The sequence below is a fragment of the Tamandua tetradactyla genome, chromosome 15 (assembly GCF_023851605.1).
Source record: "Tamandua tetradactyla isolate mTamTet1 chromosome 15, mTamTet1.pri, whole genome shotgun sequence".
Lineage (NCBI taxonomy): Eukaryota > Metazoa > Chordata > Mammalia > Pilosa > Myrmecophagidae > Tamandua > Tamandua tetradactyla.
Genome location: NC_135341.1, coordinates 48,799,199 through 48,943,377, shown reverse-complemented (window position 1 = coordinate 48,943,377; position 144,179 = coordinate 48,799,199). Strand labels below are relative to the sequence as shown.

The 144,179-nt window shown below is 40.1% G+C and overlaps 2 protein-coding genes and 1 pseudogene across 3 annotated transcripts; all 3 read left to right on the top strand.

Annotated features, from left to right (window-relative positions):
• Nucleotides 1–21,458: 21,458 nt before the first annotated feature.
• Nucleotides 21,459–22,910, top strand: LOC143657973 (keratin, type II cytoskeletal 8-like; annotated as a pseudogene).
• A 32,790-nt stretch (nt 22,911–55,700) lies between these two features.
• ACVR2B (activin A receptor type 2B) lies at nt 55,701–98,967 on the top strand. 2 transcript variants are annotated; one of them, XM_077129776.1, is made up of 11 exons: nt 55,701–55,765; nt 85,170–85,377; nt 85,745–85,854; nt 86,055–86,182; nt 86,268–86,411; nt 86,995–87,138; nt 87,549–87,697; nt 90,255–90,369; nt 91,121–91,259; nt 91,354–91,484; nt 92,942–98,967. In XM_077129776.1, exons 1-11 carry the CDS (start codon nt 55,714–55,716, stop codon nt 93,134–93,136), a joined length of 1,515 nt encoding a protein of 504 aa, XP_076985891.1. In that variant the 5' UTR covers nt 55,701–55,713; the 3' UTR covers nt 93,137–98,967. The 2 variants fall into 2 exon arrangements, with proteins under 2 accessions (XP_076985891.1, XP_076985890.1); XM_077129775.1 differs by having other exon boundaries at nt 86,031–86,182.
• Nucleotides 98,968–106,358: 7,391 nt separating this feature from the next.
• On the top strand, nt 106,359–141,238 carry EXOG (exo/endonuclease G). The gene is made up of 6 exons (XM_077129774.1): nt 106,359–106,654; nt 108,723–108,872; nt 111,928–112,067; nt 114,634–114,710; nt 115,895–116,009; nt 140,552–141,238. The coding sequence occupies exons 1-6, from the start codon at nt 106,492–106,494 to the stop codon at nt 141,011–141,013; spliced, it is 1,107 nt and encodes a 368-aa protein (XP_076985889.1). The 5' UTR covers nt 106,359–106,491; the 3' UTR covers nt 141,014–141,238.
• The last annotated feature ends 2,941 nt before the right edge of the window (nt 141,239–144,179 follow it).

Sequence of the window (144,179 nt, the reverse complement as noted above, 5' to 3'; positions counted from 1 at the left end):
GTTGAAATGACTCCATGATTCATGGACTGCAGAATGGGTCTTGTGTTAGCAGACATGAAGGCAACATTCATCTCATTTATCTCTCCATCCCCCAGAGCTCTTGGGTGAGGAGGTGCATTGTCAACAAGCAGTTGTATTTTGAAAGGAATCTTTTTTTTTCTCTAAGCAGATCTCAACTTAAAATAATCAGTGAACCCTGTTGTAAACATGTTCTGTCATCCAGGCTTTGTTGTTCCACTTATAGAGCACAGGCAGAGTCTATTTAGCTTCATCCTTTTTTTTCCAACTAGATATTATTACACTGTCAACATTATTATATTACAGAATCCTGAAAGATACCATTTCAATTGCAATTATCAGTAAATCAAAAACAATTTTAATTCTTAGTTTTCTTTCAGTCAGCCATCTGTTGCCGTAATTTTACATGTTTTTTCTCTTTAATTTTTTTATCATCACAATCAGCTTTTTATTTTTGTGAAAAATAACATACAAAAACAATAAATTTCAAAGCACATCACAGCAGTTAATTGTAGAACAGATTTCAGAGTTTGGTACAGGTTACAGTTCCATGATTTTGGGTTTTTCTAGTTGCTTGAAGATACTGGAGACTAAAAGAAGTATTTATAGTGATTCAGCACACGTGCCTTTGTTAAACCTGACTTACTCTGTCTAACTCCACCCTCACCTTTGATCTTTCTCTCACTCTTTAGGGGTATTTGGCTGTGTCCATTCTAACTTTTTCATGTTGAAAGAGGCTGTTGATAATATGGGATAGGGGAGCGAGGTGATGTTCTGGAGAGGCTGGCCCCTCTGCATTTCAGGACTTATGTGGTCCATGGACCTGTCTGGTAGGTTTCGGGAATGGCCAGTTGGGTTTTGACAAGGCTGCCATTTGACTCCATTGGGACAGAATAGTCTCTTTAATGTGCTGAGAGAACTGGATATCCATCTGTAAAAGAATGAGGGGGGCCCCTATTTCACACCATATACAAAAACTAGCTCAAAAATGAATCAAAAGTGCCCCCCAATAAATCCCAGAGTGATTTGAACAGTGAATAAAAAAGTGTTTGCAAAGTCCCCTTGGGGGAATGGCAAGAAGGGGAAAATTCAACTTCTCCACTTGGAGAATTCCTGATATTCTCGCAAACAGTGTTGACAACAAAATCAATAGGCTGAGCCTTCAATCTTGGAGTTTGCTCATATGAAACTTATACCCATAGAGGAGAGGCTAAGCCTACTTAAAATTAGGCCTAAGAGTCACCCCCAGAGAACCTCTTTTGTTGCTCAGATATGGCCTATCTCCGCCAACACTGCAAGCAAACTCACTGCCCTCCCCCCCTCTACGTGGCACATGACTCCCAGGGATGTAAACCTTCCAGGCAAGTGTCCATTAACTGATGGGTAGATATATAAAATGTGATATGTACATACAGTGAAATATTATTCAACTTTTGAAAAATAATTAAGTTCTGGTACATGTAGCAACATGAATGAAACTTGAAGACATCATGTTGAGTGAAATAAGCCACAAAAGGACAAATAATGTGTGATCTCTATGATATGAAGTAATTAGAATAAATTCATATCATCAGAATCTGGAGTATTGGTCAGTTGGGGGTAGGGAATGGGGAGTTAATACCATTGGTGTACAGAGTTTCTATTTGCGTTGATTGTAAAATTTTGGTAATTGTGTTGTAACACAAATTGTGCATGTAATTAACTGCATTGAATTATATAGATGAATGTGGTTACAAAGAAAAATTTTATGTTGTGTATTTATGTGCCAGTTTGAATCTGTTGTGTACCAAGAAAGGATGTGTCATTTAATCCTCATTCAGTATTGTGGGTGGGATGTTTTTCATTGTTTCCATGGAAATGTGACCCACCTGATTGTGGGTGGTAACTCTTTTTTTCTGTTTTCTGTTTCTTTTTTGGGGGGGGGGAGTAACTTTTTTTATTTTGACATGAATGGACACCGGGAATCGAGCTGAGTGGTAACTTTTGATTAGATGGTTTCCATGGAGATGTGTTTCCACCCATTCAAGATGGGGTTCCTTACTGGAGCCCTTTAAGAGGGAACCATTTTAGAAAAAGCCTACGGAGTCCACCCAGCCAGAGACCTTTGCAGATGAATAAAGGAAATGCCTCCAGGGAAGCCTTTGAAGAAGCCTGAAGAGAAAGTTAGCAGACATCACCATGTGCCTTTCCAGCTGAGAGAGAAATTCAAAATACCATAGGCCTTCTTGAACCAAGGTATCTTTTCCTGGATGCCTTGATTTGGGTATTTTATAGCCTTGCCTTAATTTGGACATTTTCACTGCCTTAGAACTGTAAACTTGCAGATTGATAAATTCCCTTTTTAAAAACCATTCCATTTCTGGTATATCGCATTCCAGCACCTTTTACAAAATAGAACAATATATTTCTAGAATAAAAATTATTTAAAAAATACATAAGACTATAACAAAAACATTGAACTCTATTGTAAATGATGGGTTATAGTAAATAGTACAATTATAAAAATGTTCTTTTGTGAATTGTCACAAATATACTATGCTAAAGCAAGGTGGTAATAATAGGGTGGTATGTGGGAACTCTGCATTTTATGCATTAATTTTCTATAAATTATAATAAAAAGATATAATTGGGGGAGGGACAAGAGCTAAAGGGGAGTTTTGGTTTGATATTTGGTGAGGCTGTGTTTATTTTATAAGGAGAAGCCCAGGACCAGATGGCTTCACGGGAGTTTTGTCAAACATTGCAAAAAAACTAACACCAATCCTGCTCAAGCTTTTCAAAAAAATTGAGTAAGAAGTAACTCTACCTAACTCATTTTATGAAGCTAACATCATGCTATTGCCAAAGCTGGATAAAGGCTCTATAAGAAACGAAAACTACGAACCAATCTCCTTAACGAACCTAGGTGCAAATGTTCTCAGCAGAATACTGGCAAATCGAATCCAATTGCACATTAAAAGAATTATACTTCATGACTAAATAGGGTTTATACCAGGAATGCAAGGGTGATTCAGCACAAGAAAATCAACCAACATAATGCAGCACATTAACAAATTGAAAGGGAAAACTTACATGATCATATCGATTGATGCTGAAAAAACATTTGACAAAATTCAGCTCTTTTTCTGATAAAACAGGGAAGTAGGAATCGAAGGAAATTTCCCCCATATTACAAAGGGTATATATGAAAAACCCAAAGCCAGTATCATAATTGATGGTGAGAGATTGAAAGCATTCCCCCTATTACCTGGAATGAGACAAAATACCCATTTGCGATACTATTATTTAATGCTGTGCTAGAGGTCTAGCTAGAGTGATTGGGTGAGAAAAAGAAAGGGCATCCAAATAGGAGGAGAGGAAGTAAAACTCATTATTTGCAGATGACATGATACTAGGAAAATCCTGAGAAGTCTATGACAAAGCTACTTGAACTGATAGACAAATTCAGTAAGGTGGCAGGCTACAAGATTAATGTCCAAAAATCAGTAATATTTTATTCACAGGTAATAACCTAACAGGAGACAATGATAAGATTCCATTCAAAATAGCAACCAAAAGAATAGATGTCTAGGAATAAGTTTAAACAGGAATGTCAAGGGTCTGTACATTGAAAGCTACAAAACATTACTAAGAACAACAAGAACAAACAAACAAACAAAAGACCTAAATAGGTGAACAGACATTCTGTACTCATGGACAGGAAAGCTGAATGTCATTAAGATGTCAGTTCTACCCATACTGATCTACAGATTCAACGCAGTACCGATCAAAATTCCAACAACTTATATTGAAGACTTGGAAAAGCTAGTTATCAGATTTATTTGGAGGGGAAAGAGACCTCGAATAGCTAAAGATGTCCTGAAAAAGAAGAGCAAAGGAGGAGGACTAACACTTCTTGACTTTAAAGTTTACTATAAAGCCATAGTGGTCAAAACAACATGGTACTGGCACAAAGATAGGAAGGATTGACCAATGGGAATCTACAAGAGTACAGAGATAGGCCACCAAATCTATGGTGATCCCTGATAAAGCCTCCAAATCCAGGGTCTATTGAAGACTATTTAGAAGAATAGTATTTTCAATAAATGGGAATGGGAGAACTGGATGTCAATAGCCAAAAGAATGAAAGAGGATCCCTACCTTACACCTCATACAAAAATTAATAGAAAATAGATTAAAGTTAACTGATGAAAAAATAAAGGATTAAAGACCTAAATGTAAGAACCAGTGCCATAAAAATCCTCAAAGAAAATATAGGGAATAATTTTTAAGACCTAGTAATGTGAAGTAGCTTCTTAAACTTTATACCTAAAGCCCAGGTAATGAAAGAAAGAAATGATAAACGGGAAACCCTCAAGATTGAACATTTCTGTGCTTTAAAGTATTTTCTCAAAAAAAAAAAAAAAGGTGAAGAGGCAGCCAACTCAATGGGAGAAAATATTTGGAAACCATATGTCAAAGATTTGAAATCCTCTGTACATAAAGAAAATATACAACTCAACAACGAACAACCCAGTTATAAAATGAGCAAAGTATATGAATAAACATATTTCCAAAGAACAAATACAAATGGCTAAAAAGCATATGAAGAAATCGTCATCTTCATTAGCTATAAAGGAAATGCAAATCAAGATGACAATAGCATATCACCTCACACATATATGAATGGCTGCTATTGAGTCCCCTTCGGGGAATGGTGAGAACAGGGAGAAGTTCAACTTCCCCAAGTTGAATTCTTGATATTCTCACAAGCGGTGTGGACAACCAAAGCTATAGGCTGAGTCCCCAATCTTGGGGTTTGTTCATATGAATCTTAACCCCACAAAGTATAGGTCAAGTCTACTTAAAATTTAGGCCTAAGAGTCACCCCCAAGACAGCCTCTTTTGTTGCTCAGATGTGGCCTCTCTCTCCAGCCAACACAAGCAAACTCACCACCACCACCCCTGTCTATGTGGGACATAACTTCCAGGGGTGTGGACCTTCCTGGCAACGTGGGACAGAAATCCTAGAATGAGCTGAGACTCAGCATCAAAGGATTGAGAAAACCTTCTCGATCAAAAAGGGAGAAGAGTGAAATGAGACAAAATAAAGTGTCAGTGGCTGAGAGATTCCAAACAGATTCGAGAGGTTATCCTGGAAATTATTCTTAGGCATTAAGTAGATATCACCTTGTCATTCAAGATGTAATGGAGAGGCTGGAGGGAACTGCCTGAAAATGTAGAGCTGTGTTCCAGTAGCCATGTTTCTTGAAGATGATTGTATAATGATAAAGCTTTCACAGTGTGACTGTGTGATTGTGAAAACCTTGTGTCTGATGCTTCTTTTATCTACCTTGTCAACAGACGAGTACAACATATGGAATAAAAGTAAATAATAGGGGGAACAAATGTTGAAATAAATTTAGTTTGAAATGCTAGTGATCAATGAAAGGGAGGGGTAAGGGGTATGGTATGTATAATCTTTTTTTCCTGTGTTCGTTTTATTTCTTTTTCTGCTGTCTTTTTATTTCTTTTTCTGAACTGATGCAAATGTTCTAAGAAATGATGAATATTGCAACTAAGTGATGATATTGTGAATTGCTGATTATATATGTAGAACAAAATGATCACGTTAATGTTTTAGTTCATTTGTTGTTAAATTCTTTTTAATTAATAAATAATTTTTTTAAAAATTTTAAAAATGGCTGCTATTAAACAAACAGAAAACTACAAATATTAGGATGTGGAGAAATAAGCATACTTATTTACTGCTGGTTGGAGTGTAAAAATGATACAGCTCCTGTAGAACACTGTTTGGTGGTTCCTCAGAGAACTAAATATTGATCTGGCCTACCAAATGTTATTCATGATGCTCAGTGGACGGAGGGGGCCGAAGGGTACAATGACCAAGAAGTTGAAACGATGGAATATTGTGCAGCTACAAAAATGAATGATGTTGTGAGGCACATAATGAACTGAATGAACTTTGGGGACAATGAGTTGCGCAAAGTGTCAGAAGCAAAAGAACAAATATGTGATGGTTTCTTTTAGCAAATATTTATAAGAAAATTGGAGCCTAGATTGTAAGACTTATAGTGGCTTCATTTAGTCTGAAATTGTAAGTGTATTTCTAGATTCTGAGACTGAGCTATATATGTGTAAGCTGGTATTTCCCTGGTACTTTGAATACCTCTGTGACAGCTAGGATTCAGAGGTGGAGCTCTGCAGCTCTGAAGGTTGGCATTGCTGCATACAATAATGGTTAAAATAACCAAAGTAGAGATCAGGCCTCATTTAGAAATAAAAATGAAGCCAATCTGGTTGGGACTAAGGTAAATCAGAATACAGGCAAAAATGATAGTGTGTATACTCTAGAGCTTCACCTACTATATAAGGCCAAAGGCAGAGAGGATTATTGCATCTAGAACCTAAATTTTCTGCAACAATCAACCTGTCCGGGTAGCTCATTTAAACAACCCAAACACATGGAACCCAGAACAGGAATGAGGTCTTGTAATTCTGTGTAGCTTAATGTAATGCCCAGAGACATCTCAGACTATGGTGGGCTGATAATGTAAAAAAGTATTGGTAAAGTTCTTTGAGGGATTGGAGAGAAAATGGGAATATTAAAATTTCCCATCTGGAAACCTCTGGTACTCTCTCAAATGTTAAGGACTGCAAAAAAAAAAAGAAAGAAAGAAAAGAAATAATAGGCCACGCCCTTGATTTTGAGGCTTGCTCTGACAAAACTTATTTCTGTAGTAGAGAAGCTAAGACTACCTATAATTATGCCTAACAGTTGCTTACAGGAAGCCTCTTTGGATGCTCAGATGTAACTTCATTCTGTCTAAGCTCAACTCTGCAAGGAAAATTATTATCTTCTCCCTTATGTGGAACATGACATTCAGGGGTGAATGTCTCCCTGACAACAGGGGACGTGACTCTAGGGTTGAGCCTGTCCCTGGCACTGAGGGGTCGACAATGCCTTCTGGACTGAAAGGAGAAAAATAAATATAGCAAAATAAGGCATTGGTGGTTAAGAGGGTTCCAATGGAGTCAAGAGGCTACTCCTCTGCAAGCTTCAGCTAGATATTGCTAATTGCCATGGTTTGCCAACCCCCAACGAGACCATTCCCGTTAACCCTAAAGAATACCTATGGCTCTAACTGAGACTCTACAAAGGTTCGTGTACTAAGTTTACTTCCCTAAAACCTATAACCTCCAGAGAGTTCCTAGCCCAGGTCAGTCCTGAAAACCAGAAGGACCAGCCTCTCTAGAACATCAACTAATTCCATCCCCCATCCTATATTGTTGACACCCCTTTTCAACATAAAAACATTAGAATGGGCATAGCCCAAAGACCCCTATAGACTGGAAGTAGGATCAAAGGAGAAGGAGTCATAGCAGAGAAGACAGAATTTAACCAACATATGGCTGCTGAATCACTATAATATTTCTTTAAGCTTCCAGATTTTGGAGAAGCTAGAACAAAAAACTTGAAAATGTGGAATGGTAATCCATACCAAACTTTGAAATCTGTTCTGTAATTACTTGTTAGAATGTACTTTGAAAATTATTACTTTTCTTGTAATTAAAACCATTTTAAAGAAAACATAAATAGCAAACCTTGAAGATTTAAGATTTCATGGTTTGAGGTATAGAATTTTCTTTTGACTTATCGTGAATTCTTGTCTTCCAAAGCACTCAAATATTTGTTATCTATTTTTATCCTAGGTCAGCCTTTGGAAATACACTAGGAGGACATTTTCATTCTGATTTGAGAAATAAACTAAAAAATAATTTGAAAATGTAATCACTAGAATAAAAACACAAATCTTCCTCAATACTTGATTGCACAATAAAAGCAACAGTGAAAAGCAGTAAATGCAACATAATCAGAAAATATAAGGCCAAATGCATCAGTTAAATCAATAAATGGGATAAGATACAATCTATTCAGAGAAAAAGATGTTCAGATTGACTTGCAAACCAACATTTTGTTATTTACAATAGACACACTTTAAATGAACTTTGCACCCTGGTAATAGAGAATATATTATCCTTACTCACAAGAATGGACAATTAAAACAAAAAGAAAACCTCAGAAATTTCCACAAAGTAGAGATAATACAATCTTCTTTAATTATAATTCAATATAATGGGAAATGAATAAAACATGTTTAAATGTTTTATTGTTAAATGTAACATATATACAAAGAAAAAAACAATGATTTTCAAAGTACACTTCAATAAATAGATACAGAACAGATTAATAAACATTTTTTACAAGTCCCTATGATCTCGAAATAAATTTTATTTCAAACTACTCTTATAGCAAAGGAGAAATATAAACCAAAATCTCAGAATTTCCAAAAAGTAATTGAAATCGAAATTATGGGATATAATTAAAACTGATAACTGAAATACACCTTAGAATATTGTAGCATCAATAAAAAAGAATGAAAGTAAAATGAATTTAAATATATAACTCAGAAAGTTGAAAAAGATAATGAAGTAAACAATAAAAGGAGAAGGGGAAATAATAAGTATGATATCATATTAATAAATTAGAAAAAGAAAAAATTAGAACTGCACTTATTTTGATTATTTGAAACCTCGATGAAGTAGACAAACCTCTATCTAATATAATCAAGTAAGAAAGGGAGAGAGCAGATGTGCATAAAATAAAAATCATGAAAAATTAACATTGAACCAAAAAGTAGTCTTAGACTATTTTGCACAAGTCTATGCAAATAAATTTGAAAATTTAGATGAAATAGAAAATGACCCAGGAAAATTCAACTTATTAATGATTTCAATAGAGATAGAAAGTTTGAACATATTAATGTTTGTCATAGAAATCAAAGAATTCCCCTACAAAAAAAGACATTAAGTTAGATAGTTTCATGAGGGAATTCTATTAAACCTTCACAGTCCAGTTAATCCTAATGATACATCATCTTTTCCAGAACACTTAAAAAGAAGAAACACTTCCAAATTATTTTTATGAGTCAAATATTACATTAACCCCTACACTACATTGCAAAAAGTGGTCCCAATTATTTGCTTGTTCCTATACCCACATACTTTGCCATGGAAGTTTTTGGTGCTGTCCCACTCTAACTCTGTGCTCAGCCATGTGACTTGCTTTGGCTAGTGGAATTTTCAAAAACTGATGCAAGCATGGGCTTGAAAAGCACATGTTCTATTGGGCTTGCTCTCACTCTGCTCTCTGCCTTTACCGTGGAAATTTGGGCCTAAGAGAGCATAGCCAAGGCCGTCCTGGATCAACCATGGCTGACCCCATCCCCACTCATGTGTAAGTTCAGCTGAAACCAGAAGAACTTCCCTGCTAAGCCCAACCTAAATCATTAACCTACAGATTCATGAGCTGAATGAATTTTGTTTTATGGCACTAAGATTTAAAATGTTTTATTAGACAGTATTGCAAAACAGATGAAGGTATTGGTGCCAAAATAAAAATCTATATAACATTGGAACTGGGCTTCAGTTGGAGACTGGAAAATTTGTGAGAAAACATACAGGGAGGGAAATGGTTTCCAGGAATCATAAGATTGTTGGCCCACAGCAGCCTGACACACAGCTAGACGTATCAGTGATTAAGCCTAGAGAGAGATCTCTATATACAAAAAAAGCTATAAATTTCCAAGCACAGCACCACAATTAGTTGCAGAACATATTTCAGACTTTGATATGGGTTACAATGTCAGAATTTTACGTTTTTACTTCTAGCTGCTCTAAAATATTGGAGACTAAAAGAGATATCAATTTAATGATTCAGCATTCATATTCACTTGTTAAGTCCTATCTTCTATGTATAATTTCACCATCACCTTTGCTCTTTCTATACCTCTCATTGAGGTTGTTTGGCTATGGCAATCCTAAATTTTTGATATTGGAAGTGGATCTGTCATGCATATGGGTTAGGGAAATGGAATTATCTGATGTTCTGGAGAGGCTGGGCTAGGTTTCAGGTCTTATCTGGACCAGGGACCATTCTGGAGGTTGTAGGTTTATGGCAAATTACTCTAGTGCCTGGAACCCTTGTGGAATCTTATAAATTGCCCCAGATGTTCTTTAGGATTGCCTGGAATGGTCCTGATTGGGGGTTGGCAGGTTATGATAAGTAGCAAGGTCTACCTGAAGCTTACATAAGAGCAACCTCCAGAGTAGCCTCGACTCTATTTGAACTCTCTCTGCCACTGATGCTTTATTATTATTATTTATTATTTATTACACTTCTTTTCCCCCATTTGGTCAGGATATCATAGTTAATCCCGTGGTACCAGGTCTGGATTCATCCCTAGGGCTCTTCTCCCATGTTGTCAGGGAGACTTTTACCCCTGGATGTTATGTCCCACATAGGGGGGAGGGCAATGATTTCACTTGCAGAGTTGGGTTTAGAGAGACTGAGGCCACATCTGAGCAACCACAGAGGTCCTCCAGAAGTAACTCTTAGGCATGCCTATAGGTAGTCTAAGCTTCTATGCTACCTACATAAGCTTCACAATAGTAAGCCTCATGATTAAGGGCATGGCCTATTGATTTGGGTGTACCTAAAATTTGACATAGTATCAGGGGATTCCCTGATGGTAAGGTTTAATAGTTCCATGGTCTTTCTCCCCTCCCTCAGGGGACTTTGCCAATGCTTTTTTTAAAAAAATTATTATTTTTTATTTATGATACATAACCACATACAAACACAAACATTCTTATATGATCATTCCATTCTTGTTATATAATCAAAAACTCACACTATCATCACATAGTTGTATATTTATCATGATCATTTCTTAGAACATCTGCATCAATTCAGAAAAAGCAATAAAAGAAAACAGAAAAAAATTCATACATACCACACTTCTTACCCCTCCCCTTCACCTATCACCAACATTTCAATCTACTAAATTTATTTTAATATTTGTTCCCCCATTATTTATTTATTTTTTATTTTATTTATTAATTTAAAAAATTAACAACAAACAAAAACATTAACGTATCATTCCATTCTACATATATAATCAGTAATTCTTAATATCATCACATAGTTGCATATTCATCATTTCTTAGAATATTTGCATCGATTTAGAAAAAGAAATAAAAGGACAACAGAAAAAGAAATAAAACTATAACAGAAAACAAAGACTATACATACCATACCCCTTAACCCTCGCTTTCATTTATCACTGGCATTTCAAACTAAATTTATTTTAACATTTGTTCCCCCTATTATTTATTTTTATTCCATATGTTCTACTCTTCTGTTGATACAGTAGCTAAAAGGAGCATCAGACATAAGGTTTTCACATTCACAGAGTCTCATTGTGAAAGCTATATCATTGTTCAATCATCATCAAGAAACATGGCTACTGGAACACAGCTCTACATTTTCAGGCAGTTCCCTCCAGACTCTCCACTACATCTTGAATAACAAGGTGATATCTACTTAATGCCTAAGAATAACCTCCAGGATAACCTCTCGACTCTGTTTGGAATCTCTCAGCCATTGGCACTTAGTCTCATTTCACTCTTCCCCCTTTGGTAGAGAAGGTTCTCTCAATCCCTTGATGTTAAGTCTCAGCTCATTCTAGGGTTTTTCTCAATCCCTTGATGCTTGAGTCTCAGCTCATTCCAGGATCTCTGTCCCACGTTGCCAGGAAGATCCACACCCCTGGGAGTCACGTCCCACGCAGAGAGAGGGAGGGTGGTGAGACTGCTCATCGTGTTGGCTGGAGAGAGAGGCCACATCTGAGCAACAAAAGAGGTTTTCTTGGGGGTGACTCTTAGGCCTAAATTTTAAGTAGACTTGACCTATCCTTTGTGGGGTTAAGTTTCATATGAACAAACCCCAAGATTGGGGGCTCAGCCTATTACTTTGGCCGTCCCCACTGCCTGTGAGAATATCAAGAATTCTCCACTTGCGGAAGTTGAATATTCCCCCTTTCTCACCATTCCCCCTAGGGGACTCTACAAATACTTCCCTATTCACTGTTCAAATTGCTCTGGAATTTATCTGGGCATTACTCTGAACAAACCTACAAAATCTCATGCCCTACTCAAGGTTCCAAGTACAATGGTGGTCGATTAAGCTGTCCACATATTGCCAATGCTTTTTCGTTGTCTGATTAATATAGTCTAGAATGGTTCCAGGCATTACAATAATCTATACAAGATTAAAGGACCTCTTTCTCATTCTGTGCTTTCTGTCTTTCAATTGTTCAAATGAACTACACAGATAGATTGAATTAGATAATGCACTGCAACAAATTTCAGTTCCAGATTAAATAAATCTTTCTTCTATTGGTCTCAAAGAGTATGTGTGGTTCTAAAATATAGACACTGTCCTCCTTACCGCTATATTCTGAATTACTTTAACCCCAACCTGTTCAGCTTTGTTCTTATCTCTAAATATCAGGTTATATATATAAAACAGCCTCTCAAAATCCAGAAATGATAACCACCATCCAGACTTAATGTGTCTGCTTGAAAAGCTTACAATCTTGGCCCTGTTTTCTTATAAGCATTTTCTAAAGGTGACCATATCATTGTTGATTTTTAGTTTTTGGCTTAATTTGTCTCACCAAATGTCCAACATGTTCATTCACATCATTGCATGCCTCACGACTTTGTTCCTTTTTGTAGCAGCACAGCCTTTGTTCATAAGTATACACCAATCTACTTCTCTGTCACTGCATCCTTCAGTCACCTACATTCATCAGGCATCGTGTAGAGGGCCCAAAATCCACGGTCCATCAACATTCTCAATTTTAGATAATTTCATTGTTCCCAGGAGACTGAAAACCAATAAACACACCCTCACCATTTAGAAGATCTAAACTTTCTCTTAACTTTTCTCCCTCACCCCATTATTTACCTCTACTGTTGTGGTGGTAGTGCTGGTGGTTTCCTTTTTTTTTTTTTTTTACTGTGAATTATGCATGTTTTTAATTCTACATATTGAAACAGATCCATGGGTTATCCAGCTGAGAGATCTTGTTCACATGCTGTGCTGGTTTGAAAGGAAGTATGCCACTAAGAAAAGCCATGTTTTAATATAAATCTCATTTCTTAAAGGTAGAATAATCCCTATTCAATACTGTATATTTGAAACTGTAATGAGATCATCTCCCTGGTTGATGTGATTTAGTTAAGAATGGTTGTTAAACTGGATTAGGGGATGACATGTCTCCACCCATTTGAGTGGGTCTTGATTAGTTTCTGAAGTCCTATAAAAGTGGAAACATTTTAGAGAATGAGAGATTCAGAGAGAGCAACACTACAAAGCAGAGAGTCCACCAGCCAGCGACCTTTGGAGATGAAGAAGGAAGACACCTCCCGGGGAGCTTCATGAGATAGGAAGCCAGGAGAGAAAGCTAGCAGATGACGCCGTGTTCGCCATGTGCCCTTCCAGCTGAGAGAGAAGCCCTGACTGTGTTCGCCATGTGCCTTCTCACTTGAGAGAGAAACCCTGAACTTCATCAGCCTTCTTGAACCAAGGTATCTTTCCCTAGATGCCTTTGATTGGACATTTCTTTAGACTTGTTTTAATTGGAACATTTTCTCAGCCTTAGAACTGTAAACTAGCAACTCATTAAATTCCCCTTTTTAAAAGCCATTCTGTTTCTGGTATATTGCATTCCGACAGCTAGCAAACTAGAACACATGCAGAAAAAAAAGTGATTTCAGATCCTATGCAAAAAGAGATGTTTACTTCTAGGTTCATTTTTAAACACTAAAATACCAATTTAATCAAGTGAAAGAAAATCTAATTTTGATATGTATCTCATTTTATTTCTAAGTTCATATTTTATTATTTATATTGCTTTTTCAGGGTTTGTCTATTTTATTTTTTAAATCGACTTTATGAAAGTATGACATAGAAGCAGTGTGGAATTTACCAGTACAGCTTTATGAGATCTGACAGATGTCTACATCTATATAAACACCATAGTCCAAATAGGATATAGAGCATTTCCATCACCCCAGAGACAATGACTATTTTGATTCCATCAACATGGCTTAGCTTTTGCTTTGTACAGAACATTCATAGGAGTGGATTCATTCAGCATATACTCTTTTGAGTCTAACTTCTTTCATTTAGCATATTTATGAGATCTGTCCACTTGTGTGTGTGTGTGCATTTCATTAGGTCATCGTTTGAATTACTGATCAGTATACCATTTGGTGGTTTCCTTTTGAACATAACTCATAACATGCAATAGCAGTTTTCCCCCTGTACCCTGAACTTAAACACCCTTTATACTAGAATCATATCTTTGAAGTAATTCTTACAAGAACTCATTCATATTTCTAGTGTGAGTCAGTGGGACATGCAGGTCTATACAACCCCTTTCAATCTTGTTCATCTTCAGTATGGTAATGTACTTCTAGATCCACTAGAGAATCACCTTCACTCCTATTTAAATATTCCCTTGCATTGGTGTTCAACCTCATTAGCTAATGATTCACCCATCTCTAGCTTCTATGTATCTCTAAGTCCCCTGTATTATATATTATAAGGCCCTGATTATATCTTTATGCTGGTCATAACAGTGGAGTCATACAGTATTGTCCTTTTGTGTCTGGCTAATTTTGCTCAGCATTACGTCCTCAAGGCTCATCCATTTTGTCATGTGCTTCAGGACATGATTTCATCTTACTGCTGCATAATATTCCATTATATGTATATACCACATTTTGTTGATCCACTCATCTGTTGTTGGGCATTTGGTTTGTTTCCATCTTTTGGTGATTGTGAATAATGCTGCTATGAACATCAGTGTGCAAATGTCTGTTTGTGTCATTGCTTTCAGCTCCTCTGGTTATATACCAAGTAGTGCTATTGCTAGGTCATAGAGCAACTCAATATTTAGTTTCCTAAGGAACCACCAAACAGTCTTCCATAGTGGCTGCACCACTGTACATTCCCACCAGCAGTGCATAAGTGTCCCAGTTTCTCCACATCCTCCCCAACATTTGTAGTCTCCTGATTGTTTAATAGCAGCCACTCTTATAGGTGTGAGGTGGTATCTCATTGTAGTGCTGATCTGCATTTCCCTCATAGCCAGTGAAAATGAGCATCTCTTCATGTGCTTTTGAGCCATCTGTATTTGCTCTTCAGAAAAATACCTATTCATATCTTTAGCCCATTTTATAATTGGATTGTTTGTTCTTTTGTTGTTGAGTTGTATGATTTCTTTGTATATACAGGAAATCAAATCTTTGTCTGATATGTGATTTCCAAATATTTTCTCCCATTGAGTTGGCTGCCTCTCCACATATTGACAAAGTCTCTTGATGTGCAGAAGCATTTGATTTTGAGGAGTTTCCATTTATCTATTTTTTCTTTTGTTGCTTGTGCTTTGGGTGTAAAGTTTAGGAAGGTACCGCCTATTACTAGGTGTTGAAGATGTTTCCCTACATTTTCTTCTAGAAGCTTTATGCTGCTAGTTCTTATATTTAGGTGTTTGGTCCACTTTGAGTTAACTTTTTTGTAGGGTGTAAGATAGGGGTCCTCATTCATTCTTTTGGCTATTGATACCCAGTTCTTCCATGCCCAATTATTGAAAAGACTATTTTGTCCCCGTTCAGAGGATTTGGGAGCCTTGTTAAAATCAGTTGACCATAGATTTAGTGCTCTATTTCAGCACTCTCTATTTGATTTCATTGGTCAATGCTTCTATCTTTGTGCCAATACCATGATGTTTTGACCACTGTGGCTTTATAATAGATTTTAAAGTCAGGGAGTGTTAATTCTCCCACTTTGTTCTTCTTTTTTAAGATGCTTTTAGCTATTCGGGGTCTCTTTCCCTTCCAGATGAATTTGGTAATTAGATTTTCCAAATCTTCAAAGTATGTTGTTGGAATTTTCATTGTTACTGTGTTGAATCTGTAGATCAATTTGGGAAGGATTGACATCTTAACTCTATTTAGCCTTCCTATCCATGAGCAGGAAATGTCTTTCAACCTATTTAGATCTCCTTTGATTTCTTTTAGCAATGTTATGTAGTTTTCTGTGTACAAGTCCTTTACATCCCTAGTTAAATTCATTCCTAAATATTTGATTCTTTTAGTTGCTACTTTGAATGGAATTTTTTCCTTAACTGACTCCTCTAGCTCATTGTTTGTGTATACAAATGTTACTGATTTTTGCACATTAATTTTATATCCTGCCACCTTGCTGAATTTGTTTATTAGCTCAGGTAACTTTGCTATGGATTTCTCAGGATCTTCCAAGTATAGTATCATATTATCTGCAAATAATGAGAGTTTTACTTCTTCCTTTACAATTTGGATGCCTTTTATTTCTTTGTCCTGCCTAATTGCTCTAGCTAAAACTTCTAGCACAATGTTGAATAATAGTGGTAACAGGGGGTATCCTTATTTTATACCTGGTCTTAGGGGGAAGGTTTTCAGTTTCTCTCCATTGAGTATGATGCTGACTATCAGTTTTCATATATTCCCTTTATCATATTGAGGTAGTTACCTTTGATTCCTGTCTTCTGGAGTGTTTTATCAGAAAAGGATGCTGAATTTTGTTGAATGTGTTTTCAGCATCAATCGAGATGATCATGTGATTTTCCCCTTTTGATTTGTTAATGTGCTGTATTACATTAATTGATTTTCTTTTATTGACCCATCCTTGCATTCCTGGTATAATCCCCACTTGGTCATGGTGTATAATTCTTTTAATGTGTTGTTGGATTCAATTTGCTAATATTTTATTGAGAATTTTTGCATCTGTGTTCATTAGGGAGATTGGCCTGTAGTTTTCCTTTCTCCTGGCATCTTTATTCAGTTTTGGTATTAAAATGATATTAGCTTCATAAAATGAGTTAGGTAGAGTTCCTTTTTTACTCAATTTTTTGGAAAAGTTTGAGCAAGATTGATGCTTGTTCTCTTTGGAATAAAATTCCCCTGTGAAGCCATCTGGCAGTGGGCTTTTCTTTGTTAGAAGATTGTTGATATCTGATTGAATCTCTTTACTTGTGATTGGTTTGTTGAGATCTTCTATTTCTTCCTGAATCAGTGTAGCTTCTTTGTGTGTCTCTAGGAATTTGTCCATTTCACCTAAGTTGTCTAGTTTGTTGGCGTATAGTTGTTCATAGTATCCTCTTGTTCTGGTTTACTAGCTGCAATATACCGAAACAGAATGGCTTTTAAAAGGGGGAATTTAGTAAGTTGCTAGTTTACAGTTCTAAGGGCAAGAAAATGTCCCAATTAAAGCAAGTCTATAGAAATGTCCAATCTAAGGCATCCAGGGAAAGATACCTTGTTCAAGAAGGCTGATGAAGTTCAGGGTTTCTCTCACAAGTGGAAGGGAACATGGCAAACACAGAGTTTCTCTCTCATCTGGAAAGGCACATGGTGAGCATAGTCAGGGTTCCTCTCTTATCTGGAAGGGCCCATGGCGAACACGACATCATCTGCTAGCTTCTTCTCCTGACTTCCTGTTTCATGATGCTTTCTGGGAGGCATTTTCCTTCTTCATCTCCAAGGGTCGCTGGCTGGTGGACTCTGCTTCTCGTGGCTGTGTCTTTGTGCTCTGCTCTCTCTGAATCTCTTTCAGTCTCCAAAATGTTTCCTCTTTTACAGGACTCCAGAAATTTATGAAGACCCACCCAAATGGGTGGAGACATGTTGTCACCTAATCCAGTTTAACAACCACTCTTGATTAAATCACATCTCCAGGGAGATGATCTAATTACAGTTTCAAACATACAGCATTGAATAGGGATTAGATGATATGGCTGCCTTTACAAAATAGGATCAGGATTAAAACATGGCTTTTTAGGGGACATACATCCTTTCAAACCTCTTATGATTTATTTCTTCACAGTCTATGGTAATGCACCCCTTCTCATTTCTGATTTTGTTTATTTTCATCCCCTCTCTTATTTTTCTTTGTCAGTCTTCCTAGTGACAAACTGATTAGTATGTGTCTTGGGAAAGGCCTATTTGGATTTATTCTTCAAAGATTGTTGCTTCTTTGACTTGTGTATTCATATCCTTTATAAGGGTTGGGATGTTTTCCCCCATTATATTCTCATCTACTCTTCCTAGCCCTTTACTCCTCTCTTTTCCTTCTGGAACACCAATGATTCTTATATTTGAGTGCTTTGTTTTGTCTATCATTTCCCTGAGATCCAATTCAAATTTATCCATCTTTTTTTTTTTTTTTGCCATTTGCTCTTTTGAGTCTTCGAAGTCAGTTATCCTGTCCTCTATATCACTTATTCTTTCTTCTTTCTCTTCAAATCTGTTCTTGTGTGCCTCTAGTATGTTTTTTATTTGGTCAACAGAGTTTTTAATCTCTGTGATGTGTTATTCTTCTATTTATTCTTTCAAATTCCTCTTTATGCTCTGCTATTGTCTTCTTCATCTCCTTTATGTCATTTGCTACTTATTTTATTAAGTAGAGTTGTATGAATATTTTAATTAGTTGTTCCAATGTTTATGTCTCCTCTGGTGTTTTAATTTGGTCATTAGGCAGGGCTATATCTGTTTGCACTGTGATATGTTTTGTGATCTTCTGCTGTATTCATGGCATGTAAATATTTTGATTGATTTTCTTTGGGAGTTGGTTTCTTTCAGTAGTCTAAAGCCTTGTGTTTGTGGGATGGTTGGACAGCAGGGAGCAGGGTACGGAGTGGGGCACTGTGTGGTGATTTGTTTCCAGGCAGGTATAGGCATAGGTTGGGGATGTAACACTAATGCTTGTGAACATGATGTCCAACAGCCAGAGAGGATGTAGCTGTGCAGATACACTGGGCTGGGATATGTAACCCTGGTGTGTGCTGGTCTAAGGCACAGAACCCTTTGTGTGCACGTGTAGAGCTGTGGCAGCAGGTTGGCATTATGCCTTCGAGGATTGGAGGCTGATGTGACCCGGCTTTGCAGGTCAGCACTTTCTCAGAGCTAGGAAGTGTGGCTGAGGGCCATGCACATGCGCGGTTCTAGGACTGCTGTAACATGCAGTTCCCAGGCTGAATGATGTGATTGGGGGCCGTGCCCATGCGTGGATCTAGGAGTGCAGTAAACTGATGCGCAGAGCTGGGGGAGAGGGGGGAGGGGGAAGGGAGAGGGGGAGAAGGAGGACAGGGGAGGGGGAGGGAAGGGTGGAGAGGGTGGCGGAGGGGGAGCAGGAGTGGTGAGGCTGTGCAATACCATGGTCAGGGGGCAGGGGTAGCCTAGGTATGGAGTTAGTGCCCACAGCCTTTATGTGCCTGCAACAGAGTTCAGGGAACTGGGAGGGGGAGATAGTGCTTGGGAGGGGTGCATGAGAGGTGGGGTGGGCTGCACTTGGGGTGGGGTGGGGGCAGGTACGTGCACAGGGGACTGGTGGGGTGGGGCACCTGGAGCGTGGGGAATGGGAGCGGATGACCAGGTTCGGGTGCGTGGGGTGTGGAGTGAGTCGCTGATCACGGGGCTGTGCTGGTGAGGCTAGGGTGCCCAAGGAGCACAGCCTGGCTGACTTCCTAGTCCCCAGCTCCCATCCATGCCCTCCAGCAGGCTCCATGCCTCCACTCCAGGCTCCAGCTATCTTCATCTCAGTTCCTCGGCCTGTGCAACCAGGGCTGCTGCATGTGGTGCAGAAGGCTCTCCCAGGTCAGCTGTACTCCCAAATCGTTGCCTCAGTCACCCTCCTGTCCCTTCTCTAACTTTTCTGTGGAGCAGGGCTAATGTTGAGCTACTCTATTTGGCCATCTTCCTGGAAGTCTCCCATATGCAACTGTTAAAAAAAAAAAAACAGTGAATAAATGACCAGATTTCAGCTAGAGATAGGAATGAAGCTGACCTGGATAGGACTAAGGTAAATCAGAAAAACAGGGTATAGGATGATATGGCCCATGTTTTGAAACTTCAACTTCTGTGTGAGACCAAAGGAAGAGATATTTATTTGGTGCCAAATTTATATTTTTGGTAGTGCATTATCTAATTTAACTTATTTGGTCAGTTTAGTTGAACACCAGAATAACATGGAATCTCAAATAGGGAGCGAGATTTTTTTAGTTTGTGATGCCCTGAAATATCCCAGAATAATTTGAGCAGAGAATAAAAAAGTGTTTGCAAAGTGTCCTTGGGGGACCAGGCAGAAAGGAGGCAATATTCAACTTCCCATCTGGGGAATTCCTGATATTCCTGCAAGCAATGAGGACAACCAAATCAATAGACTGAGCCCTCCATCTTGGGGTTCACCCCTATGATACTTATCCTGCAAAGGAGAAGCTAAGCCTATGTATGATTGTGCCTAAAGGTCACCCCAGAGAATCATTTTCGTTGCTCAGATGTGGCCTCTCTCTCCAAGGCAACTTGGCATGTGAACTCACTGCCCTCCACCCTGTACAGAAAGGACTCCCAGGGATGGTGAGCCAGGCCCAGCATCATGGAATTGAGAAAGCCTTCTTGACCAAAAGGGAGAAGAGAGAAATGAAACAAGATAAAGTGTCAGTGGCTGAGAGATTTCAGAGTCGAGAGGTTATCCTGGAGGTTATTCTTATGCATTATATAGATATCCCTTTTTAGTTTACGGTGTTTTGGAGTGACTGGAGGGAAGTACCTGAAACTGTTGAACTGTGTTCCAATGGCCTTGATGCTTCATTGTAAAACTATATAGCTTTTACAATATGACTGTGTGATTGTGAAAACCTTGTGTCTGATGCTCCCTTTACCCAGGGTATGGACAGGTCAGTAAAAAATAAGGAGATAAGTAATAGGGAGGGATAAGGGGTAAAAAAAAATTGGGTAAATCGAAATATTTGTGGTTAATGAGAGGGAGGGATAATGGGTATGTGATATATCATTTTTTTTTGTATTTTTGTTTCTTTTTCTGGGGTGATGCAAATGTTCAAAAAATGATCATGAGGATGAATATACAATTATTGGACAAAAATCGATAATGAGGATGTACAATTATGTGATGATATTGTGAGCCAGTGATTGTATGCTTTGGATGGTTTGTGTAGTGAGTGAATATACCTCAATACAACTGAAAAACAAAAAAAAAATTATAAGCCACAGAAGATGATGTCTCATGACTAACTTCAGTTTACTCCAGATGATTCAGTACCAGGAAATAAATGAATGTCATTCTCCAGATTAATATATCTAAGAAGAAAAGAATTTGATTATAGCTGCTGAAAAGGCCCATTCCTGATTTTTAAAAAGCACTTGATAAGAGCCAGCACCTACTTAATTAAGAAATGCTAAGGTCATTCCTGCTAAAATCAGGAGCAGGCCAAGAAAGGCCACCAAATCCACTGCCATTTAATATTGCATCGGATGTAGCAGCAGAGAAAAACAAGACATAAGAATAAGAAAGGAAGAGGTGAAAATTGAAGAGAATCAATGTTAAAACAAATGCAAATACCAGAAGCAGAAGTCCTTGGCTCCTTCTCCACCCTAGTTTGGCCCGCCTGCCCACTTCTTCAGCTTCCACCATGTCCATCAGGGTCACCCATCAGGGTCAGTCCTATAAGGTGTCCACCTCCAGCCCCCAGGCTTTGGCAACTGCTCATACACGAGTCGGCCCGGCACTCTCATCAGCTCCTCGGCTTACTCCCAGGTAAACAGCAGTGGCAGTGGTGGCAGTAGCTTCCAGGGCTGGCCTGGGCACCATCATGGGTCTGGTGGAGGGGCTACAGCCAGGCAGAGTGTGCAGGAAGCATCACGGCCACTGATCATTGAACCAGAGCTTGCTGAGCTCCCTTAAGTTGGAGGTGGACCCCAATATCCAGGCCTTCTGGATGTAGGAGAAGGAGCAGATCAAACCCTCAACAAGTTTGCTTCCTTCATTGACAAAGTACATTACTGGAACAGTAGAACAAGATGCTGGAGACCAAGTGGAGCCTCCTGCAGCAGCAGAAGAGGGCTGGGAGCAACATGGACATGTTGTTGAGCTACATCAACAACCTTCAGAGGCAGCTGGAGATGCTGGGCCAGGAGAAGCTGAAGCTGTAAGCGGAGCTTGGCAACATGCAGGGGCTGGTGGAGGACTTCAAGAATAAGTATGAGGATGAGCTCAACAAGCAGAGATGAAGAATGAATTTATCCTCATCAAGAAGGATGTAGATGAAGCTTACATGAACAAAGTGAGCAGGAGTCCCACCTGGAAGGGCTGACTGACGAGATTAACTTCCTCAGGCAGCTGTATGAAGAGGAGATCCGTGAGCTGCAGGCCCAGATCTTGGACACGTCCGTGGTCCTCTCCATGGACAACAGCTGAATGGCATCAGTGCTGAGGTTCAGACCCAGTATGAGGACACCAACCACAGCTGGGCGGATGCCGAGAGCATGTACCAGATCAAGCACGAGGAGTTGCAGACCCTGGCTGGGGATCACCAGGATGACCTCCGCCACAGGAAGACGAGATCTCTGAGATGAACTGGGGTATCATCCAGCTCCAGGCTGTGATTGAGGGCCTGAAGGGACAGAGAGCGTCCCTGGAGGCCGCCTCTGCTGACGCAGAGCAGTGTGGAGAGCTAGCCCTTAAGGATGCCAGTGCCAAGCTGGACCAGCTGGAGGCTGTCCTGCAGCAGGCCAAACAGGACATGGCACGCCAGCTGCGCTAGTATCAGGAGCTGATGAACGTCAAGCTGGCCCTGGACTTTGAAGTCCCACCTACCGCAAGCTGCTGGAGGGCGAGGAGAGCCGGCTGGAGTCTGGGATGCAGGATGAGTACTCATCGGAAGATCTCCAGGGGCTGAGCCCCACCTTAGGGGACCTCACAGGTACCGGTGACAATTATGGCCTGAGCTCCTTCTAGGCCTGCTTCAGCTTTGGTGGGGCTCCAGCTCCTTCAGCCAACCAACTCCACCAAGGCCGTGGTTGTGAAGATTGAGACCCACAATGGGAAGCTGGTGTCTGAATCGTCTGATGTCCTGCCGAAGTGAAATACCACTGCAGCCCCTCCCAAGCCACCCCCTGCCATGGCTGCCCTGGAGCCTGAGGATAAGGAGCTGTGTATAGGGGTGTAGGAAACAGGAGACCTGGAGTACCCCTTCTTGCCCACGTCCCCATCTAGAAACCAATTTTTATCTCTTCCAAAATAAAGCCTCAGTTGGCTCTGCCAAAAAAAAATTAGTGCAAATAATAAGATTATTCATAAAGTATCAGAATATAAAATAATATAAAAATTAATGTTCATTTGTACAATCAATAAATAATAAATTTTGTCAAGCACAGAACTCCAAATAGAATAAACAACAAACATTTCAAAATATTTAGAAATAAAGTCAACATAGGAAGAAAATTTTTAAAAATTTGGAAGACATAAAAATAGGTTTGAGCGGGCCATGGTGGCGCAGCAGGCAGAGTTCATGCCTGCCATGCTAGAGACCTGGGTTCGATTCCCATTGCCTGCCCATGCATAAAAAAAAAGGTATGAACAAAAGGAAAGATATCCATGTTCTTGGAGAAGATTATTCACCATCACAAAGATTTCATGAGATCCAAATAAAAATACCAAGTTTTATTTTTGTTTTGCTTTTGTTTTTTGCTTAGATCTAGACAAGGTGATGCTAAAGTTCATTTGGGGAAAAACACACATGCACAGAAGCAAGGATAGGTAAGAAAAGCCCGAAAAGAACTGCAAAGAGGGTATAAATGATGAAACATTATAAAGCTTCTGTAATTTTTAAGAACATTTGTTTTTAAAAACATGATATTCATTCAGTAATAGGTCAGTAAAGTAGAAAAGAAAGTCCAAAAATAACGTAATTAACGTGGACATGTAGTATGTGAGAAAGATGCAATTTCAAAATACTGGGAAAATATAGGATTTTTAACACAATATTAGGAAAACTGGATAGCCATATGAAAAAATACAAAGTTAGAATCATACCTCATATCATATAGTAGAATAGATTCCAAATGAATAAGAGATCTAATGCAAAAAGGAAAATCATACAAATTCTAAAAGAAAACATGAATTCATTTATAATCCAGGAGAGAGGAAATCATCTCATATTATGACTTGAAATTCAGATGCCGAAAATATAATGATTGATAAATATAATTACATAAAAATTTAATTTCTTTATCAATGCAAAAAAATAAGTAAAAGCAAATGAAGATGGCAAACTAGGAGAAATGTTTGCAATTTTTATCAAAGGAAAAGAGCTAACATGCTTAATAAATAAAAAGTTCTTAAAAATTTTTAAAAGACCAGAAATCCAATAGAAAAATGATCACAAATAGACAACAGCAAAATATGGGCAGTTAAAAAATACAAATACTCTAAGAATGCTTTTTTAAATGCTGACCCTCAAAAAAAAATTTAAAAAATAAATGCTGACCCTCACTCATAATAAGATAAATATAAACTGAGATACAATTCCTCACCTATGCAATCGACAAAAATCAAGAAGTTTGATAAAATGGTTTATCAAGGCTGTGGAGCAACAGGCCTTCTCATGCAGTACTGATAGGATTGCGACTTCACAAACCCTTACGGAAGAGGATTTGGCAACATCTAACAAAACTACATACCCATATGATATAACAATCCCACTTCAGGGAGTCTGAGTGAAGGCAGCAGGCATGTACACGAAACAACGTATCTACAAGATTTTTTTTATCGTGAAAGTATTCATAATAGCAAAATATTGGAGAAAAACAAATATCCATTAATACAGGACTAGTTGAATAGATTATAATGCATCTATACATTAAAAAAATAAGGAAGAGCTGTATGTGTTAATATGAAGTGCATCCCACAAATATGGAACATTTTTGTTTTTCTTTTGTAGATTTTATTGAGATAGCTCCACATACCATATATTCCATCCAAAGCACAGAATGTCCCACAGCATCATTACCCAGTTGCATAATCATCATTACACCTAGTCCCAGACCATTTTCACTGCTCCAAAGAGACAAGCAACAGATAAACCTACCCAAAGAAAATCCCAAACACCCCACATTCCCATAACCCCCAATTATCGATCCCTAGTACTAGTGCAGTACACCTGCTACTGCTGATGAAGGAATGACAAGGAACTACTGTTAACCATAGTCAGCAGCCTGCAACAGGCAATCTTTCCTCACATATCTATCACTCTGCCATCAACTCCTTTTATAACTGTCACACCTCTACAGCAGTCCACGCAAGAACCCACTTATATTTGTACTGTTAATTGGTTATACCCATGACCCCAAACATTCCCTTCCAACCAAATTCAGCCACAGCCCAGCATTACCACTTATAGTCTCAATGACAAGCCACCATACCTCCATTCACTTCCAAACATTTAGGTTCAACCTCATTAACAATTCTTCACATATTAGGTAACTGTTTACTCTTCTCTAGTTTCTGTCTCTAGGTACTCTATATTCTATTTTAAGATTCTGAGTTCACAAATTCTAGTTAGTTCATATTAGTGAAATCATACAATAGCTCTTCTTTTGTGTCTGGTTTATTTCACTCCGCATTATGTCCTCAAGGTTCATCCAAGTTGTCACATGCTTCAGGACCTCATTCCTTGTTATTGCTGCATAATATTCCATCATATGTGCATACCACATTTTGTATATCCAGTCATCTGCTGATGGACACTTGGATTGTTTCCATCTTTTGACAATTGTGAATAATTCTGTTATGAACATTGGTGTGCAAATGTCTGTTCATGTCCCTGCTTTCAATCTTCTGGGTATATACCAAGTAGTGGAATTGTTGGATCATAGGGCAACTCAGTATTTAGCTTTCTGAGGAATCACCATACTGTCTTCCACAGCAGCTGTACCATTTTACATTCCCACCAGAAGTGAGTAAGTGTTCCCATTTTCACCACACCCTATCCAACAATTGTATTTTCCTGTTTATTTAGTAATGACAATTCTTATTGGTGTGAGACGATAAGATAAGACTGTGTTTTTTTTTTCAGTGTACTAACATTATTGCATTACAGTTAGGTAGTATTGTGATATCCATTTCTGAATTTTTATAGTCAGTCCCATTGCACAATCTGTATCCCTTCAGTTCCAATTACCCAATATCTACCCTAATTCTATTTCCTGAAGAGCTCTGTTCTTAACTGAAATTATCCAAATTCATTCATTAATGTAATGTAATTTTGATTTGCATTTCCCTAATAGTTAATGAAGATGAACATCTTTGCATGTGCTCTTTAGCCATTTTTATTTCCTCTTTGGAAAAATGTCTATTCAAGTCTTTTGCCCATTTTATAGTTATGTTGTTTGTCCTTTTATTGTTGAATTGTAGGATTTCTTTATATATACTGCATAGCAAACCCTTGTCAGATAAATGGTTACCAAATATTCTCTCCCATTGAGTTGACTCCCATTTCACCTTTTTTGACAAAGTTCTTTGAAGCACAGAAGTGTTTGATCTTGAGGAGTTCCCTGAAGAACTTATCTTTATCTATTTTTTTCTTTTGTTGCTATGCTTTGGAAAAGGTCCAAGAAGCTACCTCCAATTACTAGGTCTTGAAGATGTTTCTTATACTGTATTCTAGGAATTTTATGGTACTGGCTCTTATATTTAGGCCTTTGGACCACTCTGAGTTTATTTTTGTATAGGGTGTGAGACAGAGGTCCCCTTTCATTCCTTTGATATGGATATCCAGCTTTCCCAGCCCCAATTATTGAAGAGACCATCCCGTTCCAGCTTAGTTGATTTGGGGGCCTTGTTGAAAATCAACTGACGATAGATCTGAGGGTCTACTGATGAACTCTGAATTTGATTCCATTTATCAATATGTCTATCTTCATGCCAATACCATGCTGTTTCTCTCTTAGCTGGAAGGGCACATGGCGAAGTCTGCTAGCTTTCTCTACTGGCTTCTTGTTTCATGAAGCTCCCAAGGGGTGTTTTCCTCCTTCATCTCCAAAGATCTCTGGCTGCATAGGCTCTAAAGCTTTTTTCCAAAATGGTTACCTCTTAAAGGGCTCCAGTAAACAAACCGTACCTTGAATGAGTGGAGACACATCTCCATGGAAACCATCCAATCAAAAGTTCCCACTCACAATTGGGTGTGCCACATTTCCATTGAAACAATCAGAAAGCTCCCACCAGGCAATATGGAATGAAGATTAAAAGACATGGCTTTTCTGAGGTACATAATAGCTTCAAGCCAGCACATATGTCCTTCATGATATTGTAGATATTTCCTTCAATTCCTACCTTCAAAGTGTTTTTATTATGAAAAAATGTTGAATTTTGTTGAATGCTTTGTCAGCATCAATTGAGATGACCATGTGATTTTTCTTTTTCAATTCTTTAATGTGTTGTATTACATTAATTTATTTTCTTGTATTGAACCAGTCTTGCATGCCTGGAAGAAACCCCTCTTGGTTGTGGTGTATAATTCTTTTAATGTGCTGTTGGATTCTATTTGCAAGTATTTTGTTGAGAATTTTTGCATCTATATTCCTTAGGGAAATTAGCCTGCAGTTTTCCTTTCTTGTAGTATTTTTTATCAGGTTTGGTATTAGAATGATGTTATCTTCATAGAATGAGTTAGGGAGCGTTCCCTTTTCTTCAATTTTTTTAGAGTTTGAGCAGGATTGGTGTTAGTTCTTCTTGGAGTGTTTGTTAAAATTCCCCTGTGAAGCACCTGGCCCTGGGCTTTTCTTTGTAGGGAGGTTTTTGATGACTGATTGAATCTGTTTACTTAGGATTGGTTTGTTGAGGTCTTCTATTTCTTCTTGAGTCAGTTCTGATTGTTTGTGTTGAATAGATTCAGTTTCTAGGAAGTTTTCCATTTCATCTAAGTTATCTACTTTATTGGCATACAGTTGTTCATAATATCCTCTTATGATATATTTTTTTATTTCTTTACGATCAATGGTAATGACCTCCCTCTCATTTCTAGTTTCATTTATTTTCATCCTCTCTCTTTTTTACTTTGTCAGTTTCACTAAGGTTTTGTAAATCCTCTTGATCTTCTCAAAGAACCAACTTTTGATTTTAGTAATTCTATTGTTTGTTGTTGTCTAATTCATTTATTTCCACTTTAATCTTTGTTATTTCTTTTCTCTTCTTCTTTTAGGTTTAGTTTGTTGTTCTTTCTCTAATTTCTTCACTTGTTCACTTACGTCTTCGGTTTTAGCTCTTCCTTTTTTAAATTTACTTTTTTTTGTATGCTGTATGGTGGGGGTTGCGTTTCATTATTTTTCCATGTGAGTATCACCTTATTGCAGCACCATTTGTTGAATTTTTGTTTGTTTTGAGAAGTGCATGGACTGGGAATTGAACCCGGGTCTCCTGCATGGCAGGTGAGAATGCTACCATTGAACTACCTTGCACCCCCACTTCCTTTTTAATGTAGGTGCTTATAGGTATAAATTTCCCTCTCAGCACCACCTTTGCTGTATTCCATAGGTTTGATATGTTGTATCCTCATTTTCATTCATCTCCAGATATTTACTGATTTCTCTTGAAATTTCTTCTTTGACCCACTGATTGTTTAAGAGCATGTTGTTTAACTTCCATATATCTGTGTGAGTTTTGTTCTTTGATGGTTGCTGATTTTCCACTTCATTCCATTCTGATCAGAGAAGGTGTTTTGAATAATTTCAATCCTTTTAAAAACATTAAGATTTATGTTGTGCCTAAGCACATGATCTATCCTGGAGAATCTTCTATGAGCACTTAAGAGGAATTATATCTTGGTGCTTTGGGGTGCAATGATCTATATATGTCTATTTGGTTTAATTCATTTATCATTGTTCTAGTTTGCAAGCTGCTGGAATGCAATATGCCAGAAATGGAATGGCTTTTAAAAGGGGAAATTTATTAACTTGCAAGTTTATATGTTCTGAAAATGTCCAAATAAAAGCAAGGCTATGAAATGTCCAATCTAAGGCACCCAGGGAAAGATACCTTGGTTCAAGAAGGCCAATGATGTTCAAGGTTTCTCTCTCAACTGAAAAGGCACACAGCAAACATGGCAACATGTACTAGCTTTCTCTCCAGGCTTCTCCTTTCATGAAACTCCCCTGGGGGCATTTTCCTTCTTCATCTCCAAAGGCTTCTGGCTGTGTGGGCTCTTAGGGCTATTTCCAAAGTGGTTTCCTCTTAAATGGCTCCGGTAAGCAACCCCACCTTGAATGAATGGAGATACATCTCCATTGGAAACCATCTAATCAAAAGTTACCACCCACAGTTGTATGGGTCACATCTCCAAGCAAACAATAAAATGCTCCCACTGAGAGATAATGAATGAGGATTAAAGGACATGACTTTTCATAGCTTCAGAACTCTAACTCTGAGTTTCAGATGTCATACAAATACTGGAAGTTTCTGGAAATGACCAGGTTATATAGAGACAGCTCAGTATCCAGAATTTAGAAATAACAGTTACAACTCCTGAATATATGTGGCTGCTATATGAGCTTACAGTCTAGGACCCTTTACAATAGGCCAAACCTAATAACCCATGCTCTTGCCTTCAATTCACCAAATTTGTTTATTTTGGCTTGGGTTTACATCTCAGCTGGTGGTACTGAGAGCATAGCCTGGATTTTCTCAGATGATAAAGAGCACTTCCCTCAGTAAGGATAAACCCAAGGTAAAAAAACATTTTGTAAGGCAACTGGAGCCTTACAGGGTGAAACTCAATAGAGTGAAAGGGAATGACAAATTGGGTTATGGCTTTAAGCTTTTTTAAATTTTTCATTTTTTTGTTTTTTACATGGGCAGGCACCAGGGATCAAACCTGGGTCTCTGGCATGGCAGGTGAGAATTCTGCCACTGAACCACCATTGCAATGCCAGGCTTTAAGATTTAGCATGAATTCAAAGTACCTATTTGACTTTTTAACAGGTAAAATGAGGAGGGTGTAAAGAGAATTATTGGTTTTAAGAGCCCCACTCATAGGAAGCATTTAAAAGTGGGTTTAATTCCTTGGAAGGCTTCAGAGAGCATTGGGTATTGGGGATTAGTAGGAAAGGAAGTACGTCCTTAAGGCAAATAGTAATTGGTTCATGGTAGGCTGCAACAATGGGAGTTTCTATGTTCCATACTTAAGGGTTGACAAGAGAGTAAGAGAAAGGGGTTTGGTAGGGAGGATCTGTTGAAGAGTTTGTATAGACTAAAGACAGAAGGAAGATGCCTAATGCAGTTTGTGAAGAAGGAATGAGTATTTGGGCTTTCAACTCAGCTAGGATGTCCTTTCCTAAGATTGGTGTGGGATAGTGTGGGAGGATAAAGAATGAGTGAGTACATGCGTGGCTGTCAAGTGAACAGGAGAAGAGTGTGCGAGTACCATACTGTTTTGACCACTCTGGCTTTATAGTAAGCTTTAAAGCAAGCAGTGTTAGTCTTCTCATTTTGCTGTTCTTTGTTAGGATATTTTTAGCTGTTTGGGGTCTCTTTACTTTCCAAATAAATTTGATAACTAGCTTTTCCAAGTCTTTAAAATAGATTGTTGTGATTTTGATTGGTATTACATAGAATCTTTAGATCAATTTAGGTGGAATTCACATCTTAATGACATTCAACCTTCCTATCCATGAGCATGGAATATCTTTCCATCTATTTAGGTCTTCTTTGATTTGCTTTAACAATGTTTTGTGATTTTCTATGTACAAGTCCTTAACATCCCTGGTTATGGTTATTTCTAGACTCATGATTCTTTTAGTTGCTATTTTGAATGGAATTTTTTCCTTGTTTGTCTCTTAGATAGGTCATTGTTTATACATACAAACATTAGTCATTTTTGTCCATTAATCTTATATCCTGCCACTTTGCTGAATTTGTTTATTAGCTCGATAAGCTTTGTCATAGACTTCTTAGGGTTTTCCAAGCATAGGATCATATTGTCTGCAAATAGTGAAAGTTTTACTACTTCCTTTCCTATTTGGATCCTTTTATTTTTTTTCTCATGTCTAATTGCTCCAGTTAGGACTTCTAGTACGATGTTGGATAATAGTGGTGATAATGGGCATCCTTGTCTCACTCCTGATCTTATGGGGAATGCTTTCAATCTCTCACTATTATGTATGATACTGGCTATTGATTATTCATATTTGCTAGTTATGATATTGAGAAAGTTTCCTTTGATTCTAGCTTTTGAAGTATTTTCATCAGGAAAAGATGCTGAAATTTGTCAAATGCATTTTCAGCATCAATCTATATGATCATGTGGTTTTTTCCCTTTTGGTTTATTAATCTGCTGTGTTATGTTGGTTGATTTTCTTGTGCTGAACCATCCTTGCATTCCTGGTATAACCCTCTTCTTGGCCATATGTATAATTCTTTTAAGGTGTTGTCAGATTTGACTTGCCAGTATTTTGTTGACAATTTTTTTCTTTTTTTTAATTAAAAAAATTTTTTTAAACATAACAACATACAAACATGAATATTCTTACCATATGATTATTCCATTCTTGGTATATAATCAGTAACTCACAATATCATCACATAGTTGTATATTCATCATCATGATCATTTAATCATGCATTGATTGCTTAGAACATTTGCATCAATTCAGAAAAAGAAATAAAAAGAAAAAAACTCACACATACCATCCCTCCTTTCATTGATCACTATCATTTCAATCTACTAAATTTATTTTACCATTTGTTCCCCTAGTATATATTTATTTATTTATTTATTTATTTATTTTTTAATTTTTAAAAAGGAAATTTTATTGAGATATATTCACATACTATACAAAGTGTACAATCAATGGCTTTTAGTAAAATCACAGAATTGTGTATTCATCACCAAAATCAATTTTAGAACATTTTCAATACTACAAAAAGAAAACACAATATCTTTTTTTTTGATGTGCTTTTTTTTTTTTATTAATTAACGGAAAAAAAGAAATTAACCCAACATTTAGAAATCATACCATTCTACATATGCAATCAGTAATTCTTAACATCATCACATAGATGCATGATCATCATTTCTTAGTACATTTGCATCGGTTTAGAAGAACTAGCAACACAACCGAAAAAGATATAGAATGTTAATATAGAGGAAAAAAATAAAAGTAATAATAGTAAGAACAAAACAAAACAAAACAAAACAAAACAAAACAAAACAAAACCCTATAGCTCGGATGCAGCTTCATTCAGCGTTTTAACATGATTACTTTACAATTAGGTATTATTGTGCTGTCCATTTTTGAGTTTTTGTGTCTAGTTCTGTTGCACAATCTGTATCCCATCAGCTCCAATTACCCATTATCTTACCCTGTTTCTAACTCCTGCTGAACTCTGTTACCAATGACATATTCCAAGTTTATTCTCGAATGTCGATTCACATCATTGGGACCGTACAGTATTTGTCCTTTAGTTTTTGGCTAGACTCACTCAGCATAATGTTCTCTAGGTCCATCCATGTTATTACATGCTTCATAATTTTATCCTGTCTTAAAGCTGCATAATATTCCATCGTATGTATATACCACAGTTTGTTTAGCCACTCGTCTGTTGATGGACATTTTGGCTGTTTCCATCTCTTTGCAATTGTAAATAACGCTGCTATAAACATTGGTGTGCAAATGTCCGTTTGAGTTTTCGCCCTTAATTCCTTTGAGTAGATTCCCAGCAATGGTATTGCTGGGTCGTATGGCAATTCTATATTCAGTTTTTTGAGGAACCGCCAAACTGCCTTCCACAGTGGTTGCACCATTTGACATTCCCACCAACAGTGGATAAGTGTGCCTCTTTCACCGCATCCTCTCCAGCACTTGTCATTTTCTGTTTTGTTGATAATGGCCATTCTGGTGGGTGTGAGATGATATCTCATTGTGGTTTTGATTTGCATTTCTCTAATGGCCAGGGACATTGAGCATCTCTTCATGTGCCTTTTGGCCATTTGTATTTCCTCCTCTGAGAGGTGTCTATTCAAGTCTTTTTCCCATTTTGTAATTGGGTTGGCTGTCTTTTTGTTGTTGAGTTGAACAATCTCTTTATAAATTCTGGATACTAGACCTTTATCTGATATGTCGCTTCCAACTATTGTTTCCCATTCTGTAGGCTGTCTTTCTACTTTCTTGATGAAGTTCTTTGATGCACAAAGTGTTTAATTTTGAGGAGTTCCCATTTATTTATTTCCTTCTTCAGTGCTCTTGCTTTAGGTTTAAGGTCCATAAAACTGCCTCCAATTGTAAGATTCATAAGATATCTCCCTACATTTTCCTCTAACTGGTTTATGGTCTTAGACCTAATGTTTAGATCTTTGATCCATTTTGAGTTAACTTTTGTGTAGGGTGTGAGATATGGGTCTTCTTTCATTCTTTTGCATATGGATATCCAGTTCTCTAGGCACCATTTATTTTTTTTATTTTTTATTTTTTTTTGTTTTTAATTTCAGATTTTTAATTTTTTTTATTAATTAAAAAAAGAATTAACAAAACAATTAGAAATCGTTCCAATCTACATGTACAATCAGTAATTCTTAATAACATCACATAGTTGCATATTCATCATTTCTTAGTACATTTGCATTGATTTAGAAAAAGAAATAAAAAGACAACAGAATAAGAATTAAAACAATAATAGAAAGAAAAAAAAAAAACAAAAAAACCCAAAAAACCTATACCTCACATGCAGCTTCATTCAGCGTTTTAACATAATTGCATTACAATTGGGTAGTATTGTGCTGTCCATTTCTGAGTTTTTATATCCAGTCCCGTTGTACAGTCTGTATCCCTTCAGCTCCAATTATCCCTTCTCTTTTTTTTTTTTTTTAATTAACGGAAAAAAAGAAATTAACCCAACATTTAGAGATCATACCATTCTACATATGCAATCATTAATTCTTAACATCATCACATAGATGCATGATCATCATTTCTTAGTACATTTGCATTGGTTTAGAAGAACTAGCAACATAACCGAAAAAGACATAGAATGTTAATATAGAGAAAAAAATAAAAGTAATAATAGTAAAATCAAAACAAAACAAAACAAAACAAAACAAAAACCTATAGCTCAGATGCAGCTTCATTCATTGTTTTAACATGATTACTTTACAATTAGGTATTATTGTGCTGTCCATTTTTGAGTTTTTGTATCTAGTCCTGTTACACCATCTGTATCCCTTCAACTCCAATTGGCCATTATCTTACCCTGTTTCTACCTCCTGCTGGACTCTGTTATCAATGACATATTCCAAATTTATTCTCGAATGTCTGTTCACATCAGTGGGACCATACAGTATTTGTCCTTTAGTTTTTGGCTAGACTCACTCAGCATAATGTTCTCTAGGTCTATCCATGTTATTACATGCTTCATAAGTTTATCCTGTCTTAAAGCTGCATAGTATTCCATCGTATGTATATACCACAGTTTGTTTAGCCACTCTTCTGTTGATGGACATTTTGGCTGTTTCCATCTCTTTGCAATTGTAAATAACGCTGCTATAAACATTGGTGTGCAAATGTCTGTTTGTGTCTTTGCCCTTAAGTCCTTTGAGTATATTCCCAACGATGGTATTGCTGGGTCGTATGGCAATTCTATATTCAGCTTTTTGAGGAACCGCCAAACTGCCTTCCACAGTGGTTGTACCATTTGACATTCCCACCAACAGTGGATAAGTGTGCCTCTTTCTCCGCATCCTCTCCAGCACTTGTCATTTTCTGTTTTGTTGATAATGGCCATTCTGGTGGGTGTGAGATGATATCTCATTGTGGTTTTGATTTGTATTTCTCTAATGGCCAGGGACATTGAGCATCTCTTCATGTGCCTTTTGGCCATTTGTATTTCCTCTTCTGATAGGTGTCTGTTCAAGTCTTTTTCCCATTTTGTAATTGGGTTGGCTGTCTTTTTGTTGTTGAGATGAACAATCTCTTTATAAATTCTGGATACTAGACCTTTATCTGATATGTCATTTCCAAATATTGTCTCCCATTGTGTAGGCTGTCTTTCTACTTTCTTGATGAAGTTCTTTGATGCACAAAGTGTTTAATTTTGAGGAGTTCCCATTTATTTATTTCCTTCTTCAGTGCTCTTGCTTTAGGTTTAAGGTCCATAAAACCTCCTCCAGTTGTAAGATCCATAAGATATCTCCCAACATTTTCCTCTAACTGTTTTATGGTCTTAGACCTAATGTTTAGATCTTTGATCCATTTTGAGTTAACTTTTGTATAGGGTGTGAGATATGGGTCTTCTTTCATTCTTTTGCATATGGATATCCAGTTCTCTAGGCACCATTTATTGAAGAGACTGCTCTGTCCCAGGTGAGTTGGCTTGACTGCCTTATCAAAGATCCAATGTCCATAGATGAGAGGGTCTATATCTGAGCACTCTATTCGATTCCATTGGTCGATATATCTATCTTTATGCCAATACCATGCTGTTTTGACCACTGTGGCTTCATAATATGCCTTAAAGTCAGGCAGCGCGAGACCTCCAGCTTCGTTTTTATTCCTCAAGATGTTTTTAGCAATTCGGGGCACCCTGCCCTTCCAGATAAATTTGCTTATTGGTTTTTCTATTTCTGAAAAATAAGTTGTTAGGATTTTGATTGGTATTGCATTGAATCTGTAAATCAATTTAGGTAGGATTGACATTTTAACTATATTTAGTCTTCCAATCCATGAACATGGTATGCCCTTCCATCTATTTAGGTCTTCTGTGATTTCTTTTAGCAGTTTTTTGTAGTTTTCTTTATATAGGTTTTTTGTCTCTTTAGTTAAATTTATTCCTAGGTATTTTATTCTTTTAGTTGCAATTGTAAATGAGATTCGTTTCTTGATTTCCCCCTCCGCTTGTTCATTACTAGTGTATAGAAATGCTACAGATTTTTGAATGTTGATCTTGTAACCTGCTACTTTGCTGTACTCATTTATTAGCTCTAGTAGTTTTGTTGTGGATTTTTCCGGGTTTTCGACATATAGTATCATATCATCTGCAAACAGTGTTAGTTTTACTTCTTCCTTTCCAATTTTGATGCCTTGTATTTCTTTTTCTTGTCTAATTGCTCTGGCTAGAACCTCCAACACAATGTTGAATAATAGTGGTGATAGTGGACATCCTTGTCTTGTTCCTGATCTTAGGGGGAAAGTTTTCAATTTTTCCCCATTGAGGATGATATTAGCTGTGGGTTTTTCATATATTCCCTCTATCATTTTAAGGAAGTTCCCTTGTATTCCTATCTTTTGAAGTGTTTTCAACAGGAAAGGATGTTGAATCTTGTCAAATGCCTTCTCTGCATCAATTGAGATGATCATGTGATTTTCCTGCTTTGATTTGTTGATATGGTGTATTATATTAATTGATTTTCTTATGTTGAACCATCCTTGCATACCTGGGATGAATCCTACTTGGTCATGATGTATAATTCTTTTAATGTGTTGTTGGATATGATTTGCTAGAATTTTATTGAGGATTTTTGCATCTATATTCATTAGCGAGATTGGTCTGTAGTTTTCTTTTTTTGTAATATCTTTGCCTGGTTTTGGTATGAGGGTGATGTTGGCTTCATAGAATGAATTAGGCAGTTTTCCCTCCACTTCGATTTTTTTGAAGAGTTTGAGGAGAATTGGTACTAATTCTTTCTGGAACGTTTGGTAGAATTCACATGTGAAGCCATCTGGTCCTGGACTTTTCTTTTTAGGAAGCTTTTGAATGACTAATTCAATTTCTTTACTTGTGATTGGTTTGTTGAGGTCATCTATGTCTTCTTGAGTCAAAGTTGGTTGTTCATGTCTTTCCAGGAACCCGTCCATTTCCTCTAAATTGTTGTATTTATTAGCGTAAAGTTGTTCATAGTATCCTGTTATTACCTCCTTTATTTCTGTGAGGTCAGTAGTTATGTCTCCTCTTCCATTTCTGATCTTATTTATTTGCATCCTCTCTCTTCTTCTTTTTGTCAATCTTGATAAGGGCCCATCAATCTTATTGATTTTCTCATAGAACCAACTTCTGGTCTTATTGATTTTCTCTACTGTTTTCATATTTTCAATTTCATTTATTTCTGCTCTGATCTTTGTTATTTCTTTCCTTTTGCTTGCTTTGGGATTAGTTTGCTGTTCTTTCTCCAGTTCTTCCAAGTGAACAGTTAATTCCTGCATTTTTGCCTTTTCTTCTTTTCTGATATAGGCATTTAGGGCAATAAATTTCCCTCTTAGCACTGCCTTTGCTGCATCCCATAAGTTTTGATATGTTGTGTTTTCGTTTTCATTCACCTCGAGGTATTTGCTAATTTCTCTAGCAATTTCTTCTTTGACCCACTCGTTGTTTAGGAGTGTGTTGTTGAACCTCCACATATTTGTGAATTTTCTGGCACTCTGCCTATTATTGATTTCCAACTTCATTCCTTTATGATCCAAGAAAGTGTTGTGTATGATTTCAATCTTTTTAAATTTGTTAAGACTTGCTTTGTGACCCAGCATATGGTCTATCTTTGCGAATGATCCATGAGCACTTGAGAAAAAGATGTATCCTGCTGTTGTGGGATGTAATGTCTTATAAATGTCTGTTAAGTCTTGCTCATTTATAGTAATATTCAGATTCTCTATTTCTTTATTGATCCTCTGTCTAGATGTTCTGTCCATTGATGAGAGTGGGGAATTGAAGTCTCCAACTATTATGGTATTTGTGTCTATTTCCCTTTTCAGTGTTTGCAGTGTATTCCTCACGTATTTTGGGGCATTCTGGTTCGGTGTGTAAATATTTATGATTGTTATGTCTTCTTGTTTAATTGTTCCTTTTATTAGTATATAGTGTCCTTCTTTGTCTCTTTTAACTGTTTTACATTTGAAGTCTAATTTGTTGGATATTAGTATAGCCACTCCTGCTCTTTTCTGGTTGTTATTTGCATGAAATATCTTTTCCCAACCTTTCACTTTCAACCTATGTTTATCTTTGGGTCTAAGATGTGTTTCCTGTAGACAGCATATAGAAGGATCCTGTTTTTTAATCCATTCTGCCAATCTATGTCTTTTGATTGGGGAATTCAGTCCATTAACATTTAGTGTTATTACTGTTTGGATAATATTTTCCTCTACCATTTTGTCTTTTGTATTATATATATCATATCTGACTCTCCTTCTTTCTACAGTCTTCTCCATACCTCTCTCTTCTGTCTTTTTGTATCTGACTCTAGTGCTCCCTTTAGTATTTCTTGCAGAGCTGGTCTCTTGGTCACAAATTCTCTCAGTGACTTTTTGTCTGAGAATGTTTTGATTTCTCCCTCATTTTTGAACGATAATTTTGCTGGATTTAGGAGTCTTGGTTGGCAGTTTTTCTCTTTTAGTAATTTAAATATATCATCCCACTGTCTTCTAGCTTCCATGGTTTCTGCTGAGAAATCTACACATAGTCTTATTGGGTTTCCCTTGTATGTGATGGATTGTTTTTCTCTCGCTGCTTTCAAGATCTTCTCTTTCTCTTTGACCTCTGACATTCTAACTAGTAAGTGTCTTGGAGAACGCCTATTTGGGTCTAATCTCTTTGGGGTGCGCTGCACTTCTTGGATCTGTAATTTTAGGTCTTTCATAAGAGTTGGGAAATTTTCAGTGATAATTTCTTCCATTAGTTTTTCTCCTCCTTTTCCCTTCTCTTCTCCTTCTGGGACACCCACAACACGTATATTTGTGCGGTTCATATTGTCCTTGAGTTCCCTGATACCCTGTTCAAATTTTTCCATTCTTTTCCTGATAGTTTCTGTTTCTTTTTAGAAATCAGATGTTCCATCCTCCAAATCACTAATTCTATCTTCTGTCTCTTTAAATCTATCATTGTAGGTATCCATTGTTTTTTCCATCTTTTCTACTTTATCCTTCACTTCCATAAGTTCTGTGATTTGTTTTTTCAGTTTTTCTATTTCTTCTTTATGTTCAGCCCATGTCTTCTTCATGTCCTCCCTCAATTTATCGATTTCATTTTTGAAGAGGTTTTCCATTTCTGTTCGTATATTCAGCATTAGTTGTCTCAGCTCTTGTTTCTCATTTGAACTATTGGTTTGTTCCTTTGACTGGGCCATATTCTCAATCTTCTGAGCGTGGACCGTTATCTTCTGCTGCTGGTGTCTGGGCATTTAGTCAGATTTCCCTGGGTGTTGGACCCAACAAGGTTGTAAGATTTTTCTGTGATATCTCTGGGTTCTGTTTTTCTTATCCTGCCCAGTAGGTGGCGCTCGTGGCACACGTTTGTCTCACGTGTTTGGAAGGGATCCCCCTGGTCACCAATCTCTGCGGCCTGGGAATTTCCGATCCAATTCTCTCCGTTGGTTCGGGGGACCGCGCGTGGTGGGGGCGTCAGCCGCCGCGGCTTGAGGGGACCCTGTGGCTGGTCGCCAGCCGCAGCGGGCCCAGGGAATTCCCCACCGGACCAGGAAGTCGCCTGCAGGGGAGGTGTGTCGGTCACCGGCCTCCGCGGCCTGGGGAATTCCCCACCGGACCAGGAAGCCGCCCGCGGGGGAGGGCCACCGCGGCTTGGGTAGCCCTCTGATCCGAGACTCATAGCTGGACCAGGAAGCCACCCGCAAAAGAGGGGCGCCGGCTGCCTCGGCTTGGGAAACTTGCCTCTCCGAGACTCTCAGCCGGCCCGGGAAGGAGGGAGGGAGGAGCTCCGGCCGCCACAGCTGCCGCTGCTCGGGAAATCCTATATATTTATTTTTAATCCATATGTTTTACTCATCTGCCCATAAGGTAGATAAAAGGAGCACCAGACACAAGGTTTTCACACAAGTCACACCGTGAAAGCTATATCATTATACAATCATCTTCAAGAAACATGGCTACTGGAACACAGCTCTACACTCTCAGGCACTTCCCTCCAGCCTCTCCATTATACCATAACTAAAAAGGTGATATCTGTATAATGCATAAGAATAACCTCCAGGATAACCTCTCAGCTCTGTTTGAAATCTCTCAGCCATTGACACTTTATTTTGTCTCATTTCTCTCTTCCCCCTTTTGATCGAGAAGGTTTTCTCAATACCTTGATGCTGAGTCCCAGCTCATTCTAAGATTTCTGTCCCACATTGCCAGGAAGGTTTGCACCCCTGGGAGTCATGTCCCATGTAGAGATGCAGAGGGCAGTGAGTTTGCTTGTCATGTTGGCTGAGAGAGAGGGGCAACATCTGAGCAACAAAAGAGGTTCTCTGGTGGTGACTCTTAGGCCTAAGTAGGCTTAGCCTATCCTTTGTGGGGAAAGGTTTCATATCAACAAAGGCCAAGATTGAGGGCTTGGCCTATTGCCTTGGTTGTCCCCACTGCTTGCAAGAGTATCAGGATATCAGGAATTCTCCAAGTGGGGAAGTTGAATTTTCCCCCTTTCTGTTCAGAATTTTTGTACCTATGTTCATTAGAGAGATTAGCCTGTAGTTTTCCTTTCTTGTAGCATCTTTATCTGGTTTTGGTATTAGCGTTATGTTAGCTTCATAAAATGAGTTAGGTGGTATTTAGTTTGCAAGCTGCTGGAATGTGATATACCAGAGACAGAATGGCTTTTGAAGAGGGAAATTTATTAAGTTCCAAGGTTACAGTTCTAAAGCCATGAAAATGTTCAAATTAAGGTGAGGCTATGAAAGTGTTCAAATTAAGGCACCAACAAGAGGTTACCTTCACTCAAGAAAGGCCAATGACGTTCAGGGTTTCTCTCTCAGCTGGAAATGCACATGGTGAGATCTGCTAGCTTTCTCTTCAATGACTTCCGCAGGGCTCTGTCTATTCTGTTGGCCCTGCCAGTTCTGGTGGCTCTTGTGGCTCTCAAGTTTCTTCCAAATTGGATAAGTCTTAGAAGGCTCCAATAAGCAACCCCGCCTTGAATGAGTGGAGACACATCAGCATGAAAACCATCTAATCAAAAGTTACCACCCACAATTAGGTGGGTCACATCTCCATGGAAACGATCAGAAAGTTCTCACACAGCAATACTGAATGAAGATTAAAGGACATGGCTTTTCTGGCATACATAAAAGCTTCAAACTGACACAGGTAGCATCCCATTTTCCTCTATTTTTCAGAAGTGTTTGAGCAAGATTGGTGTTAATTCTTTTGGAATGTTTGATAAAATTCCCCTGTGAAACCATCCGGCCCTGGGCTTTTCTTCGTGGGAAGATTTTTGATGACTGATTGAATCCCTTTACTTTTAGTTGGTTTTTTGGATCTTCTATTTCTTCTCAAGTCAGTATAGGTAGCTTCTGTGTTTTTAGGAACTTGTCCTTTCATCTAAGTTGTCTAGCTTGCTGGCATATGTTTGTTCATAGTATTCTCTTATGATTTTTAAAAACAATTTCTTCAGTACTCATGGTAATGAATCCCCCTCACTTCTGATTTTGTTTACTTGCATCCTCTCTCTCTTTTGTTTTTTTTGTCAGTCTAGTTAGGGGTCCATTAATTTTACTGATTTTCTTAGAGAACCAACTTTTGGTTTTATTGTTTCTTTCTATTGTTTTTGTTATGTTTTGTTTTGTTGTTGTCCTCCACCTTTTTTATTTCTGCTTTAATATTTGTTATTTCTCATCTCTTATTCACTTTAGTGTTAGTTGCTGTTCTTTTTCTAATTTTTCCAGCTGAGCAGTTAAGTCCTTGATTTTTCCTTGTTTTTTTTTTTTTAATATATGCATTAGGGCAATAAATTTCTCTCTCAGCAGTGCCTTTGCCACATCCCATAAGTCCTTATATATTACATTCTCATTATCATTCATCTCTAAATATTTACTGATTTCTCTAGAAATTTCTTCTTTGACCCACTGATTATTTTTAAATGTGTTGTTTAATCTCCATAAATTTGTGAAGGCTCTGGTTTTTTTGGGTGTGATTATTAATTTGAGCTTCATTCCAGTCCTTCTCTTCTAATCAGAGAAGGTGCTTTGGATAATTTCAATCTTATTAAATTGATAAAGAGTTATTTGATGTCCTAGCATATGATCTATCCTGGAGAATATTCCATGTTCACTAGAGAAGAATGTATATCTTGATGTTTTGGGGTGTAATGATCCATATATATCTATTAGGTATAATTCATTTATCACATTGTTTATATTTTCTATTTACTTGTTGATCCTCTGACTAGTTATTCAATATAGTGGAGAGTGGTGTTTAGAAGTCTCCAACTATTATTGTTGAAACATCTATACGCCCTTCAATTTTGCCAATGTTTGCCTCAGATACTTTGGAGCTCCTTGATTGGAATCATAAACATTTATAAATGTTATTTCCTCAGGGAATTTTCCTTTTTATTAATATATAGCATCCTTCTTTGTCTCTTATAATGCCTTTACATTTAAAGTCTATTTTGTCTGATATTATTGTATGTAGTCCTGCTTTCTTTTGGTTATAGATTGCATAGAACATTTTTTTTCCATCTGTTCACTTTCAATTTATTTGTGTCCCTGGGTCTAAAACTGTCTCTTGTAAACAGCAAGTAGATGGATCATATTTTTTCATCCTTCCTGCCAATCTGTATCTTTTAATTGGTGAGTTTAGTCCATTAACATTCAAAGTAGTGACTGTAAAAGCAGTTCTTGAATCGCCATCTCATCTTTTAGTTTTTATTTGTCAGAATCTGTATATCATTTTCTCTTGCTCCCTCTTCCCCCTTTAAATTACCCTTACTGGTATTTTAAAATTCTTTGCCCTCCTCCAGACCTCTCTCTCCTGTCTTTTTCTTCAACTGAAAGGATTCCCTTTAGTATTTCTTGTAAAGCAGGTCTCTTGTTGACTAGTTCTCTTAGTCTTTGTTTATCTTTGAAGATTTTAATCTCTCCCTCAAGTTTGATGAACAGTTTGGCTGAATAACGAATTCTTGGCTGGAAGCCTCCCTTATTCAGGATCTCTATTTCTTATACCACTGCCTTTTTTCATCCATGGTGCCTGTTGTGTAGTCCAAACTCAGTCTTATGTATCTTCCTTTGCAGGTAGTAGGTCAGTTTTTTCTTGTGTTGATTTCAGCACTTTTTGCTTCTCTTCAACATTTGGCACTTTGATTAGTATGTGTCTTAGAGTAAGCCTATTTGGATTTATTGTACTTGTTGTTTGTTGGGCCTCTTTGATATGCATATTTATGCCTTTTATAAGGGTTGGGAAATGTTCCCAAATTGTGTCTTCAACTAATCTTCCCAGCCCTTTACTCTTTTCTTTTCCTTTGGGGACACCAATGATTCTTATATTTGCATGTCTTTTGTTGCCCATCATTTCCCTAAGATCCAGTTCCACTTTTTTCCATTGTTCTTGCCATTTGTACTTTTGCGTCCTCTAGTTCAGTTGTTCTGTCTTCTAGCTCACTTATTTTTCCTTCTGATTCTTTGAATCTGCTATCATATGTCTCCAGTATGTATCTAATTTGGTCTATTGTATCTTTCACCTCTGTAAGAGCTGCCATTTTTCTGTTCAATCTTTCAATTCTTTTTTATGTTCTTATAGTGTCTTCCTGATATCCATTATTCTTTTTTTTACTTATTCGTTTATTTCTTTAACTTTTTTTAAATTGTGAAATATAACATATATACAAAAAAGCCATAAATTTCCCAGTACATTTTGGGGCTGGGGCATGGGCAGGCACTGGGAATTGAACCCAGGTCTCTGGCATGGCAGGCAAGAATACTGCCAGCTGATCCACCATCACACTGCCCAATTTCCATGTACATTTTAACAAGTAGATATAGAACCGATTTTAAAGTTTGGTATGGGTTAAATTTCCATGATTTTTCATTTTTTCTTCTAGCTACTCCAAGACACTGGAGAGCAACAGATATATCAATATAATGATTCAGCAGTCATACACATTTGTTAAACCCTATCTTCTCTGTTATACTCCTCCTTCTCTTTAAATAACATTGTGCCTGTTTGAGAGGATTATGTGCCCTAGAGAAGCCATGTTTTAACCTAATCCATCTTGTGGAGGCAGCCATTTCTTTTCATCTCTATTTAGTACTGTAAATTATCTCCAGTACTGTTGATTAGATTATCTCTACCAAGATGTGGCTTACCCAGTTTTGAGTATTAACTTTTTATTAGGTGGAGATATGACTCCACCCATTCCAGATAGATCTTGGTTAGTTTACCGAAGTCCTTTAAAAAGAGGAAGCATTTTTGGAGGGAGCAAAAGAGGCAGGAGAGAGCATGAGAACCACGAGAGCCCATGCAGCCAGAGACTTTTGGAGATGAAGTAGGAAAACACTCCTGGGAGAGCTTCATGAAACAAGAAGCATGTTTCATGAGAAACATGAAAGAGAGAAATCCAGCAGATGTCACCATGTTCTCCATGTGCCTTTCCAGTTGAGAGAGAAACCCTGAATTTCATCAGCCTTTCTTGAGTGAAGGTAACCTTAATTTGGTGCCTTAATTTGGACATTTTTATAGACTTGCTTTAATTGGGACATTTTCATGGCCTTAGAACTGTAAACTTGCAATTTAATGAATTCCCCCCTTTAAAAGCCATTCTATTTTTGGTATACACATTCTGGCAGCTAGTAAACTAGAACATACATACAGAAAAGCAATAAATTTCAAAGTACATTACAACAATTAGTTGTAGAACAAATTTCAGAGTTTGGTATGGGTTGCAATTCCATAATTTTAGGTTTTTATTTCTAGCTGCTCTAAGGTACTGCAGGCTAAAAGAAATATCAGTATAATGATTCAGCTCTCATACTCATTTGTTAAACCTGACTTTCTCTGTATAACCCCACCATCACCTTTGACCTTTCTCCTACTCTTTAGGGGTATTTGGGCTGTGCTCATTCTAACATTTCATTTTGGAAGGGGCTGTTAATAATATGGGATAAGAGTCTGGAACTAGTTGATGTTCTGGAGAGGCTGGCCCCTCTGTATTTCAGGACTTATCTGGTCCAGATAAGTCACCCACTGGTGGTTGTAGGTTTTGGAGAGTTACCCTAGTCATGGAACCATTGTAGAATCTTATACAATGCCCTTGGTATTCTTTAGGATTGGTAGGAATGGATTTGGTTATGTTTGGCAAGTTATGATAGGTAGCAATGTGTAACTGAAGCAGTGTAAGAGTAACCTCCAGTGTAGCTTCTCAACTGTATTTGAACTCTCTCTGCTGCTGACACCTTATTTTTTACACTTCCTTCCCCGCTTCTGATATCCTTTATTCTTTATGAATATCCTTGAGTAGTTGTTCTGTATTCTCTGCCCCCTCTGGTGTTTTGATGTGGTCATTTGGCTGGGCCATTTCTCTCGGATCTTCATGTGCTTTGTGATTTTCTGTTGTGTTCATGGCATTTGATTATCTTAATGAGGCTATTTTGCAAATTGGATTCCTTCACTCATCTGAAGTTTTGTATTTACTTGGTTATGCATTTAAGGTTCCCTTTTGTACTTGGTTTGTCAGTAATTCCTTACCAAAGCAAAACCCGGATCTCATATAGGAGATACAATTCTACTTGAGGGTCTATTAAAAGCTAGGCAGGGCTGTGCATCCCTAGGTTTTTAGTGGCAGAACACCTGCCCACAATGCGGGAAACTCGGGCTTGATTTCTGGCCCATACATCACCCCCCAAAATAAAATAAAAACACATCTCAGCAGTAGTAGGCCCCAAAGTTAGAAGGAGACACCCCAAGACATATTCGAAATGAACTCAGACTGGTGCCTACATAAATGAGAGAAAATAAATAAATAAAAGAAGAAATAAAAATTCAATAAAATATAAATATATAAAAATATACAAATAAAAATAATAAATATATAGAAAATATATTAGAAAAAAAAAACCTAGGCAGACAGGGAGTTTACCAGATTGCACTTACCACTTCTTCCCAGCAGGTGGCACTCCTGAGGTACCTCCTCCCTTCAGGCCCACACCTCCCCAATTGCAGTGGCTGGCTGGTTAGATGGTGTGGCTGATGGAGGGGCTGCTCCTGGTTTGTGACATCTGAATGACTGGTCCTGACACTTGGGGCAGGGGAGCCTATCGCAGCACCGGGGAAGTAGCTCATCCACAGTGCCTGGCGTCTGGTGGATCTATCATTCACCATGCTTGACAGGACGGCTATTGGTGATGCCTGCTCCCAGTACCCAGTACCTGGTGGCATGGCTTTTTTTAGTGGATGGCTAGGTGCACCTCTGGGTTCCCCACAGGCGCTGCCAGCTGTGAAGACCCTTGGGGAGGTTTCCCCAGCCAGCAGCTTGGGCAGGCTAGAGAGGAGAAATGGTCAGTTCCCTTGTGGTCACACTTCCCCATGCTCCACCACTGGCCCCAGTTGGGGTTGTGGCCAGTCACACCCACCCACTCTTCCCGACCTGATCTCCCTGCCTCTCTCCTCCCTATGAAGTATTGGAGACCCTCTTCGATCACTCACTCCTAAGACTGCAGTCCCAGTAATTTTTTCCCTGTCTCCTGTATTGTCCTGTGGAGAAAGGGTGAATCCAATCTACCCTACCATGCCATTTTCCCGGGATGCCCTTTTTCCTTCATTTTTGAAAGGTATTTTCTCTAGGTGGAGTATCTAGCTTAATCTTTTATTTTTTCTTTCAATACTTTGAAGATGTTCAGTCTTGTTCTGATTTGTATAATTTCTGATGAGTTGCTGTCTATTTGTTTCCCTCCCAACTTAATGTGTCTTTTTCCTCTAACTGCTTTTATGATTTCCTTTTTATTACTGATTTTCATCAGTTTGATTATCATGTAATTTCATGTGTGTGTGTGTGTGTGTGTGTGTGTGTGTGTGTGTGTGTATCCTGCTTGGAGTTCACTGATGTTTTGAATCTGTGGGTTTATAGTTTCCCTCAAACTTGGAAAAATTTTGGCCCTTATTTAAAATTATTTTTCTTTATTCCTCAGAACTTCAACAAGACATATGTTAGACATTTTGAAATTGTCCTACAAATCATGGAATCTGTTCATTTGTTCCCATTCTTCTCCTGGTACTTCTTTTCGGCTAGTTTCTATTGCTATGTCTTCAAGTTAATGGGTCTTATTCTTCTGTAGAGTCTGATCTGCAGTCATTCCCACCCAATAAATATTTTAGACATTATATTTCTTTTATTTCTAGAAAATCCATTGGTTCTTTTTAAATATTTCACATTCTTTAATCATTTTGTTCATGTTTTCATTTAAATCTTTGAACATTTTATAATAACTGACTTAAGATTCTTGACTGATCAACCCCAAGAGGACCTCTTTTGTTGCTCAGATGTGGTCTCTCCCTCCAGCCAACACAATAAGCAAACTCACTGCTCTCCCCCTGTCTACATGGGACATGACTCCCAGGGGTGTGGACCTTCCTGGCAACGTGGGACTGAAATCCTAGAATGAGCTGAGACTCAGCATCAAGGGATTGAGAAAACCTTCTAGACCAAAAGGGGGAAGAGCAAAATGAGACAAAATAAAGTGTCAATGGCTGAGAGATTCCAAACAGAGTCGAGAGGTTAACCTGGAGGTTATTCTTACACATTATATAGATATCACCTTGTTAGTCAAGATGTAATGGAGAGGTTGGAGGGGGAACTGCTTGAAAATATAGAGCTGTGTTCCAGTAGCTGTGTTTCTTTTTTTTTTTTTTTTTTTTTTTTTTTTTTTAAAGGAAAGACAGAGAGAAGGAAGGAAGGATAGAAGGAAGGAAGGAAGGAAGAAAGGGAAACATTTTCTTGTTTTATTATATTCTGTTTCTCCGTTTTTGTTACATGGGCTGGGGCCGGGAATCGAACCGAGGTCCTCCGGCATAGCAGGCAAGCACTTTGCCCGCTGAGCCACCGCGGCCCGCCCGTAGCTGTGTTTCTTGAAGATGATTGTATAATGCTACAACTTTCACAATGTGACTGTGCAAACCTTGTGTCTGAGCTCCTTTTATCTACCTCATCAACAGATGAGTAAAACATATGCAATAAAAATAAATAATAAGGGAAACAAATGTTAAAATAAATCTAGGCTGAAATGTTAGTGATCAGTGAAAAGGAGGGATAAGGGGTAAGGTATATATGAATTTTTTTGTTGTTGTCTTTTTATTTCTTTTTCTGAATTGATGCAAATGTTCTAAGAAATGATCATGATGATGAATATGCAACTATGTGATGATATTGTGAATTACTGATTATATATATAGAATGGAATGATCATAAGCTAAGAATCTTAGTGTTTTTTGTTGTATTTTTAAAAAAATTTAAAAATTAATAAAAAAAATAAAAGACAGAGGTTCTTGACTGATAATTCCATCATGCTTGTCAGTTTTGCATCTGTTTTTATTGGCTGGGTTTTCTCTCGCTTCTGGATCACATTTTTCTCATGTCTAGTAATTTCTTATTAGATGCTGGGCATTTGAAGATTTTTGTATTTGAGTGCCAGATTTCTAGAATTCCTTTATTATAAAATGTTGGATTTTGACCTTGTAGGATATTAAATTACCATAGATCAACATGATCATTTCAATGCTTTTTTTTTTTCAGCTTACAATGGTGGGTTTGCAGTACCCTGTTTTACAGTAGTCTAGCACTCTAGGGCTTGTTTAGTTCCACTATGTGGAGTAACTTTTCTGGGCCTCTACTGAGTGCTGAGGGTGTTCAGTGAAGACTCTCCACTCTGGCTAGTTAAAAGTAAGAAGTTTTCCAGTCCTATGTGGGTTCTGGAAACTATTTATCTTATAGCTCATCTTTCTTTCTTTGTCTAACCTCATGGAGTTTCATTCTATGTATGTGAAGCTTAGAATTTTGCATCAGATTCAAGGAGATGTCTCTCTAGAATCCAGGGTCCTCTATGCAACTTCCTCCTCTCTGGCACTCTGCCTCCTAAATTCCAATTGATGTGGCCTTTCTGACTTCCAGTATCTTTCTCTCCTCAACACTGATAGGGTGCCAGGTTCTGCTGGAGATTCCCCTCCCTGCTTTGTAGACTGGAATTTTTCTGCAGATGGGCTGCAGGGGTTATCATAGAGCTCAATTATTTTGTTTCTTTTTTATCAGGGATTGATTGTCCAATGTCCAAAAAATAGTTGCTTCCTTGGGGGAATGGTGAGAAAGGGGAAAAATTCAACTTCCCCATTTGGAGAATTCCTGATATTCTCGCAAGTAGTAGGGACAACCAAATCACTAGGCCGAGCCCTCAATCTTGGCGTTTGTTCATATGAAACTTATCCCCACAAAGGATAGGCTAAGCCCACTTAAAATTAGGCCTAAGAGTCACCCCCAGAGAACCTCTTTTGTTGCTCAGATGTGGCCTATCTCTCTCTCTCTCTCTCAGCCAACATGGCAGGAAAACTCACTGCCCTCCCCTATTCTATGTGGGACATGACTCCCAAGGGTGTAAACTTCCCTGGCAATGTGAGACAGAAACCTTAGAATGAGCTAGGACTCAGCATCAAGGTATTGGGAAAACCTTCTCGACCGAAAGGAGGAAGAGAGAAATGAGACAAAATAAACTGTCAATGGCTGAGACATTTCAAACAGAGTTGAGAGGTTATCCTTACGCATTACGTAGATATCCCCTTTTTAGTTTAAGGTGTATTAGAGAGGCTAGAGGGAAGTGCCTGAAACTGTAGAGCTGTGTTCCAGTACCCATGTTTCTTGAAGATGATTGTATAATAATATAGCTTTTGCATTGTGACTGTGTGATTATGGAAACCTTGTGTGTGTTGCTCCTCTCATCTATGGTATAGACAGATGAGTAAAATACACGGGTTAAAAATAAATAAATAATAGGGGGAACAAATGTAAATTGAGTAGATTGAAATACTAGTCATCAATGGAAGCGGTTGGTAAGTGGTATAGAAAAAAATAGGGGGCCAAAGGTTAAAATATATTGGGTAGATGGAAATACTAGAGGTCACGAGAGGGAGGGGTAAGGTATGATTGAGTTTTTTCTTTCTATTTCTTTTTCTGGAGTGATGCAAATGTTCTAAGAAATGATAATGGTGATGAATATACAACTATGTGATTATATTGTGAGTCAATGATTATATATGAATATTTGTCATATATTAAGAATGTATTTGTATGTTGTTATTTTTTGTCAATAAAAATATAAATAAATAAAAGAAAAAAAAATAGTTGCCGCCTGTACTTTGTCCAGTTTTCTTGTTCTTATGGCAGGAGGGAAGTGCTATCCCAGTTACTGCATAATAGGCTGGAAATACAAATCATTATGATGCTGTTTTTATTCCAATTACAGCAGTTTCTCCTCAGTGTAGGGTCCATATCTGAAAGGGAAGTCTCATCAGTTTTAAGAGTTCATAGTGCGGTCTGTCCCAGCTCCTTCTATTCTTATTAGAGTTTCCTTGCATTGAATTGGGGAAAACCCCTCCCAGTTTCACTTGCTGTTTTCAAGTTCTTGAATCAAGTGTTCCAATGAATATTTGTTACCTACCTGAGGATTCTATTGTTCTCAGGTCTATTATACATCATGTTGCATCCCTCTGCTTCCTCCTACACAGATGCTGGTTCGTGCAGATTTATTGTTGTTGGAAGTTTGTTGTTCACCGTATTTGCTTTGATTTTTTTTTGGGAAACTTTGTCAACTAGTTTTATTGTAAATGCCCATGGACTTTCTGTTTTTGCCATGTATTAGGTCTGTGTTTTGATGTGGGGATTCTGAGAGATTTAAAAGCTGTTCAGCCTCAAGATAGCCACCATCTTCCCAGAATCTGGCAGAAGTTTTAAGAACCAGCATGCAATTTACCATGCTGTCTTTCTCCTGTCTGTACAACAGAAGCATGTATCAAAATGTAGCCTCCACCAGCCCATGCATCACTGAGTTATTACAATGAATAGGGTTTGCTTGGTGACCCACAGTGGACACCAGGCATGAATGAGAGATTTTTTTTTTTTGGTTTTAGGCCATTGAGGTTTAGGGTTTTGTTTTTTTTGAATTAGCACAGCATAATCTAATCGGCTTTGATTTTTAGAGTATGTTTCCTTTCCACCTATGCCAATTAGTTTAGTTGACTTCAAGGTAGCCACCATAAAGTTAAGAGAGGGGCATAGAAATAAGGCATAGAAATAAAGCAGTTTGAGAACTATGTCTAGGAAATAACTTTTGGTGTTGCTAATGGTATGTACAATGGATTGGAAACAAATAGATTGATAACTTACTAAGTTTTTAGGGAATTATACTGCTAAAGAAACTGTGAAGCCCTTACTATATAGTGTAAATGGCACCCTCTCAAATTGTTTAATGTGGCACTGCTTTACTACATTACTCACTACAGCATATCTCTAACCAGAACATCTCAGAAACCATGAGAGGCCGGGGCCACTTCTGTATTTTGAATTGAGGAAATCCCCAAACAAAATTATAAAAATTGTGATATACTTGGAGAGTTTACCTTACCAAATTAATGCATTTAACTCTCCAAATAGAATGCGCTATATAGAATAAGCACTCTTTTTTTTTTTTTTTTTTTTTTTTTTTTTTTTTTTATTAACGGAATGAAAAAAAAGAAATTAACACAACATTTAGAAATCATACCATTCTACATATGCACTCAGTAATTCTTAACATCATCACATAGATGCATGATCATTGTTTCTTAGTACATTTGCATCAGTTTAGAGGAACTAGCAACACAACAGAAAAAGCTATAAAATGTTAATATAAAGAAAAGAAATAAAAGTAGTAGTAATAGTAAAAAACAACAACAACAAACAAACCAACAAGCAAACAAAAACAAAAAAAAAACCCTATAGCTCAGATGCAGCTTCATTCAGTATTTTAACATGATTACTTTACAATTAGGTATTATTGTGCTGTCCATTTTTGAGTTTTTGTATCTAGTCCTGTTGCACAATCTGTATCCCTTCAGCTTCAATTACCCATTGTCTTACCCTGTTTCTAACTCCTGCTGAACTCTGTTACCAATGACATATTTCAAGTTTATTCTCGAATGTCCGTTCACAACAGTGGGACCATACAGTATTTGTCCTTTAGTTTTTGGCTGGATTCACTCAGCATAATATTCTCTAGGTCCATCCATGTTATTACATGGTTCACAAGTTTATCTTGTCTTAAAGCTGCATAATATTCCATCGTATGTATATACCACAGTTTGTTTAGCCACTCTTCTGTTGATGGAGATTTTGGCTGTTTCCATCTCTTTGCAATTGTAAATAACGCTGCTATAAACATTGGTGTGCAAATGTCCGTTTGTGTCTTTGCCCTTAAGTCCTTTGAGTAGATACCTAGCAATGGTATTGCTGGGTCGTATGGCAATTCTATATTCAGCTTTTTGAGGAACCGCCAAACTGCCTTCCACAGTGGTTGCACCCTTTGACATTCCCACCAACAGTGAATAAGTGTGCCTCTTTCTCCGCATCCTCTCCAGCACTTGTCATTTTCTGTTTTGTTGATAATGGCCATTCTGGTGGGTGTGAGATGATATCTCATTGTGGTTTTGAGAATAAGCACTCTTATTATAATGCTATAATTTTCAGTCTTCTTCCAGCAGCTTGATACTGGAATGTCATGCTCAATTGTCTGTTTGCAATTCCTTAGTTTCTGACCTTGATTACTGAGGAGAGAGACTAGTGGAAGAGTGATTCTAACACAGAGTGCCTTTTTGGCAGAATTCTGCCATAAATCCTATAGTGGGCATTTGTAGTTTGGGGTCTTTCAGCTTCTAGTCACTCTGATATCAAATGTGGTATTTAGTATTCTTTTTATTCAAAATAATAGAAAATACAAACCAAACTTGCTTTTCAGATATCCATCAGCATTTTTCTCAACCAGCCTAATATTTGCTCAGTGCGCTCATGAACAAAATGGCCATGGTGGCAGAGAGAAGGGGTAATACTACAAGCTCAACAATATGGATTTCTACTGTCCAAGAGAATCAGGGGAAGAGGATTCTAGCAGAGGGAATGGTGGATGTGGATACCATAAGGCAGGAATAACCTTGATGTGTCTAGGGAACAGAAAGCAAACCAGGATATCTGGCTCATAATGGTGAGATAGATGTGGTAAGAGGGGCTGTGATGGTTGATTTCATGTGTTCAACTTCACTAGATTATGGCATCCACTTGTTTGGTTGAGCAAGTACTGGCCTAATTGTTACCGTGAGGGTATTTTGTAGGTAGATAACAAATCTTTACTGAGTTGATCGCATCTATGGCTGCTCTCAATAAAGGCAACTGCATTCAGTAATAAGACGAATCTCTTCATCCAATCAGTCAGGGGCCTTAAAGGGAGAACTGAGGATTTCAGCAGTCAGAAAAAAAGAATTTCTATCTCTACTTTAGCTGGTCAGCTTCTACTAGGAAATTTGCTGTCATCTTCATTGGAGTTCCCAACTTTTGGCTTCTTCTGTGGAAGTCAACATCACTTTCATTGAGTTTCCAATTTGTAGCTTGCCCTATGGAATTGGGACTTGCTAATCCCCACATCACATGAGCCAATTCCTATAATAAATCTCATAATATCTACCTAAACACACATATTTTTATCCTTCAGTTTTGTTTTTCTGAAGAACACTGAGTAACAAAGGGGCTAATTATGTAGAGTTTTGTTAGCGAGGGTAATAGGATGCCACAGGAGGCTCTTAAGCAAGGGAGTAATGTTATACGATTGACATTTTTAAAAGATCACTCCAGTTACTGTATAGAGAATGTATTGTAGCCAGGACGACCTGGGAATGGGAGATGACCAGTTAAGGTCTCTTCTGGTACACTGCTTTTGCATACTAAGTTCGAGATGTCTGTTAGACAAATAGAGATGTCAAGAAGGCAGTTAGATATACAAAATGTGGAGCTCCCAGAGAGGGTGGGGTAGAAGCAGGTATGCAGACAACGTGCATCACCCTGAGCGTTAATTATGATTCCAAACCTGATGTGGAGAAGAGAGGAACCAGCCAATCTAGGTGTTGGCACATGGGTTATAGAGGATAACTTCCCTTATGGAGGCAGTGACTTATCCTCCATGGAAAGTAAGCATTCTGGATATAGAATTGCCTTCCCTGTCATTGTGTCTCCTAGCATGGATCCCGCAGACTTAGCAAATACCTTATACACTGTCAGGGTATTCCTTGCAACACAACTTCTTGCCTGGCACACAGTAGCCTTCAGACTTGCATCAGAAGGCCTAAATAATGGGTTAACTATCTGGATTGCGGCAAAGAAGAGCCATCGTTTTCAACATAGAATTTCCAAAATTGGAAAGGATGCTTAGAGACCCAGAAATCTTTCTGGGTAATTACTCTAAAGTGTGGTCCCTGAGGTGTTCCTTGTGACTTGGTGCCTGGGAATGGAGGACCATCATTTCGACTTCAATGAGTACAATATATGTTCTATACGGTAAATTTTTATATAAGATTTTGTTTGAATAAAGTTTCTGCTATTAAAAACATGCATAGCACTAAATGAGTATAACCTCTTCATTTTCCATATGGAATTTCAGAGAAGCTGAATGCCTTAGATTTTTGGGCATCACCTCCCTCCCGGCTGCTCTTGCACTGCCCCTGCCCTGCTCCAAGCAAGGAATGTATCATGCCCACGGGAGTGGGAGGGCAAGAACTATCTATAGATCCCACAGCCTCATCCCAGAGCTGTGAGGGACTTTCCCTCCTTAGCCGGGAGTTCCATCACGACGCTCCAGTTGTGTGATAAGGTGGCTGGAACCTGAATTGGAGCACTACAGGCTCTCAAGGAGGAATATGAAGCAGGGGTAAGGGATGGGTGTAGGTAATGTGGGCAGCAGAGCCATTTTCTAGAAAAAATCTTCAACTGCGGAAGCTTGGGGGGTAGTTGAGAGCAGTTCTGGATGTGCAGCTTGAAGGAGGGGGCATATGCTGCAGACCATTTAGAGTAAGGTCGGAGTAGCAGGTCGCCAGAGGCCCAAATTATTCCATCTGCTACTTCTCTGTGCAGCGCTCTCCTCATCTTCCTTACTTGGGTTCAAATCACTATTTCCCAGGCTCCCCACCTGAATCCTAGCGTGTGTGTGAATTTAAGTTGTGGACGCTGGGGACCACTTGTCTTTTTGGAGAAGCTTTTTCTGCCCATTAATTCACCCGTCAATAAAGACACGACCCTCTCCTGGTTCATCGTGACCCCCATTTCACAGGTGGGGCGACAGAAGCGCCGAGAAGAGTACAGTCGGGATGCAGTCCACCCACTCCGGCGTCGCGGGGCGGCTTGCGATCCGCAGCATGGGCTAGAGCGCGCAGAGCGAAATCCACGGTGCAGTGGCTGAGGGGTCTTGCGGTCCGGGGCAAAGTGTTGTCCGAAGCCAAATCCCGCCACCACCCGCCGCACTCCCGACTTTCCACCACCCGAGCCCACTAACATCCCCCAGGAGGGCGTGGGCAGGGGGCGGGGCCTCCATGTTGTTGTTTCTATGGGGCCCCGCCCCCGAGGGGGAGAGCGGACCACGCGGCCGGAGGACCCGCCTCCCCTCCCCCTCCTCGCCCAGCCCGCCCGCCTCTTTGTATCCAACATCCGGGTTTCCCCGCTGGCTCGGCTCCGCGACCGCGGCTCAGGAGCCATTTTGGACTCGGTTCAGCTCCCCTCCCCCCACCCCTCCCCCCGCTCATGGCCCCTCCGGACTCGGCCCCTGCGCCCGGGGCCCGGGCCCAACCCCGCTGCGCTATGCCTGAGCCGGGCGCGCCCTGGCCCGCGCTCCGCTGCCGCCCCCCGGTCCCCGCGTCGCCCTGGAGCCCGGGCCGCAGCCTCCGCCATCCGCAGCGGCCCTGAACTCGGCCCGGTCGCCCTCCCCTTAGAGCCCGCACGCTTCCCGGGTAGGAAGGCGCAGGAAGCGCGCGGGCAACGAGACCCAAGGGAGGCGCGGGAAGGAGAGCACAGCCGCCGCCCGGCCCTGCGCGCCCCGGGAGCGCCGCGCGGCCCTGCCCGCGGGCTCCGGGCGTCCGCGGGGCGGCGCCGCGGAACATGACGGCGCCCTGGGCGGCCCTCGCCCTCCTCTGGGGATCGCTGTGCGCGGGTAAGGACGGGGAGCGCCGTGGGGGGCGCGCAGAGGACGCGCGGGTCCTGCTCTGGGCGCCGCGAGGTGTTTACCAACAAAGGGCGGGCCCGCGGCCGCCTAGCTGCGCCACCTGCACCCAGCTCGCATCTCCCGGTGTTGGGGCGGCGGCGGGGGCCACCGGGACCCGCGTTCGGTGTTATTGGAGGAAAGATCTTGTCTTCGGGGCTCCAGATCCCGGCGGCTTTAAGGGTTGGGAGGAGTGTCGCGCACCGGCTAGAGTCACGGTCCGCTATGGGGGCCGGGGCTTGTAGCCCCAGGGTCTGGGTTCAGGCTACGCGGGCACGTGGAATCAGGAAGAGTGAGGGAAAACGGGGGAGTGGGGAAGGCAGCCAAACTGGGCGGGCAGAGCTAATCGGGGGTGGCGGCGGCGGGATTGTAGGTGCAGGAGCGTCCGGGGGGAGGGCTGCGCACCCCCTCACAACTACTAGGGGTGGCGAAGCGCAGGGGGCGGCTTCGCACAGCCCCGCGGAGTTTCCCGTACCCCACCCGGTTCTGCGTCGCGTACCCCGCACGGTGGGCTGTTCGCTCTGGATCACACCTGCTCCCGCTCTCTTTGCAGCGGACTCGGGGACGCAGGGTGCAGCCGCCCCGCGGGACAGCTTTGTTTTGGGCGCCTGGGAGGAGGAGGTGAGGCGAGAAGGAAAACCAACAGGTCTTCGTTAGTTCGGGCCTCTGGGAGGCACAAGGCGGGGGTGGGAGACCCGCATCCAACTCGCCGGTGGCCGTGGGGCTAGCGTTCAATTCTCGAGATGTAGGCTGTGTGGATGTGGGTGTGTATATAGGTGAGTTCCACTGGGAAGGCGCTTTTTCGTCTTTTCCCAAGCGTTAATTTTCCTCACCCAGAGGTCACGGGGCGCTCCTACACCCGGCGCGAAAAGACTGACTTCGGGATTCATTTCGGATACTCGGGGCAGCCTTAGGAGGCGCAGAAAGCTGAGCGTTGGGTGGCTGGTGGGCGGCAGCCGGGGCGCGAGGTCCCGCGCGTCTTTGTTCCCAGCCCCCATTACACATGCAGCGCGGGTCCCCCGCCGCCCGCGGTGGCAGCAGCCCAGAGTCTGGGAAACCCGCGAGGGGCGGGGTCGGGCCTGGAGCTGCTGCAGGGGTGGATGGAGATCGGGAATCGCCATCCTATCCCCACCTCTACTCTTACCAGCCGCCTTTGCTTTGTAGAGAGGCTCAGCTGTGCACGCTGACTGCAAGTGAGTTTCTTTGTGTGGGGCTGTGACCTGCGAAGCCCAAATGTAGGGACCAAAGACAGGTACTCTTTTATCTGTTAGCTCACTCCTGTGTGGTGGAGGCAAAATGGTAGTCAGTTGAATTTCTTGTTTCTCTTTCAGTCCTCCTACCTTTTAAGTGCAGTTTAAGATGCTTTTCCCAAGATTGAGGCTTCTGAAAAGGAAGACCTTGACCAGAGGTGGGGATGTCGGGAGTAGTCGGACTTTATAGGCATGCAGCAGCCTGCCTGCCTGTCCCTAGGAATCACCTTTCCTGGTAACCCCTTCTGGGACAGAATGGGCTGGAATCTGGGGACCGCCCCCCAAATTGCCTCACCCTGGCTTCATCAATCTCATATCCCACCCTCCCTTTATTGGGCAGGGCTAGATGGTATTGGGCCCCTGGAAGGACTGTTTCTCTCAATTGTCCCCCATATCCCCTATTGGACAGTGTTCCCTGCTAGGCTAGGGTATCCTGCTGCTCTCCCTACTTGTGGGAGCCTTGCCACTTGCAGACTTAAGTCCAGGGACCTGTGTTCCTGCCTTGGGAGGATGGTGGGGATTGCTGGGTGTTTTAACACCAGCCAAATGGCCACTCCCTTGACCCGTGGAGATCTGTAGAAAGAGTTGTTTCAGGCCCAGGTGGGGGCAGAGGTGGCCCTCCTGTTCCTTTGGTTTCGGGGATGACCTTCCTTCAAGCTCCTGGCCTCTTATTTGGAATTTTACCCATCCCCTTTGGCACTTAATGCCTTGAGGAAAATCTGTCCAATAGAAATAGAATATAAACCATATATAAAATTTTCTAATAGTCACATTAATAAAAGGGTAAAGAAACTGGTGAAAGTTAACATATTTTATTTAACCAGGTATATACAAAATAATCATTTGAACATATAATCAATAAAAAAATTATTGAAACATTTTTCATTGTCTTTTTTTTGTACTATATTTGAAATCCAGTATGTATTTTACAGTTAACAAAACGTCTTAATTCAGATTTTGTAGTTCAAGTGCTCACTAGTCATATTTAACTAGTGGCTGCCATACTGGGCAGTGCAGACCTAGAAGAAAAGGCAAAATTTATGCAATGGCAGATGGTACTTGTCATCCGAACAATGTTCATTTCTGCAAGATGTACATGGTTTGTGCCTGGCCCTATGTCCTTGGGAAACAACGTATTTGGCTCTTGCATTGTGATGTGTCTCCCAAACACAAGAGCTCCTGAAGTCTGTCTATGTACTTGGGGTTCAGATCATAGCCCTGGTGAGGGGGGAGCAGTGTTCCTGGGAGCCAGTGGCTAAGGAGCCCCTCTAGGCTGTCCCATCAGGAAGTGCAGGCCCTGACTGCCCTGAACTACCTTATAGGCTGCCCACTCTGATCCATGTTTTCTTGTCCATTTGCTTAAGGGAAGAAGGTGTGTGTGAGTGAAGTGACCCTTAGGCCCAGTGTAGTGGTTGCTGCTGAGGACATGGACCACACAGCCATAGGCTGTTGGTGCCCCTCCCCAGAAAAGGGATATCCTCTGATACTTGTCTGTGGACCTGCTGGACACTACAGACGCTGTCTTGTCTGGCTGGCCATGCTGCCTGTTACGGGTGTGGGTACCCTCCCCATCCCTCAGAGGGCCAGAGTGCTGTGGCCTCTCAGGGTGGGCCTGCAGGGTCTTTCTAGGCATAGAGAATCCCCAAATAGCACCTGGATCTCTCCTGGCACTTCTCTGAAGAGACTTCTTTTTCCCTGCCCTGATCAAGATGGCAAAGTGAGAAGCTTCAGGTCTCTGTCCCATGGAAGAAGTTTGAACAACCTGCAACAACTGGCAGAAACATTTTTCTCAATGCTCCAGAAAAGAGGTAAAGGACTGTGGTGATAAAATGAGCACCAGATCAAAGCAAAAGGCCACTTAAAAGTGGTAGGTTCTTTTTGCACCCTGGCTGACCCCTGTCCCACCCTTCCAGCTTGGTGCAGAGGTGGACAGTTCTCCAAGTACGGATCCTTGGTCTCAGTTCTGGAGGGAGCAGAGTAACCCTTGTTCACAAACTGGGAGTACATATGTTTGGCCCAATCTGGTACTGGCCTGAGGGACCTGCCATCCCAGAACTTGCCCTGCATGTAGAAGGAGGCTCACACAGCTGTGAGAGCAGTCAAATTGTGCTGTCTGGGTAACGGATAGTTGGAGGTAGGACATAAAGTACATAGTGGGTGACTATGAGGAAACTTTTTCCTGGGGAAGAGGGAACATTCTTGTACACCTGGAATTCCTAGGGTCATGCATGCATGCACAAAAAGGATCTGGGAGGCCCCTAGGCTGTGACCTGGAGCTGTTCTCCAAACTCATTCTATTGATAAGTTCTGGGAGAGAGCACCTACTTGCACAGGTCAGTCTACAAAGACTGGGAAAGGTGTTTTCTTTTTTTCCTCCTTTTTTTTGGTTAGCTCTTACCATTCAAGGAAAGCTCTGTTATAACACTAGCTGGGTATAACCTTAAGGAACAGCCTCCTCAGGGTCTAAATTCCAGTGATGACACATTAAAATATCAAAATGTTCAGGTTTCAACAAAAGATTACAAAATATCCAAAGATAGAGGAAGTGGTGGCCAAGGCAAAAGAAGAGATTAAAGCATTTGAAACCATCAGTGAGGAGGATCAGACCTGGCTCATTCCAGATAGAGACTGAAAAAAATGGTCATAAATATGCTTACATTGCTAAAGGGAAATACAGACATAGAACTAAAGGAAACCAGGAAAAATAGATGAACATAAAGAGAATATCAGTAGAAAGATGGAAATCAACAGAGCTGATGACCACTGTAATAGAAATTTAAAATACCCTATAGGGGTTCAGTAGCAGATTGGAGCTGGCAGAAGAAAGAATCAGTGAACTTAAAGAAAAGACAATTGAAGTAGTTCATTCTGAGGAGCAGAAGGAAGAAAGAATGAAGTGAACAGAGCCTTCATTGTGGTGGTCTGTGGGTCACTGTCAAATGTGCCCATATGCGAACTGTGGGAATCCCAGAAGAAGAAGAAAGAGAAAAAGGGGCAGAGAGAATATGCAAAGAAATAAGGCTTAGAAGCATCCCAGTTTAATGAAAGACATGAATATCATTCTGGGTTTGTATTATTACACATCCAAGCTGCTCAACAAACTCCAAATGGGATAAAGCCACATAGACCCACATTGTGTCATGTTATCAAACTGTCAGATGCCAAAGATAAAGATAATTGTAAAAACTGTAAGAGAGAAGCAACATGTGATATACGTAGGAGCCTCAGTAAGATTGAATGCTGATTTCTCATCAGAAACCACAGAGACAAGAAGGCAGTGGTGAGACATATTTAAAGTACTGAGAGCATAAAATTGCCAGCCAAGAATTCTGTATCTTGCAAAACTGTCTTTCGGAAATGAGGGAGAGATTAAGACATTCTCAGGTAAACAAAAGCTAAGGGAGTTTGTTAATACTGGACCAGCCCTATGGGAGATAATAAAGAGAGTTCTTAGGTTGAAAGGAGAAGACAATAGACAATCCAGGCATGCTGTTTTATTGTGCTTTGCTTTATTGAGCTTATCAGATACCACATTTTTTACAAACTGAAGGTTTCGGCAACTCTATTAAACAAGTCTGTTGGTGCCATTTTTCCAATAACGTGCTTACTTTGTTTCTCTCTGTGACATTTTGATTAAGGTATTGTTTTTTAAAACATAATACCATTGCACACACTTAAAAGGCTACAGTATAGTTGAAATTGGGAAACAGAAGATTTGTGTGATTTGCTTTATTGTGGTATTTGCTTCGTTGTGGTGGTCTGGAGCCAGACCCACAGTATCTATTGAGATGTGCCTGTGGAGTGAAACTGCATGAACAGAGATCTCCAGTGAGGGTAATGAGATGAGTAAATGTAAATGCCAGTACTATTTTATTTTATTTTTGGTTTCTACTTTTCACTTCCTATAGGATCTAGAAGGCCGATGTGTAAAATGTAATGACAAATCAGTAGTTTGGGATTCATAATGTATACATACGAACTACATAAAAGTGGGGGACGGACGGGTATAGAAACATAGTTTATGTGTGCTATTGAAGTTAAAGTTGCTATCAAAGCAGACGAGATTGTTGCAGATTTAGGTTATTGCATTTAAGCCCCATGGTAACCACAAGGAAAATATTGGAGAGTATGCAGACTCATAGAGAATCAAAGTATAGTGTAGATTGCCAGGATAAGAGGCAGGGGCAATAAGGAGTTAATGAAGATGAGTGTAGGGTTTTTGTTTGCGGTGAAGAGAAAGTAATAGAAATGGATTATGGCAAGGGTACTACAACCCTGTGAATGTGATTAATCAAATCCCAGTGAATAGTATGCTTAGGAGGATTTGGAGTAGGAAGATTTATGTTGTATATATATGTTTTCACAGTTAAATAAAAGTAGAAACTAATGAGACAATGACATATGTAATACATGATACTAGATGGGATCTAAGAATGGAGGAGAAAAGATTCAAAAGGACGTTAACAGGACATAGAATGATAGAACGTAAACTAAAATCAATGTTAAATTTCTTAAACTTGATAACTGCACTTAAGGTGATTACATAAATGATTATCATTGTTCATAGGAAAATGTACATGGAAATATTTTGTGTTCAAGGAGTATTATGTGTGCAACCTGCTCACAAATGTTTAGAAAATAGATTGATAGAATGAAACGGTAAATGTGGTAGAATGTTTAAATTGGTGAATCTGGATATCTGTGGGGTGAGGATATGTTGGAGTTCTCTGTATGGGTTTTATATTATTTTTGCAGCTGTCCTGTAAGTTTGAAATTATTTGAAAATAAAAAATTTTAAAGATAGAAAGAAACTTTTTGAGGGAACTGAGCAAAGAGTCCCTGGTTCTTCTTTGTGTCATGGGCCCCTCTGAGAATTTGATATTAGCTGTATTTCCTTTCCCCACATGTGTGTGTACACTCACTGTTTTGCGCTAATATAGGGAACCGGTTGCCCCTGCCTCTTTTCAAGTCCAGCCACGTGCACATATACACTGCACTGGTCTTGAGGGGCAACTTGCTGTCCTGAGGAGGTGCTCTGAGCTTGTTCCTTCCTTGCTGCCTCTACCCTGTTATGGCCACTGGAAGTACCCTGTCCTTTACTTCTGCCTTTTGAGATCCCATGCAATATTCAGATTCTAGTCCTAGTCTCCTCGTTCTCCTCCAGGTGGTGGTGCCCTGAGGTCCTCCACATCTGGATGCCCATGCATGCAGTTCCCTGTTTGGGACCTCTGGAAAGTACAAGTTGGACCCAGTGCACATCAGTTCAGGAATTTAGATCCACTCGCAGATATTAGCCTGTCACCACAGACTGGGATCTGGGGGACCAGGTAGAGGTCTGGATACTTTTGAGGGTGACATTGGGTAGACGACCATGAGCTAGAGTCTTGGCTAGGCGGACCTCATTCTAAAACAGTTTCTCAACCTTGGCACTTCTGATATTTTGGACCAGGTGATTCTTTGTTGTGTGAGGGTGGGCGAGCTTTCCTGTGCATTGTATGTAGGATATTTAGCAGTATCCTTGACCTCTGCCTTCTAATTGTGGTAGCACCTCTCCAGTCATGGCAATTGAAGATGTCTCCAGATATTGCCATAACATCTTAGGGAAGGGGGACAAAATCATCTCAGGTTGAGAACAACTGGTTTAGAGTGTTCTCATGCTTTAAATAGTCAGACGATTGTGGGAGGCTGTGTGCCCATCCACTGCACCCCCTCAGCCCCATCACGTTCATGGTGGGTGGTTGGATTCACCCTGAAGCCTAGGAGATTCTGGTTTTGTTAAAGCTGCTCAGTGTAAGAGTTTGGTTTGAAATGAGTGGTTTGGGAGTACTGCTCACTACTGAGGAGAATCCTGGCGTCCTTGAGTTTTCCCAGAAGTGGTTCGGGTTTCAGGGAGGCAGTGGTTGTGGGTGGCTGGGCAGCCTGCCTGCCTGCACCCGCCCACCTGCCTCTGACGGCCACTCTGAGGTTTGCCCTGGTGCCTCTTTGTCCCATACATGCAGAATGTCAGTCAGCAGGTTCCTGTTGCTGGGGACTCTCTGCCTGGCACCCCCTCTTTGCTCACCTGGGCGCTGCCTGAGCTGAGTCTGTCTGTGTCTGCCAAGAGGAGTGCTAGGGGTTATAGCAGGACGTGGGCATGCCCTTCCCCCCGAGCGGGCCTGCTGGGTGGCTCTCCAAGGAGCCGCAGGCACTGTGGGCCTGGCACTCCGAGACCGTGGACACCAGGGCAGCTGGGCAGCCTCTTTCCAAAGGTATGGGTGAAAGTCTCTACCCTTTCCTCCGGGAATGGTTGCCACATTGTAATTGGAGGGCAGGGCCAGCATAGGGGGGCTCTTGGAAGTACTTAATCTTTACAGAGCCTCCTTGTTGGGGTTGGCAGGCTGGGAATCTCCTGTGGTGGCCCCCATGTTCTCTATTTCTCCCCTAGCTTATTCTGAGCTCTGCTAGGGAAGACTGTCTGTGGGAGCTTCTCTCCCTGATTTTGAACTCAGAGCTTGCTGCTCTGGAAACTGATCATAGACAGGGGCTGGGGTGGGAAGGAGTATTCTTTTAAAAAAGACCCAGTTCCCAAGTGCTCCACATCACTGGTGTGTGAAGTGCTTATTTTAAAAGTGTTCTTGCTCTTGTTGAGACTTCCTATTTCCATCTCTTTTGTGGTCTTTGCAGGGTGGTTTGTGTAACATTTGAATAAAGAAAGGACTTTGTGGCCTTAGAATTCTTTATCTTCTTCTCTTCTCATTCTATCACCAATTCTTTGTTCCAAAAATAGACACCCACCCCTTTGTTTTTGGGTTCCTTTTTGGTCTCTCATTCTCTGCCAGATCCAGCCCAGCCCGAGAGGTTCCTGTTCTTGTGGTCCTGATGGTCTGCTCCTGGGTACCCAGGTTGGAGGAAGAGCTTGTTGGTGGGGAGGAGGGAGTGGAGGAGATGCTGCTGCCTTCTTCTGAGTCTTTGTTTTTTAAGTTTGTCAGTGGTGTCTCTGTCTGAGATAGTGGGGGTACTAGGAATGGATGAATAATGCAGGTGGGGGTCAGCCTTGTCACCTTTTAGTCCCAAACCAATAATGGCTTTCTGCATTTGGGCCACCCCATGCCTTTACCCTGGTTATTCTAGTTCCACTGTATACATACATGTGCCTTTTCAGAACCTCTTGGGGACTGGCAGCTCCAGCTGGGTGCTTTCATTCATGAGCACGTGATTGCTGGAAGCCCTTCCCACAGACTAGCTTTGTGACCCTCCTCCCAGAGGGACATTTGGTGGAGGGGTCTGGCCTGCCTTATAGTGGGGCTTCTCTTTTCTGGCTAGTTTCTGGGCTGGAGCTGTGGTGTTTTGCAAGGCGAACACATGCTCTTGTTTGCAAACGTCCTTCTGCCGTTTCAGTTCCACTCTGACAACCAAGAAGGCTAAAATTAGTTCTAGGGAAGGAAAAGGAAGGCTTGTTGGAAACCCAAGCCCTTGGCTGGAGGATTGAGGAGGCTGCTTCCCTGGGTTTGTGGTTGAGCATTTCGGAGAATGTAACTAGACCAGCTGTTGTCTGTCCATCTATGGAGAGGGAGGGGCCCCAACCCCTGTTTGCCTCCCAGACCTGAACCAATTAAAGCAGGAGGCTGATTTGGAAGCTGCCTGTTTTGAGTGCTGATGCCAGGGTGTTTTTTGCTTCTGGCTTGGGCAGTGGTGCACAATGTTTTCACGTGTGAGGACAGTGCCTTTTAATGTCCGGTGTCATTGACAAACTCCCCCACCTGCAATGTGATTATCATCTGTCCATTGATTCAGAAAGTATGTGTTCTCAGAGTCTGCGTCTGACAGCCATCATGGGTTGGGAAACCCTTACTTTATGTACTTCTAGGGAATTTCCTTCCTACCCAGCGTTTGACATTCCTTCAGAGCTCCTAAGCAGTCCAGCAGACCCAAGCAGGGCCTGGGTGTGGGGATTGGGTTGGAGGGGAGCCTGGTGGCTTAGACCTCATAAGGTCTATCTTCTCTCTAAATTGAGGACATAAGGGATCAGGGTTCATCTGCTCTGGGGCTTAGAAAAAAGAGGAGCAGAAAGGTTTAGAGAAGTGAATTCTGGCTCCCTTTCTTACCTGCCTTCCTGTGACCCCTGAGGGGGCCATGCAGGGGTAGTAAGAGAGCCAGGGCATTGCAGTCCTTTCTCCCTTGCCCCTCAAAACCACACTCAAACCTCTCTACCCAGGGGTCTTCTGGCATACCTACCCTGGAAAATGGTTGAGGGAGATGGTGATCACTTTGACTATAACTTTTCTCATTTTTAATTTTTTTACCTTTTGGTCTCCTAAATAATACATGTACATTCAGTTGCAGAAATTTCAGTGTTAAGATAAAGCCAGGGTCTCCTTTTCCATCCATGTTTGCATCTGAGTCTCTTCTTCAGAGGTGAGCTATCTCAAGTTGATGTTTATCTTTCCAGACATATTTCCTCTTGTCTATAAAAGTACTTCTAGAAATAGAAGATTTCTTGTTCTCTTTTTTCCCTCATCTAGAATGGTATTGCTCTTTTTTACACATTGAAGTATAATATAAAACACTTCAGTTATTATAAGTGACAGCTTAATGGATTTTACACCCATATAATCAGCATCAGATCAAGAATCAGAAATTTCCCAGCCCCCATGTTCTCTTTCAGTCAGCAGCCCTACCCTCTCAAACATGACAACTATCTGCTTTCTAACAGCATAAATTAGTTTTGCCTGTTTTTTACTTTTGTATGAATGGAATTATACAGAGTGACTGTTTTGTGTTTGTTCGTTGTAATGTTTGTCACTTCCATCTCTGTTGTTGTCAGAGATACATTTTAGCCATCTAATGCATATAGATCTAACTCATCTTTTTTTAGCCCCTTTTTTCTTTCTATTTATTTTTAATTTTTTTACTCTTTTATTGATATGTATTGTATATTCACATACCATGTAACCATCCACAGTGTACAATCAGTGGTTCACAATATCATCATGTAACTGTGCATTTATCATCACAATCAACTTTTGTTTTTCTTTTTTTGTGAAAAATAACATATATTCAAGAAAGCAATACATTTCAAAGCATACTGCAACAATTAGTTGTAGATCAGATTTCAGAGTTTGATATGGGTTACAGTTCCATGATTTTAGTTTTTTTTCTTTTAGCTATTCCAAGACACTGGAGACTAAAAAATATCAATATAATAACTCAGCAGTCATACTCATTTGTTTAAATTCTATCTTCTTTGTTGTGACTGCACTTTTTTCTTTGTTCTTCCCAGTCTTTAGGGGTATTTGGGCTATGCCCATTTTAACTTTTTCATATTGGAAAAGGCTGTTGATAATATGGGATAGGGGGATGGAAATAGTTGATGTTTTGGAGAGCTGGCCCCTCTGGGTTTCAGGACTTATCTGGCTTAGGAACCCATTTGGAGGTTGTAGATTTCTAGAAAGTAATCAGTGCATGGAATCTTTGTAGAATCTCAGATAAAACCCAAGGTGTTCTTTAGGATTGGCAGGAATGGATTTGTTTGGGGTTTGGAAAACCATGATAAGTAGTAATATCTAGTTGAAGCTTGGGTCCAGAGTAGCCTCTCAACTCTATTTGAACTCTCTCAGCCACTGAATCCTTATTTTTTACAATTCCTTTTCCCCTTTTGGTCAGGAAGTCATTTTTGATCCCATGGTGCCAGGGTCATCCCTGGGAGTCATATTCCACATTGCCGGGGAGACTTTCATCCCTGGTTATCATGTCCCATGTAGTGGGGAGGACTACCTCATCTTTTTAATCCAAAGTTTGAATATATATTTTATTTATGTTTTCCTCTTGATGGACTTTGTGATTGTTTACAGTTTACACCGATTGTTACTCAAGGATAGATCATAAGAATAGGAATTTTGAGTTGCAGGACATGTCTTTTAAATTTTAATACAATACTGGAAAATTGGCTATAATGGGTTTTCACAAGCCTATGCAGGTATTGGCAATGGGGGCAGAAGTTGAGTGCGACAGCAGATTGCCCTCTGCAGCAATCTGAGAAATGCTAGATTACAGACACTGGAAATAGTCTTGCTTCATGAAAAGTTCCCAAAACCAAGGTTGCCCACTTCTGCTGGCTTAATGCATGAGGAGAGCCAGCGAGGCTGCTTCCTGTGCCTTGGTCTTCTGGTTACAGTGCTGCAGAGGAGAGGTAAAATGGCCTGGCTAGGATGGGCTGGTCTGGCTTTGGGATGGACATGCATGTATGTGACTGTGTGTCCTTACTCGCCATGTTTCATACTGCCTCTACTCTGTAGTCCACAGAGACCGAGAGTTGTTGAGGGGTTGTAGATAACAGGGTATTACAGGCAAGCCTCAATGCATCTGACAAAATCTTGGTGTGGCAAGATTCTGATTTTACATGTGGTAATAATTGTAGTGGGGGTATGGGAGAAACCTGTAGAAGAAGAATTATTTTAATCTCATGAGAAGTGTCTCACAGCACAGATGACTTTGGCAAGCTTCAGTTCCTGACTGAGTGTATGCCTTGTCCCTTTTTACAACTCTGATTGGCCAGGGAATTAGGAAAGACAGTTTGGGAAGACTTGTTCTCCAAAGTCCTTGCCTCCCTAGTCTTTTCCCTCAGCACACTGCCTTACTCTTTGACTGTGATGCTGGGATTCCTTATGCAAGCCTACTTGTCAGGCCCTGTTTGTAGGTAGGTGATAGAGGTTTTGTGGAGTTATTTATTTATTTATTTTTACATGGGCAGGCACCAGGAAACGAACCCGGGTCCTCTAGCATGGCAGGCAAACATTCTTGCCTGCTGAGCCACCGTGGCCCACCCTGTGGAGTTATTTTTAGTATGAATCGTGTCCTACTCAGCCTTCCCAGATTGTACAGGTGATATGCACTATCTGAAACAATCAAGTTGGTTGAAAGTGAATTCTCTTTTCCTCTCTGAGTTACATTTTGGAATGGAATTTACTGTTTTTATAGCTTTGCCTTGGGGTCTGTATTCTTCTGTCTAACATTTTCATGGCAATCTGACCGTATACTGGTGCCATCAGTCTCTGTGAATGTGTAAACTTGCCCCAGCCTTTGGGCATAATGTCCTGGAAATTTGTCCAAAATCTGAATAAAAAATAGAATTGGAAATTACTTCTTCTGGAAATCAGGACCAACCCTCTTTCTGAAGGCAACCAGAAAAGCTTGATAAAATATAATAGCATCTCTGGTTGAAGGCATTGAACAGCTAATAAGATAATGAAGACCCATGAGGCCAGGATCTGGGTGAGGACAGAGCCCCTGAATGGTGATTCTGATGTTTGGGTTTGTTTTCATTTATTCTGTAGGTGCAAATGAGAGGCTAAGCCTTTTACTTGATAGTCTCATGGGGCTAGGAAGATAAGAGTTATAGTTCTAATCAGACAGTAGATATAGCAAGCCCTTCCATTGGGTTGGGACCCCAAAGACTTATAACCCAGGAGTGAGGAGGAGCCAAAAGTAGACCTAAAGTTGGATTAAAATGTTCTGGGATTAATAGTGCTCTTAGTTGCCTGATAGAAGCATATGTAAATGCTTTCTGGAGAGATACAGTATCATCCTAGATCTCATTATTTCTGCAAACAATTTTGTAAATATAGTGACTGACTGATGATTTAAGAAAAAATAGCCTGCAGAAACATCACAGTCCAAATAGATCTGCCTGAGCTCTGTACTGGAGTTATTATAGACATATTTAAAATAATGTTACTCATGGTCAAAGGGATGAAAGACAAGAGTGGGAGTTTAAGCAGAGAACTGGAAACTATAAACAACTAAATGAAAAATCTGGTATAGAACTGACCTATCCTGTTACAGAAATTAAGAACACAGTGAATGATTTTATCAGGAGATTAGGCACAAATGAATAGAGAATTGGTGACCTAGAAGATTGAGCAAAGAAAATATGTATGCTGAAGGATGGCAAGACCAAAGAATAGAAGGTACAGAAGAGAGGGAAAGACACATAGCAAATGAGTTGAAAAGGCCTAAGATCATGTCATCAGGGCCCCAGAAAGAAAGGGGAGATAATGAAGCAGGTGAGACACTAGTTGAAAACTTTTTAAAACTGATGAAAATGTCAGGTCACTGATTCAAGAACCTTTGTGGACACCAGGCAACATGATAATTAACAGTCCTCACATGTTCCCATTACAGTCAAACTTCTGAAAACCAAGGCAGAATCTTAAAGGTAGACAGAGAAAAATACTTTACCATCAAAAGGAGAATAGCTATTCTTTAGCAGAAGGAAGGTGATCCAGATGGAAGGTCAGAGGTACAGGAAGGAATATTCAGACACTCAATGTGCAAAAGAATAGTGATTGTCCTACTGAGTTTGAAATACATCCAGAAATAAAATGCATGACAACAGTGCTTTATGTGGGAATAGAGTGAAAATGGAGTTAAGTTATTCTAAAGGTTCTTATATTGCACAGAACTTTTTATTTTGAAATACTTTCAAATTTATAGGACAGTTACAAAAATAATAAAACCCATATAGAGAACTCCAGTATACCCCTAACCTCCCTGTTACCCAGATCTACCAATTTTAACATTTTGCCACATTTGCCATGCCTGCCTTCCTGCCTGGCTGCCTACCTCCTGCCTCCTTCCCTGCCATCCTCCCTCCCTCCCTCCATCTATCTATCCATTTTCTGAACACTTGGGTATAGTTTGTATAAATCATGCTCCTTGAAAACGTAATACTGCTATGTACTTTTCCTAAGAACAAAGATAGTCATATGTGACCACCTTAAGTGCAGTTGTCAGAATACTATTCTCCTTTGATGAGAATGCCTTTTTTCTCTGCAGTTATCAAGTTCAAGAAGTTTACATTGATATACAGATTACATTTTTTTGGCTTTGTATGTATTGATTACTTGATATAATAAAATTTATTTTCATTAACAAAAAAAAGAGACTTGGACAGTGCTATAACACGGTTATAGACCCAACAGAGATATATAGAACACTTCACACAACAGCAGCAGAATATACATTCTTTCCTAATGCAAATGGATTATTCTGTGGGATATTCCACATTAGGTCACAAAACAAGTCTCACTTATTGAAATCATACAAACGCATCTTCTCTGCTTACAGAGGAACACAGCTATAAATTAATAACAGAGAAAGAACTAGTAAATTCATAAATATGTGGAAATTAAACAGCACACTCTTATACAGCCAGTGGGTGAAAGAAGAAATCACAAGTGAAATTAGTAAATGAAAAGGCATAAAGTACCAAAACATACAGGATGCAGCTAGATAGTGCTCAGAGGGAAACTTACAGCTCCAAAAGCTTACATTTAAAAAGAAAAAAGATTTCAAACAGGAGGCCTAAGCTCACAGCTGGAGGAAACAAAGAACAGTAAACTGAACCCAAAGTAAGATGAAGCAAGGATATAGTAAAGATTAAGATGGAGGTTGTGCTGGTTTGAAAGGATGTATGGGCCCTAGAAAAGCCCTGTTTTAATCAAAATTCCATTTCGTAAAGGCAGAATAATCCCTATTCAATAGTGTATGTTTGAATCTGTAATTAGATCATCTCCCTGGAGATGTAACCCAGTCAAAAGTGGTTGTTAAGCTGGATTAGGGGAGATGTGTCTCCACGCATTTAGGTGGGCCTCGATAAGTTTTTAGAGCCCTTTAAAAGAGGAAACATTTTGGAAAATGAGAGAGATTTGGAGAGAGCAGAGAATGCTGCAGCACCATGAAGGAGAAAGTCCATGAGCCAGCAGCCTTTGGAGATGAAGAAGGAAAATGCCTCCTAGGGAGCTTCATGAAACCAGAAGCCAGGAGAGGAAGCTAGCAGATGATGCTGTGTTCGCCATGTGCCTTCTCACTTGAGAGAGAAACTGAACTTCATCGGCCCTCTTGAACCAAGGTATCTTTCCCTGGATGCCTTAGATTGGACATTTCTATAGACTTGCTTTAATTGGGACATCTTCTCGGCCTTAGAACTGTAAACTAACAACTCATTAAATTCCCCTTTTTAAAAGCCATTCCATTTATGGTATATTACATTCTGGCAGCTAGCAAACTAGAACAGAGGTAAATGAAATAGAGAATTTTTTAAAAGTAGAGAGAATCAACAAAACCAAAATGCTTCTTTGAAAAGATCAATAAAACCAACAAACCATTAGCTAGCTTGACAAAGAAAACAAAAGAGAGAAAATACACACCTACCCTACAGAAATAAAAATATTTATAAGAGCATACTATAAACAACTGCATACTGACAAATCAGATAACCTTGTTGAAATAGACAAAGAAAGCAAAAACTATTTCAAGAAATGCAGGAACTATCTATATTGACTCAAGAAGAAATTGAAGATATAAAATGAACAATAACAAACAATAAAAACTCCCCAATAAAACAATCTCTGGAACCAGATGGCTTCACTGGTGAATTTTACCAACCATTCTAAGAAGAATTAACACCAGTCCTGTTCTAACTCTTATGCAATTTGAAGAGAAGGGAATAGTTCCTAACTTATTTGATAAAATCAACATCATTAATACCAAAGGCAAATAAAGGTTCTTCAAGAAAAGGAAGCTACAGAACAGTATCCCTTAACAATAGAATTGTAAAAATGCTCAAGAATATATGAGCAAACAAAATCCAGCATCACATTAAAAGAAGTATGCACCATGATCAAGTTAGATTTACACCATGTATGCGAGTGCTTCAATATTAAGAAAATCAGTTAATGTTATACACCACATTATCAGAATGAAGAGAAAAAACAGGACACGATCATCTTGATTGGCACAGAAAAGACATTTGACAAAAATCATTACCCCATAAAAACCACTTAGAAAACTAGGACTAAAAGGAAACTTCCTCAACATTATTAAGGAGCATATACGAAAACCTAAAGGCGACACATCATATTTAATGGTGAAAGACTAAAAGTTTTCCCTTTAAGATTAGTATTCTAATTTGTAAGCTGCTGTAATTACAATATACCAGAAATGGGATGGCTTTTAAAAAGGGGAATTTATTAAGTTGCAAGTTTACAGTTCTAAAGCCATGAAAATATCCAAATTAAGGCATTGAGGGAAAGATACCTTGGTTCAAGAAGGCCAATGATCAGAGCTTCTCTCTCAGCTGGAAAGGCACAACTATGGGAATACATATACAACATGAACTTTATCTCAGCCACTCCTGAGTATTCAGTGGGGTTAATCCTTTACACAGTATTGTGAAATCCTCACCACCTTCCATTGTTAAAACTTTCCCATCTCATCTAGCATAAACCCTACACCCATTATGCCTTACTTCCCCATTTGCCCTGTACTCCACCCCGTCAACCTGTCCTCCAATTTCTGAGTACATGAACTTGCACGTTCTCTGGTATTTTCTTTGTGTTACCTTGGGGCTTACATTTAACATCATGAGTCTATAATAAAATCTCATTTGCTTTGATACAAACTTAAACTTCAGTAGTACATGTAAACCGTCTTCCTATACTTCTGTCCCCCAAACTTTAAGTAGTTCTTGTCACAGATGATATATTTATATGTTGTGAACAGCTTTATGCCAATAAAGTCTTCAATTTAAATTAAATAGACAAATTCCATATAAAATAGAACACACCCAAACCAACACAGTATAAAACAAAACCTGTGGTGCTGTATTCATAAAAGAAATGGGATTTGCACAAAAAACTTTCCCACAGAAAGTATTTGCAAAGTCCCCTTTGGGGAATGGTAAGAATGGGGAGAAATTCAACTTCCCAAGTTGAATTCTTGATATTCTCAGAAGCAGTGTGCACAACCAAAGCTATAGGCTGAGCCCCCAGTCTTGGGGTTTGTTCATATGAAACTTAACCCCACAAAGGGTAGGTCAAGTCTACTTAAAATTTAGGCCTGAGTCACCCCCAAGAGAGCCTCTTTTGTTGCTCAGATGTGGCCTCTCTCTCCAGCCAAGACAACAAGCAAACTCACCACCCTCCCCCTGTCTACGTGGGACATGACTCCCAGGGGTGTGGACCTTCCTGGCAATGAGGGACAGAAATCCTAGAATGAGCTGAGACTCAGCATCAAGGGATTGAGAAAACCTTCTCGACCAAAAGGGGGAAGAGTGAAATGAGACAAAGTGTCAATGGCTGAGAGATTCCAAACAGAGCCGAGAGGTTATCCTGGAGGTTATTCTTATGCATTAAGTAGACATCACCTTGTTATTCAAGATGTAGTGGAGAGGCTGGAGGGAACTACCTGAAAATGTAGAGCTGTGTTCCAGTAGCCATGTTTCTTGATGATGACTGAATAATGATATAGCTTTCACAATGTGACTGTGTGATTGTGAAAACCTTGTGTCTGATGCTCCTTTTATCTACCTTGTCAACAGACGAGTAGAACATATGGAATAAAAATAAATAATAGGGGGAACTAATGTTGAAATAAATTTAGTTTGAAATGCTAGTGATCAATGAAAGGGAGGGGTAAGGAGTATGGTATGTATAAATTTTTTTTCTGTTTTCATTTTCTTTTTTTGAATACATGCAAATGTTCCAAGAAATGTTTATGATGATGAATATACAACTATGTGATGATATTGTGAATTCCTGATTATATATGTAGAATGGAATGATCAGAATAGGAATGTTTGCATTTGCTTTGTGTTTTTTGGTATTTAAAAAAATAAAATTAAAAAATTAAAAAAAAAAAACTTTCCCACCAAGAAAACTGCAGGCCTACTTCATGGTGAATTCTATAGAATGTTTAAAGGAGGAATGATACCACAATACTCACACAAATTCTTTGAGAAATTAGGAAAAGGAACCTTTTCTAAACCATCTTATGGGCCAGTATATCCATAATAACGATACCTGATAAGGATTTTATAAGAAAAGAAATTATAAATGAATATCCCCGATGAACCTAAGATACAAAACAAAACAAAAACTTAATAAAACATTCACAAATATACTCCAACAGAGTATGTAAAAGCAGTAGTGTAATATGACCAACTGGGTTTATCCCAGGAATGAATGGTTGATATAATAATTGAAAATCAATCTATCTAATCAACCATGTTAACAGAGTAAAGGAGGAAACACTGTATGATTATCTCAGTAGATGCAGAAAAAAAATTTAGCAATTTATTTTTAATTAATCCTCAGAATAAAATAATTTCAAAATGCGAAGGACCAAGAAGAACCAAAACAGTCTTCAAAAAAAAGAGTGAAGTGCTTCTACCAGGTTTTAGGATTCATTGTAAAGCTATAGTAAGATGGTAAGCTTTTGTTGCAAAGGTTGGTAAATCGTGGAACAGAATAGAAAACCCAGAAGTATATCCATGCATTCATGGATACTTAATTTAAGAAACAGGAGATAACACAGAAATTGGGAAATGGATGGTCTTTCCAGTAAATGTCAAAGCATTTCAGTTCATTTCAAAGTGATATTTCATAGGCAGGAGAAGTTGTTTCAATGTTGGAAAGCAGCACTAATTAATGGGGCTTCAGGAGGTAATAAGTTATCCATTTTAGTGTTTCAGTGTTGTGACATTTCATGTTAATGTAGCCATTCCAGCTTATGATGGCATGGTATACTTACTTTTATCCATTTAGTTTCAACCTGTCTTTGAATTTTTAAAAAAATTTCAGTTTGGTATTTTTCAGTTTTAGAATTTCCATTTGGTTCTCTTATTTATAGATTCTGTTTCTCTGCTGAGATGTACCCTTTTAGTTCATTCATTAGAGCATGTTTTTCCTTTATTTTTTTTGAACTAATTCTGATAGCTGCTTTAAAATCTTTGCTAATTTCAGCATCCCATCATCTTAGGGTCCTTCCTTTTCTGATGCTTTTATTTTCTCTTGAATATATAACCTATTTTCCTGTTTTTCTTATGATGTTGGAATCTATCTGAATTTTCTGTGAATGACAGCTGTAGAGATATGGATTTTGCTATGTTCCTCTGAAAAGGAATGATTTTTTTGTTCCTTTTGTTTTAGCAGGTAGTTACATTGGTTAAGTTCATAAACTTTACCTCTTGTGGTGGGCAGTTGTCGAAATCTCTGTTGAAGTTATTTTAACTTTATTTGGTTGCTTGAAGTCTGTTCTTTGCCTGTATAGTCCAGGCTTAATCAGAGATTTTTTAAAAATGTTTTTTATTGTTAAATATAACATATATAAAAAAAGAAAAGAAAGAAAAAGCAATAATTTTCAAAGTACATTTCGACAAGTAGTTATAGAACAGACAATCAGAGATTTGAAAGCAAAATTTACGTGCAGAATGTGGTTTCCCTCATGGATTGACTATCACTTCAGGTCTCTCTTGCTCATTATCCTGAAGATTCCCTTCACTTATCTCCTATTTTGGATTTTTGGGATTTTATATCCTGTGCTTTCCCCTTTCTTGTACTCCATCATTTTGGTGGAGCATATCCTCCAGTAGCTTTGAGGAAAGGAAAATAGGAGATACATTCTTGTGATCTTGCTTATCCGTCTTTTGCTGTAATGTTTTATTGATAGTTAACTTGATATGGTCTTCTAAATGAGAAAAATTTTTTCCCCTCTAAATTGTAAAGCACTGGTCCATCATATTCTAGCTGCTGAAAGTTTCGGGTGCTGGAAACTCTAGTCCAGTTGGTTCCTAAACTTTTATAGATGATTTTTCTCTTTTACTAGACATTTTAGGGTCTTCTTGACCTCATTGCTGTGAAATTTCACAGTGATGTGCTTTAGTGATGGTTGAGATCTGTCTGTTTTCATCCACTATACTGGTCTCTTTAATTTCTTTCCTTCTATAAAAATCTTTGTGGAACTCTTATTATTTAGCTGTTTGACTTTCTGGACTGGGCTCCAAATTCCTTGCTTTTTTTCCCCCTCTTCCTCCTGTTTTCCATATCTTTATGCATTTGCTTGGGTGATTTCTTCAACTTTATCTTCTATGCTTTCTTTGATCCTCATTTCTGCCTTCATGTTTTTGATTCTTGATAGTTCTTTTATTCTCTCATACTTTAGCAGTGCCATCCTGTTTCTTTCTCATGGGTGCATTGCCTTTTATCTCTCTGAGAATATTCATTTCAATTTTGAAGTTTTAGTCTTCCTGCAAAGTCTCTGTTTTCTCCAAGTTGGTCTCGTTAGACCTGTTTTTATCTCTGTCTTTCAAGTGGCTTTCCTCAACCTCTTCAAATAGTATTTGAAAGTTCTGAGCACCATTGGTGGTGGGGTTGGTGAACTATGGACTTCACTGTAGGGTGATCTGACTGGTTGGTTTTGGAGATAGTTAGAGTCCCCAGTGAAGTATCTCTCTCTCTCTCTCTTTTTTTTTGGTCCGCCAGCATCCTGGAAGCCACATAAGGTAAAGAGAGCTGGAGTTTCTATATTTGGCATATTACTCTGTATTCCTCTGTTTTAGTGGATACCTTTGCCCTCAAATTTGCCCTCTTTTTCCTCCCCAGAGATCTTCTATTTTATCATCTTTAGAAAATCACTCTCTGTTCTCCCCCTGGGTTGAGGAGAAGGAATAGGTTCCAGCTGTGGTGAGTGGTGGAGGGATCTGGGTATCTGCCTGCTCCTTACTAACCAGCCTTCCCGTCTTTGGGGTCATCTTTACCCCATTCTTTTTTTTTGTATGCTGTATGGTGGGGTCACGTTTAAATTTTTTCCATGTGAGTATCTAGTTATTACAGCACCATCTTTACCCCATTCTTCCAGAGATATCTGGTGCCACAGATTCCTGAGTTTTGGAGTGTTTTGTGGTGCAGATCATGTTGTTTCTCGGCTTCCTTCACAGCCAGCTGGGTGCAGTCAGTTACCACTTGTGTATCTACATTCCAGCTTCACAGTTTGCTCTCTGTGGTCTTCTCTCCTATTCTCTTTATCCTTTTGGATTTATGCTGTAATAATACCCTTTTCTGCCATAGTAGGATTGCAGGAAGGAGCAAAAGTAAATGCTTGTGTGCAATCCTCAGCCTTTACCTAGAAGCCCTCTCTCTCAAGTGTTCCTCAGACATGATGGAGATTAGAGAATGGCAAATACTCAAGAGATGGCCCTAGGCCCATACCTTGTTCTGTGAGGAGGATGGTGCCAGGGACTTGTTTACAAAGTCCAAGCTGGAAGTGACTTGAGGTGACCTGGCCTAACTCCTTGTCCCTAAGCTGGGCTTCTAGAAGCAGATGGAGGTCTTCCTGGCACCCTTGGAAAGTGCTCCTGGACTTCCGTTTCTGGCAGTTGTGGTAAAAGAAACAGCTGAAAACTCCTGATACAAAGCCCCTAGAAATGCTGGATAAAGAGTATAACAGTTATCCTTTTTATAGGCATGTGAATAGCTGCATGTATAAGAAAGTAAGAGAAAAGCAAAAAGGGGATAGAAACTAGAGCTGTACCCTTCCATTGGCTTAAGCTACAGATGCCCTGGGTGACTTTATTTCCATAATTTAGAGACTTGGGTTTTAGAATGGGGGACAGGAGACAAGTAGGAATTGAGACTGAGGTTATCCCTTTAGTGAAAGTATGGACTAGAAAAAACATCCTCCTGCTGACAGAGGGACTAGATAACAAAATTGCCTTAACCTGGGCAGTTGGTAGAGTGAAGGTGAGGTTGCCTCCCTGAGAATTTAGGACCATTAGATCTCTGCTCCACATAAGTTTGGAGTTGAAGTTTACACCATTTACTGCATTCTCTGGCAGACTTGAAGCTGAGGACTAGAAGTGGGTCCAGATTGGTAGTGTTCTAGGAAGCTTGGCAGAAGCAAAAATAAATCAATCTCTGTAAGCTTGCTGCCTCAAACTTGGTCTTATGGCATTCCCACAGATAAGGCCCCACGAAACATAAAATATCCAAAATTCCAAATTTCAGGTGAAGAAATGAGCTACCAAGATTGAAAGTCAACAGAAAATAACCAACAGCAAAAATAAACATTCAGTAAGTTAAATTACTGAATTATAACATGGGGATTGGGAAATATGGCAAAGAAAAGAAGTATCAAATTGACCAGGAAGATTTTATTTGTAAATAGAACTTAAAAAAAAAAAAAGAATAGAATTTATAAATTAAGTAGCAGAGCTAGCCAGCAGATTAGATACAGCTAAAGAGAGCATTAATGGATTAAAAGTTAGATCATAATAAATTCTCTTTAATGGTGCTTAGATACAGAATCAGAAGATATGCAAGGAGGAGTAAGAGATTGTGGATAGAATGGAGATCTAACATACCTGAGATAGGAATTTCAGAATCTTAGACTGGGAAAATGCAATACTCAAAATGGTAATGGCTGAGAATTTTTAAAGAATTAATAAGACATGAATCATCACTTCCTAAAGGATAGTGAATTCCAAGCAGTATAAGTTTAAATATATATTTAGGCACATACACTGTAGTGAAACTGTGAAAAGATATAAGAAAGTAGCCAGAGGGAAAAGATGGAGTATCTACAAAGTTAAACTGGATCAGATAAACCACTAGCAGACTTTTCAGCAACACTGAAAGTCAGAAAATATTAGGATGTTGTGAAAATGGTGGGAGAAAAGAATTTAGAATTTTATGTTCATCTAAACTCATTCAGGAAGAAGGGCAAGATAACATTTTCTGAAAAGCAAATAAAGACTTCTCGACCAACAGATCCTTATTGAAGGATCCTTCAGGAAGGAGAGCAGTACTGGAGGTGTTCAGAGATGCAGGAGGGATGAGTGAGCTGACAAGTTGATGAGGGGCTGAGCAAATAAAAAAAATGGATATAAAACAATATTTGCCTTGGGAGGGTAATATGGAGACCAGCAATAACATGTTAAATATTGAACACCACTTATATGTTAAGCTAATTAAATGTATGGTGGAAGGGAGTAGAGTTAACTAGTTAAGTTCCTATGAGGGATGGTAGAGGTATTGATTAGATTTTTAGCATAAGTGTGCATGTTAAAGTTTAAAGGCTAACCTATAATAGAATAGAAATAGAGTACCTTCCAGTACAGCAGAAGCTCAAATATGGAACTAAAAAAGGCAATCAATAAAGAGGCAGCAGAAGAGAAAAAACAAATTTAAACGTATTAGTTATCATAAGTGTAATGAGACTCAACTCTAATTCAAAGTGTTAGATTGAATTGGAGGAAAAAACAAGGACATTAATGTTTGATTTACAAAAAGATGTGAAATAAAAGATGTAGAAAGATAAATTGAGAAAATACTACAAGAGATGTTATAAAGCTTTGTTAGCATCAGAAGGAATAGAATTTGGCAAAAAGCATTACAAAAGATGGTATAAGAATATTTTTAGTATTAAGAATTATGAAGAATTTCCACAACTTCACGGAAAAGCAACCTGATAGAAAAATGGGAAAGGATCTGAATAGCAATTCTCAGAAGGAGGAGCCACTTAACAGGAAAAATAATCAGTCTCTCATGTAATCAAAGAAGTGATGATGAAAACTGTTATGAGATACCATTTCATATTCACCAGGTGAGCAAAATTCAGGTGGATGAGGATGGGGCTCAGAGGGCTTCTGGCCTGTTTGAAATGTAAGTTGATAGTTCTCCTTTGGAGAATAGTTTGACAGAGTCTGGTGAGTTAAAGACACTTATTCCCTGTGACCCAGCATTCCCCCTGTGGGTATATATCCTGGAGAAATGCCCATACATGAGCACAAGGGGGATGTTAAAAGAGGATTCAGAGTGGTTTTGCGTAAATCTCTAAACATAAATTACCTAAAATCCTACAGGAGAAGGTATTTTTTAAGTAGTGTTAAGGTCATACAATGGAGTGTTACCTAGCACCGAAAGTAAGTGCATGTCTCAGCTGTCGGGGAGGCAACAGAGCATACAGAGAACAGGCACCCTGAGGCTGTGCTGCCTGGGTAGGAAACTTGGTTTTGACACTTAGTTAATCACTTGGGTAAGTTACTTAATTTCTTTGTGCCTCAGTTTCTTCATCTGTAAAATGAAAGCCTTAAAGGGTTGTCATGAGGATTCACAGGTTATTTGTGAAATGCTTAGGTCTAGGATATAGTGCATGCTAAAGTGTTAAGGAAATTAAATGCGTATCAGTTTGCATGGTTCACAAATATATGGGGGGGGGCAGGAAGCAAATTTATTAGAGACTGTGTTTTGTTGCCAGAAATATATACTTGAGAGTTATTTTCCTGTGTAAAAGAAGTTCAAAGACAAAATGTGGGTGTCCCATTGTATGTGGTGTGCTATAGTGTGTGTATCTTTGTCACCCTCTCACCTTCACCCTTGTTCCCTTCCTCAGCTGCACAGCTTCAGTCTCCCTTAGTTGGCATAGCTGGCCATCCTTACTCTTGTGGTGGTGAAGATAGTGGAGATGGTCATTGTAGAGTTGGAGGAGGTAGAGTCACAAATATGGATACCATCATGTTAGGATGCCCTATACTGCAAGGAGGTCTCCTGGCCCTCCTTGGCTGTTTTGGAGGAACCTAGAGAGACAGCAGGTATTCAGCAAACTCCAGCTTCTCAGTGGCCTGGCATGCCCCCTCATCTTAATTGACTAGGGGTCTGGCTTAAGCAACATGAATTTATTGCTTCACAGTTTCAGAAGCTGGAAGTCTGACATCAAGGTATTGGTAGGACTTAATTTCTCCAGAGTCTGAGTATTCTGGGAATCCTCTGTGGCAGAAGATATGGCAATCTCTCTCCTGGTGTCTGCTCTTCTGGGTAATCTTGATTTCTGGCTTCTGGTTTCTTCAAGCTGACTATGTCTGAATTTCCTCTTTTCTCCAGTCATACTTTGATTCAGTTTGACCTCATCTAAAAGGATATTTGAAAATCCTATTCATAAATGAGTTTATACTTGAACTATTAATTTCCTCAAATCCAAATGTGGATTAAGACGTGTTTTGTGGGGTACATGGTGCAATATCCAGCACCTTCCATCCAGAGAAACTGAGGATTGTCCTGCCGGGGCTCCCAGGGAGAACCCCTGGTGGCTGTTTGGGGATGGGTCTGCCTTCCCTCTCTGGGCAGACCCGGGGGACTGGACCCTGGAGGGAGACCACTGGTCATCCTCTTGGCTTCCTTTCAGGCATGGAGGCTTCTGGGAGGGGTGTTGCCTACTGCTGGTGAAAGTGGGTCTGAGGTGGCGGTGGGTGAGTGTCACCCCTTTCTCACTACTCTACAGTGCCACGTGGATGGGACTGGGCATCTGCTTGTCATGATGGGGTAGCTGTTGAATGGCCTCCAGGAGCCAAGAGTACAGCATAGTGGTCCTGCCAGCAGCTGGGTGTGCAGTTCTTCAGAGGCATACTGGCTGGGCTGGGGCATGCGAAGCATGGAACCTGGGGAACACTGGGGGAGGCATAGCCATCCTAGCTTCCATCCCTCCCACCAAGGCTCTGCCTTTCCTCCTTTAATCACCCCTGTCCTCTCTTTATCCCTCCTATTCTCTTCTCTATCCCCTTTGTACTCTGAGCCCCTCACAGGCAGGACCCGTGTATGATTGTCTTTTTCTCCTTGTGCATACTGGATGGATCTACTTTCAAAGAGGAAACATACCTCCCAGTACTTGTCCTTGAGCATCAAAACCAGTTCGTTTGGGTCCACCTTCCTGGAGAATTTATTCAGAGCAGAACCTTTGTGTGTTTTTTGGGTGGTTGTACCCAGGAGTGGGCGTTTCTTTCTGTCAGGGTGTAAGCTCTCCTTGGTCTGCCTGTTGTGTACAGTGCCACTCTTATACCTGGTTTGTTTAGAGGCCAGCAGTTGGGTGGGTTGTCTCAATGGGTACAGCTCAGGGGTCTTGGGGATCTGCTATCTTCAGGGCTGTGAGGAAGCAAGTGTGTGTGGGAGACCACAAGCAACCCCATCTTGGGAGCAGAGCTTCCTTGCCTGCTGTGATGGGCAAGTAGGTTGGGATTGGAGGGCCCTCCTGTGCATGGGTACCATGGCCCTGGGGGTATGGGTGGAAGCCCTGTGTCTCTTAATAGGCAGAGGTGGCCTTGTGGTTGGAATCCTGCCATAAGCTATAAATAGCCAAGTTTGTGAAGAAGCTGAGCACCAGGGAGGAGTTAGGAAGGAGAGCAGGCTCTTTGGTCTCAGCTGGCAGCAGATCCTGGGTGTTGTGTGTGGGGGTATGGAGTGTCACAGCCTTCCCAGGCCTCCCTTGGCCTCTGAATACAAAGCCCTTGGAAGTGTAGTGAGCATCCTGCTGAGGGTGGCTTGTGTTGTGTGGCCCTGTCATGGGCATCAGGGAGGGGTAGTGCTCTAATGTAGTAGCTAGTGTGCCAGGCATTGTCGTCACTTTTGAAATGCATTAATTAATTTTGTTTTTGGAACAGCCCTAGGAGATAGGCACTGTTGCTATTCTCTTTTTATAAGTAGGGAAACGGAAGCACGGGGTGGTTAGGTAACTTACCTAGGTCCATATAGCTCAGAAGTGTTAGAACCAAGATCAGAACAAAAGTCTGACTGACTCAAGGCAGTATGTACTTGGTCACCTGTAAGAGGATCTGGTCAGATAAGAGTTGGGTGATATTCTGAAACCTTGGGCCCTACCTGGAACCTTCAGATTTGGAGCCCCCATCTCTCTCTACCTAGGTCCTATTCACGGCAGTGGTCAGAGGGTTCCTTCTGGTCAGTGGCCTGGAGAGAGGAGCTGGGCTAGTGTGGGCCACTCTGATGTTCGTTATACTGCCTTGTTCAGACTTTTAGCCCTGCACAGGGGGCTTGTCTGATGGAGATGGACATTGCTGAGGACCCTATGGCTTGGGCTGCAGGCTGAGACCACCCTCCTGTTGTCCCTTCCCTTTAAAATCCTTCTCTAGCCAGGAGATACTACCCACCCGTCCATCCACCCACCCAGCCAGCCAGCACCATTATGTGTCTGGAACTAGTTCTAGCACTCAGAATATGAAAATAAACAAGGCAGTCAAGGCCTGAATCCTGGCATTTAAAAAACAGTTATCAAAAAAAAAAAAAAAGCAGTTTTTTAAGCACATTTATAGTATTATGTTTCTTACAAGAGTGTTCATTATGTTAATATCATTTTTTCTTGGGGATCACTTTTTATTACATTAGTCCTAGATTTTTCTAATGTCTGAAATAATCCATTAAATAACAATCAACTTTTCAAGAGTGGCAAGTTATGTAATGGGGGAAGCATGAGGGCCAGTGGAAGTAGAGTTTTCCTGGGGAGGGGAACAAACTGAAATCTGAAGGGAAGTGCTCAGTTTCAGTGCCTGCAGCTCAGCTTAGAGGTCAGACCACATAAGTTTCTGGGGACCCCCATCAGAATCACTGCTATGGATGCAGTGGGGACCCAGGCTGGTTCCCATGGTGGTTCCTTTGCTGGGGAGAGGGGACCTGGTGCCCTCTGGTCAGGGTGCTCTTTATAGCCCAGCCATTTGATGCTAGTGCCAGGTCCAGGTTCCATGCCATTGGATGTCCGGAGTTGTGGCTGGGCACTGACATTCCATCTCTCATGCTTACCTCTGGCCAGGCACCTCTGAAAGAGCCTCCTACCACTGCAGGGAGATGCAGAGAGGTGGGGTCCCACCTGAGGATGGCCACTCCTGCGGTGGGCGGGGGGGGGGGGTGCATACCACTTGACGGCCAGTCAGTGCCCTTCTCTTTCGAGTATACTGTGGGAGAGCAGGCTCTTCACTTACAGTGACCACTGGTGGGGGTAGAAAAGGAACCTGAGCGGGGCCTTGGGCTAAGTTAGGTTTCTGGGCACTTGCTGTCCCACAGGCTTGGGGTCGGGTCTCCCTTTTCTTACTATTCCTGGCTGCCAGTGGATTGTCTTTCTTGTCTGTCCTTACGTGACATGGGCTCTGACCCCTCTCCTCCTGGGTATCTGTGGGGGGAGTTGGCAGTGAGTTTGTTAAATGCTGCTAGCCCTGCTGCCTCCCTTCATCATGGGTGTCCCTGCAAAAGGGGCGATGGCAGAGCACTCCCAAGTGGAGCCCCCAGAAGCTCTTCAGGCTAGGCTGTGGGTCCAGGAGTTGGGACCTCTTTCCAGGCATCTCTTTCCTCCTTCCAAGCATAGGGCCTGTTGGGGTTTGGGGAATAACGGGGGACAGATTTGGGGGCTGGGATTGGAGGGGACGGTGAGGAAGATGGATTTGGCTAATGTTTGAGGCTGTGTTTGAAGGGACAGTTGGAGGCTGGAGTGTTCTGCTGCCTGGATGGTACTTCTGTGGGAGTAGAAGTGGGCACAGGAGTGAGTGGTAGTGCCCAGAGGGGTCAGCAGGGCCCAAGCACAACTGGGAGGTGATCTGTGATGGCCACTCCATTACCAGCCAGACCTCCTTTCACTAGGGGCACATATCCCCCTTGGGTGAGCCTGGGGGCCTTACCCCTTTGCATGTGGGCCAGATTTTTTGGTCTTTACCATTTTCTCCAACCCTGCCGAGCACCGAGTAGTGGTTGTTAGGTATGAAAAAGGCTCTGGATGTTCCTTGCCTCCCATTCAGTCTGCCCAGAGGTGTAGGGGGATATATTAGCAGTGTCTCCCTGGGGGGCGTGGAGAGTTAGGACAGGGCTGAGATGGGAACAGTGGTAAATGTTCCTCTGTACAGTTTCTCCCAACATGGTCCTTGAGGTCTGCATCAGAATCACAAAGCAGATAGGGGTGGTTAAAAATGCAGATTCCATCCCCGTTCCAATTGTGTAGGGCTGGGCCCAGGAATATATCCTTTTTTTTTTTTTTGAATATGCATTTTTAACAAACATCCTCATCTTGTCTTCTTCCCCCACAGATACAGTGATTCTAATATGTGCTTTGTATGTCATGGCCCCTCTGTTTATTTCTACTGCTGCAGTCTCCCCTCCCCCAGGCATTGGTAGCATCCCTATTTTGCATCTGGTCTTCAGTCCGGCTGTTGGTTTATCCATCTGTTGGTGGGGTTAGGCTTGCCGCCTCATCCTCCCTCTTTCTTGGGCCTGGGGGCAGTTGCAGTGGAAAATGAAGTGTGGGCTGGTACTTGGCTAGTCACGGTAAGCCAAGAAGTGTGGAATGGGCAGGTGGTCTGGGGCCCAACATCACGTGCAGAGGGCTGGGGTGTGGGGATACCACCTACCACACAGCCTCCCTCGGCTGGCCTGGGACTCAGGACTGAGAAGCAGGGCCTGGGCTGGTGGTCGCCCCCAAGTGGCAGTCCCCAGACATACTCAGCTGCTTCTCTTGTCCTTGGAGCACAGGTTCCGGGCGTGGGGAGGCTGAGACACGGGAGTGTATCTACTACAACGCCAACTGGGAGCTGGAGCGCACCAACCAGAGTGGCCTAGAGCGCTGCGAGGGCGAGCAGGACAAGCGGCTGCACTGCTACGCCTCCTGGCGCAACAGCTCTGGAACCATCGAGCTCGTCAAGAAGGGCTGCTGGCTGGATGATTTCAACTGCTACGACAGGTACTCCTATATAGCTGGAGCTCAAGGGCCCTCCTGGGTGCCCTCCACTTAGTGCCACCAGAGTCTGCTTGCTGGGATGTGTGGGTCTCAAGATGTCTGTGAAACAGCATGGCATTTGAGGGCAGGAGGGGAAAGACAAGAAAGGGACTCCTGGGAAGGTTTTGACAAGTAGGGGGTGATGCCCAGGCTCACAGCCCTTCTCTGTCCATCCCTCCCTCCATTTTGGGTCACACTTTTGGGCAAGTGAGTTTTCACTGTCCCCTTCATATTCCCCATGAGGTTCTCTGTAGGGAGGGGTTTGGCTGGGCATGGCCAGGAGTCTTGCATCCCCTGGCTGAGGAGGGTATGGAAAACTGTGTGCCTCCAGGCAGGAGTGTGTGGCCACCGAGGAAAACCCCCAGGTTTACTTCTGCTGCTGTGAAGGCAACTTCTGCAACGAGCGTTTCACCCACTTGCCGGAGGCTGGGGGCCCAGAAGGTGAGGTGGCCAGCGGGAGGAGGGGGCCTGACCTGGCAGACCTGGGCTTCTCCTTGGCCCCAGAGCTCTTGGCTCCTGATTTGGGCAGGGAGTGGCAGCGGGGCCCTGTGGTCATCTGGCCCTGGAGGTACATGGGTGGGCGGGCTGTGTGACACAGGGCTCCGTGTGTCTCCCAGTCACGTACGAGCCACCCCCGACAGCCCCCACCCTGCTCACGGTGCTGGCCTACTCGCTGCTGCCCATTGGGGGCCTCTCCCTCATCGTCCTGCTGGCCTTTTGGATGTACCGTCATCGCAAGCCCCCGTATGGTCATGTGGACATCCACGAGGTGAGACAGGGCTGGGGCAGGGCAGTGGCACAGGTAGAGGTGAGGTGGCCTGGCCAGACCCTGTTAAGCCCTTGGTCTCCCCCAGGACCCTGGGCCTCCACCCCCGTCCCCTCTGGTGGGCCTGAAGCCACTACAGCTGCTGGAAATCAAGGCTCGGGGACGCTTTGGCTGTGTCTGGAAGGCTCAGCTCATGAATGACTTTGTGGCTGTCAAGATCTTCCCACTGCAGGTGAGTGTTGGAGGGGCTCCAAGGTGATCCACTGCTGCTGCGACCTGAGCTGCAAACTCTCCCTTCCCAGAGCAGTTCAGGCCCTGTGCACACAGTGGAATGAGGGAGATGTGGGCCCCACTGGGGTGGTTACTCACGTTACACTTGGCTGGTTTCTAGGTTTCACATAAACGGTGAAATTTCATCATGGGGTAAGGCTCTGCAAAACCTTGATCCACTCAGGTTTTCACTGTAGTTTTTTGTGTGTGATATCAGGTTCTGCTCAGGGCCTAGACATTTGTCAAAGCCGGGCATCTCAACAAATGCTTCTCATTTGTTGCATGACTTTGGGACACTCATTTTCCTCTCTGGACCTCAGTAGCCCCATTTGTGAGTTGAGGCTGGCCCTGAGTGGGATCACTGTTTGCTGGATGCTCCAGTGCTCAGTTCACTCCCAGTCCTCTGTCTGCCCCCCCGGAAGATCCTGAGGCTGGGAGGCAGGGTGGGAGTGGTTGTTCTGTTGCAGTGACAGAAGATCCTGAGGCTGGGAGGCAGGGTGGGAGTGGTTGTTCTGTTGCAGTGACAGAGTTGTGCCTCGCCTTAGGACAAACAGTCATGGCAGAGTGAAAGGGAAATCTTCAGTACGCCTGGCATGAAGCATGAGAACCTGTTGCAGTTCATAGCTGCTGAGAAGCGAGGCTCTAACCTTGAGGTAGAACTGTGGCTCATCACCGCCTTCCATGACAAGGTAAGCCACACTCCCCATGGAAACAGACTCCAAGATGAGGTGACCACAGTCCCCTTGGTGGTCACCCACAAGTTGACCCCTGCCCCTGTGGCAGTGTCTGTGATCACGTGGCCCCTGGCCTGTGGTGGTGTCCACGAGGTGATGTTCTCAGTAAGAATCCCTACCCTGTGGTAAACTCTTAGGATAGGAATGGTGACCCATGGTGACCTTCTTGATTAGGTAAACCTCATTCCCTGACTCATACCTGTGACCCCTTCGCCTTCTCCTGGCCTTGTCTACCTTCCATATCAATTACAGCCTCCCAGGAGGGTAGCTCAGGTATTGGTCCACTGAGACATCCCTTGCATGTCTGGGTTAGGTCCTGTCTTGTACTCAGAGTATGTGCCCAAACTTTGTGCTGCTTCCTCTAGGGCTCCCTCACGGATTACCTCAAGGGGAACATCATCACGTGGAACGAGTTGTGTCATGTGGCAGAGACGATGTCAAGAGGGCTGTCATACCTGCATGAGGATGTGCCCTGGTGCCGTGGCGAGGGACACAAGCCGTCTATTGCCCACAGGTATCTGAGTCAGCAGGTGTCCTCCTGTGCTTGGCCTGAAGCTGCAGAGAGAGTTAGAGGGCAAGGACAGGGTCTGGGGGTAGGGTGGGCGTCTCAGCTTCTTATTTGCACTTGCAATGTGTCAGAGGGCAACTGGGCACAGACGTGGTCCTGTACCACCTATGTCCCTGGAATGGCGTGGCCTCACACAGGCCAGTTTCCTGGTGCCCTCCAGTGGCTATATGAGGAAGTGTAACTTTGTTACTTCAGCTGGAGAGTTTGCTTTGCAGTTCTCATTATTTTTATACTCATAAAAATAACTTTTGTGTTTGGGGGCTTTGTCTGTCAGTATTTGATATGTTAGAACCCATTTGCACACTGTGAGAGCAGTGACATAGCCCATCATTGTAGCCTCTGTCCTCCTGAGAGAATGAACTTAAAAAGGGCAAATAATGTCCTTTTAAAAGGGAAAATATTTTGACCTTGCACATCCTCTGAAACAGCCTTAGGCCCCCCTTCCCCTCCCCACGGTCTTTGGGCTACACTTTTTTTTGGTATGAAAAAGCTTACTTTATTATTTTTTTTTACAGACTGGATTATTTTTTTTGCCACAGTGTACAAGCAGTATGCCTGAAGAATGAATAATCTTTTCTTTTTTAACTTTTTTATTGTATAGTATAACATATCTACAAAGCCAAGAAATAAAAAAGCAATAGTGTTCAAAGGACTCTTCAACAAATAGTTACAGAACAGATCCCAGAGTTTCTAATGGGCTACCATATGATTCTCTCAGATTTTTTTCCTTCTAGCTGCTCTAGAATATAGGAGGCTAGAAGGCTTAAATATTTTTTACCACCACAATTGAATTTTGTTTGTAAAAAATAACATATACACAAAAAAGCAATAAATTTCAAAGCAGGCAGCACAATTAGTCGTAGAACATGTTTCAGGGTTTGACTTGGCTTACAGTTCCACAATTTTAGCTTTTACTTCTAGCTGCTCTAAGATACTGGAGACTAAAAGCGATATCAATTTAATGATTCAGCATTCATATTCATTTGTTAAATCCTATCTACACTACATAACTCCACCATCATTTTTGATCTTTCCACCCCTCCCTTTAGGGGTGTTTGGGCTTTGGCCATTCTAAACTTTTCATATTGGAAGAGTCTGTCACTAATATGGAGTAGGGAGATGGAACTATCTGATGTTCTCGAGAGGTTGGGCATTCTAGGTTTCAGGACTTATCTGGACCAGGGACCCATCTGGAAATTGTAGGTTTCTGCAAAGTTACTCTAGTGCATGGAATCCTTGTGGAGTCTTATATATTGCCCTAAGTGTTCTTTAGGATTGGTTAAAATGGTCCTGGTTGGGGTTCGGCAAGTTGTGATAGGTAGCAGGGTCCAACTGAAACTTGCATAAGAGCAACCTCTAGAGTAGCCTCTCAACTGTATTTGAACTCTCTCTGCCACAGATATTTTATTGGTTACTTTTCTTTTCCCCCTTTTAGTCAGGATGGAATTGTTGATCCCATGGTGCCAGGGCCAAATTCATCCTTGGGAGATATCTCCCATGTTGCTAGGGGGACTTTCACTTTGGGCCACACTTTGAGAATCATTGTGTTAACTTCCCGTCAAGTGTTTGCTAAATGGCAGGCATTGCTGTAAACGTTTAACAAATATCAACTTATTTAACCCTCATTACTGTCCTATGAGATTTTTCCTCAGTCCCATCTTACAGATAAAGAATCAGTAGCGTGGAGAAGTTGAATAACTTTCCCAGGAATACAGTGCTAGTTAATCTGGCTCTGTGCTGTGAGGGAGGTGAACTTTGAATTGCAGGGTTCATAGGTAATGGTAAGAACAACTATGACATTTACGGTTGACTGTTTGAAGTCACCATTTTTATAAGTTGAGTGGTCAAGTGTCAGCTCTTCCATATGGTTTGCCCTAACAGTAATGCATATAGTAAGTGTGATGGGTGTGGCCTAAGTATTTGTGCTCATTACTCACTGAGTTTAATTTTTACAACAAAACTGAGACAGGCACTGGGGAAATTGAGGATCCAAAGTAGCTCAGCTAGTAAGAGGTGGAGCCGAGTGCACTTGCCAGCACCCTGCTCTGCTCCTGCCTTCGTGGTGGGATTGAGTCCCTCAGGGGCCTGCATGGAAACTCAAGCAATTTAATTTTATATTTCTGATCTCATGCACATTCCAAATATTGTAAATTCTTCCCAGATAACTCACATCCTTTATCAGTGTTATCCTATTCCTGCCCCAACCCCTCTGGGAATGCAAGGGCTGTCCTTTGATGCTCTGGGAACTGGGAAGGGGTCTGCCCAGCCACTGGGCTGCTTGCAGCCCTGGTTTAAGTGAACCATCTAAAGTGCAATCAGGGATTCTTAATAGCCAACATGTTCTGTACACTCTGTTCCCCAGATTGGGTGTAATGGCCTGGTCAGGTGTTCCTAGGGGCTAATGGGCACAGACTCAGTATCTTGGGAGCCAAAGTGTGAAGCCTGGAGTGGGGCAAGGTGGCCCATGATGCTCAGCTCCAGCTTGGCCCACCTCTTTTCACAGGGACTTTAAAAGCAAGAATGTATTGCTGAAGAACGACCTAACAGCCGTGTTGGCTGACTTCGGCCTGGCAGTTCGGTTTGAGCCAGGGAAACCTCCAGGGGACACCCATGGGCAGGTAACAAGCCTTAGGGGGTGGTGGGAGAGAAGCTAGCACATGCATGGACATTCGCCCTCTTGTGCTCAGCTGGGGAGGAATGGGACAAGGGCCAGTGTGTGAGCTCAGAGCTATCTGGGCCCTAAGAGAGCAGTGCCCTCGTTTTACCAGTGGGGAGAGCAAGGCCTGGAGGGCAGTGTAACTTTCCCAGGCCACTCTCCTGAGAAACAGCAGGTATTTCCCATTGGAGTTTTGATTGCTCATCCTGATAGTATCATTCACCCTTTTTCTCTTTCAGTTTTTACTATTAGACCAAATAAAATAGAAACGTACTAAGAATTTAGACCGAGAACATAGAAAAAGTAACTAAAAATTAAACCCAAGTAAAGCATCCTAAAGCTTTCACTGTTAATTATTTTTAGGTATTCTCCCCTTGCCCCTTCTTTTGTTTTTGAGTCTTAATCTCAGTAAAATATAAATAAACCATGTAGTAACATGTGGTGTTGATGTAGTAATTAGGTTGAATTCCATTTTAGGTATTGCTGTCTTTAGTGTATGATATTTTAAAAATTATAACTGATGTGTAATTTATCATGTCCACTTGAAATCCTCCCAGGGACATGGCAAATCCAGGTTGCCATCATTGGTGACCTCCTCTGGGTTCCACTGTCTTACCCCCTGTATGGTGCACACAGGATGTAGCTCCTGTGCCCAGCTGTGTGCATTCATGCATGGTCAGTGACTATACTCTGTCCTCCCCTGTCCTTTGTAGGTGGGCACACGGCGGTACATGGCCCCTGAGGTGCTTGAGGGGGCCATCAACTTCCAGAGAGATGCCTTCCTGCGCATCGACATGTATGCCATGGGGCTGGTGCTGTGGGAGCTCGTGTCCCGCTGTAAGGCTGCAGATGGTGAGTGAGACAGGAGCCCTGAGTATCCTGCGGAGTGGGTGGAGGGAGCAGCGGGCTCTCAGGGTGACCCTCCTGGGCTCTGTCTCACCCCCAGGACCTGTGGACGAGTACCTGCTACCCTTTGAAGAGGAGATTGGCCAGCACCCATCGCTGGAGGAGCTGCAGGAAGTGGTCGTGCACAAGAAGATGCGGCCCACCATTAAGGATCACTGGCTGAAGCACCCGGTGAGAGGCCTGGGACCTGGGTGGCAGGTGACTCTGCAGGAGAGCAGAGAGGGGAATCTCTCCATGTGAGGCAGGAACCTGAGATCAACTGGAGTAGGACAAAGAGAAGATGCCTCCAGACAGCAGGACAGTCCTTCTCGGCAGGTCAGAGGTCATATAGGACAGTGTCTGGAGAGGTTCAGTCCTCTGTAGGGAGGGAGCTCTGGGTTTGGACTCAGGATGATGGGACCTGACCATTAGTCTTGTCAGGGTCAGGTTGTCCCTGTGTGTGGTTCACCTCTACAATGGAGCGCACTGGCCCTGGGCCTGACATATCTGGGTTTGAATATTGGATTTGTGACTTAACAGCTGGGTGACTTCAGCAAGATGTTTCTGTCTCTTCAGTGTAGTAATAGAGTAAATGAGTTATCGTTGTAAAGCACTTAACAGGATACTTGCTGAATGTGGATTAGCTCTTACTAAATATTTGGTGTTCTCTGCCTTCATCCTTTTCTGGCCATGGGCTGGCCACGTGTGATCTGGGCTTCTTCAGTCTGGGGATGCTGTACGAAAGACCCCAGCCATATAAATAATTTACGGTCTTAAAAGAATATTTGTATTCAGTCCCCCTGAGGCTCCCTTCCCCCTCTCACCCACATCTGGTTTAATTCAGAGAAAGAACAGCTTTGGGACCATTGTGTTATGGCACTTTACTGTCAAGGGTCAAGCTGGTAAGACCAAGTTTAGCTGCCATGCTACTCCCAAGAAGGCAGGGTTGCAAATAGAGAAAGCATGTCTGGGGAGGTGGAGACTGGATCAGAGTCTATAATTCCTGCCTCAGACTTTCCCATTCTCCCAATCAGGGGCAGCTAGTCCAGTTTCCTGATGAGGAGCCCAAGGTCCAGAGAGGCGTGGCCTCGTACAGAGCAGGCCAGAGACCTCCTACATGTAGGCGTTTTGTCCATCAGCTGTATTTTCCATCTCCACATAGTTAGTTCCAGCATAGAGTGTCACATCACATTCTCTGGACATGAAGGAGTTGTCTCAGGGTGATGGGGAATGGGGATAATTCATCCTCCCCATTCCCATTGTGATTGAACCTGCACTTTGGGCCATTATATGGTTTGGGCTTTGTATAAGATTTTGTTAGAGAGTAACTGCTCCTCTGAAGCAAGTTGTTGTATCTGCCTCAGGAGGGGCCTGTTGATTTTTTTTTTCTGTCTCTCTATGTGAAGGGCCATGGAGGGAGGCTGGTGGACTTGCAGTGGTGGCTGCCAGGAGGGAAGGCATTATCCTGGTCACTGCAGGGTCTCCTCAGGCCCCTGTTAATTGGCCAGCTGCTGGGGTTGGGGCTGCTGGGCTCTGCCATTGGTTGAGTCTTTTCTTTTGGGCATCGTCATGTTGTGCACCATTCTTGTTCTTATGGAGGGGTCCTAACAAACATGTTTTTCTTCTCCCTGGCCTGCCTGGCTGTGCAGGGCCTGGCCCAGCTCTGTGTGACCATCGAGGAGTGCTGGGACCATGACGCGGAGGCGCGCCTGTCTGCGGGCTGTGTGGAGGAGCGGGTGTCCCTGATCCGGAGGTCGGTCAACGGCACTACCTCGGACTGTCTTGTCTCCCTGGTGACATCTGTCACCAATGTGGACCTGCCCCCTAAAGAGTCAAGCATCTAAGTCCAGGACACGAGTGTCTCTCCAGACTCAGTGGATCTGAAGAAGAAAGGAAAAAAAAAGTTGTGTTTTGTTTTGGAAATCCCTAAAACCAACAAACACATAAAATGCAGCTGCTATTTTACCTTGACTTTTTATTATTATTATAATTATTATAATTATTATTATTAATGTTATTTTTGGATTGGATCAGTTTTTACCAGCACATTGCTCTACTGTATTGCAAACAGCGGACACGTCAGCAGGCGTTGAGGTGCTGAGCTGTGAATGCAGAACCAGCGCCATGCTGAAGAGCCTCAGCCACCTCCTGTCCTTTGGGGTTCATTTTTCCCGCTTTCTCTTTGTTTGTCGTCTCAGAATCTGTGACACAAAGAAACCCATCTCCTGTCTTAGGAAACTTTAATGCTGCAAACTCTACCTAGAGGAACCTTTGAAGACTGTTACATAAGAACACACCTTCCTCAAAAGAGGAGTTTCCTCTCCCCTCTGCCTTTATCTCCCTCCCTCCCTCCCTCCCCAACTTTTGTTTTTTTTCTCCCTTTTTAGACAGTGAGCTTAAGAAGCAGCAGATGTGTCTTTCCTGGATCTAACGGGTGTTGTCCTGACCGAGGGAAAGCTGGGATGAGGAGGATGATGGTTGTGAACTGGCTTTAGAGGGAAGGACAGTGCTGGGGTGGGATTTGGAACAGAGCTACACTGGACTTGGGCACATTTGGAGCAGGATCCTTTGCTATGGAGGCTACTTCTCAGGTAAACTGGAATCGAGGGGAAGGACCTTGCGGAGGTCAAGCGTTAATGGCAAGATCAGGGTTTGGAGAAAGTCTGAAAGTCAGGGTGGCTCTGACTCACCTGCTGGTCCTAACCAGTTTTTTCCCATGAGCTTGAGCTTGGGCATAGGATAAAACATTTTTTTCTGCCCTACTGTTAAGATAGTTGAGGGTGGAAACCACAATTTATGAGTACATTCATCACAAGACATGATGCTATAAATATCTTTTTAGTGGAGGACAAGTTGAAGTATTTTCCTTCCTCCTGGAGTAGTTCAGGGAAATGCCCCCAGGGAGGTGCCCTGCACAGCTGGGGCAAGAGGGATTTCCTGGATGGGGCCTGCCAAGGCCTAACTTTCTGGAGACCCTAAAGTCCTGCAGCGCTAGCCCTGCCCCGCGTGATAACATTACTGTCCCCTTTATGTGGCTCATGGACACAGCTTTCTCCAGACCCCTTAAAGTGGTGCATATTCTAAAAACCATTTTTCTATTATGCCATAACCTTGCTCTAGTCAGTGGATGTTCCTAATGCTGCTGTTTTGACATTTGAATTTTTTTTTTTAATTTATGAAACATGAAGTTTTTTTTTTGTTTTTTTTTTTAAAAAACAAAACACACACATCCACATATATACACACACGCTTTTGCTATGTGGCTTCCAAGGTTTAAATTTTGAAAAGTAAAAGAATTAAAACTTCACGACCACAGACCACCTCAAACCAGAAATACCTCAGAATTTTCTACTTGTGTAAGTTTTATTATATATTTTGTTAGTTGTGTTGTCTTGTAGTAGGTATATTTTAATGTAAGTTGGATTTTATGGCAAGGGAGATGAGAAGTAGGGAAAAGAAAGAAAGTTTGAGTATTTTAGGGAGTGCTACCATTTTTGTTTGATAATACCCCCTTGTAAATAATTGTCATCAACTGTAGGTTGGCTGTCTGGGCCGAGTCAGGGCATTTGTCACTCTCGTTTGTATGGGCTTTTCCTTCTGGTTTCTTATTTTATTTAAAAACAGTGCATTTTTTTTGTCTTGAGGGTAGTTGAGCTGGTGGGCAGTGGGAAGAGAACTGAAGAGCGACGGCTCCTTATGGGTTATTTGGAGGTTCAGACATTTCCCATAACTTGATTGGTTGATGCTAAGAATGACAAGTAACCTCACTTTAACTTGGTAAAATTGTGGCCCTTAGGACCCGCAGGAGGTAGTTTTACTTGAGTTTAATTTCTTAAGCAAATCAGCAGCAACATTAATGGGGGAGATCCGTAATGTCTCTGAATCCATACTGTGTTTGGGGGTGGTCTGTGATCAGGTAGCATGTCTGGGAGTGGAAAGTTCTCACCCTTTGCCAGTCTTGGCGTTTTTCTCCTGTTCTCAGTGAGCACTGCGTATCCCACTGGGCCGTCTGGTCCTCATCTGGCACACTGTGTGGCGTCTGAGCCCTGCCACTTGGGTGCACCATTTTCTCAGAACGTGTGGGCACAGGGTGGGCAGTGAGCTGCTGTCAGACCTCAGTTTTTGCTTCACAAGTGAAAATGTGGGCTGACTAAGTGGTTATGGGGACAGCATTTTTTGTTTGTTTTTGGTTAGCTATGTCTTTTTTTTAAACTTTGATTTTGTGCTGTGGTGTTTTTTCCCTTGGAATGATTTTTAATGGCAAAACAGGCCTTACAGCAGTTGCTTTTCTTTTTCATTTGTTTCTTTAAGAAGCTTTAAAATATTTATTGAAAAGTGCCATATCTAATTTCCTGAGCTTTCTCCTCAGGCAGTGCCAGGTATCTCTCCTTTTCACCCTCAGAAGAAACAAATAAAGCCTTGACAAATGTAGCTCATATACTGCAGAAGTGGTCAGATAACTGATCCTGCCCAGTGCTGAACACTAATACCCTGCCCCCACCTGGTTTAGATTTTCTCTGAAAGTGATCTCTCTTTTGTGTCCTGGTTTGATTCTTGTGAGTACAAATCTTGGCCTGGCTCTGGGCAAAGATGAACTGGGGCCCTGGTGTGAGGCGTGGTGGTCAGGATGCAGTACAGACAGGGCAGGCCTTCTTGTCGGCCTGCCCGCGTTGTACCCAGCGGAGCTCACTCTTTGCCCACCCTGCGCTCGGCCATTGGAGTGCCCTTTTGGGACCTTGGCACCAGAATGAAGTATCAGGAGATTGTACCAGTTTGGTATGAACTGGGGATGAGAAAGAGTCTAGGGGGCTTGTGTCAGTTCTTTGAGCTTCAGGCTGTCTCTTGCCCTCCTGTTGTAATATAAAATGTGCCCATCAGTCAGTACACCTGGCTGCTGCTGATTAGCAGAAGATGAGTGATCTCCTTGCAGGGTATGGCTCTGGGAGCCTAGGTGGGGCCTTTGCTCCTAGATAAAACATTTGTCTGTTTGCTGTTGTACGCTCTTTGGGACTGAGCCAGCTAGAAGTCTGGTCTATGTTTCTGGGCCTTATGACCGCTGCCTGTGTTCTTTTCCACAAGATTTCTTGTGATGTCCACTTCCAGGGAGCTCCGATAACTGTTCCTTTTTATTGTTAATTTTTGGCCCCAAACTCTCTTAAAACTTGGCAGGAATGGAGTGAGGCCTGGCATTGTTTTTGTTGCCAGTGGGAAGGGGCTCCTAGAGTGCCGTTGTCTAGGCGGGCCGCTGAGTGTGTGATGGGCCTTGGAGGAGATTGGGGCTGGAAAGCTCTCATTTCTGTTCTGTTTGTAAACACCCGTGATCACTGTAGGGAGACATCCCTAGCTGGAGAAATCCAGGAATGAACAGGAGGAGGAGGAAGCAAGCAGGTACTGAGGCCACTGCCACAGAATCCTGCAGCAGGCTTTCAGTGACAGGGTCCAGAGATGGTCTTGTGCAGGGCTCTTCAAGTATCCTGGGCTGGCGTGAGTTGGGTCTTCTGAGGGAACCACTCATGCCTAGCAGTAATACTTCTTTGAGTTACCCAGGGGGTGAGGCCTGCAGATCGGCTGTTCTTGGGAGAAAGGGAAACATGGCTGTGAGGGAGAATGGCGAGCATCAACAAACTTTGTCGTCCCACATTGCCTTCCTGCCCTGTTGGCTCTGGGTGGGTGTGCAGAGGGATCAGTCCTGCCTGAGGAGAGCTTCCCCATGTGTGCCAGCTACTTCTAACTGAATTCATCCTCCTCAGTCCTCTGGGGCATTTGTGCAGAAAGAGGAGGACATTATCTGGCCTAGAACATCTTTAGGAGGCTACAGCCTCCTTCACACATATTCTCAGCAAAAGGAAGGTGTCATCTCCAGGCCACTGGGATAGTTCTTCCCCTACCCCAAGGGGCCAGGTTGATCCTCTTAATTTTGCTCAGTGCTTTAGAAACCATAGTGAAGCAGGTGATCCTGCAGTTCTGCACTGTCACCTTTTTCTCCAGTTAGCAGTGTTCTTGTTCCCGGCTGCCCGGTCACTCTGTACTGTGCACTTGGGCTGTAGGTGGGACTTCTTGGTGATGAGCCTGGCTGTGTATGGAATGTTCACCATGTGCTGCATATGATTCAGAAAGCCTGTCACATGGCCCCTGTCCTCTGAGCCATGAGGGCAAGGATGTGGCTGTCCCATTTAGGGTGGAAGGACTGGACGGTCCTTTTCAAATAGAATTTTGTCTTTTTACATATGCAATGTAAAGTTTCCAGCACCTTTTGGTAATATGAGAATTTGATATTTTAAAATTAGATAGTAAGAAAAAGAATGCAAGTTTTTAGAATTGGTACTAAAATTAGCTGAATAGCTAGTTATTATTCTTGAGAACTTGGCTCACCAGAAAACTTATCTAAATTGAAAAGCAGGTTTCCACGAGTTGGCTCAGTTTGATCTTCCGTCCCATTTATTTCTGCCTGTTGGGCAGGTTTTTCTTGTGGTTCACCTTTGGATAAATGGCCTGGCCTGGTTCACATTTCAGGGGCACCAGACCGCAGCTTTCCAAGAAGCACAGTGCATATATTCCTTCAGCCCCATCCTGAGTGAGCAGCCAGAAAAGGAAGAGGTGAAAGTGTGATATGAATTTTATTCTCTCCTTTGTGTGATATGAATTCTTGGTCAATGGCTGCTTACAAAAACTGAGTTAATAAAATACTCAGCAGTTAATATATTCAAGCTAATAATGATGGGTTTAAGCCTCAGTCATTGGTAGCGTTTTAGGTAAAGAAACAGACCAATAATTCAGCTGATAAACTTTATGTCCTATTAGTCTAGATTTGAAAAATATTTAATGAATTCAGGGTTATAAGCATAGTTCTTGAAGATTCCTGGTAGTTGATTTGTAACCAGCAGTCCACCCATGAATGTATACCAGACTTTGAGAAGGTTTGGAAAAGTTTTTTGAGATAATAATTTCCTTTTGTAAGTTAAAAAAACAATGAAGTTTAAAATGCCCCTTGGAAATTAATTCAGTTGACTCAATCGCATTTTTAAAAAGATTACTGTATTCACAAAGCCCACATACTATCAAAAAATAATCTAGTGGGATAATTTTAATGTTCCTATTTTATACTCATTTTAAGTCCACTGTAAACCTTGATTTGGTCAAGATTTTGAATTTAAAGCATTTATCACTATTTAAATTTTTACCAAGCTTTTATGTTTTTCCAGGTTTGCATGAAGCAAGACTTTTTGATTGTGGTACTCCATATATCCCTGTAGTGCCAAAACTGGTGATACTTTATTTGCTCCTATGGCAGCTTATAGAGATAGTATACATGGTTTTGTTTTTTCACACATGACTTAAAATGCCTATTCTCTAAACGCCAGTGTGTGGTGACTGGCCCTACACTGCCCTCTATTTTTGAGGAGTGTCTTTAGATTATCCAGGGTCCAGTTCGCAGGCAATTCTGAGAACTACTGCAAGCCAGGACACTAAAGAAACAGACACGCGTACATACGCGTATATGTAATGGATTATACAAACGTGGGCTACTCTGGATATTTACAGAAAAGTGTTACATTCATTTGCAAAGGTTACGTTTTTGAGCTCACAATTATTAAAAATATGACCCATTAGCTGATGACTTTCAGGCAAATGAGGATGGGGTTTTTGCAAATGGCTGAGTTCTGACTACAGTCATGGGAATTTCTAGTTTTGATTGGGTATGGGCCCATTCCCTGACTCTCTTAATCACGTTTGCATCTGAATGTTGTTAGGTAGATTGTAAATAAAAGAATAGGTTATATAATAGAGATACACTTGAAATTTTACTTTAAAAAAAAATCTATAGCTCTACATATATATTTAGTTATATCACCTAACAGATTTCTTCTACACAGTGTGGAGATTGTTTTATACCACAGATTATTTTTATAAAGTCTAGTGAGTTTGAATAGGAATGATTCTGTAATCAGAACTAATGAGGTTTACCTTACCTTTCAGGATAAATGTACACTGGAGCATGAGTGGTGTGGAGCTTTCACTTAACGCTCATATGGATTCTTGTGATACACTGGCAGATTGAAGTCAATTTCTGGGTCTTATTTGGCCAAACCCCCTCTTGTGGCTTTGTAAGACAGCAGTGCTTTAGCTAGGCTTTTTGTGGATTGGGGAGAGAGGGGCCTGAAGCATGTTTTACATTTGTGCTTCCTCCTGAGATTCCTTTTGAACAAAGGGTTCTGAAGTTAAAAAAAAAAAAAATAGTTTGGAAGTTCTTGCTGTAGGACATAGTGGCTTATGGACTGGATATGTGTGAGGATGTTTTGGGAACCAGAGATTGTATGGGGGTACAGATTGGGAGTGGGGTAGGACTAGATTAAGATTTAGGCTCCATAGAACTAGATTAAGATTTAGACTACAAACACTTGAAATGGGGATTTGGTGATTTGAGCAGTGTAATCCGCCAAACTGATTTATCGAGGATTATCCGGTTTTGGGGACAGAATTATCCAGATGGGTAGTTATTTGGAAAGCGGAGAAGTGGAAGGTGACATATGAACACAGTAATCAGAATAAATGGAGAGCTGCTAGGCACATGTTGTCCTGTCTAGCGAGGGCCTTTTTGGAGAGGAGAGTGGTTGGATTAATTTGCTGCTTTAATCTAGCCAACCAGCCAGGAGCCCGAGGAAGCGCAGAATCCCAGTAACAGCAGGCTCTCTTGTGAATGGTCTGCATTTTCCTATAACACTCAGCATCATCACTATAATACGGAAAGCAGTCTTCATTTTAGCCTTTTTATTTTGGGGTAGAGAGTTGATGGTCATTTGGGTGAGACTTTTTGATGGAGATACAGGGAAAATGGAAAGTGAAGCTAATTCCTTTTATCTGACATTGCCAGGCGCTGCCTGCTGGCTTCAGGCTGCTGCATCCAGAGGTGTATTAGATGGGGCAGTTTTGTAAAGAAAATCACTAGTGTGTCATTTAAACCAACTGTACTTTTAATTCAATCTGGTTTGGAATAAAGTTTAATACTTTATGCATTTTATACTTGGAAGAAATTTAGCTTCAGCAAATCCAGTAGCACACTAGGAACCAATATATCGTTCCTTTCCCTGTTCCCCATAAAAGAGCATTTCTCTGTTCTCCAGCCATCATGTGTCTCAGAATGTAATTCTGTTGTGCCTTTGTTTTTGTTGCTGCCCCTCACCCCCCACCCACCACGTCCCAATTCTCCAAAAGCAACTGCTGTAAGTTTTTTTCAGCTTATCTTTTCCAGCTCCAAACCCCACCTTTTTCCTTTTTCCCAGCTATAATTTCTGGATGCAGTTCTGTGATCCAGGTATTTTAAGAACCAGTTACCTCAGACTTCGTGTTGAATAGTGTCGCCACCTGGGCCCTCTTGATACTGCAGGCTTGTAACCTACACACGCAGGAACCCTGCCAAGTGTGGGCACTTATTTGTTTTAAAGTAAAACTCTTCCCAAGGACTGAAAAAGGGGCTTCTGGCAAGCTCATCGTGGCACTGTGGCGGGATGGGTCTAGTGTCATCTGAACGGTGCTTCCTGTGTTCTTTGAATTCTGCCATTTTCAGTATTCTCTTGTCTGAATAGGCAAAATGATTCGATTGGCTGGTCTTGTATACAAATTAGTTCCAAAGATGAGCTCTTTGTAACACATTTCCAGTCGCTAAAGCTCAAATGTAGAACATTCCTTTCAATGGTAGGATAAAAAAAACCCACCATCCAGCACAGTGCATTTTGGGAAGATGTCTGTAGCATATTTTGCTGTGAAATTAGGCCTTGCGGGATATGGCTGTTTGTCATTTTGATGTATTTTAAATAAATATATATATTTTTTAAAGAGCCTTTTTTACCACTTCAAAAAGTTTAATTAACCAGCGGTCACCACATCTTGAATTTTCGTCTCTGGGGCATAGATGGCAGGCCGAGATTAAAAGTGGGAACTCGGCCAACACCAGCATGAGCTGCCTGCTGGAGCTGTCCTGCTGATTGTGGAACACCAAGGTCAGTGTGTTCCCAAGTGGGGTCCTAACTCAGCCCTCTGAGTGTTTGGTCCCTGCCCCATTCAGGGGACTGTTGACTTCAGTCCCTGCAAGTGCTTTAGCCCAAGGGGGCTTTTCCCAGAGCACTGCCACAAGTGTATGTTTAGCCAAATAATTTTTCCATAAAGGAAAAATGCACTCATCCAAACGTTACCAACTACAACAGAGATGAGAGTAGGAAAGATTAGTCAGCATCTAGGTATTAATTTGAAGACAGTGTCTAAGTCATTGTCAAAGACTGGGAGTGGTCATTACAGCAATTATTCAGGAGATCTCATCTGAAAGTATTAAGACCTCCTGTGAGGGGAGGAATTGTTAAAATGCCAGCAGCTTCCCCCACCCCCCCACCCCAATTTCCCAGGAATTTTGTGAAAATACAAAGAAAATTGAGTGGTACTTGAAAATTGAGGGTGAGGGTTACCGCAGATTAGAAACATACTTTGAGATTTCAGTTCCATGCCACAAATCCACACAATGCCATTTTCAACTGTATAAAAGAATCTGCTTATGAATTTGACACGATCTTAATATCAAAGGCCAAATTTTCACCTGTTAATATTTTTCCACATTTGTCCTTGAATCTGAATAACTTTATACAGTACTGTAAATTTAACTTAACATTGAGTTTGATGTCAATTCTTGTGAAAAGAGCTTTCTGCATGTTTAACAGACATACAGTTAAAGAACACAGCAGAGTACAAGATTTGTAGGAATAGTTTTGGAACCAACAGAAAATGTCACCTCTTATTTGCCATCTTATATATCAGTTTTACCAGCTACTTCTAAATTTGTACATTATTTGTAAGGAAAAGAAGGAAAACCCTAAGACCTGTCTAACTTAGTGGAGAATGTGTGTGTTGGGTTTAGGATGGATAGCTAAGTCTTATTGCGCTGTGTTATCTAACTTGTATATAAAAATTGTAATTAAAAGTTTGGATTCACCTGTTTCTTATGGTTTAAAAAGATGAGTAATTGCAAACTCTGGAAATGTGACTAGTACATGATTTAAGGCTGTAGAAGTGAGGAAGCTCTTTCAAGTGCTAAAACTAAAGACTTCTAGTTCTTGGCTCAAATTCATTAAGTACTGTTTGTATACCAGGATATGTGAGATGTAAATGTAGTAGATCACTTTTCACCCTTGTAGCTATAAAATAAAAATTTTGTAGAACAGAGATAGCTTGTACTACTGAATTAACAAAAGTTAATACTAAAGTATCCTGTTTTAAAAAAATTATATATATATATACACAGAGTTAAGCTTGTTGCTGTTACCCTGTCTGGATTTGAAAAGTGTGCCGATTTATATATATATATAATATACACATACACACACACACATCTAAAATGGCCTAAAGCAGACATCCATGCAATTACAGTTGCAAAATGAAGACATTTTGGAAAGAACATTGTATCATAGTTCATGCATTTGCAGTGGATCTTTGTTCCTTTTTACTGTGGTAATTTTAGAAATGAGTGTCAAGTTTGAAATTAGATCTGCTAAGTTGGGGTTTTGCTGCTTGAACTCTGCACTGGGTCCTCAAAATAAACCGATGTGAATGTAGTTTTTTTTTCCCTCTGTGAAGAAGCAGCCACACCCCAACAGAATAGGAGGAAAAATCTAGAACTATTTCAAGTTTTATCTTTTTGTATATGAAAATAAAATAATAATAATAACAATCCTGTTGTCTCTCTTAATCACAAAACAGGAGATTAAAGCTTCTTTTCCTGGGAATTAGAAATAAATAAAATGGTGTTCTTTTCCCTCTTACAGGGTGTGGACAGCCCAGTGAGGTCCTGCTCAGTACACGTGCAGTTGTTAATGGCCAAGTGCCCGGTCTACCACTGTTCTGTGGGCTGAAGCTAAGCACTGAAAGGTCTGCTCTGCCTTTCAGAAGCCCAGGGTGGTTGGAGACACAGTGGGCGTCTCCTAAATGGGTTGTTCTGTGATTTGAGGTAAGTTGCGACAGGGCAGAGGTGTATTTTCCAAATCCACAAAGTCTCCACTACCACCTCCAGCTCCCCCTCCTGCCCCAGTCGTATACCTGGTGGGCAGCCCTGAGCAATATTTTTGTAAGTGGAGCAGAGAAACCTAGAAAATAAATTATATTCAGGACCACTGCCGAGTATCAGTTCAGATACTCAAATTGAGGACCAAGATCATTTGCTGAACTGTTGAAAAATACAGTGTTGCTCCCCTGGCCCCTCCCAGCCCCCCCCCCACCCCCATCCCCAAATCTGCAAACCAGCCCTCATGTTTTGCAGTTCCTGACTTATTAAGTGAAAACATGGTTCCCAACCAATAAAATAATGATAGTCTCTACTACCTAACAAAAAACACTGTTTTGGATAGTAACTTGAAAGATTGTTTTGGTCTTCTCTACTTTGCCTAAGCGGAGAAATACTAGCTTTGAATCTTTCAGTGGGGTTTAATGTCCCCCCTCCCTTTCTAAGTGTTAAAACATTAAAAAAAAAATACATATATTTTTTATTGGAGAAGTTGCAAGTTTACCGAAAAATCATTTAGAAAATAGAGTTCCCATATCCTCCCTCCATACCCTCAAGTCTCAGAAAAGGCAGAGTTCCCATGAATGCAAAGTTACCCCAATTTGTGTTAGCGTGGTGCCTTCCCATTTATGAAGTATAGCCCATACTTTACATTAGGCTTCACTATTTGTGTTGTACAGTCCTATTTTTAAAAAAATTTTCATTCTAGTAACACATAAACCTAAAATTTTTCCCTTTGGCCACATTCAGATATATAATTTAGTGTTGTTAATTATGTTTACTATGTTGTGTTATGAGTGCCACCATCAATAACCAAAACTTCTCCATCTTCCCAAACATTCTGTACACATTAAGCATTAACTCCCCATTCTCTACTCTCAGCCTGGCCCCTGGTAACCTGTATTTTTTTTTTTTTTTTTTGGTAACCTATATTCTAGTTTTTAACTCAATGTGCTTACTCTATTTGGGTGAGATCATGCAATATTTGCCTTTTTGCTTCTGGCCTGTTGCATTCAACATGATGTCTTCACTGTTGTAATGACTAAAGCCACATTCTTGGAACTCCGTGAAGGACAATCCTTGATGAAGGGCTCCTTTATATGGGGAGTAGTTGTCCAGTCTTTGACCCTTTTTTGCTCTTATAGACTTAGAAAGTTCACTTTTCATTAGTGAATGCCCCTAATGAGCACAGAGAAAGAGAGGGAGGCAAAAGGCTGACATTTTTAAATGAAACACTTGGAGCTGAAACTCTGGGAGGTTTAATTTAGGAGTTCTCTGGTCTTCACTTTAAAGAAATTTGGCATGGAAGCTGGTGTATAAAAGCAGGTTGAGAGAGCTCCTGGACTGTTGAATTTGCCCACCTATCCCCTCAAGTCTCAGACGCCCCTGTGGAACTGGAGTTCTGAACCCAGATTAAAAAATACTGGTCCAAGCCTTTAATTTTACAGTTGGGCAAACAGGCCCAGAGGGAGTTAGTGTACTCATTGTCGGACAGCTTTTCTAGTTCTTGACACATTTGGGCCAAGTGTGGGGTTCACTGATGTTTCCAAGTACAAGATCTGGATGAGGAAGAGTCATTTACCATTTACCTCCTTTCAGTGCTTAGAACAGTGCCCAAGTACTTGTGAAATGAACGTATGTTTTTAGTAAATCCTGGTGGAAGCTGCTAAAGCAGCTTGAAGCATAAAAGTATCAGTGCTGCCTTGTATTTGTAAGGATTCTTGGTTGCAAATACAGAAACTGTTAAAAAGGGGGCTTTACTGGAAGGATACTGGGGGAAGTGGCCAGCCAAGTCTTGGAAAGGGCAGGATGTGTGGGGGCTTCAGGAGCCTTGGAAGCTGGGGTCACAAGCATTGCAGGTCTGTCCAACTTCATCTGTGCCGGTACTACTTCCACTGTTGTTCAGTGAAAGATCAGAAGCATCTGCTTCTCTGACTATCTAGCAGGAAACAGTGCCAGAGTTTTACACATCACAGCTTTACTGCCTGGAGAAAGTTCCAGATCCAAAATCTTTAGAAAGGACCCTGGTTGATTTACCTCAACCGATCAGGGTCAGAGACCCAGGGGAATATAGAAAATATTTCATAAGAGGTATTTCTGGGAAGAGGGCATGGAGCAAAAAGGCTGCTAAAATGTCTACACTTTAGATGGTTTCAGAGGTGGCCTCCTATGCAGTGAATCATTCCAGTCAGATGAAAGGGATTCCCACCAGTTATCTAAGCATTGGGAAACTTGAAAGTTCTGCAGAGACCTAAATCTGCTTGGAATGCTGGAGATTGTGTTGATAAAATGAAAAAGATAACATTTATTTGTGACTGGAATGCATGAAATATATATATATATCCGCCCTCTGTTGGCAGACATTCACTAATCTGGATTTTATATTCTGTCAAGACAAAGTGGGGATGATTCAATAAAAATTGCTAACATTTACAGACCACTTAACGACATGCCCCTGAAACTTCCCTAAATGCTTCACATGTGCTATCTCCTTTAATCTTCTCCAGAGTCCTATGATCTAAGTATCATTATTCCCGTTCGAAGGAAAGGAAACAAGCCTAGAGAAGTGAAGCAATTCACCCAAGATGAAAAGTGGTGCAGGGGAACCCAACCCCCTACAATCTGAGTCAGTATCCATGGAATACTGTTTTAACAAAAATAAACATGAGGTACAAAGCTATCTTCAGAAGTTATGATTAGTATATAGTTAAGACTTCGAGCCAGGTGTCATGACGACATCGAGTGCTGCACAAGTTTTGGAGTCGACCTGAGTTGGGATCCCGGTATAGCGAAACTATGCGCAAATGGTTCCACGCCCATCAACTGGGAATAAAGGTTTTTTCTTCTCAGGATATAGGCACACTACCGAGCCTGCAAAACGTCAAGTTCTTACCCTTTACTCGGTCAAAAGCGAGGGAGGAGAGGGGGGTTGTGTCAGGTATGACTCGGGCTCCAGGCTTGTCACAAGGGGGCGCGCGGGCCCGCAGTAGGGAGGTCATGCGCACGCGCTCGACGCCCTTAGCTTCTCCCGGGAAGCTCCGGAGTCCCACCAGCAACCTGCAACTCCACGTTGCGCACGCGTGTCTCGTTGGGTTGGCTTTCCAGCGACAGATCCGGTGTGCGCCGGCGCCCTGGCTAAAGGCCGGTGCCTCAGTGAAGATGGCTGCAAAACATATTGCTTCTCGTCTCAGAAGGTCTCGGCGTTTTTTGAGTGGCTTCGTGGCCGGAGCCGTAGTGGGCGTCACCGGGGCTGGACTCGTGGCCCTGCAGTTCCTCCGGAGTCAGAGCACTGAGGCGGCATTGGCAGCGCCGGAGCCGGACGGTAAGGCTGTGGGCCCGCTGGCCTTTCTTTGGTCCTTGTTTCAGGCCCGGGCTCCAGCCTCGAGCGTGAATCGGGATCCTCAGTGCGGGGATTTCTTATTTGCCTGGCCCCAGACCCGACCGCTCTTTCGGTTCTTTCCCTTCTCCCGGATGGTCCTCTTCCGCCTACCCTTCCGTCGCGCCCGCCCCTTTATGTACTTCCTCTCTCATGTATCTCTGTTTTTTCTACAGACCCCTGTTCCCCCCCCACCCCAAAGTATATTTCCCATTATGTTTTAATGTCAGTGTCCTTCACTAGATTGTCAACCCCATAAGATTTGGGACTATGTTTTGTTCAGCACTCAGCAGAGCACCTAGTACGTATTTGCATGCAATAAAGATGGACAAATGGATAAATTAACACATGATTGGGCGGGCCGCGGTGGCTCAGCGGGCAAAGTGCTTGCCTGCTATGCCGGAGGACCTCGGTTCGATTCCCGGCCCCAGCCCATGTAACAAAAACGGAGAAACAGAATACAATAAAACAAGAAAATGTTTAAAAATGTTTCCCTTTCTTCCTTCCTTCCTTCCTTCTCTCTGTCTTTCCTTTAAAAAAAAAAAAAAAAAAATTAACACATGATTTTAGCAAAGTGGCTAATTGTCCTCATTTTTTCATCATTCGAATGTATACCTGCTAACCTTTCTTCAAAGAATATACATCTTCAAGTTACCAGGGCTGCCTTGTATTTGACAAAGAAAACGAGCACAAGCTCATTTCTTAAACTTTCTCCGACGTGCTAAATTTAACTTGCTCTGTTTGATACTTGACATTTAATTTAGCAAGGAAACTGCTCTGATGAATTGAAGATTGGATAAGAAATCAAAAGAGGATGATCTTGAAGCCCACTGACTCTGTAGTCCGTGGTTGGTTTATCCCATTAGGAAAAACAATGCCACTTTAACTCTTATCTTGCCACAGCACACATCTCAGTGCTTCAGTACCAGAACGTTGAGGAAGAGTGTCAAAGAATATTGATCTTTTAAAAAACAAAAGCTTTAAGGCTGTGTGCTTTCGTCTCCACACTTTTTTTTTAACATTTTAAATTGTAAAATATATGAGAAAAAGTGATAAATTTCAAGGTACATTTTAACAAGTAGTTAGAAAACAAATTTCAAAGTATGGTATGATTTACATTTCCACAATTTCAGGTGTTTCCTTCTGGCTGCTCAAATATGCTGGTGTCTAAAAAGAAATATCAATGTAATGATTCAATAGTCATACTCATTTGTTAAATTGTATCTTCTCAGTTACAGCTCTTCCCTCTCTTAGGACTCTTCTCCCAGTTTTGGGGGATATTTGGGCAATGACCATTCTAATTTTTTCATGTTGAAAAGGGGTGACAGTTTTATGGAGTAGTGGAATGCAACTGGTTTATGTTTTTGGAGAAACTGGTACCTCTGAGTTTCAAGGTTTATCTGGCATAGGAACAATGTAGAGGTTTTAGGTTTCTGGAAAATAGATCCACACTCACCGTTGAACTGTAATAAGTAGATAGTTTTCCCATTAAATTATAGCAGCAATTAGTTGCTAGTAATTATTGCTGCTTTTGTATATACAGTTTCTCATGTGGGCAGACAAGTTTGGAGATTTGATGTGAAAGACTAATGACATCATATCTTTATTTAAAAGTTCGGTGCATGGGTGGTTCAGTGGTAGAATGCTTGCCTTCCATGCAGTATACCAGGGTTCGATTCCTGGGTGGTTCAGTGGTAGAATGCTCGCCTTCCATGCAGTAGACCAGGGTTCGATTCCTGGATCATGCACCGCCCCCACCCCCCCGCCCCCAAAAAGTAATGAGGTAGCTGCAGTTTTTCATCATATAACTATATAACTGATTATACATAAAACTAGTACTTTGCTTACTGTCTAAATTTTTTTTTGCCTTAGTAATTGCAAAAATGACATCTCCTCGTTAGACTTTTGAGCCAGTCCTTTGTAAATCTCACTCTTCTCCTTTTCCTTATACCTAGTCATTCCTAATACGAGTCATTAACTTGTTTTTATTGTTTTTTCCTTTTTTCTTTTCTAGGATCTACAGAAAAGTCTCTCTTAGAACAATATGGATTCCCTTTAACTGGAACAGAGACTAGGTGTTACACTAATCATGCCCTGTCTTATGATCAGGCAAAGCGGGTGCCAACATGGGTTCTTGAACATATATCCAAAAGCAAGCTAAAGGGTAGGTGGTTGAAAAAAAAAGTAGGAGTAAAGACATTGATGGAAGCTGTTTTTAAAATATAGAACAAGGAGGATTACTGATAATCTCAACTGTTTTCACTTTACAGCACATGTAGAGAATTATGATAATTTGGGTAGTTCTTTGGCTAAATTAACCCTGCCTATCAGCCAGGGGCTCCTGGTCCTTCCCAGCTGTCTCTGGCTGAGAGGATCCATATCTTGGTACATCAGTTGGGAAACTGTCATAATGTTGCTGCAATGAGCACCATGCATTCTTTATCTCAAAAAATTTATTTAGTGCTTACTGTATGACTAACACTGTGCTAAATTTTGAGTATAGATCAGTGACCAAAAATACACATACTCTTTACTCCCATGGCACTTTCAGTTAGGGGGGTTGACCTATCAAAAAATAATCATTTGTTTAATAATTGGCATGATTATTCCTAATGGGTGGATGTTAAGTAGCTAGGCAGAGGCTGTGTGTGGGCAGTGGGATATGAAGAAGAACATTGTAGGCAAAAAGAAAAGTAGTTGCATCTTTGAAGGCCCCAAAGTGGAGAAGCGTTTTATTCCAGAGAGGTCATAGTGGCTGGAGCTTGATGAGCAAGGGAGAATGTGATTTTGAAATTTGAAGCCGAAGAGGTAGGCAGGTGTGTAAATCTGTTCATGTGTGCTTACGTCTTGGTAGATTCCTGTAATTAATATTGCTAGATCTTGGTATCTAGTTAAATTGGTTATTGGTTATTTCCAGTTTTTTCATTCACATCATTACTATTTGCCCATAGTGAGCATTACCAATTTAATAGCTGATTTTATATGTAGTTATTGATTAACATTTTGTGCTTTAGTTTTCCTTTGTGAATTATTCTTTGCTCATTTTCAATTGGGATATTCTTTTTTGAATTGATTTGCAGGAGCTTTTTGTATATATTAAGAATATTTACCTTTTGTCCTAGTTATTCCCATTTTGTCATTTTTCTTTTAATTTTCTATATTGTCCATAAATTATTTCTCCTTTGCTTTACAGTGTACTACATATGTATGTATATTAAAATGCTGATATTAAAACAAAAGTGTGGGTGTACAGGTAGTTCAGTGGTTAGAATACCCACCTTTCATGTGGGAGACCCGGGTTTGATTCCTGGACCATGCACCCCCCCAAAAAAAGTGTGCGCCTTTTTTGAGTGCACAACAACTAACAGAATAGCAATAGGCTTGGAGTATGTTTGCTACTAGAGGGTAACTGATATAGGGAGAAAACTTTTAGTATAGCAGTTGAGATAATTATAAATTTACATCAAGGAAAAACTCATTTGACTTTGTCTCAAGACTAATGAAATTATTTTAAATGTAAAAACATCTCCAAGATATAAGAAATTTCAGCTTATTTTATCCTGCTGTTCATGTTGCCATTTCCTTTCCAAAGGCATGTAAGAAAAGCAGTAAGTTCCATATTTTAAATCCTGTGAGGTAACCAGACATGTATGATTCAGAGGGTGTTAAAATAAAGCCAATTAAAACTGTTTGAAATCAGGAAGCAGTGTACCTGTGGTTTACTTGATTTTAGTATAAAAGAACTATTTTTTATTAATAGCAGACTAAGATATTCAGACCAGTTCTCCTGCTAAATACAATAAATGTGGATAAAATATAGATTTTTAAAGGGTCACTTTAAAAAAATAAAGAGCTGAAAGGATTGTGGAGAATTGCCAGACTAATGTTGGGGAAAAGCCAGAATCTGTAGAGTTAAGGGTAGTTCTGGCAAATAAAAACCATGTAGCCTTATGAGGTGATGCCAAATGAAGGCAAGACTCAGACTTTCCCTAGGAAGATTCTTATAGGAAAGCTGAACTACAACTAACCTAAGTACCTGTCATAAAGGACTAGAAGAAGGGTTGCCTTGGCACTGAGCAGAAAAGGGTCAAAAAGGAAAAAAAAAAAAAAAAAAGTCTGTTCCAGAGAAGCAGAAGCCACCAACTAGCCATCATCCAGGTGTGTAGCTCAAATTCAGGTAGGCTGGGTAGATCAGGGAATCTTAAACTCTGAGCTTGATTTAACATGCTCACCTACTGGTCATGCCTCCAGACACCTGATAGAAGCAAATTTACTTTTTGCTTAAGGACTCCTCTTCATTCTAGGCTTTTGGAAATTCCTATACATGATTTTCCAAGGGCCTTGAGTACCAGGCAAAGATAACCAGACATACAAGAAAGTGATTCTAATGGTAGTGACACCTAGAAGTTTACTAACAATAATTCTTGTTTATTACTGCTTTTTTTTTTTAATGAAATGATTCTAGAAACCTAGATATTATTACTCTGAATCTCGGGATCTGATGACTGTACTTTTCTTGCTGAATTAAACCAGCCACTTCATTGATGTCTGTTTCATACTTTTTAAAGTAGCATTGTATATTACACTTATAATGTTCTTAGTTAAGTAAACATTATAAACAGTTATAATGTTTGTAGTTAAACAGGATCTGTCCTGATGACTGGAAAATGTAGTGTTAGGATTTGCTGATGTCCTCTGGCAAACCATTCTGGAGGTATTATCAGAAAATTAGTAAAGATTGAGATCTCTTCTTTCCCATGTGATACTCATATATTCTGTTTTAGGAATGTATTTGTATGTATCCATTATTTTAGTACCTATAAATTTGTCAAAACACTAATTGTACAAAATACAGTATGTGGGGGTCTTTTTAAATAGAGTTTCTTAACAGCCAAGTTTTTTTTTTATAGAGCTCAGCTATTTGATTGATCATTGTTTTTACTTAAATGTTATCCAGGGAGTTTTCTTTTAACTTGAAAGGCCATGATTAAAATTATGTGAGATGGCTATACTGTATGAAAAGCAGTCCAGGCTATTCCTTTCTAAATTCAGATTAAGTATCTGACTATTCCGGGATAGTTCTCAAGTTCCCGGGATAGTACAACTCCTGGGTACTTGCTGCTTAGAGAGATACCAGCTAGCAGCAACCACCTTGCCTTGCTTAGAAAATCTTGAGGGATATTTGTCCACTGATACCATAATTATTTTGTGTTCTGCAGGTGATGCAGACAGAAAACATTGTAAATTCAAGCCTGATCCCGACATCCCTCCAACCTTCAGTGCCTTCAATGAGGACTATTTTGGAAGTGGGTGGTCACGAGGACACATGGCTCCAGCAGGAAATAACAAATTTTCAACTGTAGGCAATTTTTGTGGGAAAAGTTGGGAAGGTGGGGTGGTGCTATACGTTCATGGGACATTAAAACTGGGACATTTCCATACTCTTGCTTATTCTCCTTTCTGACTTTCTTTTTACTTTCTTTCTGATTAGATGCTAAGACATTTTAACACAGAATGAATGTGAAAAACTAGATACTGTGTTAAAGGGAGCTAGAAAGCCAGTGGGAGCTGAAGCTGCTCACTCTTTTTAATTTGAGAAGTTTCAGGCCCATGGAAAAATTGAAAAACCAGAACAGCAAAAAAAAAAATTTTGATACATTTACTTTATATATGCCTACTTTTTTTTTTTTTTAATCTGGTTGAAAGTAACTTGTAGACATAATATTTCATTCTTAAATAGATTGCTTAGGAGCATATATCATTTAATAATGATATTTGTTTACATGATAAGTTTTTCATTATTACCCAAACAGTGCGCACAAATGTACAGTTTATATTCAGATTTCTCAAATGGTCCCAATTATGTCCTTTACAGCTTTTTAAAAAAATCCAGTTTTCAATCCTGAGTCACATGTTGCACTTAATTGCCATGTTTCTGTAGTCTCCTTTAGTAGAATAATTTCTCTACTGAAAGGGAGAAAAAAATACATCTTTTATGATGCTGACATATTTAAAATGTTTAGGGCAGTTATTTTAATAGACTAACCCATAAGTTGGATTTGTGTCTGTCCTCATTATTAAATGCAGGTTAATCATTTTTTGTAATTATACTAGATAGGTGATGTTGTATTCTCCCCATTGCATCCTACCAAGAAGCTCATATGTCAGTTTTTCCATTATCAATAATATCACGTGCGAGCGATCGTTTGGTTAGGTGGTGTCCATTAGATCTCATTGTAAAACTACATTCTTCCCTGGTAAAAGACAAGTCATCTGTGAATTAAATTTAGAGACTGAGTGAATATGCGATAATCCTAAACTCAGGGCTTTTAGTGTACATTAATGCTTCTTTCTTCGTTTATTATATTGATAATTGCAAAATGTTGAGTTTTCTAATCCTTCTGTTCTTTAGTTAGCTGATATTCTGTAGAGACTAGTTTTCCCTTCTCCTCCCCCGCCCCCTCACCCTGTTTTTTAAACTCATGCATTTTTTAAAAAATTTAATGTGTTATAATGTTCTGTCACTATTCTTTTTTTTTTTTTGCATGGGCAGGCACTGGGAATCGAACCTGGGTCTCCAACATGGCAGGCAAGAACTCTGCCTGCTGAGCCACTGTGGCCTGCCCACTATTCCTTTTTATGCTTAAGGTTTCCAATTTTTGCCAGTCTCTTTAAGCTAGGTCTTGTGTCCTTTTGACATGTTCTTATCAGTCTTTGAACAATCCCTTGTTTTTCTGCCACCACAAAATTTTCTAGGTATACCTTGTACTTTCCTTACTCCTGCAATGATCTATTTCTTTAAGGATTCTGGTTCTTTTTAGTGGGAATGGTATTTAGAAATCATAATCTGGGCACCAGGAGTGTTATTGTTACTGGAATGCATGGTCTTTCTGTTTTTGCAGCTTTTTAGTTTTAATTTGTTTGCTGCTTTCAGCTGATTGGCCATCTGATCTCTGAAAATCTATTACCTACAATCAGCCAATTACAGTTTCTGCATTTTTTAGTTCTAATTCCTGAGTTTCTAACTTGTTCTGTCCTGTGAATAGGCTCCTTTTGAGTCATTTGTAGTGCCTTTTGTTTTGCTAGCTACGATCAGGGAGCTGAATCTTCAGTGTAATCCTATTTAAGGCTTTCCTTTTTCTATGGGCAATAAATGAGAAAAGTACCATAAAGCATTTATTATATTAACTGTTGGTGATTATTGTCATGAAGTTAGTGATTCTCAACCTTGGATAGCCATTATAATCACCTGGGGAAGTTTTTAAACACCTGATCCCAGTCTTTACTGAGGCCAATTTAAATCATAAACTGGGAGTAGCATCCAGCCATCAATATTTTTAAAGCTTCCTAGGTTTTTCCTATGTGCATCCAAGATTGAGAACCACTGCTTGAAGAGACAATAATTGGTGACATTGGCAGTTGGTATGAGTCAATGAAAATAACGTAATGAGACAGTCTTGTGTTTATGGGACAGAAGTGTGTGAATGCATAGTAGCCAGAAATTCAGGGTCAGAAATTTTTCTCTGCTACTTTAAACTAATATGTTTGTATTGTACTACTTAAAATAATTTCTGAAAATTGACCTTTATTGAGAAATTCTTTGCTAGAGGCTTAGAACCATAATTTACTCTAACTTTATATCAAAACTCCTAGTTCTAATAGTCTGGCATAGAGGTTTGGATTTTATAAAGAAAGCTAGCATGCCAAATTACTTGATATGTTATGATCCTTATTTTGAATAATCATTATACTATTTTATGTCCTAGAATAGCTATGGCTTTCATTTATCTAAACAACTATCACTGTAATTTCCTATAACTAATGTATGAATAGTAAGGAACTGGTTTTCTCTGTCTGCTTTGTAAAATATCTCTCAAAGGGAAAGACGCTCCATTGAATGTTACTATTTTCATTTCTTTTCCCAGAAAGCCATGGCTGAAACCTTTTACCTTTCTAACATTGTGCCTCAGAATTTTGATAATAATTCTGGATACTGGAACAGGTGAGGGGTTAGAGTTTTTAAATGTGATTTTAACATACGATTTTTAAAAAGAATGATGTGACAAGAGAATGTATTAGTGTGACTATGAACTGTTTATATCTTTCTTATTCAAAAGAGTACCAATTTTCTTTGCTGTAATTCTGGAGTACAGTCTTTTATGGAAATACAAACTTCAAATGTAGTCAGCCATTTTGATCATATTTGTCACTAGTCAAAAGTTGAAGATCTGAAAGAAACTACTCAAAATACTCCTTTTAGTAACTGAGGTAGTAATATCTTTATGAGTATGTCCAGAGAGCAGTATGTTTTCCTCTACTGGTATTTCCAGAGGGAAGAAAACTTACCTTATAATTGGTCATAAGAAGTATAACTTGATTCTACTTTTTAAGTAAGGAAACAGGAGTGATGACATACATTGTTGTCTCTCCGAAATCTCTTTTAAGTGTAATATAAAAAATATATATTAAAACTACTTGCCATTTTTATTTAGTAAAGTAGCTGAAACCATTATAATGATAAATCCCAGTGTCCTAAAGGTTGTTGTGAAACTGCTGTATCTTATTTTGAAGCTTATACAGTAAATTTGTATAACTTTATTGACATCTTAGCCTTACATGTGATCAATAGCCATTAAAATACTTACTCAGTAATTTTGGTCCTCGAAATTTATCCTGAGGAGTTAGTACAATGTTGTATTATATAAAAAATGGTAGGATAAACCCAAATGTCTCACAATAGGAATGGTGGTTAAATAAATAAGGTTTGCCAACTTGTTGAAATGATATGTAATACTTGAAAAAAAGTTTAGTTGATAGCTATGGCATAGAAAAATGTTTGAGTTAATGGAAAATACAGAAAACAAAATTAACATTGCATTCAGTGAAATTGAAGAACATTGTAGAATACAGGGTTCTAAAATGTATTCACTGAATGCACCCACAGGAAAACGTAGATAGTTCATGTGTTAATGAGTGTGATTTAAAAATTATTTTGCACAGTAAGCAAACTTTGGGGCAACCATTGCTTATATAGTCATAATATTTTGTGCCATATTCTCATATTTAAGTTAATTTTTCTGTAATGCAATTGTCTTTGTATCTTTCCTGAGGGGCTGATATAGTTTGCTTCTTTTCTACACTTATATCTGAGAACATCATACTTTTTTTCTTTGCTTTTTTTTTCAGAATAGAAATGTACTGTCGAGAACTGACAGAGAGGTTTGAAGATGTTTGGATAGTATCTGGACCTTTGACCTTACCTCAGACCGGAGATGATGGAAAGAAAACAGTTAATTATCAGGTAGGGACATATTTTAAACTCAGGTTGATGTTATTTGTATCAGATTATAATCTTTCCCATTCTATTTTACTTTTTATTTTATTCATTTAGCAATGTTTATTGAATATGTATCAGGGCTGATAGGCACAGGAACTATAATGATGGTTAAAAAGCGACTTGGCTTCAAGGAGCACACAGTTTAGAAAGGGAGACAGACATGTTAGTAATTAAGTACATTAAAGTGTAATGTGTTGTAATAAAAATAAATACATGGATGAAGTGGGGGCGCAAAATGACTGACAACTTTATTATTTTGCTCAAGAATGCTTAACAAAGGGAGAGAATTTTGAGCTATTTGAGGGGAGTATGGAAATTCCAGAAGGTGGATCAGCGTGAGACAGGACTTTGTGATCAACAGATGGTTCTGTGATTTGTTTCATTTATAAAGCCTGGAGCTTATGGTACAAAAAGAGTACTGATAGGGTAGGGGTCAGATAATACAGGGCTTTATATTCCATGATGAAGAGTTGGATTTTTAATTTTTAGGCCCTAAGAAGTCAGATTTGTTTTGCGCATCGGAGAAATGTGATCTGTTTTGAAATTTAGGAAGACTATTCTGGTAGCAGTATATGAAAGAGGTAGATGAGGAAGCGGCTTGAAGGAGAGATTAGAGGCAAGGAGGTGAATTAAGACATGACTGCAGTAGTGCATGTGAGAACAGATAAGGGGCTGAAGTCAAGCAGTTGTGGTGGAAGTGAATGGAGGAAAGTCACCATGAATTCGTAACTTTTTTTTGGTGAGGAAAAGGAAAATTCCAGGGTAACAACCAGACTGTAGTGAGTTGAGTAAATGGGAGGAAAAGCTTTTCTGTGAGAAGCTTGGATTTTTTAAAAGATGAAGTTATTATTTTATTTTTTTACATGTGAGATACTTGAGTTCTTTTAAAGGCTGAGGGAAAGAGAGTGAGAACTTTAAACATCTAGTGCTGCTGGGGGATTCTTACACCAGTCTTCCAGATTGGCGGTTTATAGAGAAGTACACTTAAAGGGCAAGTAGGTAGAGAAGAGTGAGGATTATGATATCTACATAGGATAGGGAATAAAGTGGAATGAGGAGGAAGAGATATAGAATAATTAAAAAAGGAGAGATTGAGGGAGCACCTAGCTCAGTTCTTGGAATAAAATATTTAATAAATGCTGGTTAGGTTGAATGATTATTAAAAGAGTATAATAATATTGGGTAGCTTGAGGAACAAATTTAAGAAAATCAGAAAAAACCTTTTAGTGTGTTTTCTGTTCCATTTGATGCATTTTTAGATTGTCTAGATTAGATTATAGTCATGTGTAAGCATCTAAGGCATTCACATAGGTATCCACGAATAGTCTTCTGTCCCCTTTTCTCAAATGAAATTATCAATCCAGCTACTTTTTTTGGTGGGTAGAAATGGTAGAATAGTTGTTTTCAAGTGCTCCTACACTCTTGACGTATACCAGTAGTTCTTTTCTTGTTGAAGGAGTAGCAAAGTAGTGTTTTAAGCAGATTAGTTTCCTGCTGATCATCTTGATAGTTTAGTTTCGGTCTGTTTTTAATATTAGAAGAAAAATGGCTTAAAGCCTTCTGTATTCTCTATTATTTAAAAAATATTCTCAAACTGAAATCTTTACTTTTACCACTGAAAAGAGGTCCTCCAGTTTTGACTTCTCAACTTCAAGTGATAAAATTAAGGTTACAAGCTAGCTTACAGTTATTGTAGAAGAAAATTTTATACAAAGTTTACAGGGAAAAATTAACTAGTCATTAAGAGCATTTCACTAAATACTTTTCTTGTGTGTATGTTTTTGTTAACTAGGTGTGTTGGTCAATGGGAAAATGTATTGTTTTTCTTTAGTTGGATATAATTTTCAAAATTATAACATAAAACATATTATAGATCTCCTAGCTCTTTCTGCTAAAAGGGCCTAGAAGCAGTAATACACCATTAGTAGTGAGTAGACCCTGAACCCAGATCTTGGCTTCTTAAAAAACCAACCCTTACTGAAAGAAACCAGCATTTCTTGAAGAAATGGCTGAATCCAGGCCTGAAGCCTGTTATGGGGAGGAGGGTGTATAGAATCATAAATGTCACACTCAAAACTACATTCTTAATCACTTTCTCCCTTTGTTAATGTATTTCACATTCTCATCTCTAATCTTCAGTTTCTTTGAATCAACAACTTCATCAATACACTTTTTCAATGACTCTTTATTCATACTCTGCTGAAGCTCTAAACATCTGCAGTATTGCAGAGGTCTCCAGTGACTTTCTCTGCCTCCAGTTCTGCTGCCCCCCAGCCTATCTGGTGTCCAAGAAGTGTAATAGAGAAAGTATACATTTAACTTTTCCTTTACCTCAAAACCATTAAAAATTACTCACAACCCAAAGAAGAGAAAAGGACGTTTCATTTTACTGAAACTAGGGAATGGCCATAATCTTGAATCAAAGAATTTCAGAAATCTGCAAAATATAGTGTAGTCTGGACTCAATAATAAAAGGATAGTAATTTGATATGTCTCCTCTAGTTAAAGCATGAGGCAGGGTACTGGAAATGAGAAAGAATGTTCCACAAGGGCTACTAGTAGCAGGCCACAAGAGAGACTTAAAGCACCTACTTGGAGTTTTCTTCTTATCTTGGAATAGTAGGTCTGGCTTTATGCATATAGTCATTAGAAGTTCAGATTTTGTATCAGATCTGGGCTTATATTTTTACTACTTGGCCCTAGGAAATCATTTAACCTCTTTTAGGTACAGTTTCACCTTTAAATTTGGATAATATTATTTACCTCATTGGATTGTTAGGATCATTGTTTGCTTAGTACCTAGTAAATAGTAGATGTTCAGTAAATGTTTGCTGCTATTATTCCTTATTACACAGATTCATTGTCATTAACATATTAAGTTAATAATAGAAAGATGATCTCTCAATATGGCTAGAACTTCAGAAATATAACTACCTATATGCCCTTCCTGGAAAAGTTACTTAGATATAATTGAGCTAACTGAAAAGTGAATCAAATAAACAACTTACAAAATTGAAGAACTCAATAATGAATCCATTTAAACATAAAATTAAGTCTGATAGTTGCTTTTGCAAAATAGATTATAATAGATATTCTTGAAAGACAGTTACCCATTGTAAAAAAAAATAATAATGACTTTATAATACACAAAGAAAAAGAATGTGCCAGCAACAACTAGGGAGTTGCAAGACAAGTGCAGAGAGGAGCAAGAAGAGATAAGTGTACTTCTTCATAGAGCCTGTCCCCAGTGCATAGTGTTTCATTTTATAAGTTAGTAAAAATAGAGAAGGCTTATGCATATATAAAATTATAAAGTAAATAACAGACCAATTTTCTCCCTTAAAATAAAACAACACGAAAACAAACAAACAAGACTCTTGCAAAAGATAGAAAACTAAGGAGACATTTAAAAAAAAAATGGCCAAAGGACTTGAATAGACATTTCTCCAGGTAAGGTATACAAAAGGACCAAAAAAGCACATGAAAAGATGCTCAACATCATTAGTCATTAGGGAAGTGCAAATCAAAACCACAGTGTTATTCTTCCTCACGCCCATTAGGATAGCTATAATAAAAAATACAGAAAATAGCAAGTGTTGACAAGGATATGGAGAGATTGGAATTTTCATACACTGCTGGTGGGAATGTAAAATTGATAAACTACTTTGGAAAAAGATTTGTGGATTCCTCAAAAAGTTAAACATAGAATTACCATATGATCTACCAGTTCTGCTGTTGGTGTGTGTGTGTATATATATACACCCCAAAGAATTGAAAATGGGTATTCCAACAAATACATGGGCATGCATTTTCACAACAGTGCTATTTACAATAGCCAAATGGTATGAACAGCCCAAATAGCCATCAGTGGATGAATGGATAAATAAATTGTGATATATAAATAGAGGAGAATATTATTGGGCAATAAAAAGGAGTGAAGTAGGTGATATATACTACAAGTTGGATAACCCTCAAAAACACTTAAGTGAAAGAAGCCAGGTACAGAAAGGTCATATATTGTCTAATTCCATTTACATGAAATATTCAGAATAGGTAAATCCTAGAGGCGATGCAGATTGGCAGTTTTCAGGGACTTGGGGTAAAGGGGGAGATGGAGAGCAACTATTTAATGGGTATGGTGTTTCCTTTTGGGGTGATAAAAATATTTTGAAACTAGATAGAAGTGGTTGCCTAACATTGTGAATGCGCTAAATGCCACTGAATTGTTCATTTTAAAATGGTTAAGTTTATGTTATATGAATTTCACCTTAACTTAAAAAAAAAAAAGATGGCAGATCAGTTACATGTTAGAACAATAAATGTAAGTGTACTTAACTATTGAAAGTAAAAATCTCAGATTGGACCAGAAAACAAAAGCCTAATAATTGCTAATTAATTACTAATCAACTCAGAGATGAAAAATTTTAAAAAGTGGGCAAAGAGAAACTAAGCAAATCCAAACATTAAAAAACAAACAAAAACAAACTGTGATATTAGTATCAGACAACATTTCATTCAAGGTAAAAATTCCAAAGTGAACATAACTTTTATATGCACCCAGTTGCAAAGATCAGCCATTTATAAAAGCAAATACTGCTGTAAATACAAAAGGAAACTGACAGAATAAGAGTAGTATTGGGAGGTTTTAACAAACTTCTTTCAGTTTTTGACAAATATTAGGTAAAAAGTACCCATTTATACAATTTGGCCATATTTTAGGTTACAAAACCTCAAATTCCAAAAAAGTAAAGTAACACAGGAATTAATTATTTGTTTCAGGAAGGCTTTCAGCAATAAAATTAACTAGGTTTATTCTTAGTTTGTTAAGAGTGTTCACCATTATCAAATGCCTTTTAAAAATATCTAGATAGATACCAAATGTAAATAGAATCATGTTTTTCTACTTTAATCTTTATGGCAGTGAATTATACAAAGAGAGTCTTAGTGTTAAACCACCCTTACAGTTTTAAAATATCATGCTTTGTTTTAGCTCTTAGGCCAGTAGTTCAGGAAATACTGTTCTATCGCCCTCTGTGACTGCAGTCTCCACATTGCATTATTCCTAGCAGCCCTGTTCACTTGGAGGTTGCATGGCCTCAGGGAGCACAGATACTTTTGTAGCTAGAGTAAGGGCATTAGAATAGAAGATAAGATTAAAAAGATAGGCAGAGGTCTATCTTTGAATAAATTTAGGAAGTTTGGACCCTTTTTAGTAAGCCTGGTGTCAGATATAGGGTAATGTCTGTGTCTGAGTTTCCCTTTATATTATTGTGTTATATCACTGTGTTCTGTGGGGTGTAATTTAATCTGCCAAATCCAACATTTCTGAATCCATGGGATGGTAAAACCAATCTGGGAGGTTTTGTTTATTTTGTGGTTTTATTTTGGGGGATTGGGAGCAGGGTTGGCAGGGGAAAACCTCAGGTACAAAGAGTTGTTTATCATTCTAAGTTTATGACGCCTTATTATTATTGATCCCTGTGAGACTCCTCTTGATATTTTTATATTTCCTTGTATTTTAGCCACTTTACACTTAACATTCCTCTCCCCTTCCCCCAATTATTTATCATGTATCTTTGGATTTATGTGTTCTTTTCTTTAAGCATTGAGAGAATTAAAGGCTTTCTAATCATAGTCCTCTCCTCAGGAAAGCCTTCTGATGTACCCGTCTGCTACAGAAGCCTGTGTGTATCTGGCTTTAGGAAAAACTACTGTTTTTGTTATCATAAGGCTTTCATTGAGTGACTTCATTTGTGCTGACAAACTGAAGCCACAGGCCTGGCTGCTACCTAGGCAGGCTTTGCAAGGAACAGAGCTGTTCTTTGCTTCATAATTTGTGGATGTTATTAAATGCTGATTCAAACATCAATCTTTTCTCAGTTCCTAGCCTATTACTTAAAAAATTGTGTACTTGCTAATTTGGAGTGTGAGAAACAAAGATCAGTGTTTTTTGATATGTTGGGTATCCATAAACCTGTGATTCTAAGGTTTGCTTTTTCCCCCTTTCTTATCTATAGAACCTAAGAGACCAGGTGCCTTTCTGTTAATTTTAAAGCACAATTTGTGTTTAGTCTTTTAAATAGGGATAATGCATTTGAAGTGAATTTTCATGAATTATATGTATTACGTTAGAAGTTATAAAATTAGGTGCTTATATTCAACATGGTTTATATTTCCTTTCCTCATAGCATTGAAACTATAATGGCCAAACTATCTTTTAATAAGCTTTGAATTTAGCTTTTAAAATCTATTTTTAAAACAAGACTCTATTATGGAGCTTTATGTGCACAGTAATGAAGGCATTAAACCTTAAGTCATTAGGAATGTAAAAGTACATAAAATAATAATGAAATTTAAACAGTACAAAAAGATGCAAGAAGAAAAATTAGAAGTCACCTGTTCCCAATCCCATTATCTTCTGATTATTTCTCTATCTTGAAATAAAGAGTGGTAAATTGTTCTTTTGTTGATAAACTTTACATCATATACTTTACATAATGTACTTAAACCTTTACTTCTTAATCTACCACTTATACTTTTCTAAGGTTTATAATATTTATATTTTGGTAACTATAACTTAGTCTGAGCTTTGCCAAAGCAGAGGTTATAAATTGAGGCCTTCTATGCAATATGTAGCCCATAGAGGTATTTTATTTGGCTCACACAGTATGTTATTTTTGAATAGTTGGTAATGTTTAATAATTGGGAGATTTCCCATAAACCCAGATTTTAGCTTCTCTTAAAAAAATTAAATGACTTGATAACACTTAGCATGTATTGCCGTAGGTACCAATTCACAAGAAGAGAGTAGCAGCTTTCTCCTTGGATTTGAGCACATGTTCTTCAGTTCACCATAGTCCTCACCTGGCCCATTTCACTCATTTGTATTTCCTAGCTAGTTCTTGTGGGCCTTGAGTTTAAAATAGTGGGTCTATAAAAATTCAAAATCAGCATTTATAGTATTATGAGTTTATAAGTAGTATATTTCAATTTGTAAAGAAATATATATAATCCTTAATCATTAAGTGTATGCCACTTGAGAGCTAGGTATTACTATAAACAGCAGAAAAATTGAGAAATAGAAGGTAAAGGTGGCAGTATATTATAGTTACTGTTTTCAAACGTGCAATATACTTTTTTTCTTCTAATTCAGATCAATTAACCTTTTCATACTTTTTTTTTTTTAAGGTAAATCAGTTTCTTTTTTAAGGCATCATTCTTGGAACTCTCTAACATACGGTTGGTTCTAATATGGGTTCTTCTCTCCTCCCTCCTACCCCCTGCCTGCCTGCTGTCATTCTTCCTACCTTCATTTCTTTCAACAAATATTTTTGAAGCCCTCTCTATGTACCTGGTGCTGTTCTGCGTGCTTCTGAATCAGAGATAAATAAGGCAAAGCCTGCCCTCATGTGAAGTGAAAGAAATACACAGTAAATGAAATGCCATGAAAAATAAACCATGGTAAAAGATTGTAGTGGGGGTGGGAAAGAAAGAAAGGATAAGCCACTTGGAGGAAGCAAGATTAAACAGAAACCTAACTGAAGTGAGGGGGCAAATCAAAGGAAGAGTTTTCCAAGCAGAGGGAATAGTGAGTACAAAAACATAGGGGCAAGAGTGAGTTTGACAAATCAAGGAACAGCAAGAATTCCAGTGTGACTAGAGTAGAGTGACCAGTGAGGAGAGGGAGGTGAGTCAGGGAGGTATTGGGGAAAAGTGTGATTGTATTAAGTGAGATGGGATGCTCTTGTAAGGTTTTGATTATGGTAGTGGCAAAATCTGGTTTAAAAATAGCCTACTTTGCTGAATTTTCAGTATAGAAAAATAGGTAGAAATAGGGGGTCCATCTAAGGGGCTAATGGAGTATAGTCTAAGTGAGAAATAATAGTGACTTGGAAAAGAATGGTGATAGTGGTGGAAATAGTGAGAAATGGTCTGATTTAGGATATGCTTTGAAGGTCTGTACCAATTGGACTTCCTGATGTGTTGTTTGTACAATGGGAGAGGAGGAGTCAAGGATAACACTTAAATTCAGATGGTGAAGCCCTAAGAGGAGCAGGTTTAGAAACTAGAAATCAGGAGTTGTGTCTTGGCTGTGTGAATCTGAGATTATTTTATGTCTAAGTGGAGATGTTGTTTGGCAGGATATGATTTAGATCTTAGAGGAGAGGTTGGAAATGGAGATTTGCTTGGAAGTGGTCAGCACACAGGTGGTATTTTAAGCTATGATGATATCATTTACATGAGTACGGATAGAAAAGAATAGATCTGAGTCTGAATCTTCAGGCACTAGGACATGTAGAGATTGGGAAGAGAAGGATCCACCTAAGAAGACAGAAAGAGGTAGAAGAAAAACCAAGGGAAGTAGTATCATGAAAGCATTTCAGGGAAGGAGTGATCAGTTGAGAACTGATCATTGGATTTCACAAGATGGAGGCCACCACCATAGGCCACCACCATTCTCAGTAAGCTGTTTTAGTTTTAAGTCAGCTAACATCTGTCATTCTGTTTCTTTTCACTGCATTCCTAGGTTAGGCCCTCTGTAGCTAGAACCACCCCCCTCCTTCTTTTTCTTGGATTCCTTTTTTTGTGTTGGAGTGCATCTTCAGATTCTTCCTGGAATTGTCAGTGAATGGTAAACTTCGAGTCCTTGCTTGTCAGAAAATATTCTAAAACTGATGGTAGGACTCAGAAATCTGTATGTGTGACAAATTCTTTGGAGCAGTTTTATGTACACCTTCAGGTTTGAGAGCCATTTCTAGCCTCACCCTGGCGGCAGGACAAAAGCTTGCTGCTAGTAATTCTGCAGATGGTTTTCTCAGCCTTTGTTTTAACACCCGTTACTTACTGAATCACTCAATATTTGCCTAGGTAAGTGTTTATGAAAATTTGCCTTTTGCTTCTCAGGAACCCCAACTGTGGGCTCTGAACTTTGGTTCTTTCTTCTTTGTTTTATCTAGCAGTGTCATTCTCAGTATCTTTGTGACTGTTCTGTTTCATACCTCTTTACTTCCATTTCATACATATTTTTAAAAACTGGATGGAAGGAGGAAAGCAAAAACCTGTTCTCAGTTTGCCATCTTGAACTGGAAACCCACTGTAATCTTTATTCATTATTTTTTGCACATCTTTAGTAAGCAAGTTGATATTTTTTAAACTTTTATTTCAAAATAATTTAAGATTTACAGGATGTTGAAGAATAATACAAAAGATACCCCTGTAACTTTTCCCTCGATTCACTAGTTAACATTTTGCCACATTTGCACTGCACCCTCCCTCACTATATGTATATATGTAGTGTGTATTGCATCCTGAACTATTTGAGAGTTAGTTGTAGGTATCTTGTTTACCTAAATACTCCTTACCTAAGTAGTCCTTTCTGTCTGCAGTGAGTTAAAATAAAAATTGGGACTTTTCACATCGTTATGCTGTCTCAGCATCTCCAGCCCTATTGTTGGGTCTCTCAGTGGCCACCCTGATACCTGCTTATAAAGATAAAAAGCTTCTTCCTTTCCTTCCTGCATCCTACCTGGGTCCACATCCCTCAGAAGATGAAATACAAACCCCCCCCAGTCCCCTGCTTTTGTTTGACCACCTGCTACAGCGCCACCCATGTAACATTATATAGGTGTAGTCCGCAGGTCCACTGTAACCTCTGTTCCCCGCCTGCTTGGTTGAGCCTGTGCTCCTGATGTGTTTTCCTGTGTGATCCATGAAGCATGCCACTCCTCTCTGTTCTAGAACATGAGAGTACTTTTTTCCATACATTTCTAATATCTCTTATCCTTGCTGTACCTGACCATTGCTGTAAAGAACCTTACGACTCACCCTTACATAACTGCAGTATAATTATCAAATTCATGAAATTTAACATATAAGAATATTATTCAATCTACAGTCTATATTCAGATTTTACCAGTTGCTGCTGTAGTGTTTTTTAAGTAGTCTTTTTTCCCTGATCTAGGACTCAGTCCAGGATCATTCCATCATAAGTGTCATGTCTCTGTATACTTGTTTTGTATGAAACAGATAGTTCCTCAGCCTTTTTGTCTTTAAGTAGACACTTTTTAAGAATGCAGGTCAGTTGTTTTATAATATATTCTTCAATTTAGGTTTGACTGATGTTTCATCATGATTAGCAGGAATACTACAAAAGTTATATATCTTCAGTGCATCATGTCAGGAGGCATATGATGTCATATTGTCCTATTATTGATTATACTGACCTTGGTCACTTGGTTAAGATAGTATCTGCCGATTTCTTTACTGTTAAGTTACCATTTTCCCCTTTGAAATTAATGAATAGTCTGGGGAAATACTTGGAGACCGTCTATTACTATGTTTCCTACCTTCTGTCATAATGTGATGTCCCAGGCTCATCTTGTACTTTTCTTAGCCAAGCTCTGGGATCTGCCATTTCTCCAAGGAACCCTGGTTCCTCTTAGTGGAGATTAGAAACCAAAATCTGAACAAGAAATTGATTCTTGAGTGCCCAGTCTGCTGTCTTGCTTGTCATAGGTGTTCACATTTATTATTTTAAAAAATTTTTATTAATAAAACCAATCAGCAGTCAATATGAACATTCTTTTTTTCATCACATAGTTGTATATTCATCATCATGATCATTTCTTAGAACATTTGCATCAATTCAGAAAAAGAAATAAAGAGAAAACAGAAAAAATTTATAAATATCATACCCCTTACCCCTCCCTTTCATTGATCACTAGCATTTCAATCTACTGAATTTATTTTAACATTTGTTCCTCCATTAATTATTTATTTTTAATCCATATGTTTTACTCATCTGTCCATAAGGTAGGTAAAAGAAGCATCAGACACAAGGTTTTCGCGATCACCCAGTCACGTTGCGAAAGCTATATCATTATGCAATCATCTTCAAGAAACATGGCTACTGGAGCACAGCTCTACATTTTCAGGCAGTTCCCTCCAGCCTCTCTGTTACACCTTAACTAAAAAGGTGATATCTGTTTAATGCGTAAGAATAACCTCCAGGATAACCTCTCAACTCTGTTTGGAATCTCTCAGCCATTGACACTTTATTTTGTCTCATTTCTATCTTCCCCCATTAGGTCGAGAAGGTTTTCTCAATTACTTGGTGCTGAGTCTCAGCTCATTCTAGAATTTCTGTCCCACGTTGCCCGAATGGTCCACACCCCTGGGAGTCATGTCCCAAACCCACATAGAGAGGGGGAGGGCAGTAAGTTTGCTTGTTGTGTTGGCTGAGAGAGAGGCCACATCTGAGCAACAGAAGAGGTTCTCTTGGGGGTGACTCTTAGGCCTAATTTTAAGTAGGTTTAGCCTATCCTTTGCAGGGTTAAGTTTCATATGAACAAACCCCAAGATTGGAGGCTCAGCCTATTGCTTTGGTTGTCCCTACTGCTTGTGAGAATGTCAAGAATTCTCCACTTGTGGAAGTTGAATTTTCCCCTTTCTCATCATTCCCACAAGGGGACTTTACATATACTTTTTTATTAGCTGTTCACATCCTTCTGGGATTTGTTGAGGCATCACTCTGGACAAACCTACAAAATCTCATACCCTACTCAAGGTTCCATGTACTTATGGTGTTCAATTAAGCTGTCTACATAAATTATATTAGGAAATGCACTAGTCAAAATATAAATTTCATACCAAGTAAGTATTTTCTACATAAATTATATTAGGAAATGCACTAGTCAAAATATAAATTTCATACCAAGTAAGTATTTTTTGCTTTAGTCTCACACATAAGTTAAAGTTTTAAAAATATTAATTGCCATCTATTTTCAACACCCTGCATTGTTGACATTCCTTTGTTCTTCCTCATGCAAAACATTTTTAAATTTGTATATTTAGTCACTATCATTATACACTCTAGTCATTCTTAGATTATACCATCTCAATTTTTATCGTATATCTTTCCTTCTGATTTCATTTGTGCCTAGCCCTCCTCCCTCTATCATTCTCACATTCAACTTCATTCAGTGTTCTAACATTATTGTGTTATATTTAGTAAGTATTGTGGTATCCATTTCTGAATTTTTACTATCAGTTTTATTGCACGATCTGTATCCCTGCAGTTCCAATTACCCAATATCTACCCTATTTCTATCTCCTGATGACCTCTGTTCTTAACTGAAATTATCCGAGTTCATTCTTTAATGTTAGTTCATGTCAGTGAGACCATCCAGTATTTGTCTTTTTCTTTCTGTCTAATCTCACTCAGCATAATGTCCATACATGTTGTTACATACTTTATAACTTTATTCTGTCTTACAACTGCATAATATTCCATCGTATGTGTATACCACAGCTTGTTTAGCCACTCGTCTGTTGATGGACATTTGGGCTGTTTCCATCTCTTGGCAGCTGTAAATAATGCTGCTATAAACATTGGTGTGCGCATGTCTGTTTGTGTCTTTGCCCTCATGTCCTGAGTAGATACCTAGCAATGGTATTATTGTTGGGTCATATGGCAGTTCTATACTTAGCTTCCTGAGGAACCGTCAAACTGCCTTCCACAGTGGTTGTAGCATTTGACATTCCCAACAACAGTGGGTAAGTGTGCCTCTTTCTCCACATCCTCTTCAGCACTGTTGTTCTCTGTTTTATTGATAATGGCCATTCTGGTGGGTGTGAGATGATATCTCATTGTGGTTTTGATTTTTATTTACCTAATAGCCAGGAAGTTGAGCATCTTTTCATGTGCCTTTTGGCCATTTGTATTTTGTCTTCTGAGAAGTGTCTGTTCAAGTCTTTTGCCCATTTTGTAATTAGGTTGTCTGTGTTTTTGTTGTAGAATTGAACAATCTCTTTATGTATTCTGGATACTAGATCTTTATCTGATATATCGTTTCCAAAAATTGTCTCCCATTGTATAGGCTGTCTTTTTACTTTCTTGACGAAGTTCTTTGATTCACAAAAGTGTTTAATTTTGAGGAGTTCCCATTTCTTTCTTTCTTTCTTCAATGCTCATGTTTTGGGTGTAAGGTCTAGGAAACCGCCTCCTTTTATAAGATTTATAAGATATTTCCCTACATTTTCTTCTTAGATCTAATGTTTAGGTCTTTGATCCATTTTGAGTTAATTTTTGTATAGGGTGTGAGATATGGATCCTCTTTCATTATTTGCATATGGATATCCCGTTCTCTAGGCACCATTTATTGAAGAGGCTGTTCTGTCCCAGGTGAGTTGGCTTGACTGCCTTATCAAATATCAATTGTCCATTGATGAGAGGGTCTATATCTGAACACTCTATTGATTCCGTTGATCAGTATGTCTATCTTTATGCCAGTACCATGCTGTTTTGACCACTGTAACTTTGTAATACGTCTTAAAGTTAGGTAGCATGAAATCTCTGACTTCATTTTTCTTTCTCAGGATACTTTTAGCTCTCTGGGGTACCCTGCTCTTGCAGATAAATTTGGTTATTGGTTTTTCTGTTTCTGAAAAGTAAATTTTTGGGATTTTAATTGTTATTGCATTGAATCTGTAAATTAATTTAGGTAGAATTGACGTCTTAACCATATTTAGTCTTCCTATCCATGAACACGGTATGCCCTTCCATTTATTTAGGACTTCTGTGATTTCTTTTAACAATTTCTTGTAGTTTTTTCTGTATAGGTCTTTTGTCTCTTTAGTTAAATTTATTCCTAAATATTTTATTCTTAGGTTGCAATTGTAAATGGAATTTGTTTCATGATTTCTCCCTCAGATTGTTCATTACTAGTGTCTAGAAACACTACAGATTTTTGAGTGTTGATCTTGTAACCTGCCACTTTGCTGTACTCATTTATTAGCTCTAGTAGTTTTGCTGTGGATTTTTCAGGGTTTTTAACATATAGTATCATGTCATGTGCAAACAGTGAGAGTTTTACTTCTTCCTTTCCAATGTTGATGCCTTGTATTTCTTTTTCTTGTCTAATTGCTCTGGCTAGAACTTCCAACACAATGTTGAATAACAGTGGTGATAGTAGACATCCTTGTCTTGTTCCTGATCTGAAAATTTTCCCCTTTGAGGATGAGGTTAGCTGTGGGTTTTTCATATATTCCCTTTATCATGTTGAGTAAGTTCCCTTCTATTCCTATAGAAGTGTGTTTTGAACAGGAAAGGATGTTGAATTTTGTTAAATGCCTTTTCTGAATCAATCGAGATGATCATGTGGTTTTTCTGCTTTGATTTGTTGATATGGTGTATTACATTAATTGATTTTCTTGTGTTGAACCATCCTTGCATACCTGGGATGAATCTTACTTGGTCATGGTGTATGATTCTTTTACTATGCTTCTGGATTCGATGTGCAAGAATTTTACTGAGGAGTTTTGCATCTATATTCATAAGAGAGATTGGTCTGTAGTTTTCTTTTTTTGTAATCTCTTTCTCTGGCTTTGGTAGGAGGGTGATGTTGGCTTCATAGAATGAGTTAGGTAGCTTTCCCTCCTCTTCAGTTTTTTTGAAGCGTTTGAGCAGGATTGATACTAATTCTTTCTTGAATGTTTGGTAGAATTCACATGTGAAGCCATCTGGTCCTGGACTTTTCTTTTTGGGGAGTTTCTTAATGAGTGATTCAATTTCTTTACTTGTGAGTGGTTTGTTGAGGTCGTCTATTTCTTCTCGAGTTAATGTTGGTTGTTCATGCCTTTCTAGGAAGTTGTCCATTTCGTCTACATTGTTGCATTTATTAGCATAAAGTTGTTCATAGTATCCTGTCATTACTCACTTTATTTCTATGGGGTCAGTGGTTACGTCTCCTCTTCCATTTCTGATTTTATTTATTTACAACCTCTCTCTTCTTCCTTTTGTCAACCTCACTAAGGGTCCATCAATCTTATTGATTTTCTCATAGAACCAACTTCTGGTTTTATTGATTTTCTTGATTGTTTTCATGTTTTCAGTTTCATTTACTTCTGCTCTAGTCTTCATTATTTATTACCTTTTGCTTACATGGGGTTAGTTTGCTGTTCTTTCTCTAGTTCTTCCAAGTGGACCGTTAATTCCTCAATTTTTGCTCTTTTTTCTTTTTTTTTTTTTTTGCGTGGCAGGCACCGGGAATTGAACCCGGGTGTCTGGCCTGGCAGGCTAGAACTTTGCCTGGTGAGCCACCATGGCCCACCCTCTTTCTTCTTTTTTGATATAGGTATTTAGAGCAATAAATTTCCCTCTTAGCACTGCCTTTGCTGCATCCCATAAATTTTGATATGTCGTGTTTTCATTTTCATTTGCCTCAAGATATTTACTGATTTCTCTGGTAATTTTTTCCTTGACCTACTGATTGTTTAAGAGTGTGTTGTTGAGCCTCCATATATTTGTGAATTTTTTAGCACATTGCCTATTATTGATTTCCAACTTCATTTCTTTATGACCTCAGAAAGTGTTTTGTATGACTTCAACCTTTTTGAATTTATTAAGACTTGCTTTGTGACCCAGCATATGGTCTATCCTTGAGAATGATCCATGAGCATGTGAGAAAAAGTATGTCCTGCTGTTGTGGGGTGTAATGTTCTATAAATGTCTGTTAAGTCTAGCTTATTTATTGTATTATTCAGATTCTCTGTTTCTTTATTGATCCTCTGTCTAGATGTTCTGTCCATTGATGAGAGTGTGGAATTGACGTCTCCATCTATTATGGTAGATGTGCCTATTTCTCTTTTCAGTGTTTGCCTCATGTATTTTGGAGTATTCTGGCTCGGTGCATAAATATTTATAATTGTTATGTCTTCTTGTTGAATTGTTCCTTTTATTAATACATAGTGTCCTTCTTTGTCTCTTTTAACTGTTTTACATTTGAAGTCTAATTTGTTGGATATTAGTATCCTGCACTTTTCTGATTGTTATTTGCATGAAATATCTTTTTCCAACCTTCCACTTTCACTCTATGTTTATCCTTGGGTCTAAGGTACATTTCCTGTAGACAGCATATAGATGGGTCCTGTTTTGTGATCCATTCTGCCAGTCTATGTCTTTTGATTGGGGAGTTTAATCCACTGACATTTAGTGTTATTACTGTACGGGCAGTAATTTCTTCACTGTTTTGCCTTTTGGGTTTTATGTGTCATGTCTAATTTTCCTTCTTTTTGCCTTTACTGATAGTCTTCATTTCTACACTCTTCTCCACACCTCTCTCTCCTGTCTTTTTGTATCTGTCTCTAGTGTTTCCTTTACTATCTCTTACAGAGCTGATCTCTTGCTCACAAATTCTCTCAGCGATTTTTTTGCCTGAAAGTGTTTTAATTTCTCCCTCATTTTTGAAGGACAATTTTGCTAGATATAGAATTCTTGGTTGACAGTTTTTCTCTTTTAGTAATTTAAATATATCATCCCACTGTCTTCTCGTCTCCATGGTTTCTGCTGAGAAATCTACGTATAGTCTTATTGGGCTTCCCGTGTATGTGATGGATTGCTTTTCTCTTGCTACTTTCAAGATTCTCTCTTTTTCTTTGACATCTGACATTCTGATTGGTAAGTGTCTTGGAGTACATCTGTTTGGATCAGTTGTGTTTGGGGTACGCTGCACTTCTTGTATCTGTAATTTTAAGTCTTTCATAAGAGTTGGGAAATTTTCAGTGATAATTTTCTCCATTAGTTTTTCTCCTCCTTTTCCCTTCTCTTCTCCTTCTGGGACACCCACAACTCGTGTATTCATGCGCTTCATGTTGTCATTCAATTCCCTGAGTCCCTGCTCATATTTTTCCATTCTTTTCCCTATGTTTTCTTTTGCTTGTCAGACTTCAGATGTCCTGTTCACCAGTTCACTAATCCTACCTTCTGCCTCTTGAAATCTGACATTGTAGGTTTCCATTTTTTTTATCTCTTCTACTGTGCCTTTCATTCCCATAAGTTCTGTGATTTGTTTTTTGAAACTTTCGATTTCTTCTTTTTGTTCATTCCTTCCCTTCTTTATATCCTCCCTCAATTCATTGATTTGATTTCTCATGAGGTTTTCCATGTCTGTTCTAACATTCTAAATCAATTGTTTCAACTCCTGTATGTCATTTGAATTGTTGGTTTGTTCCTTTGGGCCATATGTTCAGTTTTCCTACTATGATTTGTTATTTTTTCCTGGTGTGTAGGCATTTAATTACCTTAATTAGTTTATTCTGGAGATTGTTTTCACTTCTGTTACCTAGGATTTTGTTGCTGGAAAACTTTGTTGTGTATCTGTTCTTTGACATTCAGTTCAGCTTATTCTGGACCTCTAGCTTAGGTTTTGTTTAGCAGGTCAGAATTTTTCAATTCTTGTTTTCTTGTTTCTTGCCCTCCCTATATGGTGCCTTTTTTCCCCCCTTAGAAGGGTCTACTTAGGTATTATAGACCCCAGCCAGATTTTCCCAGAGCAAACTGGCCCCCTGTCAGGAGGAAAGAGTCACCTGTGTCAGTTTTCCCTGAGGGTGAGACCCAGCAGGTTGAAAGGCTTTCCTGTGAAGTTTCTGGGCTCTGTTTTTCTTATCCTGCCCAGTATGTGGTGCTTGTCTGCCTGCAGGTCCCACCAGCATAAGGTGATGCGGTACCTTTAACTTCAGTAGACTCTCTCCGCTCGGGGCGTGGTGGAGACAGAGGAGAAGTTGTAGTCTGGTTCTAATCGCTTCCGTCTTCCAGACCCTGGGGTCTGAAGTCCTTGAGAGAGGGACTGTACCTGAGCTGGGCCCCACCCCTCTCCTGGGGAAGGCACAGGCTCCAGACAAACTCAAACAAGCTTAATTCTGTCAATGCATGGGGCTGTGGAACTCGAGAAGCCTTGCAGCTATAGCCAAAGAGCAGTCAAGCTGTAGAAACACAGCCACCAAAAACGAAAGAGAAAAATCCTTTTCAGAGCAGGAAACCGGGTGGGTACCCTCAGGTTTGCCAGTCAAGAGCTTAAGTTGGTACTTTGCTCTGTGTATCTCCAGGTCCTGCTCTGTGTATCTCCAGGTGCCCACTCCTTTCCTTCAGGGCCCAGACCTTTTCAAATCCAAAAAAAAAACCTCTGTTTTGTTTTTTTTTTTTTTTTCTTTTTCCATCAGCCCTGCCACCTCTGCGCTGGGGCAGAAACCAGCAACCACAGCTTTTACTTGAGGTTCAGCTGAGCTGAGGGCCTATTTTTAGTAGTCAAAATTTGTGAATTAAGTCCACAATTGGAGTTGTGCTGTGCTCAGTCCCTGCTGCTGGTAAACTTTCCTTTCCCCTCTGGGAAGCAGCCTGTTGGGGAGGGGCGCCAGCCGCCGCAGCTTGGGGAACTTACGGTTCTGGGGGGGCTTGCAGCAGGTTCAGCTGGTCCAGGCTGGGGTACACTGTGTGTCCAATCATTGATGTGGCCCCAGCAGTTGCTCTATACTGTTCCTGGCTATTTATTAGCTGTTCTGGAGGACGAACTAAATCCCACATCTCTCTAAACTGTCATCTTGGCCAAGATAGTCCACATTTATTTTTTAAATGTGTTAGAGAGAGACAGAAATCAAGGCCTGTGAATTTATTGTTTTTGGAGGCTCGCTGCTGGGAAGGCCTTTCTTTTCCGTCTTCTGTGTTCCTGTTTTTCACGAAGGGGATTTATAGACCATGGTTATAAAGAAAGCAGATGACTGTGTGTTGTGTATATGTAAAGTTGAATATTAACAGCATTTCATCTTTTCTCAGAAGCATTTCATAGTGACATTGACTTTTTATATATTTCTGTTTTTCACTAACAATTTCTCTATAATATTACAATATTTGTTCGATTTGGCATTATTTTTCAGAGCAAACTTGATTTCAGGCTGAATTTTCAGTCTAAAAATCTTTAGTGTATCTGTTAGCATGAAAGCAATATTTGGTCTGTTACTAAATTAACTTGGAAAATATGTCTCAATTTGTTTGTCATTTTAAGTAATTTAGTTGGGTCAAAAAGGTTATACATAGGCATACCTACATATATAAACTGGGGAGAATTTGGTTAAAGAAAACAGGTGAGGGAGGCAAGACTAGGCAAGAAGAAGAAGAAGGAAAAGGTAGGAAGTATGAGGATATGTGTTGAGAAAGTTCCTTACACGGTTGGATTAGAATGCTCACATAGGAAAGGCCACACAAATAAAAGAGAAAGTTGGAGCTAGTGGCACAAACCTTGATTGCCCAGTGAAAAAATTCAGGTTACGCTCTAGTAAGCCATTTAAAAGTAGACAAATCATAATAAAAGAAATGTGTCCATTCGTGATGCTTAGAAAGGAAACGTAGCATTGCCCAATCCTAGAGACCAGTCTGTTCCTTTCAAAGAACAGATCATTTGAGTTGTAAGTTCCTCTTTCCAAGGGAATGTCTTGCAATTTTACATGGCAATTCAGAATGCTTGGGAAGTATTTTCTCAGATCCAGCCATCTAATATTTACTACATATTTACAACTATACTCTGAACCTTATTTTAGGAGACTGTACCAGTGAAAATGGGGATATTTGTTTAGTTAGTTTTCTATCCAGACAATAAATCATCTATATGTTTGTACTTAGGAAGAAGTGAAGGGAGAAACTGACTTAATTTATTGAGGGCAGTATATACCAGGCACGTGGAGTCCTCCCAACAGCCTTACAAAAAAGTATTGGTGGTCTTTATAGATAAGAAAGTTGATCCTTTGAGAGGTCAGGTACCAGTGACATAGTAATTGTCAAAGGAAAGGTCCAAACATGGGTCTGTTTGATTTGTATGAGAATTGCCAATCTCATAGGGCTGTTCTTTGAAGATTTCAGAGTCTACAGTAAAGGTATACAAAAGCTTAAGGCTAGCAGATAATAAAAGATGGTGTGGCTAGGGTGCAGTTACAAATGATATTTGCTAGCATGCAAAAATCAGAACAGAAAATGGGCCAGGAGGAGGATTCCTTAAGCTAGGCAGAAATGTCTGTTAAGATATATATGAAAGGATCACCACATTCTAAGTGAATGTGAGCCTAAGGGAAGATTAGTAGCAGTGATTTTATCAGAAGTGAGTCATCTGACAGCTTTAATCAGAATCACCCCCTTTATTTTAGCTGAGGTCATCCATGTGCTTTCTCTGATGATGTGCCAAGTTTCAAGAAGAGATTGATTCTGAACAAGTGAAACATACCTGAAGATTCTGACCTGAACAATATAATAGACCTGACAAAGTGAGCTTCAGATTCTACAACTCGGTGGTGGTGGTAATGGTAGAAGTATTTAACAGTCTGTTTTCCATCTATAGCAGCACTTTCCAAACCTTCCCCAGCTCTTAGAGGGGGAAGAAATTGAAAACATGCCCCACGGATCTTGAGGAGTCACTTGAAGTGACAAAAAGGAGTAATTTTGTTTTGAGTCTCTGTTTTATCTTTATGCCCTTTTTTTTTTCATTTCCACATCTCTTAGTTTTAATTTAAAAAAGTGCTTTAAATTGTTTTACCGATCTAAGTTTCTCTTTACCTCCACCCTAAATCTTTAAGTAGAATTGACAAGTCTAAGAAGGTGGCACTCAGTGTTTTTTTGACTTGAGAGACTCCCACCCCTCGGCCCAGAGCAGGTACCCCGGTATGAGAAGTAGTCTTCCAGAGTTTGAATCAGTGCAAGAGCATCTGCTGAGGCTTTACAGATAGCACAAGGGCCAACGACATTCCTATTGACTTTCCCAAACTTTGCAATTCCCTCACTTTTCTTGCTCCTCCTGTCCTCTCAGGTATGGAGTCCCTATTTATTAAACTGCTGTGGTTACTTTCCCTTGATTGGCACGACTTTTTAAGGACTTATTCTCCTGATTTGTCCCAGTAGTTTAATTTTTTTAAATTTCTTATTTTGTCTTACTAGGGGAATGTAATCCATTATCTTATAGCTACCTGATTTTAGCAGGTGCATATTTTTTCTCATGATACTACTTAATATTTCGTTTAATGCACAATTGCTGTATATATGACATTATAAATGGGCAGGCATAATCTGGATATGGTTTGGTATTGTTTCTAGTCAGTATGAAGGCCCAGTTCTGTGTGTGTATGGAGGGAGTGGGTGGGTACAAATTGTCATTTCAGTCTGTTAGATGGAAGGAAATAAGTTCAGCCCCACCAGCACATAAGAAAACTAACCTCAGGTTCTAAGTGCCACTTATGGCTGTGGTAGATATATTTTCTCATCATTCCCAATTGATTTCTAATTTTTGTTAAAACCTTGACAGTATTTAGTGTCTTTTGGTAATTTAATAATAGTGAGGATTCCTCTGTAAAATATTTGTAAACCTAAATTTTATATGAAAAAGATTGTTGCTGATTTACTGATCATTTTAGTAGACTTGGCTCATGTTAGGTCCTCGAGTCCTTTGGGGCATCATTTGTACAAAGGGAGCCCAGGTGGTAGCGGTAGCCCACCATAGAGATCTGAGCAGTTATGACCCCGGGAAACAGAGCCCTCATCCAGGTCTCCTGTGGGAGTTGGGAGACTTGTGGGCAAGGGGGCCGGAAGCACTGGTTCTGTGATGCCATTGGGGGCATTTAAGATTTTGGACATTGGGGAAGAAAAAAAACATTATCTACCTTTAACTGGCCTAGTTTTGCTTGATCCCATGTTTCTCCATTCTCCTGCAAAACCACCTTTTGTACCAAATGTAGTTACATCCCTAACTGTTGACTGGCATCCACTATAAACATAGCTTTTTTACATATGTCTTGCAGATTTTAAAATCTTTTTTTTTAGCTAATGTGTCATTGTATCTTCATAACAGTTTTTGGGATAGACAGCATGTATATTTTTATTACCTGTTTTTTTTTTTGTTTGTTTGTTTTTTGGCATGGACAGGCTCTGGGAATTGAACCTAGGTCTCTGGCATGGCAGGTGAGATTTCTGCCACCGAGCCACCGTTGCCCGCCCTTACCTGTTTTATAAATGAGGAAATAAGATAGAGGTGGACATGACTGGTATCTTAGTGGCAAAGCCAGGACTTGAGCAAGTCTTTGGGCTTCCAATCCACTGAACCATTCTGCTTCAGTGCCCTAGTAGTTTCTAGGAATGTGCTTTCTGATTTTCCCAATTATGAGAAAAACTTATTACACAGGTTGAGTTGTCCACAAAGAAGATAGCTCCAACATTTTTTAGAGTGGATTTTTAAAACAATTTTAAATTCAAGGAAGAAACATGGGATCTTCTGAATTTCAAATAAAATTGGTCCATGTTTTAGATAGGTTGGAGATGTTTCCTTTCTGAGAATAGAGTAGACGTCAGAGAATATAGTGAGTGGCTAAGTTTTCATTTTTCTCATTATTTATAGGGATAGTATTTCACCTCTTTTTGTTAAAATATTGTGGTGGAGAATAGTAGAGGAATCACAATATTCCACCTCAAGATTTTAGGAATATCGGAATATAATAGGAATTAATAGGAGGTTAGTGGCTCATATTAGAAATTCGCATCTATGAGGTTTCTCAAAAGTAGTAATAGGGGTCCTCTAGCTTTTGTTAGATTTGAAAAAATCTGATAGAAATTGTACATTTCTATGAGATAAAGTTGTATGTCAAACTTCTTTACTTTTGGCTGAAATTTATTGAACCTCATTAGAGGCTCTGGTTGGCAGCAAATGGGCATGACCACTTAATTGCCATTTGTAGGCACGGAGTCCAGGAGGAGAGGAAATAATCAAATGAATGGTCTTGTAGGCTCCTTATAAATTGGAGTCTCTTTGAGAACTCAGCTGCAGCAATGGGAGATGTCCACCAGGTGGCACCAATAATTTACTTCTGCTGTTGTATCCCCAGCTAGTGCTTGGAACACTTGAAGCCCATTTGACATCGCACTCTCCCCGTGCCATATTCTTCCCCACCCCCCATAAACTGCGGCTCAGCTGCATCTTTACTCCCAGTTCTGCTGTTTGTGCTCTGTTCTGGCAGTTAACCACATCCAGCGAGCCCATGAGGAAGGCTATAGGTGTTGGCTCCTTCTCTAGATAAGCAGGCACCAACTGTATTTACTTTAAAGCTTATTCCTTTCTGTATTTCTAGCAGTGCCAGGGATAGGATCTCTGGGTTGCATTGTTAAATTAATTTTTATCTGTTGATCATCTGTGGCCTAATTGTGGACTTCCATAAGGCTCACCCTGAGTATATGTTTTGCTTTGAAGATTATGCTTATTACCCCAGTTGCATAAATAACTTGTTAGAGGGGAGGATATATTTTTGTATCTAGATTGTGTAATGCCATGAGCTTCACTCTAAACTGCACCCTGATCAACCATTTTCAGTAACTTTAAGGATTGTTAGTTACAAAGGAAAAGAAATCATTCCTGTGGACACATCTTACAGGCAGCCAGTCTTGGGCAGTAGAACCTCCATGTGGGAGGCAGCAGATGGCCTGGAGTTCGTAGGGCCTTGCTGGGTGCCTTGTAGCTAGGAGCTTGGGAAAAGAGAGGAGAATCCTCCTTTGTAGCTCTAATCCCTCTCTCTTATCCTGGCTCCCAACAGGAAATCCTGTGGCAGTTAAAGCTGTCTGATTAGGAGAGAATACCACCCTTACCAAGGAAAAGCCTGGGAGGAGCAGTTCTACCATGAGCATATTTTAGTTGGATTATTTCATTTTATTGGGGACCATTAAGGAAATGAATGTTCAGGTTTTCTTTTTCAGAAAACAGATAGGGCTTTTAAACCAATTGGAAGGAAATTTGAAAGGGTTTCATCATAATTTTATTTCGTTATTACAGCCGACCTACACAGACAACTAAGTTATGTTTTCTAGACTGACCCTGACTCTGGCTTCCTCATTGGGTGGATACCTTTCCAAAGTGTTTGATTTGATGACACATTTAGAAGTTTTGTGTTTAATAGCAGGCCTGTGAGTATGCAAAACTTTAGCAAACAGCATTTATATATTTTTTTATTAATTAAAAAAGTTTTTTTTAAATATAACGACAAACAAGCTCAAACATTCTTAACATGTGATTATTCCGTTCTACATATATAATCAGTAATACAAATATTATCACATAGTTGTATATTCATCGTCATGATCATTTCTTAGAACATAGCAAACAGCATTTACATTTACTTAATTTAATTTAAAAAATGACCCACAGTCTAGGCGATTCCAGAGATGGTAATGCTGAGGTATGTCTGGCTGCTTCTCAAAAGACTGTTTAGCTCCCTAGTGAATTTGATATGCTAAGGTCATATTTTTATTTCTAGGGCTAAGAGTGCCCACGCTGGCAATTTTGAACTTTGACTATTTAGATCACAAAAAGTCCTGATTCTGAGATGAAGGGCAAAAAATGACAGCTTTTCTTGTTCATTAAAAAACCCAGGGCTCACTTGTGGCATTCCTTTGTCCTACAGACAGAGCAGAAAATGTGACCCCAGAATTTGGCATTACTTTAAAGAATGACCAGAATTTACCTGTTAGATACCCGTCCTTTCTGTCAGTCTGTATCTTGGTTTATTATTACCTTTGGCTGTTGAATTTAAATTCACCAGGATGGAGTTGGGTAGCTTTAGATATATTTTCAGAAATGCATCTGTAAGTCTTTTCAGGAGAAGTTTGAAACTGCTGGCACATATTTGAATTGCTAACATGTCTGCTTTGCTTTTAGGTCATTGGTGAGGACAACGTGGCTGTTCCCTCCCACCTTTATAAGGTGATCCTGGCTCGCAGAAGCCCATTATCTACTGAACCGCTGGCGCTAGGGGCCTTCGTGGTACCTAATGAAGCCATTGGCTTTCAACCACAGTTAACTGAATTCCAAGTGAGCCTCCAGGAGCTAGAGAAGTTATCAGGACTGGTGTTTTTTCCTCGTTTGGATAGAACTAAGAATATCAGGAATATCTGTGCTGTGGACACCTGTAAGCTCCTCAGTTTCCAGGAGTTTACCTTGTACCTGAGCACAAGAAAGATTGAGGGAGCCCGATCAGTGCTCAGACTTGAAATGATCATGGAAAACTTGAAGAAAGTAGGGATTGAACCAGATAATTACTTCATCAGTCTTTACGAGAAGAAACTAGAGGAACTCAAAGCTGAGATGCAGTCAGGAGCCCAGGAGAAAAAGCCACCCTAGTTTTTATCTTAGAAGATGTATGATATCCTCTGTAATGAAGCAGGTGTGCCCTCTTCAGGTTAACATATTTCCGTGGCTTTGTTTTAAAAAAATGATGGGAATCCTAAATTTAAAGCTACATTTACCCCAAAAGATGAAAGGTCTACAGTTTTGGAGGTAGTATTTTATGTGACTTTGGAACTAATTAAGGAAGTTGTTCCACCTGTAGATCCAGGGCTAATCTGCTGTGTCAAGTTAATATTAGGACTGTCTGCGCGAGGGGACATGGTGTTTGTGTCCCTCTGCTTATATAGTATGTGAAGGTACTGTTTATTTTCATACCTCCAAATCATGCATTCTCTCTGATCTTTCTGCTCTGCCCTCTTAGAAACCAATATTTTATACTTTCTTTCCTTTAGGATGTGAGTTGGTTTTGGAGATGGCTAGAAGTCCTCTATGTGTTACCTTCTCCACATATACTATATTCATTTCTTGTTTCTCCTCTTATGGATATACTATTCCTCTACTTTCATCTGTAGAAGCACTCAACAACTGCGTTTCTTGCTCACCTACTATGTTCTATATGCTATGTTCACTGTTTTACATGTATTATCTCACAACAACCTTATGAAGAAATACCACTATCCGTTTTTACCCATGAGGAAATTGAAGCTTGGTGAGCTTAAGTAACTTGCCCAAAGTTCACCCATCCAAAGAAATCACCCGGAAGATATAGTAAGAAATTACATACTGTACATGCAGAGGGATACAAACACCATGTCACCTTGTGCAGACAGTCCTAATGTTAACTTAACACAGAAGATTAGCCCTGGATCTGCAGGTGGAACAACTTCCTTAAGAAAAGAGAAGACAGCATGAGTAGATTCAAATCTGTTTCTTCACTGCCAGGAGAGCGAAAGGCACTTTAATGTGTTCTGACTTGAAACCTCTTTAGCTCTTTGGGAAGAAATAATCACAGAGCCAAATTTTGAAAGTTAGGGGAATTATTTCTTGGGGTTGATCAGTTTCTTGGGGTTGGTCAGAGCCCCCACTTGCCTCCAGGTATGCATTTTTTTTAACTGACCATATGGTGCCAAATTGATGTGTTCCTTATTTTATAGGTGAGCTTTTTGTTCCAGAGAATACAGAGCCTCAGCGGGTCTGTGTCCACAGAGACACTAGTTCATGATTTGCCTGTCTTTGTACCTGCTTGCCTTCCTGGGCAGTATAGGTACTTCAGGCCAATGATGGTTATTATCTCTGGGCGGAACAGTGGCTGTTTTTCTGAGCTAGATCTCTAGATTTGGGACTACATAGAATCCCTTCATGGGCTATCGTAAATACAAGCAGTGAAACATCTTGGGGACATAGGAACTTTTCTAAATGTGTCTTACTGCTGTGCTGTCTTTTTTGTGTATGAAACAATTTTTGTGGTGTTTTTGTGTTTGTTTCTACAGGAATGCCAAAATATGATGATGATTGACCTTGTTCTGCTCCTTTATTTGGGTAAAAAAGGAAGAAGTTGGGGGGTCATAACATAGTAGCCTGATTAATACCATTCTGTTTTATTGTACCGTTCCCTATTAGCTTGTTCTAGTCCTTTTCTTCTCAGGGATAAAGAGCCAAAATGTCACTTTGGCCAAAAAATATGTTGCTTTCTCTCCTCAGTGGATAGATGATGGTGGGGCTCGGTTGTTTCTCCAGGAACCTGAGGGAATGGCTCTGGGATGAGACCCGGGTAGCTGTGGCCCATCTCTGTTGGCAAGCTCCAGACTCGTTCCCTCAGGCCTGTTCCTGTCCTCTGCACTGCTGCCCTGAACTGCCGTCAGCTTGGAGTTATTTCCCATCTTCATCTCACTGCTGTCTCTCCACCTGGATGGTGCAGAACCTTGAGTTTTAGATGAATAAGTGTCTTCAGTTTCTATTTCCTAGGAAAGATGCCACCTAGTCATTATGAAAACTAGAGATGTGTGTTTATAATACAAAAATGGATCTCTCAGTTTTCACTTTTATATGTAAAAATTTTGTCGATGTACCTCAGTGAAGCTTGAATTGTCATCTCAACACTTTATTAAGAGTCCCTCGAAGACAGACTTTAAAATGTAAATTCTTAAAAAAAAGTTTAGAATTTCCCTCTGAATTTGATCACTTCACCCTCCTTCAGTGTGGCTGTTGATTCTTCTGGGCTCAGATGCAGCAGATTCTTGAGTTTCTCCTTAGCATTAGGTATGTCCCTTCCATCAGAGAAACTCCACATTCCCACACCTGGACAGAGCACCATCTAGTCTGTACTTGCCTTTTCCCTGGTCTTAGGGAAAGGCTGATCTGGAGAGACTGCCAGTTTGGGGGCTCTGCTGGTGGCTTCAAACTCTGTTCTCTGGACTGAGACTTTTTCACTAATATTGTTGTATGTAACGAAGTGGACCTTACACATTACTTGTAGGTCACAAAGTTAAGAGAATGGATGTGCCAGCCCTTAAATACATGCTAGCATTTCTGCCCTTCCTACCTGGGCCTTCAAACAGCTGAAAACTTCTATTCCTCCTTCAGGCCTTTGAATAGAGTCCAACAGGAAAGAATCAGTCTGATCCTGAGGGTACAGCTTCTACAGAGCTGAGCTCAGCCTGCAGCCCTACTCTTGGAATGTTCCTGAGCCCAGGCCTTGGAGTATTGTCATGTTGCCTGTTAACCCCTGGCCTCATCCTTGTGAGTATGTAGGTATTATTGAGAGCAACACAATGTCTCGAGCTTCTGAACCCATCCTTGAACCCATCTCTGTATCCAAGTCCTGGCTTTTCTGTTCCCTACTCATTCTATCACATCTTTATCCTTTGTGTTCTTCCCCCTTCTGATTCCTCCCAGCACACCTCCATCTTCCTCTGTTCCTCCTTATTCTAACTCTTTCTGGTGGAGTTAGTCAGGGGTGGCCTCATGTCAGGTAAGGAACTCCTGCTTCTGCCTGTCTCCAAGCCCAGCCTCTCATTCTGACCTACTTTTCTAGAAGTCATCATTCAGAAAGATTGTTTTTAAGGGGATCTAGTCTTCTTCCAGCCCAGTCCCACCTTTAGATGCTGTCAGGTCACCAGAGAGGGATGAATCATTGTGCTGGTTTAAGCATTGTGCTTTGACTTGGGCCCTATATTATTCAGGCCAGTAGAGACATGGTGGTAGATGGGCTTCTGTTAAA

What these genes read in the sequence shown, in the direction of transcription:
- ACVR2B (XM_077129775.1), top strand. Translation starts at nt 55,714, where the DNA reads ATGACGGCGCCCTGGGCGGCCCTCGCCCTCCTCTGGGGATCGCTGTGC. An exon ending in GGAGGCTGGGGGCCCAGAAG is followed by an intron (nt 85,855 to 86,030) that starts GTGAGGTGGCCA and finishes TGTGTCTCCCAG; the next exon opens with TCACGTACGAGCCACCCCCG. An exon ending in AAGCCGTCTATTGCCCACAG is followed by an intron (nt 87,698 to 90,254) that starts GTATCTGAGTCA and finishes CTCTTTTCACAG; the next exon opens with GGACTTTAAAAGCAAGAATG.
- EXOG (XM_077129774.1), top strand. Translation starts at nt 106,492, where the DNA reads ATGGCTGCAAAACATATTGCTTCTCGTCTCAGAAGGTCTCGGCGTTTT. An exon ending in GGCAGCGCCGGAGCCGGACG is followed by an intron (nt 106,655 to 108,722) that starts GTAAGGCTGTGG and finishes TTTCTTTTCTAG; the next exon opens with GATCTACAGAAAAGTCTCTC. An exon ending in GAAATAACAAATTTTCAACT is followed by an intron (nt 112,068 to 114,633) that starts GTAGGCAATTTT and finishes TTCTTTTCCCAG; the next exon opens with AAAGCCATGGCTGAAACCTT.